Genomic DNA, 144,179 nt, shown 5'->3' with positions numbered 1-144,179 from the left:
TACTTAAACTCTCTGACATCGTTTCTTCACTGTAAAATATAGGTGACTATCTCATAACTATTATTAAACATATTAAATAAAAAGAGTACATGTAGACCAGAGCTCTTGGCACAAAGGAATATTCAAGAAAATGCTGGCATTCATGAGTTCTCTTTTTTTATTGAAGATGTATTTATTTATTTGAAAGTCAGAGTTACACAAAGAGAGGAGAGACATAGAGAGAGGCCTTCCATCCAATGGTTCATTCCCCAATTGACCTCGGTGGTTGGAGTTGTGCTGATCCGAAGCCAGGAGCCAGGAGCTTCTTCCAGGTCTCCCATGTGGCTGCAGGGGCCCAAGGACTTGGGCCATCCTCCACTGCTTTCCCAGGCCACAACAGAGAGATGGATCAAAAGTAGAACAGCCGGGACTCAAACTGGCGCCCATATGGGATGCCAGCAGTACAGGCGGCGGCTTCACCTGCTACGCCACAGCACCAGCCCCTTATGAGTACTTTAAGGAGTATTTATTTTCTGTAATTTTCTTAATTCTGAGTATAAAAATGAAGGTCGTGGAAACTGAGCAATAGGAAATGGAGGACACAAGTCTAACATTTTCCAGTAATTTATTGTACATAGCAAAGAATCCCAAAACAAGGTGAATTAATACAATTAATTTTTATCATTCAGATAAAAATTATGTAGTAGACTTCATTCATCTGAAAAAGTTTTCTTAGAATTTTTTGTGATATTCTGATCTAAATTTAGCTGCAGTTATAGTTACATAAGACTCTATAAGACTGAACTTCTAAGGTGGCTCACACACCAAAGGCAGTTGATGTGACAGCAGTTGGGTTTGGCCTTTAGAATGGAGCAAGTGATTTTGAGCTTCTCAAAGCATCCTGATGGCTTGTGAGAGAGAGCGTCCCAAAAGGGAGCAACCATCCCAAGAAACCTGAGTGGAAGTTGCAGTGCTGCTTCATTCACTTATGTGGACATCTTATCCTCCTGTAGTCTTTCTGCCTCTTCCTCTCTTCCTGCCACCCTCCCTCTTTTTTCTCTCTCTTTCTCCACCATCCTCCCTCCACCATCCTATGCCTCATCTTCCAGGGTTGCCTCTTCATATGACTTGGCCTTCTCATTCCATGGTAGTCTCAGGCATAAATACACTCCTTACATGACAGCTGGTTTCCAAGAGACAGGACGAAAATCTGCCCTGACAGTGAAGGGCTAAGCCCAAACAGGCAACTCTGGTAAGGTGTCATTATTGTGGTGTTCCCGAGAAGAGCTGTCACAAGACCAACTCTGATTTAAGTGGGAGAAATAGACTTTACTTCTTGACAGGGGGTGGCAGTGGAAGGTGACCTTGCACGTGAGTATATAGGATGAAAATATTGTTGCTGCTTTGCAGTAGTCCTTATAAAAGTACTGTAAAAATAGTCAGCATAGACGTTAGTTGTCTTCATGTTTCTGATGAGGTAACTCTCTCCTGCAGGAATGGTTCTCACCTAGGTTACTTCCTAATAGCCCAAACCCAGAGATATTTCTCACTGCCCATGTTTTTATGAACTGTCAGCTGCTTTTGGAATGCCATTCTTTCTTGGCATTCATGGCTTTGTACTCTTACCTGGCTGCCTCTGGCAGCCACATGGATCTGTGCAGGTAGTAAGCTGCTCAAGGGCACACTTCTAAGGGAAAAGGATGCATGCCAAAAATAAGATAGTTGTACACAGTAATTATGACTCATTTTTCTGCACATGGCAGTAACCTGTTCTTCCTACCATAATCAGTCTACCGTGACTCCTCTCTGACAGATGGAGAAAAGTGTCTTGAGGACGAAGCACCTTTTCCCAATTTACACAAAGACACCAGGTGAACTGGTAGTGACTGAACTTCTGACTTTCCCTCTTCTACTGCCTCCACCATATAATCTTCCTTCATCTGTCCTTTAAATGCCTGTGAGATTCTTTTCACAGCTGTCTGCACTTTTTCTGCATACACTTAATTGGGTAATTTAATAGACTTTTACGGTGGTAGCTATCACCTTCTTCTAATGAGTCCTAAATTTTTCACTTGAGCACAGATTCCTTATTTGAGTTTCAGCTATATAACTTTCTCCTCACACATCTTGCAGGATGTTTCAGGGAAAATTAGAATTTTGCACATCAGAAATGTAATTTGTCACCCACTCTTTCAAAAATGGCACCCAACTATCATTTCTACTTTTGTTCCTTATCAATACTTGCATGAAAAAGTCAATACAATTCCATGTATGAAATGTATGTCAGAGGGATAGAATAGTATACGTTTTGGGGTACCGCTATGGCTTCCATCCAGAGTGTTGCCCCAGAACAGAGAGTGTGGAAAGTCTTGATCCCATTCTAGATTACCCTGTTCTTTGTGATGGATCCAGAAGGGAATCCAAGATTGGCCTACATTTCTCCAAGGCTCTGGTTGGTTTGGAATAGTTTCTTCTAAGTACAAAAATTACCTTGTCACCATGACTTAATTCACTCTCAAGGATTCTTGTTACCTATGGGATGGATTTCAGCCCTCTTCATGACTCAGATCAAACATGACATTTTCAGAAAGCTTTCTCTGAACATGTGGCAAGAATGCTCTTTCTGTATGTCCATGATGCCCACATTCCCTTCACGTTAAAACATCTCTTTTGTGTTTCAGCAGTCACTTGCTGTGTCACTTCCTGCTTCTTGACTATGAGCTCATAGAGGACCCCAAATACATCTTAACCATCTTTTTAGCAATGGTGTCTATAATATGTCTTGAGACACATCAATAATTTAAAGATATTTTGAATAAGTGAAAGATGAGTGTGAAATGGAATGGCAGAAGAGAATTCATAGAGTTGGTTACTGTGGGTTACATTTAGGGAAGAAATAATTTTAAAATTCATCCTCATTTTTGTTTGAAAGGCAGAGAGAAAAGAAAGTGAGCAAAGAGACAGAAAGAGGTGTCTTCCATCTACTGATTCACCACCTCAGTGCCCTCAAGAGCCAGGGTCAGGACCAACCAAATATAGGCGCCTGGAACCCATTCTGGACCTCTGCCCTGGGGAGCAGGGATCTAGTTGTTTAAGCCAACTTCTGCTTTCCAGGCTGTGCATTAGTAGAAAGTTGGAGTGGGAGCAGAGGAGTTTGGACTCAAACTTGTAGATATCATTGACAGAGATGTTTAGTCACATGTTATTTAAGCCACATCTTCTGCCAGTGCCTCAGTTACTGCCTTTTCAGAATCAGTGCCCAAACTGCTATCCAAATGTCTACCCCAAGAGGTACTTTTAGTGTCCAGATATGGGGGTAAAAGCCTTCCAGGAAACAGTTTCTGAAAAGGGTCGCTAAAAATTGAAAGTTAAAAATGAACAAGAGAATTTTTTAGACTCAAGTATGTCAGTAGCACAGCAGAACTCATAGCAAAAAGTTTCTTCTATTGTCTCTTGTGTTGCTAATTTTCCTTTGTTTCTGTCCTTTTTTATCATGTCTGCATAAAACATCTTTATGTTTATTTCAATGTTTTTGTGTCTCCAAAGGCAAGAACTCATTAAGTCTGGAAGTGTACTTGAGCTAGCTCTGCATTTTAAATATAGACAAGTCCAAATATTTCTTTGTATCAGTCCTTGCTCATCTTTCTTTGTTTTTCCCGGTCACCTCTTCACACAAATATACACATTGAGAGGAAAAAAGTTGAAGCAATAAGGCAACTCACTTTCTTTTGAAATGCCTGGTAAAATGTTGGAATCATTTTGGGTGATCCATGGTGCCTTGTGGAATAGATATTTTGTTGTATTAAAGGTTGGCACTTTACATTCTGACATTTAAAAAATACATTTTAGCTTACAATATTATAATTACATTTACTCCTAAAGAAAGTTATAGAAATAACAAAGGATTCTCTTATTCTCTTTTAAGGCTAATTTCTCCTCTTTTTTAATACTTTCCTGGTTTCAAGGTGTTTTAAAATTGAAAAACATTGTAGATATCATTGACAGAGATGTTTAGTCACATCTTCTGCCAGTGCCTCTGTTACGGCCTTTCTAGAATCAGTGCCCTCTTCTGTACACACTGAAACTCTTCTCCAATGCTTCTTGAACCTTCTTGCCTTAGCAAAAACATCACTTTCCCCTGAAAACCCCATCCTCCCTGAATCCTCCCTCATAGACCTAAAGGCCAGTTTCCATCCCAACAACTATTCCCCCACACTCTTATTATAAACTATTCATATTCATTTGAGGCCATTCCCTGCCTGAATCCCCTATCATTACTGTTATTTGTTAAGCTTCAGTTAAGTTTCCTCTATGTACTAGGCATGCTGAAAAACAATTTACAGCATTTCTTTCTATGCCTTTCAAGTCCTTCCATTATCCTGGGACACCATGACTAGTTCTGAGCCCTGGATTTCCTCCTATTTGATGACATCCTCATTTAGTATATGTCAGCTTTCATTTTCATGGTCACAACTGGATATTTACAAGTGTAGCTGATCTAGTTCCTTCCACACTAATCCATCCTACATTCCATGGTATATCATTTCAGTCCTCTCTCAGTTTTCTTCATGGAAACTTAAATTCTTTTTGACTGCCTACTCCTTCACCTTAGCCCATCCTGGAACCCATATTTTCTTTTTATTTTTGTTTAACGAAACTTCTTCCTGGATGTATTCAGTTATTCACTCTCTCAATGCCTTAACAGGAACTATAGAGAATTTTCAGACAAAGCCACTCATCAGAATCTATAGATAGCCACAGATACTTAATATTATCAACCACAAATGGGCCTCCAGAGCTGCAAAGTCAGGGTCATAGATTAACAGATGACTTAAGACTGTGATGTTTTGATCTTTAAGCTACTAAGAATACAAATCATGTATATCTACACTGATTTCATTTCCCTTCATCACAGTGATATTAGGAAGGCTTTCAGTCCTACTACCTTTGGGTTACACTTCTATCATATATGGATTCTATCTGCTTGGCCCTCTCATGTTTTCTTCCTCTATTATTTCTTCCCTCTTCTGTACAGTCAACCTCTCCACCATTGAAAACCTCCAGAGAAGGAGCTGTGGATTCACATGTTAAGCCATTGCTTGGGGCACTTGTACCCATATCAACATGCACGTTTGAATCCTGGCTACTCCACTTGTGAACCAGCTCCCTGCTAAGGTGCCTGGGAAGCAGCAGATAATGGTTTAAGTATTTGTGTTCCTGCCATCCATGTGAGAGACCAGAATGAATTCTAGACTCCTGGCTTCAGCCTGGCCCAGACACAGCTATTGTGGGCATTTGGGCGCAAACTAGTGGATAGAAAATCTCTCCCTCTCTCATTCATTCACTTACTTACTCACTCTTTCTATATCACTCTGCTTTTCTAAATAAATAAATACTTTTTAAAAATCCTTCCAATTGGATTTTCAAAATATGCAAGTCTGTCCCTTTAAAACAAAAGGAAATAGAACACAACACATCTCAAGTTCCTGCTCTCTCTCTTTCCCCACCAGTTTAGCACCAAAGTATTTAGGAAGTTATCTGTATTCACCATTTTCCAGTCACTCTTTCATCCTTCATCCACTTCAGTGTGCCTTCTACCTTTTCACTTCTACCGAACAATTTTGTTCAACAGTTCAAATCCAAATTTCTCAACCCAAAGGATATATTTAAAACCTCACGGAAGTTGTCCTTTCAATAAGAATTCGTTATTGTTAAAGACAGTCTTCCTGATTTCCCTCATTTTAGTCTGTTTTTTCACCTCTGCTGTGACATTTAAAGTGGGCACTTTTCAAGGGCTGATTCTGAACTCACTATTTTTAAATATTTATTTACTTATTTACTTAGAGATCTGGAGAGATAGAAACAGACAGGGAAAGACCTTCCATCTGCAAACTCAGTCCATAAATGCCCCCCAGTGGGGAGCTCAATTACTTCCCACCTGAGTGGGAGTACCTGATGCACTATACTCGCTCTAGATTGCACGATAAAGCCACTCCTTTAAGCAAGTTTATTCAAAGCTGGTATTTCAATCACTCCTAAAAAGCAGATGACCTATAAATTACTTAATCAATTTGAACCTCTCATTTTTTTAAGAAAAATCTCTTCCATTTGAGTTGAGAGAAACAGAGCTACCATCTGCTGGTTCTCTCCCCAAATGCCCCCAGTGGGCAGGAATAGGCCACCTCCAAGCAAGAGCTAGGAATTCAAACATTCCTCCCACATGGGTGACAGGAACACAATTTTCTGAGTCACCATTGTTGCTTCCTAGGTTCTGTCTTAGCAGGAAGCTGAAATCGGCAGCAGAACCTGCCCATGAACTCAGAAACTGTGTTATGGGACACTGTTTTCTTAACTGCTGGCCAAAGGCTTACTCCATACCTCTCTTCTAAGTTCCAACTGCCTTTTAGACATCTTGGTACCCACCACATGATCTGTCTTATCTCCCATACAGCCTTCATCTATTTTTTTCTCTTTTTGTTAAGTTTTTTTTTTTTATTTGAAAGAGTAACAGAGAGGAAGAGAAAGAAAGAGACCTTCTATCCACTGATTCACTCCTCCTCAAATAGCCACAAGGGCCAAGGCAGGGGCAGGCCAAAGTGGGATCCTACAACTCCTTCTGAGCCTCCCACGTGGGTGGTAGCAGCCCAGGTATTTGAGTCGACTTCCGCTGCTTTCCCAGGCACATTAGCAGGGAGACAGATAGAAAGCAGAGCAGCCAGGACTTGATCTAGCACTCAAGCATGGGATGCCAGCATCACAGGTGGTGGCATAATCCTCTGTGCCACAGTGCTGACCCCTGTTCTGCTATTTTTACATTAATAGTGATACCACAACCCAATTTGTCATATATATGAGAAAGAAAAAAATTCTTTCTCATTGTCCACCCCCACCCCCATCTCCTCAGATTCAATCCATTTCCTAGCCTTGTCAGTTTTCTATCCTAAATAACTTTCAGCATATTTTGCTTCTATCCAACTCCATCTTTATCTATCAGGGATTTCTATCACTTGCCCAGAGTACTGCCACGCTGAATTCCTAACTAACCTTCCCATGTACATTTGACCTTCTTCCAATCTAGCCCACTTGAGATTAGTGACTTCTAACAGTGACTCCACTCTTTACAGGACATTTGGCAATGTCTAAACATACTTTTTGATTCTTATAACTGGGAAATTGAGAACAGGAGCTGCTGGCATCCAGTGAGACCAGGAGTGCTGCTCAACATCCTAGAATATACAGAATACTTGTCTACAGCAGGGAATACCTCAACTAAAATATCAGTAGCTGCAAAGTTGAGAAACCTCAATTATAGACAAGCTTTTTGCAATGCGGACTTGATTCTGTCATGTGGATACATACATGGACATACACATGCATGCACACTTAAAATCTTAGTGACTTCCCATTCATCTAAAACCAGAATGGTAAAAATGGCACTCCAGGTCTTTCATAATCTGGCATCTACCCAACTCTATAGGCCAACCAGCATCATATTTTCTCTCAAGCAACTTTCTCAATGACCATTCCATTTACTGTGCTTTTTCCCAATCCAGGACATTTGTGTGTGTGTGCGTGCGTGTGTGTGTGTGCACTTGGAAATTTCTTCACCAAATTAATCCCTATTCCTTAATATCTGCTGAATTTTTCCCCTAGAGAGTTTTATATGACTTCCAGTATAGATTGTTTCCCCCATTGTAGGCATGAAGAGATTTTGTTATCTCAACATTCGGGCAGTAGATAGTTATATATTTATATTGGACTGCTGATAGTTAAATATTTATATTGGCTTATATGCTTTGTTACTGTTTAGTTTCCTCACTAGACTGGAAATCACAAAAGGCATACAATATTTCTATATTTTGCTTTATTTTATTTCTAATTAAATTATAATGCAACTGATTGGTTGTATTGTCAAACATCGGCTGTTTGATAAATAAATAAATAAATAAATCTCTTCATGTAACATATGAGAAATCAGTCCTCAAAATGCCTAGTGACTGGATCAAGGCCACACTGCTCATGAGTAATCAAGGGAGTAGCCAAGGGAGGGCTTCAATCCAAGCTCTGCATTATCAAGTGCTGTAGTTATTTCTTCTAAACAGGTGTTTTATGCATTTGTTTAAGCCTCTACATTTTTACTCCATATATATTTTTAGAAACACAGTGTGTAAAACAGATTAAAAGAGATTAAAGCATGGTGCAAGTAAGGCCGCCACCTGCAGTGCTGGCATCCCATATGGGCGCCGGTTCATGATTCAGATGCTCTACTTCTGATCCAGCTCTCTGCTTTGGCCTGGGAAAGCAGTAGAAGATGGCCCAAGTGCTTGGGCCCCTGTACCCACATGGAGGACCTGGAAGAAGCTTCTGGCTTCTGGCTTTGGATCGGCCCAGCTCTGGACGTTATGGCTATCTGGGGAGTGAACCAGCAGATGGAGGACCTCTCTCTCTCTGCCTCAGCCTCTCTATAACTCTGCCTTTCAAATAATAATAAATAAATCTTTAAAAATTAATAAAAATTATGACAACATATAGCTTAGGAAATAATTCAGGGAAAATAGAGGCAAATGTAAGTGCTTTAAGAAATGTTTTAAGCATTTAGCTGTCTCTCAAACTTGACTTACATCAGTATATTTCAAAAGTAAAATCAATTGCATCAGTTTGAGTGGTTGTTGTTTATAAATATTGCCTCCTGCACAAAACTCAACAAAAATCTAAAATCCGTAAGTACTTGTGAAAAACATTTTCAACATATTGATTTTATATATATGTATATATATAAAGTATATATATATAAAGTATATATATATATATACTTTTTCTTCTTGAACTGTCTTGGCTCATTCACTTACCTTTTTAATTTTTATTAACAAAATATAGTCTGACTTGGTTTATTTTATTTGATTATATTTCTCAAGTTATAAACTAAGGATTACTAGACTCCCTATATTTTAAATGCCTTTTCTAATTTTTTCCTTCGAGATTCTTTTGTATCTGCCCTTTTGATTGCTATCTCAAAGAAGTAATTTCATACTCTTCATGAATCGACAAACTGTACTCACAGTGTGGTGACTGAATGGATTTGTAATTTGGGAGCTCTGTAATTGCTAAGGTTATCATTATAGAGTACACATGACATTAAAAAACTCATTTCCTTCTGTCTTTAACGTGTTGATACAGTGCTATTTGTTGAAAGTCCCGCATTGACATTTCTCAGGCCTAGGAAGTTGCATCTATTAACATATATTACATTGCATTGTGACCCTTATTTCCACTTTCTCTCTCTTATGAGAGGAAAAAAAATCACACACATGAAAGAAAAGCTAATTCAGAAGTGGAACTAGTGGCAGTAAAGTAAACTGTCAGATACGTGTTTGCAGTTCTTGGCAAAGTTATCAAAATATTACCTGCAGCATCCTGGAAAGCATCACTTCCGATGCAAAACCCCTCCCTCTTCGCTCCTGACTTCTAGACTCCCTGAAAACCACATCTGTTTCCCACTGATAGCTTTTAACACACATCCCTTTCATGTCTTCTAACAGGAAGTGGAAATTGAGCGGGGTTTGTGTTCACCAACATGTAAGAGTCAACCCGGGAGCCAGTTGGATGACTTTGTGAAAAACTCAGACAAGAAAGTCGATGAAACATCTGTTGACAAGACGTCCCCTGAAAGTGGTCACAGCCACATCTTGGAAGGTTAGCATGATGTTTTGATGTGATTTCTTGAGATCCCACCTCGTACAGTATGAATGGTTAATAAATAAAATGTTATGAGTTTGTTTAAAAATGTATAAGGGCCAAGCCTTTGGCCTAGAAATTAAGATCTTCGCACACCATATCAGAGAGTGGGTTTTATTTCCTGCTACAGCTCCTGACTTTGCTTCTTGCTAATAGGGCCCTGGGAGGCAGCAGTGACGGCTCACATGACTAGGTTCCTGCCATTTGCAGGCACTTGGGGAGTGAACTGGAAGATTGGACCCTTCTCTCTATCTCAAATATATAAATAAATAAGTATTTTTAATCAATAAAGGAAATTATGAAAACAAATAGCTTAGGAAATAATTTGGGGAAAATAGAGACAAATGTAAGAGCTTCTATGTTGTATTTGAGAAGTTAAAAACTAAATAATATATGTTTGACTATAAATTGATACAATAACCATTTTCAGTGTTAGGTTTTTGAAACAGCATATTTAACCATCATCTGACCTTTCTTTTGTGAAAATAATTTTGGTCCTTCTGTCTTGGTGTAATGAAAGTTTAAAATATAAGTTACTATAAGGGAAAATTTTTTTAAAAAATACAGATGCCTTAAATATCTCTTCAGGCATATAAATTGAATATGTACAATGAATTTGGAATAAAAAGGTGATGTGGTAGTACCTTATTTTAGGGGGAACCTCATAAATGTAATTAATGTTTCACATGTCATTAAAGTTAATAATTGCATTATTACTATAATTTTCAACAAAATGACAGAAGCTCAAAGTATAAATAATTTACTGGAAAATACAAATATCATTTTTGCTTCTAATAGGCCCACTATAGATCCCTTTCCATTTTAAAAAGTAATTCTGTATTTTAAATGGTTGTGGAAGATCAAAATAAGTACAACTTCTAGGGTATCATTTAGAATAGATAGCTCACCTGGGAGTTTCTTGGAAGTGCAGGGTCCTGGGAGGCGCACCAGTCCCACTGAGTCAGAATCTGCATTTTAGCAAGATCTCCACATGACTCCTGTGCACATTAACATTTCAGAAGCTCTAGGAATCCTGTCACATTCGGTGACAGCACAGACTGGTCCTCAGGGTTCAGTCCATGCTGATTCTGTGCTTTCATTATGTAATTTGGAGTGAGGTAGGTGTGGGAGAATAAAGGGAAATTTGCTAAAGATGGACTGGACATGGATTTCTAAATATGTGTAAATTATCTCCATCGCCATTTTTCATTTTTGATTCATATTGGTATGTCCGATTTATGTCCTGATAGGATTAGTATCAGTCTTCATGAATTTCCTCCACATAATTCTGGGCTGTGATTAAACTTTACATGCACCTGGCTGAATGAAAAAGAATTAGATTGGCAGAGGCCAAAAAATGGAAGCTTTAGGGGATTAATTACGTTGTGATAATGCCTGCCTGTTGAGATCCTAGCACAGGGAGGTGAAAGTGAGGTGGGCAAACCGATCAAAGTTAGGTGAGATAATTATCTCCACTCATCACAGTTCTCACATATGTTTTCTTTGGTTTCCATACAAAGCTTTTCAAAAGGTTTTATTTTACAAGCTTATAAAAGATATTCTGTGGGTGAATAAACACTATAAAATATTAAGGTAGGACTTAAATTTAAGAATGACATAGATTTAAATTTTCAGATTTAAATTTAAATTTTCAGACTGAAAATATCCAGAGCTACAGCTAAAGACACAGAATGGGAAAATTTCATTAAGGTTGATCACAGCAGCTCATTTTGTTTTTATTTTATTTACACATTGCATAAAAATTTTAATTCCTACTTTTAACATAAGGAAAATTGTTTTCACTTTGAGATTCATTTAACTCTTGACAGTGCTCAAAATTTCTATGTCTGATAGGACAACTAGAAAACTATTTTAATCTCTAACTCAGTTAACTTGGATAGACTTTATTATACAAACTTGATGAAACCCATACAACCAAAGATTATTTTGTTACTATTCTTCTATTGCAAACGTTTATTTTTTTCCAAGAGTATAAATACATGGGCCTGAATAAAGTGTGATAACTGAAAGAGTTAAGAGCTTATACAATTACATGAGTGACATGAAGGCCTCACATACTAGTCAAGCACATTAACTAGCCACAAGAGATTCTCCTACTTGAGGTGGTGTTTACTTCGAGCTCTTTCATAAAGTATAGATTTTTGAAATTATATTTACAGAAGATCACTAATGTGCATCTACCTCGTATCTTTCATTTTGAGAATTTAGTAAACAATTTGATACTGCATCTCAGAACTGAGGACTAGCAATGCCTGCAGGATTAGTTCCCTCATCTTACCCTCAACTGCAGGTCCAAGGCAGTCCAGAAAGGCACTGGGTCCTCCCCATAAACCTCTCCACCAGCTTTCCTTTCTTTGCCTGCTACTCCACTCCCAGGTTCCTAGGTTGTGTTTAATTGCTCTCACCAGACTGTTTTGTTTGCTACATTTCCCTCCCTTCTGTATTGGTGTCAAATGAAGCATAGTGCATCAGTGTGCGTGTTGATGCATCCCAGCCATATGTTCTTTGGGATGAACTCATGGTTGTTCCAATGATTTTGACATGTGACTCATATGAAATTAAACATGTAACATGACAAATCCATAATTTGACAAATTTAGATGATGTAATAGGTAAGTGGTAAAAGATAAAAGATTAAAGCAAAATTCATTCTTTATGCTTATAATGGTTATTCATCTCCTCTTATAGATTTTACAAAAGAAACTGAGGGGTCTATTCATTTCTAATTTCTACTGTCCTGGAAGTGGTAGGATCCCTTCCAGTTATTAGTATGCCTAAATACTGAAGTATGCATCATCTGTGTATTTGTATGACTGTTATTTACATGTCTTATTTTTCACTTGAAGTCAAACATTTTTTGAGTAGTGTTTGTCCAGTTGGGTTTTTGGCAATAAGATTAGAACTGTCCTATATCTGTGTTGTTCAATAGGACAAGCACTAGCTATGTGTGACTTATTAAACAATTGAAAAGCAGCTAGTAAAACTGACCAATTTAATTTTTCATTTAATTGAATCTTTATTAATATATATATATAGTTACCATATTGTAAAACACAATTTTAGGAGATGACATTCATCCAAGAAACTCATTGTTATAGCAAGTGATCCAGATGCTATTTATTCATTTTAAGATATCCTTTATTTGCAAATTTTTCTTTAATGTGTACATGAGGGCAGGCCTTTAGCCTAGTGATTAAAATACCAGTTAGGACATATAGGAGTACCTGTGTTTGAAACCCAGATTCTGCCCCTGACTCAAGCTTCCTGCTAATGCAGAACTTAGGAAGAAGTGATAAAGGCTCAAGTAATTGGGTACCTGTGAGCCACATGGAAAACTTGGATTGAGTTCCTGGCTCACTTCTCCCCTGCCCAACCCTGTCCCAGCCCCAGCTGCTGTGGGCATTTGGAGAGTGAGCCAGCCAATAGGAATGTGTTGCTTGCTTGATCTCTCTCTCTTCCCCTCCTCCCCACCTCTTTTGCAAATAAAATTATAAATAATAACCAATTAAAATAAGAAAGTCATTTTCAAGATGTAGTGTTAGACTGCCGTACAGTGTTTTCTACTGATGAACTTAGGAAAAATTTTACTTGTGTTCCCTTTTGATGCACTGAAAAGTTTTATCACAGCAAAGTCTACCGCAAGGCTTTGCATTTTTCCATCACATCTTTTCTAGAGCTTGAGAATCTTGGGAATATGAATCCTCTCAGGTCAGAAAGCAAACCTGCCTCTAAATACCTAAGGTCAACACAATTAAATGAATTGGAGGAACAGGATACATTAAAACTAACACCACATTTCTTAATAAAAAAAAGGATTTCATTTGGAAACTTACAATAAATCAGATGTCTGATCACAAAACAGCTCCAGGGCAGCCATGCGCACCCTCGGTTCTTCTCCTGCTGCCTGCTACAGCTAATGTGACCACAGGAGAAGGTTGTAGACGTGCACTCTAGACACAGCACATTGGGGTTAGGATCCCCAACACTGGCTTCTGCTTCCACACTTGCCTGTACTGTACAACATATCCCAAGCAGCCTCCTGTAATATCATCGTATTATCTTAATTGACATAAGAGACACTTCGTTAGGAAAAATATTATCAGTGATTCACCGCTTTAAATAATCATTTGGTGGTGACTGTACAAAGCAAAGGACCCGGTTTTCATATCAGTAACCATCTTTGATCTGTTTTCCCTGTTAATTTCTTTTCCTCTTTGTTAAAGCGGTTGCAATTTTTCAATGATTCTAACATGATCCTTTTAGTCACTATTATAGCCCCTGAGTCAAAACAAATTCCAGAGTTAAATCATGGGCCCAGCGGAAGGGGCAGCTGGGAGCCTGCTATTCTGAGGAACACGAAAGGTCTACTCATGCAGTCATTCACATGGTTACTATAAATCAGCACCTTGGAATGCTGGAGCGTTTCCACTGATTAATAATCAGAATCCCAGGACCTCTGTGAGCTTGTGCCTGGTCATACTTAATTTTAAAACATGATGCCATCAAAAAGAGAGAAAAGCAAAAATAAATATCTTTCTTAAAAGCACTCATTCTTTTTGCCCCCTTGAAAGTGGATAGAACTAAATATTACATTTAATACCTGATAATACAAGCTTAGAGGTGTTTATTCGTTTTTTTAAGACTTATTTTATTTATTTGAAAAACAGAGTTACAGAGCAAGGTAGAGACAGAGGGAGAGAGGTCTTCCATAGGCTGGTTCATTCCCCAAATGGCTGCAACTGTTGGAGCTGAGCCGATTCAAAACCAGGAGCACAAAGCCTCTTCGGGTCCCCCAAGTGGGTGCGGCAGCCCAAGGATTCATACCATCCTTTGCTACTTTCCCAGGAGCAATAGCAAGGACTGGATTGGAAGTGGAACAGCCAGGACTCAAACCAGTGCCCATAGGGATGCCAGCACTGCAGGCCAAGGCTTTAACCTGCTGCACCACAGCACCGGTCCTATGTGTGTCTATTCTTACAGACCACTTTTTCATGTGTCAGTTCATTTAATCAGCAAATATTTATCAATAGCCTTCCTGTGCCAACTACTGTTATAAGTACTTTGGGACATGAATGAATAAAACCTATATAAAAAATATGCTGCTTTTGTGTAGCTTATATTCTAACAAGGAGATATAGACAGTGCACCAAGGGGGAAACTTGTTGAAATGAAATGGACACTATGAGAAACAGTGACTTGATCAGCTCTTGTCCTGACGGTTGATGTACAATGTAATACTTTATCCATTTTAGTATTTTTTTTGTTCTAGTACCATTGGTTGAACTCTGTAATTAACACACAATTATTCTGACGTGTTTAAATTTTAACTGAAAAGTGATCCCTGTTAGGAATTTGGAAAACATCATGCTGAGTGAAATAAGCCAATCCCAAAGGGACAAATACCACTTGTTCTCCTTGATAGGTGACAACTAACTGAGCACCAAAAAGGAAACCTGTTAAAGTGAAATGAAAACTATGAGAAACGGTGACTTGATCAGCCCTCACCCTGACTGTTGATGAGCAACTTAATATGTTATCCCTCTTAGTATTTTTTTGTTTGTTCTACTTAATACTTTTGGTTGAATACTGTAATCAATACACAATTCTTCTTAAGTGCTGAAACTTAACTGAAAAGTGATCGCTGTTAAATATAAGAGTGGGAATAAGAGAGGGAAGAGATGTGCAATTCGGGACATGCTCAAGCTGACTTACCTCAAACGGTAGAGTTAGAAACATACCAGGGGATTCCAATTCAATCCCATCGAGGTGGCATGTACCAATGCCATCTCACTAGTCCCAGTGATCAATTTCTGTTCACAATTGATCGTAATGATAGGACTAAGAACCAAAGGGATCACATAAACAAGAATAGTGTCTGCAAATACTAGCTGATAGAATCAAAAAGGGAGAGAATGATCCAACATGGGAAGTGAGATACACAGCAGACCCATAGAATGGCAAATGTCCTAATAGCACTCTGGCCTCATAATCAGCCCTTAAGGCATGCGGATCCGGCTGAAATGCCCATGAGAGTATTTCAGGCATGGAAAGCCAAGACACTCTTGGGGAAAAAAAAAAAAGCTAAATGAAAGATCTCCACGAGTGAGATCCCAGTGGAAAGAATGGGTCATCAAAGAAGGAGGTACCTTTCTCTGAAGGGAGGAGAGAACTTCCACTTTGACCATGGCCTTGTCTAAATATGATCAGAGTCGTTGAACTCAGGGGGCTTCCATAGCCTTGGCAGCTCATGACAAGAGCCTAGGGTGATTACTGAGGCCATAAACAAAAGTGTCAATTTGTTAAGTCAACAACAGGAGTCACTGTGCACTTACTCCTCATGTAGGATCTTTGTCCTTAGTGTGCTGTACATTGAGATTTAATGCTATAACTAGTACTCAAACAGTATTTTTCACTTTATGTTTCTGTGTGGGAGAAAACTGTTGAAATCTTTACTTAATGTATGCTAAACTGATCTTCTGTATATAAAGAGAATAGAAAATGAATCTTGATGTGGATGGAAGGGTAGAGGGAGTGGATAAGGGGAGGGTTGCGCGTTGGAGGGCCGTTATGGGGGGGAAGCCATTGTAATCCATATTCTGTACTTTGGAAATTTATATTCATTAAATAAAAGTTAAAAAAAGAAAGTAATGAAGAAAGATATTTTATATCAGAAGGTGATAAGAGCTAAAAAAATGTAGAGCAAGGGGTCAGTGCTGTGGCATAGAGGGTAAAGTTGCCGCCTACAGTGTCGGCATCCCATATGGGTGCCAATTCAAGTCCTGGCTGTTCCACTTCTGATCCAGCTCTCTGCTATGGCCTGGGAAAGCAGTAGAAGATGGCCCAAGTCCTTGGGCCCCTGCATCTGCGTGGGAGACCTGGAAGAAGCTCCTGGCTCCTGGCTTCAGATCGGCAGATCGGCACAGCTCTGGCCATTGTGGCCATCTGGGGGAGTAAACCAGCAGATGGAAGATCTCTCTCTCTCTCTCTCTCTCTCTCTCTCTTTCTCTCTCTGCCTCTCCTCCTTTCTTTGTGTAACTCTGACTTTCAAGCAAATAGATAATCTTTAAAAAAAAATGTAGACCAAGACATTTGTCATTTTAATTAAGTTAGTAAGGACCAGCCACAGTGGGGAGGTGACATTTAAGCAGACTTGAGGGAAGTAGTTCGTTTTGCTACAGTTTAAAAAGTAAATATCCAAAGTCCTATTTTGTTAAAGATGAATATACTCTGTGCGGTTTAAAACAGGGTCTCCTCTGGGTGATCCGGGTTGGAGCAACTATGTTGCTGGTTTGGATGCAGTCACCTGGGCAGTGAAGTCCTTATTCCTTACCACTGTCACCAAGGCAGAGTGTGTCTGTCACACTGCTAGTCTTCCCTTAGACTCTCAGTCTGCATCTTGTGCACTGGGTGTGTTGTCCCATTCTGGTCTCCATGGAGAACAGGCCTAGGGCAAGGTGTTCAGGCAGAATCACAGGGCTGGCTAGCAGACCTGGAGCCCTCAGATGGAAGCCAAACCCCAAACAGGTTTTTCCAGGGAAAGGTACGTAGGAATTCTGTTACCTAATAAATTGGAAATGAGGATGTCAGCACAAAGATGAAACACAAAACCTCACATCTTAAACTGAGGCTATGACTCCATGTGTCTATACAGATGAGCATGGCTCATATGACTGTCAGTGTTCCAAAATAAAGACAATGTTAGAGGCCGGCGCCGCGGCTCACTAGGCTAATCCTCCGCCTAGCGGCGCCGGCACACCGGGTTCTAGTCCCGGTCGGGGCACCGGATTCTGTCCTGGTTGCCCCTCTTCCAGGCCAGCCCTCTGCTGTGGCCAGGGAGTGCAGTGGAGGATGGCCCAGGTGCTTGGGCCCTGCACCCCATGGGAGACCAGGAAAAGCACCTGGCTCCTGGCTCCTGCCATCGGATCAGCGCGGTGCGCCGGCCGCAGCGCGCCGGCCGCGGCGGCCATTGGAGGGTGAACCAACGGCAAAGGAAGACCTTTCTCTCTGTCTCTCTCTCTCACTGTCCACTCTGCCTGTCAAAAAAAAAAAAAAAAAAAAGAAAGACAATGTTAGAGACTCATGAGTGTTGTAGGTGTATACTGGAGAAGTCTGATGACAGATATTGGCGCTGTAATCCTAATGAGCCTGGGTTTCAAAATAAAAGACCCTGTCCCTCTGAATTATGACATAGCTTAAAGACTCACTCTACATCAGTAGTTTGAAAGGATGGGTAAAAGGAAGGAAGGGAAGCAGGAGGAAGAAAAGAGACAAAAAGAGGCAGAAACAGGAATGGAGGAAGAAAGACAGGGAGAGAAATGGGGGAAAGACTGATCCATGAATCTTTCAAGAAGAAGCTAGAATCCAATTGCTAAAGAATTCTTTTTGGCTTCAGAGAGAAACACACAGGAGCACCATCAACATCCATAATTCCCGCATTTACAAAACTAATGCTATGGACCCGCCCAGTTCTTGGTGTTGGAGAGTCAGATGTGTGAACACACAGACCAGGCTCCTAAGTAGGGGGGCAGGCACATAAAGAAATAGCAACACGGGAAGGTGAGCAGTGGCAACAGAGGACACACAGGAAGCAACTGTTTCTGTCTCCTCAGCAAGCACTGGGCAGGTCAATGATGTTGATAGGGCTCCTGTTGTGTTTGTCTCTGAATCCCAAAAGAATTCTTCAGCAATACTTTAGATGTTTCACAAAAGTGCTTGGTACTTTTGTTTGTTTTTTAGGTGCTTTTAAAATATGAGTTGAAAGAAGAGAAAAGAGGTGTATGAGAAGGAGGGATTTGGGAAAGGGGGAGATTGCATATGAATCCTGCAAAATCATGAAGGAGCATAGAAAGTTAGAAATTTGGGTGCAATAGGAATACATATGTATATTTGATACTTAGCATCTCATTTCAACAAATATTCTTAAATCCACAAGAGCTGGAGCCATGGGAGATTCTGTAGTCTAAGTCAGAATTCTTGTTGAGTTAGACCCAGCTAGCAAGTTAAGAAGATCGCTTTATTGAAAAGAGAAAACTTGTTTTTGTGTTTTCAAAGCTTATTAAAATTTTCATTGACATGTTTTAATAATTTTTAAAAATTGAAAGAGTGGCAGTGCTAAACTCTAGATATTTCCAAAATAGTGACTGGAGGAAAAGCCACTATATATGTTAGCTAATTAGCAATGTTGCTTTTCTATGTTTATATATGCTTTTTATTCTTATTTTTATTTGGAATGTAGGGTGACACACACATGGTTCACTCCCAGATTCCTGCAACAGCCAAAGTTATGCAAGGCCAAAGCTAGGAGCCAGGAGCTCCACCGGGGTCTCCCAAATGGGTGACAGAAACTCACATACTTTAGCCATTTCTGCTGCCTTCCAGATGTCTTAGCAGGAAGCTAAATAGGAAGTGGAAGTGTTAGGTGGGGAGTTAAAAATCAGCCTATGTGTGTGTGCGCGAAGGGCCTGAAGAAACCAACATGGCTTCCAGGGCTCTTTTGTCTGGTGACAGAAGCAGGTAGAAATCCAAAGTTTTCAGTAATGGGACTTCCACATCCCCAGAGGCTATTTCAAATACTACACCAAATACCTGGCCCTAAAATTAATTTTTAAAGTATTTGTACTAATTACAATTTTTAACATCTTTGTATTTCCTCAAGTTAAGCCAAAAGCTTTTATTAAAGTTAAGCCAAAAGCTTTTATTAAAGTTCTCTCCTTTTGAGGGAAGTGGGGTGTTGTCACACAGCAGGTTAAGCTGCTGCTGGAGGTAACTGTGTTCCATATGGCAGTGCCTGAGTTTCGGTTCTGCCACTGCTTCACATCCTGCTTCATATTGATGCGCACCATGGGGGCAGCAGACAATGTCACAAGTACTTGGGCCCCTTCTGGCTGCTTGGGAGATCTGGCTGGAATTTCTGGCTCCTGACTTTAGTCTTATTACGGGCATGGGAGAAGTAGGCCAGCACATGATGAAGCTATCCCTCCCCCTCTCTCACCTTCTCCCTCTCCCTTCCTCTCTCAATCTGCCTTTCAAATAAATTTAATATAAATAAACTTTTAAAAAGTTGTCTCTTCCTCTTCCACTTCATTTCTTATAGGCATTTAATATTAGAAATAGTTTGATGTAAATCAAAATTAATTAGAAGCAATTTATTTTAAACATAACTTTATATTTCCATTTAATACTTCATTTCATAAAATACGTAATGTCCATATTACATTATAAAAATAATGAGATAAATGTGAAGACACAAACAATATTAGCACATAAACCTGTCTCTTTGTGAGGTTACATTTACAAAGAGCCACTTGTTTCTATCTTCAGATATTTTTCTACCTCTATAAATATGGGGAGAGGGCTAAAATAATGTTCTATGAATAAATTGTGCATGTCACAGTGGTGACTGTTTACACTTTCCAAGCTGATGAAATAGTAGATGAGGACTCAGAAGAGTACATGTGGTCCCAGCCAGAGGGTCTCAGGAATTCTTGGAGAATACACGTAAACTTGTGTTGCCTAGACTAACAGCCAGTTGTTTCATTTTTTAAAGATCATCTTGAAGGAAAAGTCAGATGTTCTCAAACACAATAGGTAACTCGTTTCATTAACAGTTTATTTAATCTAACATTTCAACACTTACTATCCTAGCTTCTCTTTGACTTATAATGGGATATGTAATCATCCTGTAGTGATTTGCTTTTCATAAACCTCTGAGATGAATTTGATACACCACCTCTAAGCCTATTTAAATCATTACTTCACAATATTTATGACTCATGGCTTAAATATTTTCACTTCCCTGCTCTGACAATGACATCCTGTCCTGTGGGAAGATGGTATCAAAACTTGGAGCCCATTGCCTTTAGTTATCTATAGGTAGGCAATTATAAAGGAATTTTAACATACCCAGATTATATTTATAATAATCCAGAATAAAAACACAGGAAATGAATGAAAATACAAATATCATGCATTTTAATGAATACAAGTGAGAGTTCTGGACCACCTAAAAGAAACATTTGATTAAGAGTTGAAAACCTTTTGACTTTTTAGTACAGCTATCCTTTTCTGTGCACTGCACCAACAGACAACCTGATCTTGGCTCCTTCCTGATTGTTTTTTTCTTCTACCATAACACAGAATGTTTTTTTTTCCAGTTACACATTTCTAAATCCTATTTCCTTGCAGGAAAATAATGAAAGATGCTACATAAAATTATATTTTCTATAATTGCAGAATTAAAACATGAACTGCACTTTTGCTTTTCATTTTATTCTTTTATTGCCTCTAATTACCAGTCCTACTATACATTCTCATCTTTTTGTAAGCAAGAGAAAAAGCCTCTAAGGAGGCTGGCATTGTGACACAATGGATTAAGCTGCTTCCTTAAATGCCAGCATCCAGTAAGAGTACTGAATCGAGCCCCAGGTGCTCCACTCCTGATTCAGCTCCCTGCTAATGAGCCTGGAAAAATAGCTAAAGATGGTGCAAGCACTTTGGTCTTTGCCACCCACGTGGGAGACTCAGATGGAATAGCAGGTTCCTGGCTTCAGCCTAGCCAAGCCCTGACCATTGCAATCATTTTAGTAGTGAACACCAGGTAGAAGATTAATATGTCTGCATGAAAAAGTACAAATAGAACAAAACATTTGAGGATTTAATGAATGATATAAATCAATAGAAATTCCAGAGAGAATGCATGGAAACAAAAAGAGTGGAAAAGTCAAATAATTTACTGAAAAATAAATTTTTTCTAGAGCTAAAACAGTACAGTATGCACCTTCAAATTAAAAGGGCCACCTCACTCCAAAGAATTAAGTAATAATACATGCAGACACAAGATAATGAGATTATAGAATGAGATCTTACATGATCTGTGTATTATTGTGAAATCCCAAAAACTTCCATATATGGGAAAAGGACATGTTTCCAAAACAATAAAAAATTAAAAAAACTGAGTGTCAATTTGGCATCAAACTTTTCATTGACAACACTGGATGATAGAAAAAAAGCAGTTAAAATTCTTGCTTTGCATGTCATTTCTATGGAATTATACAGAAATAGTAAGGAAACCCCAAACTGAGAGGTTAAGTAAATGTCAAAAATTCCATTTGTCACTGAATATATGGCAGAAGTGAATCAAATCACTTCCACACCTTTCAGTATTGCCATGGTGAAAGACCATGGACCTGGGCTACAATTCCGAACTTAAAAAAAAGAAAAAGCAGGTTAATAATCCAATATCAGAGGGAGTCAGTGGAAAATGTAAATAATTAGATTGTCATGAAATTCAGTTAATAGTAGTATGAGGATTAGGTTGTTAAGAGACTATGATAAATATATTTTAAAAGGTGAAGGATATCACAAAACAGTAAAATAATGGAATGTTATTAAAAACAAAGAATCATGTTTGGAAAAGATCTATTTTAAGGAAAAGGGGTGCAGAACAGAGAGGAGACAGGATAGGAACTCACATCCAAAATGAATGTGTTCAAGAAGAAAAATAAGCTTGCAGAGGTTGCAAACTGCTGGCATGCTCAGAATGAACACATGGCACAGGGCACAGTGCCCCAGCGGCTGGGCCTTATGTATCTTAGGGTGGACTGAAGGTCCAGAGGCAGGAGTTGGAGGGCAGTTGCGGTGAGCTGCTCCATACAGACTTCTCGGGTTTTTCACAGGCTTTAAAACTTGGAAAACAATGCAGTGAGCGGGGTGGGAAATAATGCAGGGCACGGGGCTGAGCTGATCTCTTGAAAGAAGGCAGGGGTAAGGGGTAAAAAGGAAGTTTATCTGGGCCGGCGCCGTGGCTCAATAGGCTAATCCTCCACCTTGCGGCGCCGGCACACCGGGTTCTAGTCCCGGTCGGGGCGCCGGATTCTGTCCCGGTTGCCCCTCTTCCAGGCCAGCTCTCTGCTATGGCCAGGGAGTGCAGTGGAGGATGGCCCAGGTGCTTGGGCCCTGCACCCCATGGGGGACCAGGAAAAGCACCTGGCTCCTGGCTCCTGCCATCGAATCAGCGCGGTGCGCCGGCTGCAGCGGCGGCCATTGGAGGGTGAACCAACGGCAAAGGAAGACCTTTCTCCCTCTGTCTCTCTCTCACTGTCCACTCTGCCTGTCAAAAAATAAAATAAAATAAAATAAATTAAAAAAAGGAAGTTTATCTACTTTCAGGGGAAAAAAGGAGCTAGAAAGGCTGAGGCTATGTCCTTGTTCCATCAACCCTGACTCTGAGTATAGATAAGGAGATGGGACTCTGGTTTCTTTCTGGCTGCTACCTGCAGATACGGGGCATTGATACTGGGTGTAGTATCTATACTCTGGATTGGATTGATTGAAGAAGAAAAGTAGTCTTGTGTAGATCGTGGGTGATGGCTCAGGATATAGAAGCCATTTGTTCCTGTAAGAACTTTTGAAATATGTTAATTATACCTGGTAGGAATAGGAGCACTATAATTATGAGGATAAAAGGAGACATTAGAGACGTTGCCCAAGGTGGAAAAGATGACTGAAATGAGGACTGAGGGGGAAATAGGAAAGCATGAGTACAAGTCCCTTTCCAGTCAGTGGGAAGACAGCTCCGGACTGGTCGCCACAGAGAAAAAATTCCCATTTAGTTTAGTGTGTGCATGGTGGCAAGGAGCTGTGGGCTGCAGTTAGTCTGGCCTGCTTCCAGTCCCAGGCTCTCCCTCCCTCATTTCCTCTCTCTACTTATGGAAATCCTGCCCGCTGTCAGAGGTTAGGGGATTAATAGCTCTGGCTTCTTTAAGGAACCCATGGTCAAGACCAGCTTTCAGCCAGAGAAGGTCTCTTGAGGGGACCACAGTTCTAGCTAACAGAAACTATCCCCATTTGAGATTTCATGTGCATGACCAACTAGAATTTCACTGCTTCAAGTCTGGAGGAAATAGATCTAACAAGCAGATTAAATACACTGAGTCTAAAACAAAGGAAGAGCATTGTTAGAGGACCTAGAAAAAGTGTTATCCACAAGGAGAGAGTTTTCCCATTGAGAGGCAAATAGAAACCGTGAGGTGGGGGAGGGGGCAGGTGATAATAATTATTGGGCATTAAGGCTTGGACAGTTATATATGAGGTCCAGACCTATCTGTCTCATCACATCGTAAGGGAGATGTGAACCCTGTTGACTCACATTATCTAGCTGGCCAGGTAAGAGACCTGGCTTAAATAGTGGTTTAGAACTGAACAGCTGGTATCTCTAAAAGGAAATTTATACTTCTGCCTGCAATGTTATTGATGCTAGGCCATCCCCCTGGATCGTGGGGCTTAGTTTGGAAGCTGGGCAGGGTGAGGGCTTTTTCAAGTTAAGTAGGGTCAACAGGGTCTGCAACACTGACCTGGGAGTCCTTCAATCCCAAGACAGTTTCATTTCCAATGGCCCAGCTCTTGCCAGAGCAGACAGGAACCTTCAGAGGCTGGCGTCTGTCATGACTGTCCAGTGCCCTGGCTTTCCACATCAAAAACCAGTACCATTTGGGGAGGGACTGGTCTTGTTGCAACTCCTTGATGACTGATCACCATGTAAAGCTATTGTTAATGGGCCTTCCACGTTTTGTTACATTGTTCCCGATGCCTAACTTGCTCCTCTTCCTCCTGATCTCTGTTAAAGCAGACCACAGAAGCAGCCTTTAGTATGTCGGCCAAGGGGGAGCTCAATCACATCTTTGGTTTCTGGAGCTAGAACTCTGTGGCCACAAGCAAGTCTGACAGGGTTTTTCCTAAGACACGATGATGCCCATGGGGGGAGCTCTGTCCTAGGTAAGATCAAACCTGATGACCACCTCATCTAACCTGTCTATAAATTTTGAAGTTATTAGTAAAGCTTCTTATCTCTCTCTTAGTTTGGTTTGAAAAGGGAGGTTTTGACTGTTTACTGTGCCCACAGCAAAACAAATCAAGCTGCGAAATCGTATCATAATTTAAGCTCTTGCTTAGGTTATACTATTTGATCTTCTATATATGGTGGTCAGGCATTATTATGGAAAAATGTCACCCATCCCTTTTATAAGGTCTAAAGATCAAACTGTACATCCTGGAGAGTCTTTCAGAAGAGTCAGTTTCCCATCCTGCTGAGAATAGAGGAGAAATGAGGGGAAACGTCAGGCATCCCAGAACGCTCACTCTCTCAGTAACTTAATACTAAGTGAAAACTTAGCAAGCAATTTTAACTGTCAAATAAAAACTTGAGAAAACATTTACCAAAAGGTATAATACCTTCAATCGATTAGAGTTACTTCTTGCTGTTAGTAACCTGAATTAACCATACTTTTCTCAATTAGAACTGTAGTCCATTGTTATACTTTGGATTTGTCTGTTTATGGAACTGTCCCAAAGTACTGAATACAATAGAAATCAGGGGAAAAGTCCTTTGCAACCTAAAAGAGGACACATTTAAACACAGAATCTACAATGTTTTAATTTTCCTGAGCAGTAAGCCTAATTGTAAGTATTTGGAGAAGAATACAAAGCTGGATGACAAAAGATTTTAAATAGCCATAGTTAAAATTATAAAACTCATTAACCAACAAGAAGAGGCAATTGTTTACTCCACACAGTATTTTAGAAAACATCTGTAAGATTTTATATAGCATTTAACCCTTTTAGACCACTGGGCCTTTTTCTTTAAGATAACTACAATGACTGATAACACACCAACAGGATCATTCAACTTTTATAACTTTTTCACATTTGTATTAGTAGCATTTTATATTATCATAATTTAAAATTTAGCACTTCATATCTTGACAAGATCCTTTATATAACAAAACAGTCAAATTAGTTGGTGTCTCTAAAAGATGAGAGGTACATCCTTTGACATTTCCAGGAGCCCAACTGGAAATAACGAAGTCCAAAGAATTTGAAACTTTGATTTTTTTAAATGCTTGTCAAAGATGCCACGAAGGCTTAAAATATCTGGTAGAAATAGGATCCCTTAATATCATGACATAATATAGACCAGATTTGATCATTGGTATAAAGTAATCACTCAAATGCTTTAGAATAAGTATATACTCAAACAAAACATAACTCTTTAAATTAAAAAAACTCAGCTGTTTTTAAACAATCAGAACATAAGGAAAGACAGAGAACACAAAGATTACATCAACAGGATGAAAAATTGATGTCTTTTTGGTCATTCACCAAAATGGGAAATGAAAGCCTTCAACGTAAGAGTTCGTACATGGAGTCATCCCATAGCTTGGAACAATTTTAACAGAGTCAGAACTAGAGAAAAGAGAAGAGCTTATTGGAGCTGTCTAGAAAACTGACAAAGTCACCAATTAAACAAAAACTATTAAAAGAAGATGCTGCAGTTTTTAAACATATTTCAAAATTACACCTAAGACTATTTCCAAATATTTCTGTTGATTTCCTTCATTTACATTTTGAAATAACCCTTTAAAAATCTCCATATTAAGGCAGCATTTTCTAAATAAAAGAACATATTGAATTTCAACCTTGGTTACTTTCAAGCAGTCTTGAAATTTTTCACATATGGACAGTTTATAAAAACATATTTGTTAACAAACCCAAATAGTTTTTTCCATAGAATATAAGGTGCTAAGAGTACCTAAGTTCACATTTAGACACATTTTTCTCATTTATGTTACCCAATTTACATTTAGCAATTATACCTAGATGATTTAAGATGCTGATTATTATGTCATACCTTTATCTGAATTAAGGTCAAAATTACATTTATATGGAATTCTACTCCTTTTTATAAAACCCTAGCTGGAAATCAGCGACATAAACAAGAGATTGCAAAAACCACCTTAGGGGGCTACAACAAGAGCTGATTATCCATTGCTATTTCATCCAGATCTGTTAAACTAAGTTACAAAACAAGCTTGGCAAGTTACAAAACAAATTTTTTTAAGGCAGTGATCTTCCTAGATTCATAAGAGATAAATTCATTTAAACCCAATATCCAATTACAACTGAACCAAATTCTCTTGCATGACATTGTTTACTAAAGACATCTTTTTAGGTTTTTAAATTGAATTTGCATCTTTTTTTTTTTTCTGAAAAGAACATCTTAGGCCTACTCAACATTCAAATACTTGAGAATTTCTCTGAAACAAACACGTGTTCAGGCAGCTGTAAGATAAGGTCCCAAAGGTGACTGGGTCAGAGGTTGGTATGCCATGGGTGAGAGGCCCACTGGGGATTGTTAACCATTATGTCAGGTTTAAAGTAGGAGGGCGTATATCAGAGCGGATGAGCACCCCTCCAGATAGAGAGAGAGATTCTTAACGAGCAGAATCTGATAGGTGACAAAATGAAAGATAATTTTGGAGAAAGAGTGATGCCTAGACCTAGTAATTAACCCAGTGAAGGGCCAGTAGTCCATTATTCCATGTAGCTTGGGAGAGATATCTCCTAGGGAAATGTTGCCTTAGGAGGCAAGCCCTTCATTTTCTTTCCACTCCCTGTGTGGGACATTGCTGGTTAGAGGGCTTCCTGAGTGTGGACTTCCTAAAATTCCTCCCAGGACTTCACAATGGACTTGATAGCCCTCTTGGTGCAGAGCAGAGGAGATGCCAAGGTGGCTAAGGTTAAAAGAATGGGCAAGCCTCTGTGTCTGTGAAATGTTGGCAAGATTTTGGCTGCCATTCGACAACTGCAGGGGAAAAGATAAAAGAAAGCTAGGCATGGAGCATTCTTGGGAGTGAGGTTGCTCAGGACTTATCCACTGTTCTTGAATTTTTTCTTGGCCAGTTTTGCCAAATATATACTGGAGATAGCTAGAATAGATGATTTGTCTTCATGTAAGAAAGAATTTAGATGTGAGACAGAGTAGCAATGTGAGATGCATCTCCATTATGCTAGGTTTTAGGATTTTAGGGTTTGTAGAAGGAGAGGAGGTGGCTAGATAAAGTAAAGAAGACTTTATTGTAGGGAGGACAGAATGAGGTGGTGGTAAAGAGAGCGTGGGGTTGAGCCTGCCCAGATTTGAAGTCCGGTTTCATTCCATTTTAGCAGCAGGCAGAGTTGTTTCTTAAGCTGCTTGATGGGGGACACGCAGAGCACCACATGGACCCTGATAAGGTGGGCAAAAAATGTGAGAAAGGCTCCTTGGTGAAGTTTACAGTGCATTGTGTAAGCAGTTTGGAATGTCCCAGGTGCCCAGAGCAATAAACATTCTACTAGCCTTTAAATTATCTATATGCACTCAGCTGGAGTGAGTGGCCCAATGGGAGAGGCAGGGTGAGGGAGAGAGGGAGAGGCAGTTGTGGCTGCTGCTGAGGGAAGGTTGGTGGGGGGTGGGGGTGGGAACATGGGGGGGGGGGGTGAAGGAGAGCCAGATAAGGGGACAGGGTGAGTAGAGGGTCATTCCTGAGGAGGCATTACACTGACAGAAGAGGGAGAGTGGAAAACAGGAAATTCAAGGATTAAAGAGGAGGTTCCAGGCCTTTCTCCTGCCTAAGAACTTACAATGAGGAAAGATGATTTGGAGAATAAAGGCTTGGATGTAGGGGACCTCTGACCATTTGCCTTTTCTCTGTGTAAAGTTACTAAGGTCGCAGAGAATTTTGAGAGCAAAAGTGCCGAATTCTTGGCCATTTCTTTAGCCTTATCTCCCCTTTAGACCCAACCTTTGCAAGCTTTTTGAGAGACAGGCCAGAGGGTAGTCAGGCAACGTGTGAAAAACTTCAGAACCATGGATCTGGTAGACTGGGCTTGGAGGTTGGAGGGGCACGCCCTTAGAACATCCCCTAGGGAATCCCACACGATCAGAATCTTCTCCCAGAGTAGAGTGGTCCCGACTTTAAAACAAGTGTCCTTGCCCAAAAGTGGGACAAGCCCACCTCCACCCCGTGTTAGACTTCCCGGAGTTCTCCTCTTGTTCCGGAAACAAAAGGGAAGAGGGAGAGGGACCAAAGTCTACCCTAGGGATCTGATGCAGGTCTGACATCACAGGTAGCTATGAGATCTGGCAAGGAGCTCTGGCTGCGAACTCGTTGGGAAACTAGAAAGCGCAAGTGAGGGTGAGGAGGTGAGTGTGAGTACCAAGGCAGTTTGCCACAGAGAGGAAAGTTTGGAGGGGGATGGTCACGGCTCTTACCCAGAAGATGAAATAGCAACCAGTTTCTGAGAGACCACAGAGGGCAAGAGGCTGATCTCTGTGCCCCTTCTCATATGGGGCACCAAACATAAGGAAAAGGGGAGCAGAACAGAGAGGAGACTGGATATGAACTCACAGCCAAAACAAATTTATTCAAGAAAAGCAAATGCACAGAAGTGGCCAACTGCCAGCATGCAGACAGATTGAACATGTGGCAGAGGGTACAGTCCCCCAGTGGACTGAGCCTTGTACATCTTAGGGTGGGCCAAGGGTCCCAAGGGAAGATGGGAGGCAGTAGTGGTAAGTTTCTCCATACAGGTTTTTCAGGATTTTCACAGGCTTGCAAACTTGGAAAGAAAGCAGGGGTTGGGGTGGAGAACAATGCAGGGCATGGTCCTGAGCTGATCTCTTGGTAAGGGGTAAGGGATAAAAGGAAATTTTATCTACTTTCAGGCAAGCAGCTAAAATGGCTGAGGCGTATGTCCTTTTTCCATCACTAATGAAAATTTCAAATATACCATGTTTAGAATTTTTTAAATCAAGAAAGAATAAATATGTTACACAATTAATTACATGTGGCTGAAGAGAGACTCATGATCTAGAAGATAAATTTGAACAAAATTATAGTGAATAAAAAGGAAAGCAATAAATATAAAAGAGAGATTAAGAGACCTGAAGGAAACAATGAATAGTCTAAAGTGTATTGAACTGAAATCTCTCAGAGAGTGGAAGAGAAGAAATATTCAAGGAAATAATGGCTGAGAATTCTGTTCAAATGATGAGGGACCTGAGTCTCAGATTCAGGTTACACAATGAAAAACTATCACGATAAATAAAAAGTCTATACCTCTAAACAAATGATGGTAAAAACCACCGAATACTACAGAACTGCAGAAAAAGAGAAAAATAATAGGAAACAGTGAGAAGGGAAGTTAAGCTGCTTAATAGTAAAAATACAAGTTAAGCTGCTTAATAGTAAAAATATAAGAAGTTACATCTTTAACCCAGTGGGAGCAATAATTTTCCATTCAAACTTTATATTCAGATAAATTCTAATATGTGAATGAGCACAAAATGAACACATTTTTAAATACCAAAAACAGAACCCCCCAAGTACAAACTCTCATTGATGATAATTGCTGGAAAAATGCTTAAGAAAAAGGAAATTATATCACAGAAGGATAGCCTGGAATACAAAAAAACAAATAGTACTGACCAGTGAAATTGTGGATTTGTGGCTGTATCAGAATAAACAGCCTACATAAAATAGTCATATGTTAGTACAGAAAAGGGTTAACTCAGCAGGCGTAGGATGTACAAACTCTATAGCTCCAACTGACCAGCTCCTGGGAAACAAACCTTAAACACTTGCATATTTGTCCTGGTAAGGCTAGCTTTGCATGCCATGGGCATAGGACCAGGCCAAATGGTTTATGCCAATAATGTGATTTATGGGGGGGTGAGAGGTCTTGGGCTATGTGTTATCAGTTTGACCTTGGAGAGATGTAGAGTGTGGGGGAAAAGTGGTAGGGGCAGAGTGGGAGGATGTGGGAGTGGAAGGGGATAGGGAGATGTAGACTGTAATGAGGTCAGTCACATAGATTCTCTGTATTTATGTGACCAATCCTCAATAAAAATTGTAGATGCCAGGGTCTTAATCAGTTTACCCAGCTACTAATAGCTCTTCTGTTTTCTCCACACGTTGTTGATGAGAGAATTGTGTACCATCCAGGGAGGCTGGCAAAGTGGCGAGGCTGGTAAAGCTACTTCCTACGATTCTGGCATCCCATAGGGATACCAGTTCAAGACCTGGATGCTCCACTTCCAATCCAGATCCCTGTTAATGCACCTGGGAAGGCACAGGAGGATGGCCCAAGCGTTTGGGCCCTTGCACCCATGTTGGAGACCCATCAGAAGCACCTGGCTCCTGGTTTCAGCCTGGCCCAGGCCTGGCTGTTGTGGCCATCTGGGATATGAACCAGCAGAGAGAAGATCTCTCTGAGTATGTGTGTTGGTTGTGGAGAGGGGAACATGTGTGTAACTCTGCCTTTCAAATAAATAAATAAATAAATAGGTAAATAAATAAATAAATAAATAACCAACATCCAGGTAACTCCACTGGAAAAAGACAACTAGAACTCATGCTCTGGTATGTTGAGGGCCCTATCCTATGTGCTTTTCTACATGTTGATTTTAATCAGTAGGTTTTTGCTGTAATGAACAATAACTCAGTGTAAACTTTTGAGTTCTGTGTTCCTACTGAATAGCTCACTGGAGGGTAGTCTTGAGGATCCCCAACACAGTGGTTTAAAAGATGCTAGAATTAATACCTCAAATTTTAATAGCAGGCAAGCCATTTTGATTACATGTGTTGGTCTTTAAGAGCAAAGATAGAATGTTTAACCTTAAGCTTTGATCAGTTATATAAAGTTTAGCCAAAAAAATGAAAAATTTTAAACCATTACTGGAAAAGGAAAAATTATAAACAAAGAAAACAGAAAAAGAAAGGCATAGAAGAGTTAAAATAACTAAAATCACAACATTAATGAATAACAATATCTTAGTAATCTTTGTAAATATAAATGTCACAGCTTTTCAGTGGAAAGACAGAGTCACGTTGGATTGTTCATAAAAGCTAGGCATATACCATGCACAAAAGACAATCATAAAATATTGGAACATGGTACAGGAAGGGAAAGTTTTAACAAGCAAGTATTAACAAAAAAAAGTTTGTCATACAACAATAAAAAGAAATAGTAATTAAGAAACTGTTTAAATTTTTAAATCCTCCCTTTTTTTTGTTTGTTTTTTGTTTTGTTTTGTTTTGTTTTGACAGGCAGAGTTAAGACAGTGAGAGAGAGAGAGACAGAGAGAAAGGTCTTCCTTCCGTTGGTTCACTCCCCAAATGGACACTATGGCTGGCACTGCGCTGATCCAAAGCCAGGAGCCAGGTGCTTCCTCCCATGCAGGTGCAGGGCCCAAGCACCTGGGCCATCCTCCACTGCCTTCCTGGGCCACAGCAGAGAGCTGGACTGAAAGAGGAGTAACCGGGACAGAATCCGGCGCCCCAACCAGGACTAGAAGCTGGGGCGCTGGCACTGCAGGTGGAGGATTAGCCTAGTGAGCCACATAAAACCACCAAAAACTGACAGAATTACTAAACTTTCTAACAAAATATGATAATGGGAAAAATTTTAGATGTATGTTTAGTAAATATTAGTCTAAGCAATAAAAATAACAATATCAAGTAAGCAATGTATTTAACATTTTTATTTTTTAAAGATTTATTTATTTATTTGGAAGGCAGAGTTACAGAGAGGAAGAGGCAGAGAGACAGAGAGATCTTCCATCCTTTGGCTCACTCCTCAAATGACCACATTGGCTGGAGTTGGGCCAATCTGAGGACAGGAACCAGAGGTTCTTCTAGGTCTCCCAAGCAGCTACAGGGCCCAAGCACTTGGGCTGTCTTCTACTGCTTTCCCAGGCCACACACAGCAGGGAGCTGGATCAGAAGTGGAGTAGCCAGGTCATGAGCCAGCACCTATATGGGATGCCAGCACTGCAGGCGGTGGCTTTACCTGCTGTGCCACAGCACTGGCCCCACTTTTTATTTTTTTAGCTTACATACAATATCTTAAAAAGAATGAAGTGTCTTTCTAATTACAGAAGACCTTTGTTGAAACTGACGATAAACTAGGCTAGTGCTTCTCAAACTTTAGGCTGTATCCAAAGCATCTGGAGGAACTGTTATGCTGTGCCATGTTCCCAGAATTATTCAACAGATCTGGACTATAGTCTGATAATTTGAAATTTTTGAAATTTCAAAATAATATTTTGATTTGTTACTCACATGAACAAAAAAAAATTGTTTCACAGGACTTAGGGGGAAAACCCACATAATATTACTGTATTATAATATTCCTGTACAAAACAGCTAACAACACAGAGAACTTGAAATCTAACAAGTTTTTTATTGTTTTGTTTTGTTTTGTTTTGTTTGACAGGCAGAGTTAGACAGTGAGAGAGAGAGAGAGAGACAGAGAGAAAGGTCTTCCTTTTTCCATTGGTTCACCCCCCAAGTGGCCACTACGGCCGGTGCGTTGCAGCCAGTGCACTGCGCTGATCTGAAGCCAGGAGCCAGGTGTTTCCTCCTGGTCTCCCATGCGGGCGCAGGGCCCAAGCACCTGGGCCATCCTCCACTGCACTCCCTGGCCACAACAGAGAGCTGGACTGGAAGAGGAGCAACTGGGACAGAATCCGGCACCCCGACCAGGACTAGAACCCAGTGTGCCGGTGCCACACGCGGAGGATTAGCCTAGTGAGCCGTGGCACCGGCCGAAATCTAACAAGTTTTAAAGTGACATTGATGCTACTGTCCACACCGTTCTAGGATACAAAATATGTGTCCAAAATTTCAAATAAATTGTATCATACAGGATACAGAGCAATTTGTTTTTGTTAACATAAAGAGGAAAGATTTCATATATTTCATAGATACAATTCTAAGAACATAATCATACTTCTATCCCTCCCTCAATACATTTCCTTCCTTTCTTCCTTTTTTTATTTAATTTTTGCAATAACATACTTTCAATTTACTTTGTTATCACAGTCTTAATGCACCACTTAAAATAATGTTCAACAAGAAAAAAGTAGAAAGAACATTGTTTGACAGGAATATAGACAAAGACTACAAGAAATAATCAAATTATAAGATCTGAGTTTCATTCTTATATATTTATATACATTTTTTGTATTCTGTATTAACTAGCACATATCAGAGAAAACATGATATTTGTCTTTGTGAGACTAGCTGATTTCACTAAATATAATCTTCTCCAGTTGCAACCATTTTGTGGCAAATGACAAAATTTCATTTTTTATGGTAAGTAGTATTTCATTGTGCATTTATACCATATTTTATTTATCCAGTACAATTAAGTAATTGAAAATATTTACTTTTTAAAAAGCTTTAAGGATAATTCTTGAAAAATAAAATGTGCTATATTTTCTGAAAGTATTCATTTGTGAGGCACATAAAATACTGATGAAAATATGAGAAGTTACTCCTTCAGAAAAAATAAAGGCAATTCACTGAAGTGGAAAACAAAGAGAAAATAAAATTCTAGAGACATAAGCAAGCCCAGAAACTGTTGGTTTCCCTACTCATTTGGAATGACTATAGCTTTGATTTAATTGATGCAAGCACACAATTGATTTAGAATACTAGGCCCTAGGCTTATACAGGATGAGGGCTAGATTGGTGATGCCTTTTAAAGCTGAATACAACAGTGACTCTCCATGATTGAAGAGTCACTAAAAATACATTTACCTAAGCTTTAGTCTAGTATGATAGAAAGTAATTTTATCTTCCAGAGCCGTAACTCAAGAACTAGTATTCCTAACCAAATTTCATTCACCTTTGACAGCCAAATATACTTACTGGTGAGATATTGAAAACATCAACCAACAAACATAGTTTGTAATTGGTCCACAAGGCAGATGGCAGAAGCAAAATATAAATACTCTCTGGAGGAACACACATTTTCAATGAGGGTCTCAAAACGGTCTCAGACACACTACAAAAAATCTTGAATATATGACACCGTGGATGCTAATTATCCTAATTTGATCATTAAAATGTATGCATGTATTGAAATATTACATTATACCCCATTATTATTTATAATTATTATTTCTCAATAAATACCAATAATCTAAAAAAAAGGCCTCAGAGATTAAAGTTCCAGTGAATTTAAAAAAAATCACAATATCCACGAGAAACAGGGCATTACATAAATCATTAAGTATAAGAAAACAGAATTATAACCACATAGAAATCAGAAGTTAATTAGTAAGGAGATTCTAAGTACTACAGCAAGTTAGTTTAATGAATATGTGACATCTCATGTTAGTTGGAAATGGACAGACTAGCCAGTGAACTGGTACTTGGACAAAGTCAGTCAGTGGAAAGAAAACATAGTTCCTTCTTTCATGATATCCAAAATTTATTCCCAGTGATTTTAAAAGTTAAGTGAAAAAACCCAAAACTCAAAATTATAAAAATAATAGAAAAAATAAAGGTGATAATTTTGACTTCATAGTGGAAGAGAAATTCAGAAAAAACTACACTAGAAACAGAAAGCTGGCACCACGGCTCAATAGGCTAATCCCCCACCTGCAGCGCTGGCACCCCGGGTTCTAGTCCCAGTCGGGGCACCACATTCTGTCCCGGTTGCTCCTCTTCCAGTCCAGCTCTCTGCTGTGGCCCAGGAGTGCAGTGCAGGATGGCCCAGGTCCTTGGGCCCTGCACCCACATGGGAGACCAGGAGGAAGCACCTGGCTCCTGGCTTCGGATCAGCGCAGTGCACTGGCCGTAGCAACCATTTAGGGGGTGAACCAATGGAAAAAGGAAGACCTTTCTCTCTGTCTCTCTCTCTCACTGTCTACTCTGCCTGTCAAAAAAGAAAAAAAAAAAAAAAAGAAGACAAAAAAATTGTAGGCAATTCTATATAATAAAAATAGCTCTGTGAAAAATATGTCAACAGAAGTTAAAGATAATATAAAATGGAAGAAAATATTTGCAGTATTTGTAGTAAGTAATATATTAATATGCTGAATATATAAAGTGTATTATTAGAAAGATACAACTAAATTTAAATTCAGGTGAAACATATGAACCAAAGAAACTTGAAATGGCAAATAATGAAAATGTGAATAACACTAATAGTATTGGAGAAAATGAAAAGAAATCTAATGACCAGCCATAATTTTTCCATGTGAATGTCAAAACAAATAGTGTAACCATTTGCAGCTGTGAAACATATAAAGAAATAGTTCTCTTGGTGAGTTTTTGGTAATAGTACAAAAATAGTATAATCTCTTGAGAAGACAATTTAACATTATAATTAAAATATAGAATCAACTCAGATGTCCATCAACTGATGAGTGATAAAGAAATTATGGTGTATATATATATATATAGAGAGAGAGAGAGAGAGAGAGAATATATGAATATATATGGTGTGTGTGTGTATATATATATATGAGTACTACTCAGCCATAAAAAAGAATAAAATCCTGTCTTTTGCAACAAAATGGATGCAACTGAAAATCTTTATATTTGGTGAAATAAACCAGTCCCAAAAAAGACAAACAACATATGTTTTCCCTGATCTGTGGTAACAAAGAGTATGAAAAAATATTATATATGTGAGTGAAATTGACATTTTGAAATTCAGTGATTGTTTACAGTCCTTGTCTCTACTGTTAAGGAACACTAATATCTTCTTCTTGCTATTTGTTGAACTCTTTCCTTAGTGTAGGGTTAATCTTATGAGTATAAAGTAAACTGAAAGTAGATCATTATGAAAACCAAGTCTGGCCGGCGCCACGGCTCACTAGGCTAATCCTCCGCCTTGCGGTGCCGGCACACCGGGTTCTAGTCCCGGTTGGGGCACCGAATTCTGTCCCGGTTGCTCCTCTTCCAGACCAGCTCTCTGCTGTGGCCAGGGGGTGCAGTGGAGGATGGCCCAAGTCCTTGGGCCCTGCACCTCATGGGAGACCAGGATAAGTACCTGGCTCCTGCCATCGGATCAGCGTGGTGAGCCGGCCGCAGCGCGCTGGCCGCGGCGGCCATTGGAGGGTGAACCAACGGCAAAGGAAGACCTTTCTCTCTGTCTCTCTCTCTCTCTCACTGTCCACTCTACCTGTCAAAAAAATAAAAAGAAAAAAAAAAAAAGAAAGAAAGAAAGAAAGAAAACCAAGTCAAGGAATGAGAGGAAGGAGGAGGAAGGGTTGGAGCATGTGCAGGGGGAGCTGGTGTGTTCCTAAATCTGTATAAATGAATTACATGGAATTTGTTCACCTTAAAAATTATTTTAAAAAAAGTTTTTTAAAAAAGAAAAGATTAAAAGGAAAAAGAAAAAATAATATACATCGAATTGAGAAGAATGAGGTAGTAAATTCAGTTTCTATGACATAGAAAGTTTCTAAGATATATTATTAGGTTGTTGTGTTGTTTTAATACTTTGTAGAAAGCATTTTTCACGTTTTACCTGTACCCATAGAATTTCTGAAAAGAGGAAAATATCTAAAAGAGTAGGCAACATTTGGTGAAGTAAGATTAAGGTATTAAAAATTTCAAAGTACTGGTGTTGGCACATCACTATACTCAAAAATAGCAAGCTATAAAAAGTAGATTTAAACTTTGTAATAGCAACATGAATGAATAATGATATTAAAATATAGGGATTTGGACAGCAAATCTGGCCTTTTTTGGTCATTTGATTCTTTAAGATTTTAGAAACTGTTTTTTCAATTTCTTTTCAAGTGGGTTGCAATTTTTCAGAGATTTTCAAGTTTAAAACATTAGTGAATAAAGTGTGGAAAGGTTAATATTATATTTTATAACTCGAAATAAAACATATTTTTGGACAAAAATCATTGCATGACATTTCAACATCTGAATAATAGACTTTCTCTCCCTTTTTAAAGATTTATTTTATTTATTCAAAAGGCAGAGCTGCAGAGTGAGAGTGAGAGTGAGAGAGAAAGAGAGATATCTTCCATCCACTGGTTCATTCCCCAAATGGCCACAACAACCATGGCTGAGCCAGCCTGAAGCCAAGAGCCAAGAGCTTCTTCAAGGTCTCCCACATGGGTGTAGAGACCCCTGTTCTTGGGCTGTCTTCACTGCCTTCCCAGGTGCTTTAGCAGGGAGCTGGATTGGAAGCGGAGCAGCCAGGATCCAAACCATTGTATATATGGGAGTGAGTTTATCTGCCATGCCATGCCACAGTACTAGCCTCAAGATTCTCTTTTATTAAAGTCTTCGTTTATTGTATTTGAGAGGCAGGGAGAGAGAGAGATGGACCTCCCATCACTGGTACAGTCTCCAAAGGCTTGCTCCATTCAAGGCTGCATTATGCCAAAGCCAGGAGCTGGAAACTCAATCCTGTCTCTCATGTGGGTGGCAGGAAGCCAGCAACTTGAGCCACCCCTGCTGCCTTGGGACACAAACCCATGCACTCTGATATGATATGAGAGCATCCTAAAGAGAATCTTAATCACTAGGCCTGCCTAAGATTCTTTTGAAGATTTTGGAGGGCTTGGCTTCAATATTTGCTCATTTACTACTGACCAATCTGGATTGGATTCTGGTGGCCACAGGACTTTGCCAAGGTTATTTTTTCTTTCAACTGGCTAATAATAAACAATTCAGCTATCTTACATGAAATTGGAAATTGTTATTTGAATGAAGAAAGCTCACATTAAATGTTAACCAATGGCTGAATTCCTATTGAGATAAGGGATCAGTGATAAGATAATGGGATAAGGTTAAAAAATATTAGGAAATAATTGTGGTACTGGAAAAGGTAAACAGAAGATAGAAGATAATGGGAAAACACATTCTTGGATAATAAATAGTACAAAAATAGTATGACTTCTCAAGGAGAAAAATGTAACATCTCAATCTTAACAAAGGATGTTAACACCAGCTATGTGTCAGATGCACACAGTGACAATGCAGATGATGTAGGCAGGCAATAGGATAAACTGATTAGATTTGTGAGCAGGGGCACCATGCCTTCAACCATGCCCAGAGTTTCTGAAATCATCCTCATAGCATGATTATTAGTGCAACCTACAATTTAAAGCAAAACACAGTTTACTTTAAAAAATTTTAACATGAGGTTCCTGCCCATATGGGACTCACAGTCTGGCTGGGGATAGAGACAATAATATTTAAATCCATTATGACAAAATGGGAAATTGCAAATTTTGAAAGTAAAGAAGGAAAACTGGATACATTAGGGTTTATATGGGATTACAAGGGACAAAGGAATCATTGTTGCATAATTTTTAAAAGTCAATTTCTAACTAGATTTCATAGGAATTTACTCCTGCATCTGGCAAAATATTTCCTGAGCTCATTGTGTTAGTAGATTGTCAAGAGTTTGCAGAGGTGATATCAACTCAGTATTGTTGTCATAATTGTAAATCAATTTTAGCAACTCCTGAATTAAGCTACAGGTGGTTGACAGCTGTTTCGATTGGCGAAGTGTGCCAGCATTGTACTTTTGTTTCTGATGAGTTCAGTACACATTATTCCAAATATGGCACTTTGGCATGTTGCATAATTCCAGCTGAAGGCATCTGAGAAACAACAGGTGTAAGAAGGACGTTCTGACCTTGGCCAGAATAAGGGCCTAAGATCTTCATATATGAGGTGTCCCCCAATACCCAGAGGAGAGGAGTGTGCTGTATTCAAAGATGAAGAGAGAGGAATCTGCATGAACAGGCTTTTCAAGTTTCTTCCACTTCATTATGAAATCAGACATTTTGTAGATTTCAGTTACACTTAACTCATGCATTTGTCCTAGAATCTTTCTCCAGAATTTTCCCTCTTCATCAAACTGAGCACAGAAATACTCAAGTTTAACCAATTGTTTGGGTCTTCATTTCCATTTGAAGTCTCCTGCGTCAGGGAGAATTTACATTAAAACAATCAGTGCATTTCTCTTATTAATCTGTGCTGCATTAAGGGTGACCCAGCCTTGAACCTAGAATGGACAGAAAGAAAAGATGTTTTTCCTTCCCAATACCTTGTTTATTTCTTACTTCCTTAAAACAATAGATTTTACATGCACGCTATTAGTCACCATAAACTGGGCTTGAAGTAAAATAAGACAAGTCCAATCATAATTATTCAGGTCTTGGAGAACAGTATAATAGAAAACTCAGCTGAGTGACTATTTCAATAAGAGAAAGGAAGCCTATGGAGAATTGTTCACCACTTCAATATCCCTCTATGTAATCACTTCAAGAATTATGAGATTTATATAATAGAAAAAGCTTATGATACATGTCTTCAGGGGAAATTGGTGTCCTGGGCCACTGGCATCAGAGTAACAAACAAAATGATCACATTTGTCATCTACAATTGCTCTGGCAAATGCACCCCATTCCCCACTTAAAGGTAACTTCTGTCTGCATCTATATGATGATTCTTGCCTGATCTACAGTTATTTTTTTACTGACTCATTTACGATTACATAACAATAGTTTCCCTTTGTGGAGTAAATACTCTTTGAACAACTGAATGAATGAATGAATTTTATCCCACAGGAGAGAAACATAAAAGAATTACTGAACAGAGTTATAATTTGTGAATATATGGAGGGATGCTATTTCATATACACATTCAACATGACAAAATAGTTGAACATGAACTTAGGTGACAGGCATGCCCAGATTAAATCCTGTATTGGGCATGTCCAAATCACATGACCTTGAACACATGACTTACCTACTCTCCCTTCAGTGTCCTCCCCTTTACAATTGTAAGATTAATAATAACTACCTCTTTGTTTGAAATACACTATAAAAATGTCACATGCATAAATTATTTTAAGTTTTTGAAATTTTGAAAGAAATGGAATGTAATTTATTTAATAATATTATAAAATAATAGCTATTTCCTAGGCACATTGTATTACCTAGAATATTGCTTGAAAAAAACTTATTACATTACACAGAACTAAAAATAGCACTAATTTTAATAGCAATTCAAAACACAGGTTTAGTTCACCATTTAGGTAGATGCATTCTTAGAAAATCTCTTTAATATCAATCTGTAATTAGGGTGAACTATTTTAAAATCTCTCTCTAAGATATTTCCAAGTTCGCTGAATTGACAAATAACTACGAGTTCATCAGGTGCAAAGCAAGTTGCATTTGCACACTCAGTGCCTTGTAGACTTTCAATGAATATCATTTGGGTGAATATATGATTTTCCAGTTCTAACAAGAAGGTGATTGACTATGGGTTGTACTTCTCAGGCATAAATTTAAATAATAAGATGTCCAAAACATTTTCCCAAATAAAGTCTGCCATATCCAAATTTTTATGACAAGTCAATAGAACAATTTTTTTAAATGACAAGGCTTGAAGAGTGTGAGAAACTGACCTATAAACCTAAACTGACAACTAAAGCAAAATATGAATGACTGTTGAGTTAATAAAAATTGATGAAGAAATAGGTACTTCTCAGTTACACTTTCAAAGATAATGTTGTTTGCTATTCTTGGTTTCTCTCTTTCATACTCCATTGCTCTATTTAAGATTTTTATTTTCTCCTTGCCTTTTTAAAATATTCAATCTAAAAAATACTCTTGTGATCCATTCTAAAACCTTCTCCAAGTTCCCAATTTGAGCCAATCAAATGTGGCTTAGAAATATTTACTGTTTTTTTATTTACTGCAACAAAATTCCTTGAGAGCAAAAGAAGCATGAAAATGAAATTTATCAATATACATGCAAAGCAGTTTATCACATTTAAATAAAGTTCTTGAAAAGGATAGTAGAAGCCAGTATTCTTAGTTATGCACTACTAATCTGTTCCTTCTTTGCTTTCAGCTTTCAGGAATACATTCATTATTCTTTCACTTATTTACTTATCTATTAATATGTTTATATATTATTTATTCCATAAAATAGAGATATGCTTGAGGTGTGCTTTACATAGTTCTTCATTCTAGCTTGGGGTAACATTGGATCCCAGAATGTCCCCTGAGGAGTGTCTAGATTTCAAAATCAGTACTTAGTTGTAGGAACCTGTTGTTTTCATTGATATAAAACAAAGGAAAGAAGACTACACATATATTATTCTATATAAATGCACACACATAACACACATAATAGCTCTGGGGTTATCCTCTGTCTCCATTTTTTTTCTAGAAACATGAAACAGAGGGACACACAAACACAGAAGTACAATAAAAATAGGTGAATACTTTATTCTTTTGTTAAAAAGCCAGGAATCCAGAATCTTTGCCTTTTATTCTCCCCCACAATTTTAAGTATTTTCATCAATAACTATAAATACATATACACAATATAAAACCAAAAAATAACTATTCAAATTTTATTACATATAGTAAAGAAGCAAAAACAACATGGTAATATGAACAGAGGAAGTGAAAGTTTTTAAAAAGAATTACTAAATATAACAGGAGATTGTAACTACAAAAGATTGACTTCAAGTGATAAAGAAAACATTAAGGAATAACAAATAACTGCTGGGAGCAGCCATTGACTCTGAGGGTAACACAGAGCACCCAGGAAAGAAAATATCCAGAAATAAACTAATTTCTCCAAGGCTAATCCAACCCTCGTTGGAGAGATTGATACCACATGCTGTTTTCCACAAGACACTGAAGGAGCTTCTCAGGAGAGATGTCTCACAGAAGTCACAAAGAACAGTCTCCTGTCCAGAGTCCCTCAAGGGTCCTCCACAATCTTGATGAAGCTTAAGACCTTGCCAGCTAGCAAGGAAGAAATGCACCAGTATCTTCAGTAGAGATACACTTGTGTCTTTGCAGCTGAGAGGGATAGAATGATAACTAGCACCATGGCATAACAAACACATTTAGATACATTGTATTATTTATTTCTCACAACTACATTATAAGGATACATAGAAACATGCATGGAGACATCTTAAAATATTCCTATGGAAATAGTTCTAGAATTTGATTTCATGACTTGGCCATTATTATAAAGAATACAACTTGTAATCTGGGCATTTAAAGCATTGAATCTGGGAACAGACTGCTTGGATCCAGTTTCTGATTATGAGATTTTAGGCACAATATGTTGAGAAAGATATTTAATATCACTGTCTCTCTGTTTCTTCATTAAAAAAACAAACAAAAATAGGACTTATTCTTACCTCACGTATTTCTTATGAAGATTATATTGGATGATGTTTTGAATATGCTTAGAATATAACTATCAAATATATAATGCTCCTAATGCTCATGTCTAGATTACGGTCTTATTAACATATTGTCGAGTTCATAAGTATATAAAGATAAAGATTAAAAAGCTTCAATAATGTGGAAGAAAGTCTTTTAAAAGCAACAATACTCAGGTTGTACCACGGTACTTCTTCAACATTAGTCACTTTCTTTATCTGAGAAATGTTTGTATATTGCAAAACATGCCTTTATATTCCTCATATGAAAATCACAGGAGCATCTATATATAGAATTCTCCATTAGAATCTATGCTGTATATCTGTAATAAAAATAGGAAAAACCACTTTTATACAATATCCCACTGTATCATAGTATGTCATATCTTAGTGAAGAGCTCTGAGATCAGCTTATTTTTTTTTCTTATTCATAAACTTTTATCTTAAAAAGTCAGTATCAGGGCATATCCAGGTATCTTGATAAACCCTGAGCTTTTTCATCTCAGATCTTTCTTCAGCTCAAAAACTTTTTTTAAAATTTAATTATTTATTTCTTTGGCATTTTTCTCTTCCTTCCTCAGAAATAGTTATTTTCCTTTGATCATATTTCTGTCCTTCCTGTCCATCATAATCTAGGTCATGATTGTCACCCGTGTGATTTTGTGCCTGCATTATGAAAACATTTCTCACATTTTTCCACATTTCACTTATCTAATTTTATTTTATTGCACTCTTTCCTGTATCAAATGCCGTTTTTGATTTTTCTATTAAATTTTACATTTTCCCAAAACTACTTTTAGCCTTCAGATTTTCCTTTCGATCCATCTTGCTCCACTCCTTTAAAACACCTACTTAGAAGTCATAAAACCTTTTCTTCCTGACTCTGACTGCATCAAAATTTACAAATTGTCAGGGCCAGTGCTGTGGCTCACTTGGTTAATCCTCCGCCTGCAGCACCAGCATCCCATATGGGCGCCGGGTTCTAGTCCGCTCCTCTTCTAGTCCAGCTCTCTGCTGTGGCCCAGGAGGGCAGTGGAGGATGGCCCAAGTGCTTGGGCCCTGCACCCGCATGGAAGACCAGGAGGAAGCACCTGGCTCCCAGCTTCGGATCGGTGCAATGCCAGCCATAGCGGCCATTTAGGGGGTGAACCAACGGAAAGGAAGACCTTTCTCTCTGTCTCTCTCTCTCTCTCACCATCTAACTCTATCTGTCAAATAAATTTAAAAAAATAAAGATTTACAAATTGTAAATGCTTCCCAATTTCGGAATAAATGCAGTTTATGAGTTTCACTACCAATCTGCCTCATCAAGTCAGTGCCTCTTACCTCTGTCCAGCAGCAACGTCTTGATTTATTTACTTTACTTTCTTGGTTTGGTTGAGTGGGTAAATTTTTCATATTTAGCCATCATTGAATACTTGGAACATATCTTTTCCTCCCATACGGATTTTTCCCTCTGAACTACATCAAAAATGATCATTTATGTATGTTTTTTAAAAGATTTTATTTATTTATTTGAGAGGTAGAGAAACAGACAGTGAGAGGGAGAGACAGAGAGAAAGATCTTCCTTCCGCTGGTTCACTCCCCAAATGGCATCAACAGCAGGAGCTGAGCAGATCCAAAGCCAGGAGCCAGGAGCTTCTTCTGGGTATCCCACATGGGAGCAGGGGCCCAAACACTTGGGCCATCTTCCACTGCTTTCTCAGGCCATAGCAAGGAGCTGGATTGGAAGAGGAGCAGCCGGGACTAGAACTGGCACCCATATGGGATGGTGGTGCTTCAGGCCAGGGCTTTAACCCACTGCATCACAGCACCGGCCCCAATTTATGTTTGTTTTAATGTGAAAAGTGAAGAGAGGGAGAGAGAGAGAGAAAATTGCCACTTCTATCCCATACTTCACAATCCTAATTTAGGTTGTCAAACACAATGTGAAACCTTCCCTTTGTATGGTACAAACATGAAATATTATACAGTTCACCATGTTCTTTCCAAAGCGGTTTGTTAGGAAACTAACAACTGATCTCCATCTTTTTTCCTTCTGTCCAGAGTGGTGTGCTGCATGCATAAATACACACTGTGAGAGGCAGAGGTGAATTTGTTAGGATTGTAGCTTGCCTTGGATCACAAATTATTTCACATGGACTGAGGAAAAAGACTACCTGATTTTGGTCAAAGCAACATGATACCAATGGGGAGAGTCAAAACCTATTGTTCATGGATGCTATTTATCCATTTCTTATTCAGAGATGGCTCTATGTAGTATGGGATCTACAAGGGTGATTCACATATTTTTGCTTTCAATGACAATCACTGTTGGAAATTCTGTACAAACTTCAGCACATTTTCTCTTAGTCCTAATTTTCTTGCTCTTCTCTCTCGCTCTCTCTCACTCTGTGTGTGTGTGTGTGTCTTTCTCTCTCATCATTAGACTTTCCTGATATTTTGTGATTTTCAAAAGCTATTTTTACTACTTTAATTAAAAGATGATCCAAAAAAAAATCTACCAAGAATATCCAACCCATGGCATTTTTTAACCAGGAAGCTCTCCTATTAAAACTTACCTCCTTTTCCTCAGTTAGATTTCAGCTTCCCTCAGTTTCTTTTATTCATTATAGTCTTTGTTTTTGTTTTTGAAAATTATATGTTTACTTTGTTACTTTTAAAATTTAAGTTTTTAACATTCAGCCACATTCACGTCAAATGCAGACTTTTTCTAGATACACATATATACTGTTTTTCTTGAAAACAGAGGTATCAGTATCACAAAATAAGGGATTCATGAAAATGATCATAATGTGGGGAAAGAAGTCTGTATTGTCAGTGAAGCAATATTAATAACTATATAAGAAATAATATGACATCCACATAATTTTTATACTATCTATATATTGACTTCCAAAGTGAGAGAAAAATTAGTGATGTTTTTCTTTCTACCTTATTTCACTTAGCAAAATGATCTCCAAATCTAGCCATTTGTTGCCAATGTCAGGATTTCATTTTTTATAAATTTATTTTATATAAAGAGAATAGATTTCATGTATTTCATATATACAGTTTTAAGAACATAAAGATACTTACCACCTTTCACACTCCTTCATTTATTATTTTTCTTTTAATTTTTGTGACAATATAGTTTCAATTTACTTAGAAATCACAAGCTTAATCCTCCAGCGGCTCAATGGGCTAATCCTCCACCTGCGGTGCTGGCACCCCAGGTTCTAGTCCCGGTTGGGGCACTGGATTCTGTCCCGGTTGATCCTCTTCCAGTCCAGCTCTCTGCTGTGGACCAGGAAGGCAGTGGAGGATGGCCCAATTGCTTGGGCTTGCACCCGCATGGGAGACCAGGAGGAGATGCCTGGCTCCTGGCTTCGGATCAGCACAGCGCACTGGCCGTGGCAGCCATTTGGGGGGTGAACTAACGCAGAGGACCTTTCTGTCTCTCTCTCTCACTGTCTAACTCTGCCTGTCAAAAAAAATTAATTCAACAGATAGAAAATAGAAAGCTCATTGTTCCTCAGGGGTATAGACAAGGGCTAGTAGCAATATCAAATCTCAAGATGTGGAATTCATTCTCACACATCACATTTTTTGTACTCTCTATGTTAACTAATATAGATCAGGAAAAACACATGATTTTTATGTTTTTGAGACTGGCTTATTTCACTAAGCATAATCCTCACCAATTGCATCCAGTTTGTTGCAAATGACAAAATTTCATCCTTTTTATGGCTGAGTAGTATTCCATCATGTAAATATATATCACATTTTCTTTATCCAGTCATCAGTTTATGGATATCTAGGTTGGTTCCATATGATATTATGGTTTTTGTTTCCATTTCCCTGATGACTAGTGATTCTGAGCGTCTTCTGTGTCTATGGGTCATTTGTATTTCATCCTTTGAAAAATGCTTGTTCACATCCTTAGCCCATTTCTTAACTAGATTCTGATTCCCCAGCTCCTTATATATTCTGGTTTCTTAGCTTGATATAACCCATTTGTCTGGTTTTTTGTTGTTGTTGTTGTTTTTGTTTTTTTGTTGTTGTTGTTTTGTTTTGTTGTTGTTGTTGATTGCCTGTGGCTCTGGGTCATATCTAAGAACTCTTTGCCTAGGCCAATGTCTCGCAGGATTTCTCCTATGTTTTACTCTAGTAATTTGATGGCTTCAATTCCTAAGTTTAGATCCTTGATTTACTGTGAGTTGATATTTGAAGAGTGTAAGGCCGGGTCTTATTTCTACATGTGTAAATCCAATTTTCTCAACACCTTCTGTTGAAGAGATGGTCCTTTCTCCATGAAATGATTTCAGTTCATTTATCAAAGATTGGTTGTAGATATGTGGAATAATTTCTGGGGTTTCTATTCTGTTTCATTGGTCTATATTTTTTTAATGCTGGAGGATGTTTGATTATAACTGCCCTGTAGGGTGTCTTGAAATCTGGTACTGTGATGCCTCCAGATTTGTTTTTATTCTTTACAATTGCTCACTGAAATCAATAGCATTATTATATACTAACAATATTCTGGCTGCTAAAGAACTTCTCAGTCACATTTACAATAGCTACAACAAATTTAAATATCTTGGGATTAATTTAACCAGATATGAAATATTTCTATAATGAAAATTACAAAAAATTAATGCAAAAATAGAACCTCCCAAAAATAAAAAAAATCTTCCATGTTTGTGGATTAGAATTATTAATACTATCAAAATATTTATAAAATTCAAAACAATTTACTTATCCAATACAATCCCAATCAAATTCCACAGACATTCTTCACAGAACTAGAAATAGTACCCTAAAATCCATATGGAAACACAAAAGCCCTGAATAGCCAGTCTTTGGCTTAAGAGACACATATAATCCAAATCATATTTAAGGGGTAGGGATAATCCACATACTAAGTGACTAGTGAAGAACATGTTTCTTTTATTTTTGTATCAGGAGCCAGATCATGCAAGCACTCCCCAGTATGTACTTCCAGGGTGTGTCAAGAGGGCTCACATTTGGCTTATTAGTCAAGTGTTCACAGAATCCTGTGGCCTCAGATAATGCCAGTTTATTCTGTGGTGGCATAGTTATTAATAGTGATTCTTTCATTCTCTAACATCATGTCACTACATAAGATTATGACATGATACAAAAATGAGTAATATATGCAGAGGCTCTTAATCATATTTTATTAATATTGTGACATAATTTAATGGAATTAAACAGGTGAAAGGTATGGTTAATAACTCAGCTACAATTGAGTTGCTTATATTTTAATCCTGCTCACATGCACATATAACGTACTTGAATGGGTCATGCCACTGACAAAATTCAAAGCAGAGTGCTTAATCCTAATTTATAGGTTTGTATTAAAGATCTTCACAAAGTTCATGGAATATTCATATTTTTGCTGGCTATGGGAACCAGCATTTAGCCTAGTGGCTAAGATACCAGTTAAGATAGCTACCTTCTACATCAGCATACCAGGGTTCAATACTTGGCTCGGGGCCGGCGCTGTGGCACAGCGGGTTAACACCCTGGCCTGAAGTGCCAGCATCCCATGTGGGTGCTGGTTCATGTCCCAGCTGCTGCTCTTCTGATCCAGCTCTCTGCTATGGCCTGGGAAAACAGTATAAGATGGCCCAAGTCCTTGGACCCCACGTCTGCATGGGAGGCCCAGAAGAAGCTCCTGGTGCCTGGCTTCAGATCTGCGAAGCTCCGGCCTTTGCGGCCATCTGAGGAGTGAACCATCAGATGGAAGACCTCTCTCTCTCTCTCTCTCTCTCTCTCTCTGCCTCTCCTCTGTGTAACTCTGACGTTCAAATAAATAAATATATCTTTAAAAAAAAATACTTGGTTCAACTCCTAACTCCAGCTTCTTGCTAATGCAGGTCGTGGGAGGCAGTGGTGAGCTCAAGTGAATACGTTCTTGCCACTCACATGGGAGATCTAGATTTGTCTCTCAGTTTGTGTATTTGATTTGGCCTAGTTGAGGCTATTTTAAGCATTTGGGGATTGAACTAATTTTTGGAAGATCAATCTCTCTCTATCTCTATATCTTTCTGCCTCTTAAATAAATAAATACAATTTTGAACCATGCATGGATTTCAAGGTTTTTTTTAACACCAAAATAAACTCCTTTTTTTTTTTATTTGAGAGGCAGAGAGAGAGGGGGCAAGTATGTGCATTCCCAACTGCTGGTGGATTCCCCTAATTGCCACAGTGTCTGGGGTGGGACAGGGCTGTAGCCAAGAGCCCAGGAATTCAGTTCAGGTCTTCCAGGCAGATGACAGAAATTAAATCACTTGAGCCATGATTAACATCTCTTAAGATCTGCAATGACAGGAAACTGGAGTCAAGAGCTACATCTGGGAATAAAACCCAAGTACTCTGAGATGGGACACAAGTGTTTTAACTGCTAAATATCCATTCTATAAAGTTACTCTTTAATTCCATTGTTCTACAAACTTTTTGACATACCCTTGTATGATAGATAAAAAATATAAATTTTAAGTATTAATATATTTATTTTCTAATTTTAAAAAGTTTAGATGGGCCTAATGTGTCTAGAACTTACATGTCATATGTAAGTTGTCCTATCTTTATTTATTTTATTTTATTTTATTTTATTTTATTTTATTTTATTTTAAAGGCAGAGTTACAGAAACAGGGAGAGAGAGAGATCTTCCTTCCACTGGTTCATTGACTTCCCAGATGGTTGCAACAGCCGGGGCTGGGCCAGGCCAAAGCCAGGAGCCGGGAGCTTCTTCCGCATCTCCTATGTGGTGGCAGGTTCCCAAGTACTTCAGCCATCTTCCACTGCTTTTCCCAAACCATTAGCAGGGGGCTATATTGGAAGTGGAACACTAAAAACACAAAGCGGCTCCCATGCGGGATGCTGATGTTACTGATGGTGGCGTTACTAACTACACCACGATGCTGGCCCCAGTTGTCCCAACTTTAAAGTCCCCACTCCTCCTGTCTTTGAAGAACCCTTGAGAGTTTATTTTGCTTCCAATGTACAAAGTCTTCGTATTGCAGGCATGCACTACTTTAATCTCAGTAGTTATTAGTATGTAGAAAAGTTTATCCTTTTCAAAACTGTCATCCAACACACATAAAAGTGATTGGATAGAATTTTCAGTTCAAGGTCAGGACAAATAATATTCCAAATAATGTGAGCCTATAGATTCAGCAGAACTGAGCCCTATACCAATTTTTGTTTATTATTAACTTTTTCCTTTGGAAGAGTTATTTAACATCACTCATCCTCAGTTTATTTTCTAGGAAATGATGAAAACATCAATATCTTGGAGTTTATGAGTTAATAAGAGAAAATAAATGTAAATACCTAATAAAATCCCTGTTCCAATCCCTTTATAAAGTATGGATATTCTTGTTATGGGAAAATTAAAGAAGAAAGATTTACTGCTTTTCTTGGAAAGTTTTTTTAATAAACATTATTTGTTAGAGAAGTTTTAGGTTTGCAACAAAAGTTAGGGTAAGGTAGAGAGATTTTTTCATATTCTCCTTGCCCTTACCACATACATAGCCTACTCCATTATCAGCATTGTTCCCCAAAGTGGTCCATTTCCTACTATTGATGAATTGACATTAACAAATCATAATCATCCGAACTCCATAATTTGTATTAGGATTCATTCTTGGTGTTAATCATGGACCTTAAAATCACCCTGTTCTGCTGACTTATCCTCCCCTCCCCCACTCCCATCTCAATTCTAGAAAATGAGTGATCTTTTTAGTCTTTTTACTTTTTTGCCTTTTCCAAATGTAGTAGAGCTGAATTACATAGTACATAGCCTTTTCAGGCTTTAATATGCATTTATGTTTCCTCCATGTGTTTGATTGGTTTATTTTTTAAAGATGAATTTTTTAAAGAATGGATTCCAATAGGGGAAGAGAAAGAAGAGGCAAAAAAAAGCAGCCGTATACTAAAAGTGGATGATAAAAATTGATATGCTTACAATAAATTTAAATTAAACATCTTGTACTCTGACCTTTTTTCCAGCAGACTGAATCCTATCCCTTTTTTTAAAAAAAAAAGATTTATTTTATTTATTTGAAAGACAGAGTTAATTAGAGAGAGAGGTCTTCCATCCACTGGTTCACTCCCCAGATGGCCGCAACGGCTGGAACTGTGCCAATCTGAAGCCAGGATCCAGCAGCTTCCTCCGGGTCTCCTATGTGGGTGCAGGGGCCCAATGACTTGGGCCTTCTTCTACTGCTTCCCCACGCCATAGCAGAGAGCTGGATCGGAAGAGGAGCAGTCAGGACTCAAACCAGCACCCATAGGAGATTAACCCGTTGCAGAACAGCGCCAGCCCCTGATTGGTTTGTTAGTTTATTTCTGTAAGTGCTGAATAAGGTTGCATTGTCTGGAGGACCAGAGTTTATACTCACCTACTATAAGATACCTTAGGTGATTCCATGTTTTGGCAATTATGAATAAAGCTGCATTAAACATCCATGTTCGAGTTTTTGTGTAGAACACAAAGTTTACTTTGGGTAAATACAAAACAGCGTGATTTCTGAATCATATATTAAGAGAATGTTTACCTTTGTTTACAACCAATGAGCTGTCTTCCATAGTAACTCAATTATATTTCCACCAGCAATGAATGAGATCTTCTGTTGCCCCATATCCTCACCAGTATTTGGTGTTGTCAGTGTTCTAGATTTTGGCCATTATAATGTTGTTTGAATATGCATTTCCCTGATGAAATATGATGTGGAGTATCTTTCACATGGTTATTTGCCATTTGTATATCCTCTGAGATGAAGTGATTGTTAAGGTTTTTGAGCCATTTTTAAATTGAATTTTTTGTTTTTAATTGTTTAGTTTTAAGTGTTCTTTGAATATTTGGCTAAGAGTCATTTATCAATGTTCTCTGCAATTTTCTCTGAGTCTGTAGCTTGTCTTTTTATTCTCTTGACATGCATTCCACAAAGTGAAAATTTTTAGTTTTAATCAAGTTCAGCTTATCAATTCTTTCATGGATTGCACCATCAGTGTTAAGTTTCTAACCTCACCCTGAACTCTATAGATTTTATCCTGTTATCATCTAAGAGTCGTATAGTATTATGTTTTATAATTAGAGCATTTAATGATAGTTTTCGTGAAGGATATAGGGGTTAATTCTATCTTTGTTTTATTTTTATGTGTATGTCTAGTAGTTCCAGCACAATATATTGAAAAGAGGGAAGTTTGGCTTATTTGTTCCTGCCCCCAGCTTTTTGAAATCGTATTTGGCAAATAAAAATTACATATATCTAGAGTACAAGGAAATGTTTTGATATATGCGTACTATGTAAGATGCTGAAGTTAAACTAATTAATTTATATGTTACCATTCCATAAAAGAAGAAAGTTATTTAATTTACTTGAGAGGTAAAGTCGTAAAGGGAGAGAAATACAAAGAAAGAGCACTTTCATCCACTGTTTCACTCTCAATTGCCAAGAAAAACCTCCGACTAGGCTGAGAGCCAAAGTCAGGAGCCAGGGTCTCAACCCAGATTTCCCACAAGGGTGGCAGGAATGAAATCACTTCAGCCTCCACTGCTGCCTCCTGGAGCCTGTGTGAGCAGGAAGCTGGAGCCAGGAGCCAGAACTTGTTTCCTAACTCAGCAACCTGAGAGGGTTCCTGACTATCTCAACCTCTATGCCAAATGCCCACCCACAAGAAAGCTTTCATATTAACGAGCATAAAACAAGAAACGAAACCAAATGAGTCCTCAGATGTACCTTTTTTTGTGTCATGAAAAGTAGTTTTACTGGCAAATGTTAGCACTAGGAAAAGTAGATAAGAGAATAAATTCATGATGACTGATGACCAGATAAAGAAGCACATAGATTTACCGAATTCCCTAACCAGATAAATTTTATTTCAAGTTACCAAGAACACCTACAAATATAAATTCAAGAAAAGACCTAAAATCATGCATCAGTTTTATTTTAGACAGAGTTCTTCAGTGATTGTATGGCATACTATATGGCAGTGGTTCAATTCCATTAAATATTCTTTATTATAGACTTAAATATAAATAGATTGCAGCTTGTGAAGAACACAACTATATTATGGCATAAGCCAACTGTAATAATGGGAGAGCACTACTGTCATTTACTTATGCCTATAAAACTAAGCAAATATAAAAGAAATTGACTTGTCAGTATCATTTAAAAAGTGACTTAATAAACTATAGATATATAGATAGATCTAATGGACCCCGCTCTCTCTCTATATATAGCATATATATATATATGACTCAACAATGCCATATTTCTGAAGAAAATCTAGTGAATACTTTTTGATGTTCAACATAAAACCAGTATCTAAACCAAAGCTCTCTATTTTTTATGCACCTATCTTCCAGATTACTCATCTCACTTTTTTCTGTCTCTAATCTACTGTTCAACCCTTGATTAAGCTCTTAATATCTGATTTTATATTGCTAAATTTTTGAATATTCATTTCATTTGTTTTGTAATTTTAGTATTCTCATGAAATCCTCATCTTTTTGTTCTTTTTCAAAAAAAAATTTAATGTATTTATTTGAAAGAGAGAGTGACAGAGAGAGAGAGAGAGACAGTGATCTTCCATTCATTGTTTCATTTTCAGATGCCCACATGAGCCAGGTCTGGGCTAGGCCTAAGCCAAGATTCAGAAACTCCATCTGAGTCTCTCACATGGTTGACAACTCCTCAAGTATTTGTGTGATCATCCATTCCCTTCCCAGGCACAGTAACAACTATATCAAAAGAAGAGCAGCCAATACCTGAACCAGCACTCCAATATGGGATGCTGATGTAAGTGGTAGCTTAACTCACTGTGCCACAATGCCACCCCATCCATGTTTTCTTATTTTCTCTGTGTTATTTCCTATATTTTCTTAATTACTGTATATCAAGCATGATTATTTTAAAGTTGTCTGCTAATTAAAATATTTACAATGTCCACTTCCTTTGTCTGGTTTTATTTTTGAATTTTCAGTGACAGTGATCTGTCTCTTTGCATGCTCATATTTTTATAATTGAAAATCAAATAGTGTATATTCAAAATCAGAGATTACAAATCTCCAGATGATGCTATCTCATAAGAGAGATTCAACCTTCCCTTTGCCAGAAGGACAGATAGGAGAGGAGAAGGGAAAACCAACACATTTCATGGTTTTCTTTGAAAATCTGTGAGATTCTTCTCTCTTCAGCACTGAGACTAAAAGAATCTATATTTGTGAGGTCTTTGGTTCATATACGTGGACCTATGCCCTGTGAAGATTCAGAATGTCGCAATTGCCTTGAGAGAGAAGTAGTCTGGACTTGAGTCAAATCACCAAATTTTTCACAGAAATAATTGCCAAAATGTCTGCTGGTTTATTTATCTCCCATTTGCCAGGAGCCAATACTGAAATCTCAGCTTCTAGCTAAGATCAAGCAAACATCTCCAGAGAAAAAGCATTTGTTTCAAACTGTTTAGGGTCAACTCCCGTTTTATTTGGGGACACTCACCTGTCCTCTTAGTACCTATCTCTTAAGTATCCTAAAAACGTTGACTATTCCATTTTATATTTCTATGTTTGGGCTTACAATTCTATTCCACCATCCTGTAAGATTTTGGAACTTAACACATATCCTTGGGAGCAAACAGAATTTGCAGCCCATCTACTCTTCAGTTCTGTCACTTGTGCCCATGTAACTGCCAAAAGTTCTGCTGTTTTTCCTTCCCCCAGCAGGTGCACTCTTCCTGGGCCAAGCCCATATTCTCAGCCTCTACTTGCATCCAAAATTGACAAATAGCCCTCTTAGCCTCAGATCTTCAGCTCATATTCACATGGTTCTTACCTTGAATTGGACTCCCTCTGGTTCTTATTAGTTTGACTGATCTCTGTTGCTTTGGATATATTATCTTTTTGATTGAAACAGGTTTTCTAATTGTTCTCTATGGGAACAATTATCCTGGTGCTAATTACTCCATTCTGCAAGATCCCATGTGAATTTCAGTGAGTGCATTACTGGTCTAATCAGTAGAGGTATCCAGGTAATGTGAAAATTGAAGCATATTTATAATTTAGATAGTAAAAGTTTCCATTTGAGCTTTTCTAAGACTATTTATACAGTGACTTGTATCAAGGTATTCTATTTGTATATCTATCTTTCTATTATTCATGTACACAGACAACTTGCTTTCAGAGTAATTTCATGGTAATAAAATTGATTTCTATTAAAGAATAAAATTTAGTGTCAAAACCACTGAAATAGCAAATGGTCAGAATCCAGATGCTACTGTTCACTTCATCCTCATAACTAAAATAAAGTAAGCCAAATTATGTTTAACTAATTTTATAGATGAACATTTTTGCTTTACCTTCAATAGTTAATTTATGCATGCTACAATGGATGTAACTATATTTTTCTCAATCCATTGCCAATTATTTCATAATGTGCCACAAAAGTTTCTTTTCCAATCCATTTCTTTATTTTAGCAATGTACAATAATTGGAGCTTTAGACTATTATAAATCATTGGAAAATTCACAATGAGACAAACATGAAACATGGCTTTTTTGTATATGTGGTTAAATCACTCATACCTTCTTTCCAGAAAGACAGTAACTTTGAAGAAATGCTATCACAAATGAAACCTAAAGCAAAAAGTTAAAAATTCAATCTTCAAAAAGGAAAAAGAAACCAGGGAGATATGTTTACTTAAGATATTAGTAAAGTAGATGTCAGATACTTGAGTAGTTAGCAATATCTCAAAAAGAGTAAAATTTCCATGATTATCATTAACAAGTATATGCAAATACAAGAATGAAGTTGACTGCCATTTGAAGGGTAAGTCTCCTCATAAATTAAATTGAATTATTGATATTTTAGATCTAGTACAATTGTCTCATGTACAAGGCAAGGTAAAATAATATTGTACTAAGTATATTAGGCTCATGTAATAATGTAATGATTATTTTAGATATATATAAAATCCAATTTAATCTTGAGAACAATTTAAAATTGGCAAACTCCATCCTACTTCATCACCGATGAAGACAGCTAAGCTTAGATAACATTTGAAACTTGCCGAGGTTATGGAATACAGCTAGTGGTGAAGCTGTGCTGAAATACTGTCTCCATTAGCTGTTAGAAGCTTCTGAAATGATTTCAATGTTCTATATTTGTATTGTCTACTACATAGCAAGTACCCAGTTTCTATAGATTGAGTACTTAAAATGTGAGGAATACAACTGAGGGACTGAATTTTTTATTTAATTTTAATCAATTAAAAATTAAATGGTCCCATATGCCTACTAGCTACTCTCCCGGTATGCACAATTATAAATAATTAGACTCTAACAGCACCTGTCCCAGGAAAATTTTATGGAGTATACAAAAAAAACTCTCAGAAGTTTTTTCTTATAATTAATAAATTGGCATATTACTCCTCAACATATGATTAAAAAGAAACTAAAATTGTGTATGAAAAAAATGTAATGTATAAGCTGATTTTTATTCAAAATAATATGATAGCTAGTTTACTGGTAAACATGTTGTAAATGAAATGGAGCATATATAATTCCAGCGCTTTCTCAAAGTGGAAGGGCAGGTCCCTCTTTATTTGGGTTTACTGGTAGACCAGTTGGATACACACTGAACACCATATTAGAAAATAATAGGAGCCTGAAAAGATAGGGGAAGCTGACTGTAGTTTATATTTACTTAGAATATATTAGTTGTTGGCATTATGGAGCTCATGCAACAGTTCCCCTATTTTCTTCTTGGTTAGGTTGACAGGGTGTGCTGAGTCAGTAAGGTAGCTGCAAAGGACATTTAATATGATTTGCTCAGGAGCATGTGAGGTGACTTCTCTTCCGTGCCTGCTCTTCTTCATGCCAAATGATTTTAAACTAACATAAACAGACAGGAATTCCACAGTAAGTGTTCCCTTAATTCTTTCTAGAATGCTGTCTCACCCCTCTTCCTTGTTTTTTTTGTTTTTTGTTTTTTTTTTAACCAAAAGAAAACTTACTTCATAAACACTGGAGTAGTGTTTTGCTCTATATGTGACACCTCAAGGGAAAAAAAAAAAAACAACTAGTGTTTAGCTAAGAACATTTTGTGCAATAAAAACATTTCCACTTCCTCAGAATGCATATGAACAAGTCCACCAAAATAAATTAGAACTTTTCCTACCTGCATTATTTTCATATTCCTAGTTCTTAAAATATTGAAATTATTTTTTTTAATTCAAGTCATCCAAAGACTTTCCTCCCCCCTTTACGCTGGTTACTTTCCAGACTTCGTTGAGAATTTCTGAGTTGGCCTCTATCCATGGCTGCAGGAGGAAGTTTGATGGACTGCACATGTGTTAGAGCCATGCATACATTAGTGAGGTCACTGTGAGGCAGCCTGCTCTACGAGGCAGAGTTCTGGAAAGAGTGGTTGACTCAGGCCCCACCTATACAGAGCTCAGTTCCTAAAAATAGGGACACGTTGCATCCTTTAGTTGCATGGCTAAAATAAATTCAGCCGTCCCTTGTAGTTGCTTGATAGACCCTTCAGTGGAGCTGGCCTCCACTCCACCGATTCCTTTCAGGGGACTGGGAAATTGCTGTACACGAAACAAGGGAGGAAAGTATTGAGTGAAGACTATAAAGACATAGGAGATATCAGCGAACTTTCGGTTGAGTCTAAACATTACGGAAGGTACGTGTAAAACAGTCATTGGTACACATCTTCTTCCAGGTTTGTAAATGCTCTGTCTAGGTACTGAAGATCAATGAAGACCATATAGGTCAAATTATAATCACTGTAAATGAAAATATTCACCTGGATTTGGTTTTTTGATAATACTTAGCACTGCCTTATATTCCGAAATTGATGGCTTCATACATAAGACTCTTTGCAAATTAGCATTTTTTGTATTTAATATTGAATGACAATGAGCCAAATTTGATAAACTCATATGGGTTAAAAATACAGCACAACGTTTAGCAAAAACTTTAGTTTGTCCTTTATGAGCATAAATTGAATGAATATATTAAACTATTTCTTTGACTTTGGTGAGGGAACGGAAGAGATTAAATATTTTCAACTGTTGCAGCTTGCTCAGAGAAATGTATGAAAATTATTCTTTCCGAGCCATGTTTGATTTTTAAGTCCTTGCTCCAGCCATACTGTTATGTCCACTGAGAGTATTACTGGAGTAAGGATTAAAGAATCAGGTTCTTACATGTTTTGCAGAATTAACAAAAGCATTGCCAGTTGGATCTGCCAGCCCTAATTATAGTAGCTACAAACTTAAACAGAGAAGACTGAGATTGTACTTTAAAAGTATCATGCCCTGTGTTGTTTCAAATGGATTTTTTCTGTTTTCAATTGCCTGTGATTTACCTTAATTTGGTCCTGTTGTACTTTAAGTGTTTAGGTGTTAAAGAGTGAAGTGATTTGGGAGAGACATTCTAAGGGAACTTCTTAAGACACCAAATAATTCAAGGACACTTTAAGATTGCATAATACAGAGTTTAAATTTAGCCAGCTGGTGCTGAAATGAAAGATATTTTATTTTTACCATAGCTCTATTTGGTCACTGACGAGCTGTAGGTTGTTTGAATTATTTTAAAATTTTATGTGCAAGGTGCCAAAGGGGACGTAAAATATTTACTTCAACTACATTCAAGACCATGAATTTTAACATGGCAGACCTCCCATTTTGAGTTTTAGAAGATATTATTATTGAGTGGCGAAAATATTGGATCAGAAATCAGAAAATCCTGAATTCCATGCTCTAATATTTCCCTGCTCCTATGCCTAATATTGTAATATTTTTCCTTCTTGCTGTCAACATGTAAACTACCAACTAGACCCATTTTTAAAAGCCAGCCAGCATTTCGGATGTCTGCAATATGGCAAAGTGCCAGCTGTTTGGGGAAAATGTAGTCCACGGTTTGCACTGAATGCTTCTGCTTTCATCTGGTGTGGGCATCTTTAAGAAACAGCTTCTCCCAAACACCTGCAAAATAGAAGCAGACATTCTTTCATGATCACAGAGGGCTTTGCTGCAGAAAACACTCGTGTACACATGTCAGCCCACGCCTGGTGTCTTCTGTGATTACAGAGGACAGGAGAATGTCGCCTTTCCTCAGGTTTACTTTTGGGTAGGAAGCCCGCTGAGGTCACGGATAATTTACCATTGTTTACAGTTGATAAATGCCTGTTATTCTATCAGTTCCAGCATTCTGCCTCTCACATCACAGCCACTACATTTGAAAACCTCTGTGCACAGCATTCTCTTTACTTTCTTGGTAAAATTGTACTTATGATGAGATAATTTGGGGTTGCACTCTTTTTATAACTTCAATACTTGGAACTGATTTATTCTCCCTCTCCATTCCCCCATCTTCCCTCTCCTCTCCCCTCCTTCTCCCTTCTCCCTTCCCTCCCTCTCCCCACTCCTTCTTCCCCAATCAATCCTTCAACTCTGGGTATTAAGAGAAACTATTTTGGAAGGTCTGTTTGATAACCAGGACTCATGTCTAGGTTTGGTAATTTATAGAGCAGGAGTTTACACTTAATAAGTGTCTGGCTATGTAATTCTGAGAGTGTTGATTGAATAGTTGTAGGGGGACAGAACTTAATTGACATTATTTGTCCTTTTTATTTGCTTCCCATCTCCTCTTTGGGAAGCATTAAAGTTACACTTTGAAATTTAATTAAATTGTAATTTGTTTTTTCCTACTTCTGAAACAAACACTTGCTCATTCAAATCACAAATTCATCCCTATCCCTTGTAGAGTGGTGAGTAATTTCAGACTTTTTCAAATTCTTTATAAAGGTTTTTTTTAATTTTTAGTTTTTAGCAGTTTCAGTATAGTTCATAGAGACAATAACACTGATTTATGCCATAAAAGTGTATCATCTTTTTAGAACTGTGTAGTATGTTGTATTGTCTGTTTCCTGACACTAAATATATCTTTTTCCCACACTGCCAATTCTCCAATACCAACTGGAGATCTTACAATTCAATATTGCACTAAACAAAGACCCTAATTCTTGGACTTAACAAAAATCCCACAGATTAAGGGCTCAGTCCCACAGGACTGTCCCCACTTCAGATATCAACTGAAACTGGAACACTCAGGTTACCACTCTCTTCCAGCTCTCTACTGCTTCAGAGGTTCCCACAAACCTCTCCCCAGGCCCAGGAGTTCGCTAGAGAGGTTCACAGAACACAGGAAAGTATTGTGCTTACTGTCACTAGTACACTATAAAGGGTACAACTCAGAACAGCCAAATGGGAGCAAGGCATATGGCAAGGTATGGCGGGGAAGAGTGGAGGCACAGAGCCACTGCACCTTCTCTGCTGTGTTCACCAACCCAGAAGCTCATCAAACTCGGACAGTTAGGGGCTTTGGGTGGTTGCAGTACATAAGGCAGTGACCAAGTCACTGGCCATTGCTATTTGGACTCAATCTTTAGCTCCTCTTCTCAGAGGTGCAAGGTAGGGGGTGAAAGTTCTAAGCTTTTAATCATTTCATTGGTTTTTCTCGCAAACAACTGGCATTCAAGCTACTCCCCACTCCCACCATGAACGCTACTACTCCTAGTTGTCAGGAATCACTTTGTGAGTATATAAAAGATACAGCTACTCGGGACACTTGCAAAGTTTCTGTGCCAGAAACCAGGGACAAAGACCAAATAGTCACTTTTTTATTATACTTCATTTGTCCACAGTGTGCTTCCCTTTGAAACTTCAGAGCCACAATTTGCTACCATTTGTTTTCCTAGTCATGGGAATCTTCCTCTTGCAAATTTGTCTAGCTTGTGTGTTGTTCCATTTGTGCAGTAGAATCAGAACACAACATACAATGCAATCAGGCAATGAAAACAGCAAGGCCTTTTTTTTTTTTAAGTTGAAAATCTACAAGTTTGAATAATTATTTATGTCAGTTTTGATACAATAATTGACAAAGAGGCTTATTTAATGACTCATGAAAGATTGTGGGACTAAATGATGGCATGAAAATAACTTGACCGTGAGCAGCACAGTAGGTCATCAAAATTCTAGGAGAGGAGTTATGTTCATTAAAATGCTGCCGATGCACCAGATTCTGTCCCGGTTGCTCCTCTTCCAGTCTAGCTCTTTGCTGTGGCCCAGGAAGGCAGTGCAGGATGGCCCAGGTCCTTGGGCCCTGCACCCACATGGGAGACCAGGAGGAAGCACCTGGCTCCTGGCTTCTGACCTGCGCAGCACGCCGGCCGCAACGCGCAAGCCATAGCGGCCACTTGGGTGGTGAACCAACAGAAAAAGGAAGACCTTTCTCTCCCTCTCTCTCTCTCTTGCTGTCTAACTCTGCCTTTCAAAAAAAAAGTAAAATAAAATAAAATGCTGCTGATGGTAAAAAAAACATGTATTACTTAGGTAGCATGAAGAAAATCAGTGACTATTTGGTTTAATTTCTTTAAGTTCTAGATTAAGAAAACCAAGGCAGGGAACACTAATGAGTAACTCATACACGGTTTAAGCACAGAGAATGAGATGGGACCTAACTCTCAAAGTTACTTTCTAGTGCTTCATGTTACTCTGCAAATCTCTGCATCTTAACATCAACCCAGCCCCACTCACCTTCAAGACTTGGATACATTTTGAGTTATATATTGACAGAGTCTTTTTTTTTCCAGTAATATTCTTTGGTTGCTTTTCATTCTGCATTTCACCTTTCTCTTAAAATTAAGACAAACTGTAGAGAAGGAGGTCTGAGTCACATATTGTTAAAACTATATAGGTGAAAACTGCTTATTTTTCAATTTTACTAGACATTCAAGTATGTTCAGCTTTTATGTTAAATGAGATTCCCACTGTAACCCCCACTGTCTTGTCTTTTCCCTGCTCTCCTTGGCAGGACAGCAAATAGATCTTTGCTTTTCACATTTCTCTAATGTATGCAGGATACATCCTTGTTGCCTGGCAAAGTGAGTGCTAGAGATATGTCAGACTGTTCAAAAGTAAATAATCGCCAAATTGTTTCAGGCATACATATGACTTTAAAAAACACAATACTAAAAGAGTTTATTTGGGGAAGTTAATCAGAGATCTGATGGCATCTTCCATAAAATATGAATTAATTTGGCAGTTATCAATATAGAATAGCTAAAAAAAGGTTACTACTAATTTTGAAACCACAGGCTGGCATTAAAAATGATTTCAAAACATGTTTATGGTGTTTTTTATTTTAAGTTCAATAAATGTGGACTGCATATAAAATAATGTTTAGATAACAATTATATATTTTATCTCTTAATTCACAGGAGCTTAATTGTATTGAAATAAAATGCAGGTGTGCCAATATTATAAAGCGTGTGGGAGTTTGAAAACTATAAATGTTAACTTTTCATAAGTAGAGTCATGTTTTCTCCATTTAATCACAGTAAAATTTTATGGATAATTTATTAAAATCTCTGTTGTTTCATTTAAGTCAACATAGTCATAATAAGAATTCACCTTTATATTATGTAGCCAATAAACCAATTAGACAAATAATTAGAAGTTTATAAATAAATATAATATTTAAGTGCTGCAGGGAATCAGTGAAAAGTCTTTTTGTAAATTTAAGGACATCCTTTGATTCATCTGCTTTGTAATTTGCAGTTTTCAAATGTATACTCAAGGGTCATAATATCAAGTTGGAATATTCTGGGGAAACTGGCAGAATAAAGGAGTTTGTTATATGATGAAGGACTGTCAATTCCAGCTACAAGCTTTGTTTAAAAATCACTGCTTCTGCTTCTGTTGCATCTGGAACCATTTGCTGGGTGCTCTCTAGGGTAGAAGTTGGCTGTGTTCCTACTAGGGTCACAACCAGGAGCAAGGCACACGGGGGTGGGGCAAGAGGATACATAGAGGAAAAGCAACTGGCAGCAATCAGAAACTTGATCAACTCCTTTCCTCCGCCCTATCCCAGGATGTCTCAGTGGGCACAGAACTTCAGTAGAGCCTTGAGTCTTTTGGTAGAAAAAATGCTAGTGTTCTGTGTCCTGGAGAACGCCAAAAACATTTATTTTTAGGAATGGAACTGCACTAGTACATGTCTGCTTTCAGTCACTGACTCATTCTGGAATGGAAATAATTGGACGATTCATCATTCCTTCGTCATCCAGAGCTGGACAGCAGCCCCAACTTTTACACTGTAAAATTTCAGGGAAATGGAATTTGGGAGGCATGTGCTTGAAGTATTTTAGTGACATCATTTCATTTCTCAAAAGATTTGGTCCAGTTATTGCCACTGTTAGCTCAAAACTACTGTTTACAGTGTTGAATAAATTAACCCTAACTTCAATTTTCTTTAATTAACTTTCATTAACCATTTCAACCCAACTGGTCCCAGTTTCTCAGACTATGTCATTATGTTATATTATAACTGTTCTTTCAATTATGTTCAAATATCATCATGAACATACACAAATCTGTATGTATAATATATGTACATATATATGCATGTACAAGGGTGCTTCACGAAGTTCATAGAAAATGCATATTAAAGAAAACTATGCATGAGTTTCTAATTTTGATGCCAAAATGAACATCTTTTTAAAAGATTTCTAAAATTTATTTGAAAGGTAGAGTTACAGAGAAAGAAGGAGGGAGGGAGGGAGAGAGGGAAAGAGAGGAGAAAGAGATGGAGATTTTCCATCTGCTGGTTCACTCCCCAAATGGCCATGACAGCTGGGGTTTGGCCACGCCAAAGCCAGGTCCCCAGAGTTTCTTCAGTATCTCCCATGTGGGTGCAGGGGCCCTAGGACTTGGGCCATCTTCTTCTACTTTCCCAGGTGCATTAGCAAGGAGTTGGATGGGAAGTCTAGCAGCCGGGTCTGGAAACAGTGCTCACAAGAGATGCCAAATCATAGGTGGAGGCTTAACCTGCTATACCACAATGCCAGCCCCAAAATTAACTTATCTGTTAATTCCACTTTCCATAAACATTTTGAAGTAACTTCATGTTCTTTTCTATAAAACATAGTGCTGTACATGCTTTTTGAATATTGTTCTTCATTTCTCTCATACTCTCAAATTCTAATTGGATATTCAAAAAATGATGAGTAGCCTTCAGCAACCAATAACTGCAATAGCATGCCTAATGCCGTCCCTTTTTACTCATCATGTTAACACTGAGCAGGAAGCCGGGAAGAGGACTTCATAAATATTTGTATTGAGAAAGTGACAAGATAAATCCTAATAAATAATAAAAGTGTTTTATGGGATTACTCTTCTAGAAGGGAGTACATAAAAGGGCTCCATGGGTCGATCTATAAAATTTCATTATTGATACCATCTTTGCATTTCAATCAATCCTTGAAATTATGAAGATTTCACCAACTGTTTACAGTGTTCCCTCTTTCTCTTTCCTTTATCCATTCCTTACTTTTATTAAAATAATTCTTAATAAAATTTCTTAACCCCAGAACTATAAGTATCCTTAAATGGATGATGTGCTCTTAGTTCACCAGAATCACAAAAACAGCATCTCCCATAACCAGAAAAGGTTTCAATGGATTCTACATAACTCTTTACTGGAAAACCAGAAAATGTTGAACATGGACTTGGAGACCAGCTGCCGGGGTTTCAATTCTAGCTCTGACACTTACCTACTGATTGATATTGGGCAAACTCTGTCTCATTTCCTCATTTGAAAATAAAGATACTTGTAGTATTCTCTCTTAGGATTTCAAAGATTAAATATATATTTGTAAAGGGCCTAAAATATTGGTGTCAGGCACATAGTAAGTGCAGCATAAGCTTTTAATACCACTATTGTTATTATTTAATGTATGAGTCTAGTATAACATAATAATCATTATTAATACATTCCCAGAGAGCCAGATAAGAACATAAATTACTCAGTTACTCTATATGCTGAACGTTCAAAATAGCAACACACTACAAACTGTTTGAGAAAATTGTCTGCTTGATTTAATAGGTTGTTGTGTTGTTAAAGGCATTCTTGTCTTTCATGGATGCACTCTTCAGTTCAAATTAGATTTCTGTCCTCTCTGAAGTTTCAGAAAGCTATTAAGTTTCCTCTCTCTATTATAATTATTCCAACACTTGAAAGAAATAACCGTCTGTTATCCTTCATGTTGTCAACATCACATTGCTTAAAGACACTGAATTCTTCAACCTATACTTTAGACCTTGTTATTTCTTTGACCCGGTCCTTGGACTCTCCAAGTATTCTTTCTAATCATTTGAAACCAGCCTTGGCCCTCACACAATCTCCACAGTCTCAGAAGCCCCTTCTGCCTTTACGTGACTCATCTCCCTATTTCTTAGATCCACTCACAGCATCAGAGTAAAAACGGAAGAATTCTCGGAGGTAGGCTCTGAAAAATGTGACTGTGGAGACCAGATTTTTTTATCATGCGAATCTAAAGTAGAAAAGGCACAGAAGAATCTAATAGTAGAAGATAAAACACAAAATCATATACTAGTAAAATGGTGCAATGTGTCAAGTTCAAGCAACAAAACTGAACCACAAACAGCAGCATAAATTTCATGTCAGAAATAAGGGGACAAGGCAGGCAGGATGGATCTTCTGATTGACTGGGGCACATATTTCAAAACAGAGACCTAGAACAATTCAGATGTGTTGGAAGCTCCTGCCTCCAGGCTTTAGGGGTAGCTTGGAGAAGTTAAAGGCAGCCTGCTAGACTCAGTTCTCCCTCCCTTCAGCCTGGATGAGGTTGTCAGCTTCAGCAGTGCAGCTACCATGGAATGCCTGTTCCTTAGGTTCCCACAGTTTGGGCAAAATACACCTCACTGGAAGCCAATTCAACTTTTCTCCCACAATCTGCTATTGTTGTTCCCATACCCAGGATACCAAGTATGAGGGTGGGTATAAAAGTTCATGAATTTGTGGGCTGGCACCACGGCCAATAGGCTAATCCTCTGCCTGCGGCGCTGGCCCACAAATTCATGAACTTTTATACCCACCCTCATACTCAAAACTCCTCCGCCGGCACACCGGGTTCTAATCCCGGGCAGGGAACTGGATTCTGTCCTGGTTGCTCCTCTTCCAGTCCAGCTCTCTGCTGTGGCCCGGGAGTGCAGTGGAGGATGGCCCAAGTGCCTGGGCCCTGCACCCACATGGGAGACCAGGGGAAGCACCTGGCTCCTGGCTTTGGATCAGTGCAGTGCGCCGGCCATAGTGCACCAGCCGCAGCGGCCATTGGAGGGTGAACCAACGGTAAAGGAAGACCTTTTTCTCTGTCTCTCTCTCTCTCACTGTCCACTCTGCCTGTCAAAAAAAAAAAAAAGTTCATGAATTTTTACATTTGAAAATTTTCTGCAAGTGTTTTTGTCACTTTAGCTGACTAGTTATTATGGTCGTCATTAAACCTGGCAATCCCAGATGTTCTCTAGTTTAATATACAATCAGAAAATTTGAGAATAGAAGCACAATGGCAGGTAATATTTTTTTTAGAAAAGACATGTTGAATTCTCAAAGTTTTGGCAACAGAAGTTAAGGGATAAAATATTACCAGCAATGGGCATTGGGTACAATATGGGTAAAAAAGCTCATAGAGTGTATGTGAAAAAATGAAAAGGAAAGTCTGGGATGGAGGCCTATAGATGATACATGGTTGGATCAGGAGTGCATGTGTGTGTGTGTGTGTGTGTGTGTGGTATGTGATGTGGGTGTGTGCATGGGTGTAGGGGCTTCAGGAGGCCGGTCACAAGAGATGAATGCTATTTGTGTCTGCTCCAAGTCACTCACTAACTCCATTTCATAAAGAATGATGAAGATCGTGCTGTACAACATCAGGCGTTAGGATCCTTCTCTGGGATACTTTCTGTTATGGAAAGCAAGTGTTGTGCTTGGTCAGGTTTATGACATTTTCCTGAGGCTCTGCACTGCTGGTGCATGGGACCTAGGGCTTGGTGTCACACCTGCTTCCCTTGGCAGGCTTCCAACATCAGAGTGCACTGGAACACCTGGAAAGCCTACTGAGGTTCTTCTTCCCAACCCCAGAGAGCAAGCAGCACACTGCTAATGATTATATTGTCCTTCAAAGAAAATGTGTGTGTGTGTGTGTGTGTTGTTTGTATGGTCTGTCTGTACTTGAGCAGGGGAGACTTGTTATCTTCTTCTGCTTCAAGAATGTGATAGGCAAATTGAATGCATTTGGACATTTTTAGCTGTAACACTTTTCTAATTACATTTTGCGTCTATGGAAGACTAGGAAAAATCTGGCAGAAATGAATTTTGGCACAAAGCTCAAAGATGGCTGGTTTCACTTTCCAAGCAAACATTTTTGCACAGTTCTAATTTTCACCTGCTCAAGTAGTGCCCGGCTCAGCACTTTGGGTGATGAGCCGCATTTCTTTATGGGAGGTTCGCAGTCAAGGCATTTAGTTTTGTTCCCTCCTGAAGTTCTACTTTAATTTTCACATACTTTCTCTGTGTTGCTTAATAACCACTTTCCTAGAATTAAAAATTTAATTTCTGCTACTTAAAAAGCTGAAAGAATGAAGGCAAGAAAAACTGTCAACAGGAACCATTAAAAGATGGGCACTGGAGGCCGGCACCACGGCTCGCTTGGCTAATCCTCCGCCTTGCGGCGCCGGCACACCGGGTTCTAGTCCCGGTCGGGACGCCGGATTCTGTCCCGGTTGCCCCTCTTCCAGGCCAGCTCTCTGCTATGGCCCGGAAGTGCAGTGGAGGATGGCCCAAGTGCTTGGGCCCTGCACCCCATGGGAGACCAGAAGTACCTGGCTCCTGCCCTCGGATCAGCGCGGTACGCCGGCCGCAGCGGCCACTGGAGGGTGAACCAATGGCAAAAGGAAGATCTTTCTCTCTGTCTCTCTCTCTCACTGTCCACTCTGCCTGTCAAAAAATAAAAATAAATATACTTATTAAAAAAATTAAAAAAAGATGGCCATTGGATGTCATAAGTACTTCAAAATAAACACATTCCATAAATGCTTAATGATAAATGTGAAATATTTGTAAAGTTGTCCATTTAAATCTCAATCATCAGCTTGCTTCCTGGGAACCTGGAAATTTTAGTTCCAGGTAATAAAAATTTGTTAACCAGTTCTGCAGAAGTGTTAGGGAGGCCTCTCCCATGCAGTGTTGGGGAAAGCTGAAGCACATCTGAGAAATGCTTTGTTTTTACACCACCCCAATGTGAGAAGCATTTCTTTGTTAAAAAATATTTATTTATTTATTTATTTGAAAGGCAGAGTTATACACAAAGAGAGGAGAAGTAGAGAGACAGAGAGAGAGGTCTTCCATCTGCTAGTTCACTCCCCAGATGGACGCAATGGCCAGAGATGCGCCAATCCGAAGCCAGGAGCCAGGAGCTTCTTTCGGGACTCCCATGTGGGTGCAGGGGCCCAAGGACTTGGGCCATCTTCCACTGCCCTCCCAGGCCATAGCAGAGAACTGGATCAGAAGTAGAGCAGCTGGGTCTCGAACTGCTGCCCATATGGGATGCTGGCACCGCAGGCAGCAACTTTACCCGCTACAACACAGCGCCAGCCCCTGAGAAGCAGTTCTATAAGGGACGGTCCTGGCCACTGTGTACTGGCCAATCTTCCATCCTGACACTGCAGTGCTGCCATTTTATAAACAGATTAACCTAAGGATGCTGTGTCTGAAGTCCAAATAGATATGGCTATGCAGGATACTAGAAGATTTAGAGATGAAAACTGATGCCAAGTTGCTGGTTAATGGTTGATTTTCTATAGTCAGGGGTAAATTTTAAAAGCAACCTTTTTAGACAGACAAGAAGATGCTTAACTTATAGTTAAGTTTGTATATAGGTGAGCTTGTTCTCTTTTGGGTGAGTTTTCCTAAGGCAATGGTAAATTACATTAAGTTGAGGTGACCATCCCAGGCTTTTGGTGTGAAAAGAAGCCGTAAAGGCCTTTTTTTCAAATAAACCCAACATATAAAAATTTGCAATTTATTTTCCCATTTGCCCACCCCTCCATTCCAGCTTTTCTCCCCTCACTTTCCAGTACACTTGAATTTAAATACCAGTGGCCCAGGAATTTTTTATTTGCAAGTTTAATTAAATTATTTGTTGTTAACAGATATTACTGTCTTAATATGCATGGGGAAGAGCAAGTTTCTATCAGAATAATTTTTAAAGGCTGATTTTTTTTTTTTTACTTCACCCTTTAAAAAACAGTAGACAATAAACAGCATAAATTGAGTTTCTCCATTTAGGGTACACTTAAAGAATAAGTTTTGGATCTGAGTGGAAAGAAACAAATGCCAAATCCCAAATTTTTGAAGATAAATAACTGTAAATAAATTAAGGGATGACGAGACTTACTAACTATGCCCTGCATGTGTATATTAAGAAGGGAAGACTATTAAATTACTTCTACTCTTGGGAAACTGTTCCTAGTACCAGCATATGATTAGAAATCTGACATCATATCTTTCTTTTGAAATTACACGCTGCATTTCTATGCAAAGGGTATTTGGGTCAGGTTAATGGTGACAGGAGGGAGTAATCCAGTAACTGATTGATTCAAAGTTTTCATACATTAAGGTTATTATAAGCTTTCATTTGTAAGCATCTCTCTTCTAAATTTTTAAAAACTTGTTTAAAATGTATACAACATTATCCAGTGTACCCTGCAATTACAGAGGACAGATATCAGAAAACAATTTTGACAGTACAGACGTCTGAACAAGATGGCAATTTTGTCCAAATTAAGCAAGCATTTCACTTTTATTTCAGAGCACATTACAAGAATCCATCGCTTTGGTAAGAAAAGCAGTTTCCTATATTGATTCCTAACAATTCTGTTTATCATCAGTCATTCTATGCTTCTACTCACAATTAAATAATTGCAGACCACATTGTTTTGAAGTTGTTCAAAGCTTTGGGTAGAGTTTTTCCTAAAGACATCTTTTCTCTAAAAAAGTGAATTTACTCCCAGAGGAATAGGTTATTCATCAAGCAATGAATCATTATTGAGGCATTTCAAAGTTTGCTCCTGGATTGCTTAGCTTTTCCAAATAACGTTCAGTAAAAAAAGGACCCAGAATCGGTGTGGTTTCCCTCCTTTAACTAAACCTATGCTCAGGCAGAGAGAGCATTTGAAACAAAGACTTACTTAAGATTACTGGACAGAGTGTCAGATCCATGGGCTGGATTTCTCTAAGGCAAATGATAAATTGATTTACTACCTTTCATTATTCAAAGGAAAAGTGTGATTAGTAGGAGAAAAGCTGCTACAGCCCCTGTTTCTAACTTGGCGAGAGTGAGTTGGATGATTTGGACTTTCCTTTAATATTCTTTGTCAGAATAAATTTCACATGCTCACCAACAGAGAGGAGAAAGCTAGGAAGACAGTAAAGAATTGAGAAATTATTAAAAACAGATCCAGTTTTGGCTGCTTAGAATGCTTTTACCATCGAAATGATTTAAGTTAATAGCCAACGAGTAATTAACTTTCTTATCTCTGCCTACACTCAGACAACGTAAAGATGAGCAAGCCAGGGAGATGGTTTTCAAAGCTGGAAATGATTAAAGTTCCTCTCCATTGTATTACTGTTGCTTGTTTTGGAACTGTTGAGTGCCAACAGTGTACTTTGAGCTCAACAAAATAGTTCCATACACATGAAATAGCTTCATATGGAATTTTACAAAGCCTGTAATACAAAAGCCAATCATTTTAGAAAAAGACTTTAAGCTCTTATGCGTAGGTCATCTCCATCTACGGATAAACTGCTTTAACCCGGAATGCAACCACTTTCTGTGCATTTAGGGGACCCCTATGGCTTTAGGGCTGGAGTGGATATTTTAGCCAGTTTTTCAGAGCCAGGCGCACTTGCTATTAATCAATGATTGGGTTTGCCCACTGTCTCTCCACGGATGGCAGGATGAGCACATATGCTTGCTGTTTCCCACATTTTCATTTCCAGCCTAGAAAAACATAAAGGAGACAAATTCTCCTCACAAAGGCATTGACCCCTAGTAACTGAGCTACACATAATATCATAGGGAGGATTGGGAACAGAAAATGCAGAAATGGAGTAGTAGCAATAGGATAAAGGGGGAGGAAAATAAATTATACCACAGAAAATGCAACTCAGCAAGAGGTGGAATAATGTAGAGCGATGTGAAATTTGGCGGTTTCCTTGATTAGAGACTGCAAGAATGGGAGAGAACTTGATTTAAATAATACTAATCTGTATTCAAACAAACTGAACATAACAATACTTCCTTATTTAGGAGTTTTCTTCACAATGTAAAGTTCTGTAACATGCAGGTACTTTGTAGAGCAACATGGAACAAAACGTACATGAAAAATGTGTTTCCTTCTCTCCTTTTGGGAGGAAGCCACAAAGGCAGCTATTATCACTTGGCATGGTCCTGTCAAGGCCCCCTGGTCCCAAACCTCATAGGAAATGTTAAACAGTAAATACCTGTAAAAACAATGGTTTTGTGGTTTGACTTAAAATCATAGTTCAGGGGAAGATAAAAACTTTGGGGCAGAGAGAGCAGCAAATTTGTCACCAATGTGTGATATGCTATGGTGATTTTCATGAGCTTTGTATTTTTAGAAGACTCATAATGCTTACTGGTGAAATATTGGTAGTTCACTAGTGCTAAAACACAGATAAGATAAACCTTTAAATATCATATGTATTGAGTTACTGATTTTTCTTTTCTGTATTATTTTCTGCATCCCACAACCATGTCAGTAGGACTATGCTGAGTTCCTCACTCCAGTGCCAACTGGTAACTATCCATTCTGTGTTCTCCTATCAGACGTGGTGGATCCTTGGCTTGTAAAAAGGAAGGGAACACTTCTTGGGGCGATAAAGAGGCTTTCGACTCAGATGGAGCACAATGAAATCCTGCTCTTGTTCATTAGTCAGTTTTCAGATGTGGAGAAGCATCTGAATTTTTCTGTATTGCAAACTTCCTATCTGTGAATTCGTATCTGAATAATAATCCTTGAGATGTATAATAAAAACACAGTGTGATTGGAAGCTGGGGGCATTTGTTATTTCTATGTGCAAGATACTCCATAAACTCTACTTCTTCAAACATTCAGCTCCACAACCATTTAGGCTGGTTCTATATTCATGCCCTTTGTAGTTTAAATAATGGAGATTCAGAAAAGTTAGCCAATTTGCTTCAAGTAAAAACATAAGTGTCAGAGACTATAAATCAGGTTTTCTGGGTCTAAAGCTGATGGGTAGGCCCCTGTGAACCTGCCTTATTGTACATGAAGTGCCCAAGATGGAGACTGGCAGAAAACGGTTTTCAAACCTATTCTGGAGGAACCTGCACACCAATGGAAGTTGAGAGAAGCATAGAGTACTGAGACACCTGTAAGTCTCTCATACCGGGTTTGCACTGAGGCATAGTGGGCTAAGCCCCCTCCTGCGGTGCCAGCATGTCCCATATGGGCACCAGTTCTAGTCCCAGCTGTTCCTCTTCAGATCCAGCTCTCTGCTAATGGCCTGGGAAAGCAGTGGAGGATGGCCCAAGTGCTTCGGCCCCTGCACCCATGTAGGAGACCTGGAAGAAGTTCCTGGATTTGGATCAGCTCAGCTGTGGCCATCTGGGGAGTAAATAAGTGGGTGGAAGACTTTTCTGTCTGTGACTGTGCCTCTCAAATAAATAAACAGTTTTTAAAAAAAGAATGATAAGTACATAATATAATCAGAAGTAAAATTATAAAATGTGTAGGACTGCAGCAGAGGGACCTCCTCTATGCCTGGATTAAAACTCAAAGGAAAATAGAGCTACATGTGACTTGGAGCCCTCTTCAGATCCCAGCCTGCCACCTGGAAAATTGTCTAATTTAGAAGTTGGCATGGAAATGATACAACCTTTTATATTTCTGTTTTTAGACATGAAGTTAAACCAATAGTTCTTTTTTTATAAAAAAAATTATTTATTTACTTGAAAGTCAGAGTTACACATAGAGAGAAAGAGAGGCAGAGAGTCAGAGAGAGAGAGAGAGATCTTCCATCTACTGGTTCACTCCCAAGTTGGCTGGAACAGCTGGAGCTGTGCCAATCCAAAGCCAGGAGACAGAATTTTCTTCAGGGTCTCTCACACAGGTGCAGGGGCCCAAGGACTTGAGCCATCTTCTACCGCTTTCCAGATCAGAAGTGGAGCATCTGGGACTTGAACCGGCACCCAAATGGGATGCCAGCACTGCAAGTGATGGCTTTACTCACTCTGCCACAGCACCAACCCCTCAACCCTTGTTAAGATATTGTATTTCTTCCTTTAAAAAATAATATTTGAGAGAGCGCACTCCAATCCACTGATTCACCTCCTAAATGCCTATAATGACGGGCTGGACCCATGCCAAAGCCTGGAGCCACAAACTTGATCCAGGTCTCCAACGTAAGAAGCAGGAATCCAACTGCTTGAGCCTCCCAGGGTGTGTATTTGTAGGAAGCTAGACTCAGAAGCCAGACCTGGGAATTGAACTCAAGTATTCCAATGTAGGATACAGACATCTTAAACTCTGGGCTTAAAAGCCCACCACATATACTGTATGTCATAAGGATCTATCTGGAGTTTCCCCTTTCTCCCCTTTTCCCGTGGGACTTGACTGAATCTAATGTCAACTGCTCTGGCTCCAGCCCTGAGCACAATGCCTGGCCAACAGTAGTTCATTTGCTTGCCATCCACTTGGATCTGTATTTAATACTTTCGCAGATTTAATGTCTGTAGTGACCAATGCAGTCGAACTGCATAACTTGGTTTGATTTCTAGTTCAAACTCAAGTTTAAAGAATGAAAAGGAGCTATTTAGAGTTAACAAAATTGTTTATTGGTTTTCCTTTTATTTATTCTTAGATTACACTAAAATCAGTATCTATAAAGAATTCATGTGTGAATATTTAAGAAGCAGAAAGGAAGATTTATCTTAATTAAAGATTGACTTTGAAATAAAAACACTGTTTTTTAACGATAAAGTATGCACATAAGAGACTGTATAGAGTTGAATAACCTTGTAGGTGAAAATACCCACAATCAGTGCCAGGTTCAATGACTTATTATTTGACTTTACCTTTGACTTTACCTTTATCATTACTCCCTCATCAGGGAAATGGGAATAAACTGCCTACCAGACATGACTTTTATGAGACTGATTATACAATATATGTAAAATGATTAATACATAATAAATACTCATTAACTGACGTTTCTAATTATTATAATGTCACGTAATTCTCATTATGCTAGTGAAACGTCCAACAAGAAAAGAAACTTGTACTGTAAAAATATGCATCATCTGCAGGCATTTAATGATTCTAATTCATTTTACTATTTCAATGAAATTTTAGTCAATTATTGATTTTTTAAGCTGGCCAATTTTCTAAGCCAAGTAACTAATTTAAAAATATTTAATAGAACTATGATTAAATTTTCAAATATGCTCAAACTAGCAATGTTGTTATACTAATAATCATCTACTTTCTTATTAAATTCTGTGCATGCATAACCGCTCTCGTACCAAAAGTACCTTCTGGGAGGTGATAAATGAACAGATGAATCTTTAGAACAAGAAGTTACTATAATTATAAATGATTATTTTCTTATTCAGAGAGATTAGAATCTGATGGGACAATAGATCCAAGTACTTTTTAAATAAATTTTATATATTTATTTGGAAGGCATAGTTACAGAGAAAGAGGGAGGGACAAGGAGAGATTTTCCAAACAATGGTTCACTCGAGAAGCCTAGAACTCTCTCCAGGCCTCCCACATGAGTGACAGGGGCCCAGGCATTTGGTCCATTTTCTGCTGCTTTTCCAGGCGCATTAACAGAGAGCTATACTGGAAGCAGAGCAGCTGGAACTCAAACTGGCATCCCTAAGGATGCTGGCATCACAGGTAGCAGTTTCACCCACTAAGCCACAATGCCAGTCCCTAGGAGTGAGTTTTATGTGTAAGTAGGTGGCCGTTTCTTCTTTAGGGCATAAAGAGTAACTTCAAAGATGTGTCCATCATACAGGCATTTATACATACACAACTGCACAAGTTGGGGGGAGCTGGAACTGACATATGCCTTAGAAAGACCCTAGTGTGTAGTAATTCTTGACTTGGACAGAACTATGTGTATGTGCACAGTGAATGCTTGTGTTAGTTTTCAGTCACTGCTGTAACTAATGACCACAAACATACTAAATTAAAACAGCACAAATTAAATACAGTATTGCAGTTCCAGTTCTGAAGTCCAAAATGAGTATCACTGAGCCAAAATGAAGTTTCATCTGAGCCATGGTTTCTCCAATAGCTCTGGAGAGAATCTGTTTTCTTGCCTTTGCCAGCCTTCAGAAGCTTCCTGTATTCCTTCATTCATCAAGGCCAGCAGTATAGATCTGCAAGTCTCTCTCTATGACTCCTGTCATCACATCTTTGTCTCTCGGTCTCCTGCTCCCTCTTTCAACTCCTGAGGACCCTTTTGACTTTATTGAATCCACCTAGATAAACTGGAGTCATCTCTTCATCTCAAAATTCTTCATCACATCTGCTTAACCTCCCTTTTGCCACATAATTTAGCATTCACAGGTTCTGGTGGTTGCAATGTGAAATCTTTGAGGGAACAAATATTCTGCCTTCTACAGTGCTAAATATCACCATCTCTGGTGGGCAACTGGATTTACAGGATTCCTTCCAATATCATGGACTAGGAGAATGCTAGCTAGGGAAGAGTTAGCAAGGAAGCAACAGCTAATCCTTTTCATTACCATGAGACATGCTTTTGATAAAGCACAATAACCAGATATGAATAGATAGATGTTTTTTGGAAAGTGACAAGGATACGGGGGACTTCAAAAATGCATGGAGAGGCCGGTGCCATGGTGCAGCAAGTTAATCCTCTGCCTTTGGTGCCAGCATCCCATATGGGCGGCGGTTCTAGTCCCAGCTGCTCCATTTCCAGTCCAGCTCTCTGCTGTGGCCTGGAAAAGCAGGAGAAGATGGCCCAAGTGCTTGGGCCCCTGCACCCACGTGGGAGACCAAGAAGAAGTGCCTGGCTCCTGGCTTCAGATCAGCGCAGCTCTGGCCATTGCAGCCATTTGGGGAGTAAACCAACGGAAGACCTTTCACTCTGACCCTCCCTCTCACTGTCTATAGCTCTTAACTCTCAAATAAAATAGATAATAAAAAATGCATGGAACGTGGGATTAAAAGATAAGCTTATTTTGATGGGACAAATTTTGAAATCCATGCATAGCTTATTCATCATATGCATATTTCCATGAACTTTTTGAAGTACCCTCTTACATGTAATAACACAACGCATTTGTGTGGTAATATGATCAGAGAGAGAACAGTTCAAAAATGAGATCTGATTCACTGTATTCATATGCTAGAAGGATGCTACAAGATGGATTTTGTGCTGTCATGACATGCACTTCTACTCACTTTGCTCCTTTGATTTCCCTCTCCATGGTTTTAAGAACTATAAATTATTGCAGGGCTGTGCAGTGCACTTGGTTTTTTCCTTTTGTTCTCTATTTCTTGGTTTTATAATATCTAAATGAGGATAAGAATATATAAAACTAAAATTGACTACAAATTTGATTTGGCAGCAGCATTCTGAATCTTTAAAAGAGATGACTTTTATCATTAGATGAGGGATAGGCAAATATTAAGATCTACAGAAAAATGTAGTCATGCCAATAGCTCTGAGGCATGATGTGTCTATCGGTATAAAATCCTGCACACAAATACAAACTCAGTTATCATCATATATTTAGACTTTATAGAATTTACTTTATTACTCCTGCAAATTTAGTTCTAAATCAACTGTCTAAGTACTGAACAGTTGACTTCTTTGTAATGTACCCAGAACAAAGTAGCAGGGCTACTGAGGTGCCACCAAAACTGTGCTGGCCTTCTTGAACACGGTATCTGCGATCACATCAGCTTCACAGACACCCATTTGACTTTCTAGCCTGTTTCTTCTTGGTTATCACTTGGGACTAAAATAAGGCTTCTTGGGTAGAGTTCCACATATTTCTGAGGAAAAATAATCGAATTCTAGTTTTTCTGCTAAACAGTTTAAACTATTCAAAATTAGAATTTATTCTATATCATTATTTTACACTGCATTAGCCATCTAGGGATTTTTTTTTAATATTTTCATTGTATATTCATTATGAGTAAGTTCACAACAGAAAAAGATATCTCTTTGTTGTTTGAATTTTTCTTCCGTTGTTTACTGGGAAAGGTGATTTTTCATTTGTTCGTTCTTTGGACACTTAGACTTCTTGAGGGCATAGAACTTAGTTGAGCACAGAACCCGGAGTTAGAATGCGTGACTTCCCTTCCCAACTCTGCAGCTTACAAGCCACTTGATCTGGAGCAAGTTTTACCACCTTCTGCGTGCCTGTTTCCTTATTGTTAAAATGGAAATAAAAAACAAAAGTGGTCTCTAACCTCCTTGGGTGATTGAGAGCATTAAATGGGTGGATATCTATCTGATGCATAGAAAGTACTATAAGCATATTTGCTATTATTTTTTCACTTGTGAATCATTCTATTGAATCCTTTGTACCTTAATAACAATGCTAGTGTTTGTTCAGACCCATTAGCATTCTTTATTGAGACTTTTTTTTTTTGACAGGCAGAGTTAGACAGTGAGAGAAAGAGACAGAAAGGTCTTCCTTTCCATTGGTTCATCCCCCACAAATGGCCGTTACGGCCGGCGCGCTGTGCCGATCTGAAGCCTGGAGCCAGATGCTTCCTCCTGGTCTCCCGTGCAGGTGCAGGGCCCAAGGACTTGGGCCATCCTCCACTGCCTTCCCGGGCCACAGCAGAGAGCTGGACTGAAAGAGGAGCAACCAGGACGGACTCTGGCACCCCAACCAGGGTTAGAACCCAGGCTGCCGGCGCCACAGGCAGAGGATTAGCCAAGTGAGCCGCAGCGCCGGCCTCTTTATTGAGATCTAACATAACATCATCTGTTCTAATTGTTCCTTTCAAGCTTTCCTTTTTTCTTATGAATTATGCCAAAATTAATTTTTACATTGTATTTTTGTGCTTTGACAATTCAATTGAAATCATTTTATTAACTACTTATGGCTATAAACTTTTCATTGTTTTTCAAAGACTTAACTCTTTAGCCTATCTGCTATCCCATTTGCAATATGCTGTGAGTTGAGGATCTCTTTTCATGTTTTCCTCAAAATCATTACCAAATTTTCCCAACACAATTTGCTGGTAATGCTAAGGCTTCATGCTCCTGGATTTTCCTCTTGAACACTCACATGGCCAACTCCATTTCAGTGTAGATGTTTCATTTTTCAGGATGCCTTGTTTCCTGACACCTGCCTCACTGACATGCCCAGGTGGATTATGTCTCCCTAAAGGCTGCTAACTCACCTGATTCAAATGCATGAACATATTGGGCTTATAATTAAGTGTGTCTCTCTCCAACTAGACTGGAAAAATCTGGAAGATAGGTAGTTGTCTCCTGCTTTGTAAATCATATTTATTAGATAATATATATATTAAAATAACCATATTAATTATATAATTCAAATAGGGTTTTTTGGAATTTCATATGGCAACAATGAAGAAAGATATGTCAAAGTCACCCATCTATAAAGTTTTCCTTGTTCTTGTTTATTGATAGTATATTTTTTTATATACTGTACTGACAAGCATGCAGTGTTATAAAATTATTACAGCTCCACAGTGGGATGGTATCTTTGGTATACAAAATGACCCTCTATTTAATTTAATATTCTTTGGTTTAACAACAGTTTGAATTAAAGGAATATAACCATAATGACTTTTTCTTCATTGATATTTGCCTGTGTAAATTTTGTAAAAGATTTACTCATTCATTCATTCATTCATCCATTTGAAAAACAGGGTGGTGGAGAGGAGTTTCTGTGATGAAGGAATAAAATTCAGGTGTGAGCTTTGCGGCTCAACTGTTGGGAAGCCACTTTGAACACCCACAATATCAGAGTGCCTGATTCACATCCCAGCTATTCCTTTTCTGACCCAGAGTCTTGCTAATGCAGCCTGGGAAGCAGATGATGATGGCTGAAGTGGTTGAGTCCTTGCCCCCTGCTTGGGAGACTCAAATGGAGTTCCAGGCTCCTGGCTTTGACCCAGTGTAACCCTAGCAGCTGTGGACAGCTGGAAAGTGACCTAATGGGTAGAATATTTCATTCTCATTCTCTCTCTCTTCAAAATGAATAAAGAAGTAAGTATTTTTTACAAAAAGAAATCTTACCAATCTCACTAAGAATATATACACACATATATATATCTTATACACACACACACGCACACTATAATGATATCATTTATCTAATTTGTATCAGATTTTTAGATAATTGTTTAATGGGAAATGAGGATATATTTATCACTTCTTAGTGTGACAAGAACTTTTTTTTGAGATTGATTTACTTATTTATTTATTTATTTGCAAGGCAGAATGAGGAAGAGAGAGAGCACTTCCATCCACTGCTTCACTCCCCAATTGCCTGCAGTAACCAGGGCTATACCAGGCAAAAACCAGAAGCTGGAAACTCCAATCAGGTCTCTCATATATGTGGCATGAACCAGCGCATTGGAGACATCATCTGCTGCCTCCCAGGTGCATTATCAGGGTTTGGATTGGCGCAGAGTAGCTGGGACTCAAACTAGTGCTCCAGTATGGGAGACAAGCATCCCAAGTTGTGTCTTAACCCGTTACACCACAATGCTCACCTCATATTTTATAAACCGTCGAGTGCCAAACTTGAAATTTCCTGCACAGCTAATTTAAGATGTTTATATTAAATGTATTAAGGATCTCTTTTAAATATGTATCAATATTAACCTTTACATATTTGGTTTTTTATTTTTTAAAAAAATTATCTTTATTCATTTGAAAGGCAGAGTTACAGAGGGAAAGGGCGAGAGAGACAGAGAGAAAGGGATCAATCTTCCATTCACTGATCTGCTCCTCAAATGGCCAAAATGGCCAGGGCTGTGCCTGGCCAAAGCCAGGAGCCAGGAGCTTCTTCCAGGTCTCTCACATGGATGCAGTGGACCAGGCACTTGGGCCATCCTCCACTGCCCTCCCAGGTGCACCAGCAGGGAGCTGGATCAGAAATGGAGCAGCAGAGACTCTAACCAGCACTACATGGGATGCCAGCACTGCAGGCTGCAGCTTAACCTGATATGCCACAATGCCAGCGACGTAACCTTCACATACTTGAAGAATTCTTTCTCTGTTAATAGGTTATGAAATTTGGCCAGCGCCATGGCTCACTTGGTTAATCCTCTGCCTGCAGCGCCGGCACCCCGGGTTCTAGTCCCGGTTGGGGAGCTGGATTCTGTCTCAGTTGCTCCTCTTCCAATCCAGCTCTCCGCTGTGGCCCTGAAGTGCAGTGGAGGATGGCCCAAGTCCTTGTGCCCTGCACCCGCATGGGAGACCAGGAGAAAGCACCTGGCTCCAGGCTTCAGATCGGCACAGCACGCCGGCTGTAGCGACCATTTGTGGGGTGAACCAATGGAAAGGAAGACCTTTCTCTCTGTCTCTCTCTCTCACTGTCTAATTCTGCCTGTCAAAAAAAAAATAGGTTATGAAATTAGAAGAAAATTGCAGGATGAATTAATTACATTGACTATTCCTCATTGTTTTCTGATACTGAAATCTTAGAACCATTATTTTATCACCTGCAAGGAAACTGATCTCTTCTATATCCAGTTGCAGACATATGAAAGGAAGGAATAATATTCAATTGTTCTTTTTTATCTTTTTTAAAATTTATTTTTAAGGAATACAAATTTCGTAAGTACAACTTTAGGAATATAATTATTATTCCCACCATACCCGCCATCCCACCCACATTCCCACCCCTCCTCCTCCTCCATCTCCCTTTGCCAGTCCCATTCTCCATTAAGATTCATTTTCAATTAATTTTGTACATGGAAGACCAAAGCTATACTAAGTAAAAATTTCAACAATTTGCACATACACACACACACACACAAACTGTTTGAGAACTGGTTTTACAGTTAACTCTCAATACAACTCATTGAGGACAGAGGTCATGCATGGGGAGTTAGCGCACAGTGACTCCTGTTGTTAATTTAACAATTAACACTCTTATGTATGACGTCAGGTGACCACCCGAGGTTCAATTGTTCTTAAAAATGCTTTAGGGGCCAGTGCTGTGGCTCAATAGGTTAAACCTCCACCTGTGGCACTGGCATCCCATATGGGCACCCGTTCTAGTCCCAGCTGCTCCTCTTCCAACCCAGCTCTCTGCTATGGCCTGGGAAAGCAGTAGAAGATGGTCCCAGTACTTGAGCCCCTAAACGCGCATGCAAGACCTGGAAGAAGCTCCTGATTCCTGGCTTTGGATTGGCCCAGCTCCGGCATTATGGCCATTCTGGGAGTGAACCAGTAAATGGAAGAATTTTCTCTCTGTCTTTCCCACTCACTGTCTGTAACTCTACCTCTGAAATAAATAAATAAAATCTTTTCAAAACTGCTTTAAACACGGACTTTCCTTTGACAGTAAAATTCAGGAAGGCATAATGAATTTCTGTAAAAACTTCACTGATTCATCGTTATTTCAGTTTTAAATGCTGTAGAAGAAAAGTATATGTTTAAGGCTTGATAAAATACATCTATAGTCACTCAGTCTCTCATGCTTTAGAGAAAGAGAAATGGACATAAATTGGATCTAGCTGAGGTCTATAAATTTTTATGTTACAAAAATCATCATGGGGGCTGGCGCTCTGGTGTAGAAGGTTAAGCCTCTGAGTGAGGTGCTGGCATCCCATATGGGCGCCAGTTTGAGTCCCGATTGCTCCACTTACGATCCATTTGAGGAGTGAAACAGCAGATGGAAGATCTCAACTCTCTTTCTCTCCTTCTCTCTCTGTAACTCTGACTTTCAAATAAAATAAATAAATCTTTTAAAAAATCATGCAAATCTTTTCCATAACAACTTCAGAGTTCTTATAAAACATATTCTATGGTATCTAATAGTTGCCATCATAACAGATTTTATTTTTACTGCTTTATTTTCTTTCAAAGTGACTATATATCATTTGTGTTTTATAAAACTTTTGTATTTCACTGAGAATTAATTATTGACTAGATCAGAAATTATTTTCATATATGCAAATAAATGAAAGCTTTCTATATTTAAAGTGTGATGGATCCTAAGCTCAGCCATACCATTAACTCTAGAGCTGTCAGATAATCCACTGAAGATCTCTGGATTTTTGTTTACTCATCTGCACAGTGAATTACCTCTAAACCCCAGAGACAAGAGACTTCTATCAAAATGATTTTGCAGTATTAATATTTATAAGGCTTTCTTACAAAAAGAGTCATCTGAACATCATTTTTCCTTGCCTCTTTTTCACAGAGCACTTCAGCCATATAGCTTGTTTTGCCTCTGTTTTACACATTTACCTCTTTCATCATTCCATATTTTTCCACAGGAATTGTATGTCAACAGGCCTCTTTGTTCTTCTATGTATTGTTTCTCTTTAAAAGTATACTTAATCTCATTTTCACTACTTTCCCTTCCAAATTACATTCAAATATTTCCAAATAGAACATTATGAGGTGAGACACTTCATGTTCCTGTTTCTTTCACACACATCACTAAGGGAGGAACCATTTTGCCAACCACAGATATTTATCCCAGGTGTTTTCAGCACCCAGATAAAAGTATATAGGTTTACTGCATTATAGTAGACTGAAGATTACAGTAGTCTCACTTTTAAGACAGAAAAAATGATAGATGTTGTCTTAGAAATTTAAGAAACCACATAGATATTGCCTGTGAGCTCAAGGCAATTTTTCTACTCCAAGATGCTACCTGAATATGCAATTATTGATGCAAGGGGGAATAATGAAAGAGAGAGAGAGAGAGAGAGAGAGAGAGAATGTGTGTGTGTGTGTGTGTGTGTGTATTTTCCTGATCTGCCTACAATGCTAGGATGCAATGGAGTCTGAATATTTTAATACCCAGGGGAAAAATTTTCTTAACCAGTAACCTTGGGCATGTTCGAATAGAATGAAAAGTGATAAAAACTGAACATTGAAAAGTAAACACTGCTTTAAATTTTAGCAAAAATAAATAAATTGACTTCCTATTAAGAGTAATAAAAGAATGACAACTTTAATGAATAAGACACAAAATAAAATTTGTATTTTAATGTGGAAAATCTTTAGGGGGCATGTTCAATAAAATTGATTAGTTCATTCACAACAAAATAAAACAGTACAGTTGAATACGAACTAATTTCAGCTGTGTAGACAGGTAATCCACAGGGAAAATAAAGATGTCTTTTTTTCAATGTGAGAAAAACTTTTAATGTTTTTTGGGGCATATCTTTTTTATCAGGATGTACTGGGGGAATTTTCTTTTAAAAGATTTGAAGTTTTGGATGACAGGTGAATTTCAAAGATAACTGATATTTTTGCTGCACAGTCATAGCATTCATATAATACAACATCTAATTCCTTTAGATTGTGTATTTTTGATGGCATGTTGAATTAAATAGGTTTGCAATTTTAATTAAATATATGAAAATGTTTATTTGAATGGGAAGTCTCCTTGGAAAATCAAATACTCAGGGAGGGAGTAAAAATGCCAATGACTTTTCATTTTTTCTGGGCCACAGAAGTTTTTCTCAACTGCTGTTGAGTACATAAGCCTTAAATACCCTAACGGGAAAAGCATATAATTCAACAACATGGTTGAATATGGGGCTGAGGGCTGAGGAAGGAGGGACGGGGAACAGAGAGGGGAGGCAATGATTTGGATGTTACCTGGGGTTGTCTGGACCTTGGTCCATGGTTATTAAATCAAACCAAACTAGATAATAAAGTACACCAAAGATCCCGAACCTGTGAGCCCCAGAAACCACCAACCCTTAGCGTCAAAGGCAGAAGGGACACAAGTGAGTGATGAATGGACTTAAAAAGCACACACACACACACACACACACACACCCCTATAGTGTACACTGTCTCAGAGCTCTTGAATTTGTTTTGTAATCAAACTTATCTAAGAAAGAATAATAGAACATGGAGCACAGTGATAACATACAAAAGAACAATTTACAAACTAATTTTGTGGTCACTTGCAGCATATGTTAAATAACCACAGAGTCCTTATGTTCCTTTCACAAAAGGAAATGCTTAGACATCTTTTATGTCTTCGTATGCCTACAAGGAGTTGGTTAGATTAGGGTAAACTAGATGATCTCTGAGATATTTCTGTTTCTGTTCCTGTGATCATGAATCAGTCTTTTGCTGTTTTCAGACAGATAATTCATACTACCTTGAATTTTTATCAGGTTGATGGCTTTAAAAGGGAAAATGGATGATTGAAAAAGCTGTTTCTAATGATATTATTATTCCTTTCTCGTGTAATACTGTGAATAAAAGAAAAAAATCCTGTTTGTAATTCTCACAGCACTCACATATTTCAGCTTGATGTATATCTTCTTGAAGGTTGAGGGGTGCAGAGAGAAGTCAAGAGCGATTTTGAGTTTTATAAAAGATTTAGTTAAACCAGGTTCAAATCTGCCATTTATTGTGTGAAGCTGGGAATGTTTTCTTAATGTCCATGCATCTCTGTTTTCTTACATTGAAATTTCAGCCAATAACAACACTTACCTCATAAAGTTGTTAGACAAGTAAATGCCTTTATAGCATTTGAGGAATTCTAAATATTAACATTATATATCTATTAATAAACACAAGCAATTCACTATGATAATTGCAGGAGTAGGAGGGAGACAATCTTTCTTGATGTTCACACAGCATATGTTCCTACATAGGAATTTGTACCTTCACTTGAAGACTTAAAAAAAGAGGATGATTGTGAAACACTGACAGTGTGAAATGTTGTAGTCTGTTTAATGAGACCAGGCAGTTTAAACATCTTCACTGTTCACCAGGTACTGCTGTTTTCTTTTCAAGTCTTGACATATTTGAACATACCACATTTGTTTCCAGTGACTGTTGGCCCTAATAAGACCGCGAGTGGACTTGCAGAAGAGAGTGCTGCCGAGAGCGAGGGCGTGTCAGATCCGCACCAGGCCATCTCCCTGAGAGAGCGGATGGCGAGGTACCAGGCAGCTGTTTCCAGGGGGGACTGCCGCAGTTTCTCTGCCAACGTAAGCTGCTCCTTGTGCTTGTGCATTAGGCAGTGTGCCTGCTGTCTGCCCAAACTCCCTTCTAACAATGCGAGAGGGGGATAATGGTGAAAGAACACAAAAATCGTGATTCAGATTTGCACATCTCAGTGTAAGCTTCAGCTGCGATTCATGGACTTGAAGACCATGGTCACCCCTCTATGAGCTTCAGTTTCCTTAACTGGAAAATGGAACTACTCACCTACCACATAGGGCCTTGTTGAGGAATCAAAGAGATAATTTATGTGTACACCGTATGGCACTGTGTAGATGTGTTATTATTGATATTATCATTATCACTTAACCTATAGCTATTCTCAGGAAGACCGGGAATTAATTTCAAATTTTAATAATGTGGGTTTGCGTATTGCCCCTCCTTGGTCTCATGTATGGTTCATTTAAAATCACTGGCAGTGTAATTTCTTTTGCTTTTCTCTGTATGCACTAAATCCATTAGGAGAAGCTTAATCAACATAGAAATGAGAGAGATTAGCAATGTAGGCACTCTGCTAAACCAATTATGATTGCAGGAGACTGCATAATTTTCTAAGACCACCGATTTTTAGGGCCAGCCCATAATAAAGTCGTATTCAAAAGGATTTATTTTGTATTCTGTGGCCTTCAGCTTAATGGAACATAAGAATATTCTTTTATAATTATAATCTCAAAATTAGTCATGTTGTCAGGTGTGTGTGTGAGGGGAGGAGGAAAAAGAGGGGATTAGCCAAAATGGTGGTATTTAAAATAGCTACTTTTAACATCCTTCTTTACAAATTATTTAGAGACAAGGCTAACTGCCAAACTCATTAACAATACTGAAATCCAAGATGACATTTTTTTACATAGTCATTGAAATACACATTAGACACAGCGCAGATTTGAAATGAATGTACAGAAGGAACATAAGCTAAATCACTTCCAAAATAAATAGTAGCACTACAATACCTCCTGCCAGTCTTCTTAGATAGCACCCCCTGCTGGATCATTCAGAAACTTCATCTTGGTGTTCTGTATTGGAGAAGTGATTTCTGGGAAAACAGCTAATTTAAAACTGCCTCTTTAGTAAACATATTTCACTTTGGAAGACTCAGGGCCCTCTAAGAGCTAGGAGAATATACAAAAATTGACATCAGAGCATGATTTGTACTTATAATATGCTAAAAATGTTAAATTTGAGCATATAGAAAATAGGAAAATTATTATCTAATACAAAAATCAAAAAATTTAATGTTAACCTGAAAACAATAAACATATATGGAATTTAATTATGCTTAATTTCCTGCCCATTTTTACAGACAAAACAACTAAAGGAAAGTTACTTTTGGGAGATTGTATGGTTAGGTAGTGAGGAAGTCTTTCCAGAATCCTAATTTCTTGACTGCACTACTCTGTTTTTTAAAGATTTATTTATTTATTTGAAAAGCAGAGTTACAGAGAGAGAGAGAGAGAGAGAAAATTCCACCTGCTCCTCAAATGGCTGCAACAACCAGAGCTGGACCAGGGTGAAGCCAGGAGCCTGGAGCATCTTCTGGGTCTCCCATGTGGTTCAGGGGCCCAAGCACTTGGGCCATCTTCCACTACTTTCCCAGGCATGTTAGCAGGGAGCCAGATTGAAATCAGAGCAGCCAGGATCTGAACCAACATCCTTATGGGATGCTGGCGCAGCAAGCAATGACTTAACCTGCTGCACCACGGTGCCGGTCCTGACTCCAGTACTCTTTTATACCAGATTTTCTTCCTCCTCTCACACAGAAAGTATTTTTCGGTCTCCAAAGTAACATACTACTTTATTTTTCCCTAAACAAATATAAAACAGAATAGCACACATATCATTCAGAGGAATCCTGCTAAATATGTAAGGCAAAGCAAAATAATTGCCTTGTTTGGTCATATCAAATGTTATGTAGTTCTTCCCACCCCACCATACAAAAAAGGCTTGAACTCTGTCTACATAATTACCCCGAATATTTTTTTTTTAAGATTTATTTATTTATTTGAAAATCAGAGTTACAGAGAGAGGTAGAGTCAGAGAAAGAGAGTCTTCCATCCGCTGGTTCACTCCCCAGATGGCCGTAACAGCCGGAGCTGTGCTGATCCAAAGCCAGGAGCCAGGAGCCAGGAGCTTCTTCCAGGTCTCCCACATGGGTGCAGGAGCCCAAGGACTTGGATCCTCCTCCACTGCCCTCCCAGGCCATAGCAGAGAGCTGGATGGGAAGTGAAGCAGCCAGGACTAGAACTGGCACCCACATGGGATGCCAGCGCTTCAGGCCAGGGAGTCAACCCGCTGTGCCACAGCACCGGTCCCCTACCCCAAATATTTTAAGTGCAAAAATCTGGAGTCAAGATTTGGACCCAAGCTGAAGTCACTATATTTTCCATCACATTTAGAAAACTAGCCATGAGCAGTTTCTCTTTGTCTTAGGACCAGTTGGATGGCATTTAGTTGGGCTTAAATGAAAGTCATTCTTGTGAAAAAAAGCAGAGATCTGCAGAAGCCCCTAAAGACAGGGGGAAGTAACATTTTGCTGAGTGATTAGTTTTAATGCCAGATTCTGTGCTATGCAATTTTATTTCTTTTATCTTTTTTAACACTCACAATATATCTAAATGTATTACAATGTCCAGTTTATAAAAAAGGAAACAGTCTCAGAAATTCTAGCCCAAGATTTCAATTGTCCAAAATGGGATTGGAATCACTGTCCAATTTCCCAAATTATGTTATTTCTATAATGCCCTATAACCCATGGACAGTTCTTAATAAAGAAAATTGATGACCATATAATATATTTACCTAGATTTAAGTATTAGGTATTTAAATTAGCTTACTATTATCAGTATATACTTTAGATAACAAATCTTATTTCTAAGGCAAAGAAATAGAAGAAATGCAGAGTAATAATAGTAGACTTTCACAGGTTCAGCCCAAAGCAATGTTATCTATGTGGTCATTTATGATAACATGGATTGGTTGGGATATTTGGAACATGGGATAAACAAGGCGAAGCCACAGAAGTGATACCCAGTTGGGCATGGAAGCATTTTCCACAGACTTGAGCAAGTCCTACAACCTCTCATTCTCTGCAAGCTGAACTAAACACAGGAATCTTACCACCACTATACCACACTTTCGAGGATTCATCTCACTTGGGTGAGGGAGCAGCTGCACTAATAGTAGTGTTAGTACAATTATAAAAATAATAGACTGTATGCATTTTTGCATGTCTGACATGGCTGATTCAAGGATTGGAAAGGATTGGGTATATATGGCTTTTAATCCATTTGGTAGATGAGAGGGGTCCTGTCCAGTATAGGAACTGGTATATCTGTGAAAACACACTTAGTATTGGAATAACCAATCATTAACATAGTTAATGAGGCTTACTAGATTAATTAGCACATGATTAGGGCATTGTTCATAGGATCTTAATGATAGTTCTTTTTTAAAAATATTCATTTATTTACTTGGAAATCAGAATTACAGAGAGAGAGAAGGAGAGGCAGAGAGAGAGAGATGTCTTCCATCCACTGGCTTACTCCCCAATTGGTGCCGATCCGAAGCCAGGAGCCAGGAGCTTCTTCCAGGTCTCCCACACAGGTGCAGGGGCCCAAGGACTTGGGCCATCTTCCACTACTTTCCTAGGCCACAGCAGAGAGCTGGATCGGAAGTGGAGCAGCCGGGACTCAAACCAGTGCCCATATGGGATGCTGGGACTGTCAGTGGCGGCTTTACCTGCTCTGCCACAGTGCCGGTTCCAGTGATAATTCTTTAATTTCTACTTTTAATACTGACATCAACTAAATGGTCTATCCAGGAAGGCCATTTATATAAATTCAAAAAATGAAAATAATAAAAGAAATACTGTGTTAATTCGTCCTTCCCTTTCTCTACCTAAAATTTCAAAATGGATGCCATTCTTTCTCATGATCTTAACATGTATCAAATAGCAGTAATTATTATTTACATTTAAAGTTGCCTGCAGAATTTAGGAGAATGTCTACTTAATACATAGAAATGTACAGCATGAGTTCTTCACATAGAGCCAATGTGCATATTCTAAAACACTGGATAGTTCATAGAAGTGGGGAAGAATTACCTGTGAAAGGAACCACTTGAGTATTTCCTAATAATGCAAATAATTCTGAGAATAGTTCAGTCTCTAATACTCTAGTAAGGGAAAACCCAAAGCTCAAAATAGTCATTGTATTTTTAGTATCTGTTACAGAAATTACATATTTTACTTATGATTCCAGGACCTCAGAAGTCCACAAACTATTGTATGAGAAACTCAGCTTCTGGGCCTGCAGTCAGTTTCAAAGTTTTTAGGTTTCCAGGGTTACAAGAGGACAAGCGCAGACCTCAGGAGATCTGCTCTGATTTGAAGTGTCCTTGAGCCTTCTCCCAGTTGCAGGCAAACATGGAAGCTTCCAGGAGAAGGAGGGGTGAGGGGTTGGCATGAGGCCTGATAGCATGAGAGTCTTCCAAATTGGGCTTGGATGCGTGCTGAACTCTGGAGTATGTTGAGTCATCAAAACCAAAGCCATGGAGCTAAGCCACTTCTTTGCTTCCAGAAGGTCCTTAAAACTGACAGGAGCCCTCTGTGTGTAAGATTCAGGTTGCTTTCATCGATGTATATTGAAGCCATTTGCTCATCTGTATAATAAGATGAGACTAGGCCACCCTCCCAATATTAAGACCCTCCCAACCCCGATTCCAACGTGCTAGTACTCAGGATTATTGAAGCCCTGGAATAATGTAGTTGCTGTTTTTGCACCTGTTCTTTGAGGCTAGTGATGAAGTCAGACAGGTGTGACTTCAAATTCCAGTGCCTACAATATGTCCAAGCTAAAAAACTTAACCAGCTGCCTCAATTCCCTAAGATTTCACTTCCTTATTTGAAAAACTAAGAGGTACCTATATCTCACAGACTACTGAAAGAATCTATATAGAAAGGTATCTATATCTCACACTAACTGAAATAATATTTACAAATGAGTATATACTAAATCATATAGTACTGTACTTTAACTATACACTATTGCTACTGATATTGATATCTTTGTGTAAGGGATATTCTGAGGCCTCTTTTTTGTTCATCCTTAATGAATTCAAAATTTAGAATGAGACAAAATTATTTTAATAGTTATTCTTGATAATATGTTGCCTATGTAGATGTTTGATGATGACATTATTGTGAGTTAAAATTGAATCCATTATTCTAATATCCAATATTCAGTGAGTTATTAGAGAAATACATTCTAATAGGTCTAATCTGAAGACATAAAAAAATTATCTGAGATAAGGAAAATGACCTCAATATTTTGAAGAGTCTTCTGATTTTTTATTAAAAGACAAATAAATGAGGAAACAATATGGAGAGGCTGTTTTTATTAAGGTTTTCAGTAAAGGGCTACTAAAATATGCATGCTGATACCTTTTTAATGTACTTGCTCATCAATAATTGGTAACTATTCAAAAATAGCTCCCATCCTGCACAGAATTAAACCTGAATTTTCCTTTTTCTTAAACTTTCCTAGATGATGGAGGAATCAGAAATGTGCAGAGTGCCTGGCGGTTTGGCCAAGGTGAAGAAACAATTTGAGAAAGACGAAATGACTTCTTCCTGTAATACCTTTTCTCAGTACCAATACCAACACCAGAACAGATCTGAGCAGGTAAAGGATTCACTGGTGAAGGATAAAACAGGTGTGGCCGAAAAGCTCTCATTTCAGTGCCTGTGTAGAATCTCCCTTCATTTATTTTTACCTCTCATTAACAAGAAGTGTAATTTTTAAATGTTTTAGAAAATGAACTTTAGAGCACATCAATATATTGATTTACTTGCTTGGAGCATTTTGCCACATTTCTAGAAAACCATACTAGAATATCTTCCTCCCGGCTTCTAATGTGTCAGCCATGAATGAAAATTAAATACCCTAGGTTAGTCATCAGTAAGTGGAAAGGTTGAGAGTAATTTATTTTAAACCGTCACTTCTAGGTTATAATTCATGATAAACTACCTGCTGGTTGTCTGCATAGATTAAATTTGAGGCATTATTCTGCTGTTTATTGTATAGAGTTTTCTGTTTTCTTAAAACCATCAGAAATTGAGTAGTAGAACCCAGATGCTACATAAAACCATGTAATGTAACTTTTAAATGTAATCTTATATAAATATTTTCACCATTTCATTACTTCATTATCATATATCATCACATATTTGCATGGGGTATAATGACTTTTGAATGTGAGAGTCTATATAATAGAACTCATCATACTCAATTTGGAACTTTGAAAAATAGTAATTTTCCCATAAACAGCTGGAATTAGGCCCCTGTTGGTTCTGAGGAGCGAAGTAATGGGTATTTCTGAAATTTTGTAGTGGGGAATAAAAGTGGGTAGGTTTTACTTTCATGAATCCACAAGATACATAGAGTTGTCTATATTTAAAAAAAAAAACAAAGCACTTGACTGTTACTTGTGGCAAGGGAGAGGGAAGTATATCAGGTAGAGTGACTGAAATTTAATATGTGAGCTCATTTGATTTCTTGTTCTGGCTTATTTGGAAAAGCAAAAAATGTACAATATAGGTAATTCCATAAATTTAGAGCAAAATTTCTTTCTAATGTTGCCAAAGGAACATAATATAAATAAGAAATTAAGATGAAGATACGTGTGACCCAGTACCTAGCAGATGCCACATAGGAGGCTTTGAGTGAATCAAGCATAGATATGTGTGCTTACCCAAAATTTATCAGTGATATAAAATAGAAACATTTTTAATAAACTGAATAGCAGATTCTACATAGAGGTATCAGTAGTGTAATTATAGACCCTTGCCTATGCAGAACAGTGTGATTGAGTGTAGGACTGTGGAACTTGCAGATATGAGTTTATACCATCTCTGCCACTTGCCTGCCAAGCGACAAACCCAGGACCACCTTTGTGGGTGTGTGATCTTTCCAGCAAATAGTACAAGGACCCATGCTTGCAAGAGCACTGTACCCAGTTCAATGCTCTGCTGTCTATACTATGAAATTCTTAGTAACTTTTGCACAGTAACTAAGGGGACAGATATTAGAGCTGGATACATTGGGCCCAAGTCCCTACTCTTTCACTTATTAGCTTGGTAACATAAGATAAGATCCTTCTCTACCTTGGTTTCCTCAATCATAAGTCAAGGTAATAATAATTTCACTTCATGGGCTTTCTTATACAAATAAATGTGTTAGTATTTATAAAATGCCTACAAGGATTTCTGGGCCATTGTAAGAACTACACAAGTGTTAGTTTCTTTAAAAAAGTATCACCTCAGGGCCAGTGCTGCAGCATAGTGTGTTAAGCCTCTGCCTGTGGTGCCAGCATCCCATGCGGGCACCAGTTTGAGTCCCAGCTGCCCCACTTCCCATCCAGCTCCATGCTAGTGCTCTTGGGAAAGCAGCAGAAGATGGCCCAAGTACTTGGGTCCCTGCACCTACATGAGAGACCTGGAAGAAGTTTCTGGCACCTGGCTTCAGCCTGACCCAGCCCTGGCTGTTGCAGCCATTTAGGGAGTGAACCAGCAGATGGAAGACCTCCCTCTCTCTCTCTGTAACTTGGCCTTTCAAATAAATTAAAGTAAATGTTTAAAAACAAAAAAGTATCACCTCAAACAGATTTCTTCTTTGAAACACTGAGCCTTATTTCCTCTGTGTGGGCTCATTCTCACCAGGGTTTTCCCCAGAGGTTAGTAAGAGGGATGCATATTAAAGGGTGGAAACACTTTTCCCATAAGTCCTAGGAAGACACCCTTTAGCAGTGAATTGGCTCTGCAAGGAACACTTATAAACTCATTGCTAAATTGACTGCTATAACCAGAGGATGATGATGGGCTTAGACCTCTGTGTCCTGTTTATCTAACTGGATGTTCTCAGCATGTGGTTATCAGTGAAGAATACACACTGCGTAAAAACAAAGCCAAATGCAAATATATATCCACTGAAAGCTCATTGAAAATGTTCTTTATTATAAGATATTGTGCCTGCTTTGTGAGTGTGTGATACTAACCCATGTGAAGGCATTAAAAGAAAGTACACGCTGCAAGTGTGAATGACGTAGGGCTCAGGAACTGTAGTTACCTCCCTGGATTTCAGTTTCATTAGGTTTAAACATGATAACACTACAGGATAATTCCATGCGGAAAGAATAAACCTATGTCATAATGCAATGCAATGTAAGAATAATACAAAGGCAATCAGTTAGAATAAACTTGTAAACACCATTTTATAGAATGCCAGCTTTATGTGGAAGTCTGTGAGAAAATGAAAGAAAAAACTCACTTGTGCCTTTAAAATGATTTCAATTTATAATCCTTATTGTAAGTTGGAGATAAATGTCAAATTTGGTTAAAAAGGCGAAAATGTAGAAAAACTGCATGTTAGATATTCACTTAAACTTCAAAAGCTATCTAAATGCATTAAAGAATTGCTTCATTTATCAGCAGAGATTGAGGACAAGCTGTTTCCTAGTGAAGACAGGTAGTTAATTCTGTTCTTACCTAAGATGTTTTCGACTCTGATAGTGTTTTCAATCTCTCTGTATGTGGAAGGTGCTTGATGTTTTATCTCTCTGCTAGGTATGCCCGTGACCAGAAAATGTTTATTCTGTTGGCACGTAACAATTAATGTTAATTTGGAAATCAAGTCTAGACTTGCCATGCCTATTAGCCTGTGGGGTATCCTTATGAGCATTAAAAAAAGAACCACACTGGAAAAAGAGCGACACTGGATCCTCATGAGAGAGGAGGAGATAGCAGGACCAGGTCTCCTTTTTAAAAGAACAGGTTAGGGGATCTTTTCGTAGGTTGCCTTGATGGTTACCACTAACCGTTTTTACTATGACCCACTTAGATTCTGCATTTCCAAACAGCCATTACTGTTTCCAACAGATACGAGGAAAACCTAACTCTCTTGAAAGGATCATAAGCCATGCAGCTTTGTTTCATGCTGTTCTTTAAGTTGGAAATATCCAATCTGCTTTTTGTTTTATTTTGTTCTAGGATTGAGTTGTCAGTGTTCTGTGCCAGTGAAAAGTCAGGAGCTTGAGGCTCGGACGACTGGGGCAGAAAGGACTCCTCGAAGGGGGTGGGTTCTATTCACTCACCACACAGACTGCATTTGGGGAAAATATTCTGAAAAAATCCTCCCTTTCAGCCATAAAAGGGGGGTCCTCAAATATGCTGGAGCAGACTATAGGAGAAATGTGTTTTGGGTGTGAAGCTGCCATTGTCTCTCTCTCTCCCTCTCTCTCTCTCTCCCTTTCTCTCTCTCTCTCTAGTTCATTTGCTCATTCTATGATTTCTGGGGGTTTTTATAAAGGCTTATTTATTTATTTATTTAAAAGAGTGACAGAGAGATGCAGAGATGAGGGAGAGATAAGAGAGGGAGAGAAAGACATCTTTCACCCACTTGTTTACTTCCCAAATGCCCATAGCTGCCAGTGCTGGGTCAGACCAAAGGCAGGAGCCAGCAGCTCCATACTCGAGTGGATGGCAGGAACCCAAGTATTGGCCTTCATTTGCTGCTTTCCCAGGCACATTAGCAGGAAGCTGGGCGGAAGTCAGAACTCAAGCCAGCACTCTGATATCAGATGTGGGCATCCCAAGCAACCGCTTAATCTACTGTGCCACAACTCTTGGCCCTGGTTTCTGACTTTTTTGAAGGACTTTCTTCTGTTTTTTTCTTTAGTGCTTCATTAAGGTTTAACTTGAATATCATAAAATTCACCCATTTGATGAATACAATCCCCTGACTTTTTTGTGTATTTACAGAGTTGTGGAGTATCACTATAATCTTATTTTTAAATATTCTCATCCCCTAAAACACTGTATCTCAAAAAAAGTCTGGAACTTTGTACTATATTCTTGCACTCAAGGGTTGACTTTCATTTTTACATGGCTTTTGTCTCAGTTTCTTTTTCTGTGTTTTTGCAAGGCCGAGGAACTCTATGTATTAATTGTGAAGCCCTGGAAGCCTTTTCTTTTCTGGAATTGCTTTGTTTTTTCTTTCTGTTAGGTGGCTTCAATACAAAAGAGCAGATAGAGCTCCAAATTTTTGGAAATAATCAGCGCAATCCAGTGTGTAGGGATTGTTTTCATGTGAGGTCGCTGCACTGAGTCATGTCAACAAAGGCACCCTGAGCCTCTCACACTGCCTCCAGCCCTGATGTGCAGGGGAACAGCATGTGCCTTTCCACACACCTCTGACGCCACCAAAATCTGAACGTAAACATCGGTACTCTGTAAGATTGTGTGGATGTGGAACAATCTCCAGGCAATTTTAGATCAATAGAAAACATTTCTGACAACTTGTGACAGATGTAATCTGACATCTGTGTGTTTTAAACCCTATAAAGGTGGCCTATAATTATTTTCTAGCCAACCAAATGTATTTTAATCAGCTAAATGTCTATATTGCAAAGCATTTCTCATATAAGTGCTTTAAAAATACCTTTAGCTTCTTCCTGCACACATAATTTCTCAGGGTAATAGATTGTTATTAAAAGTCCAAGTCTAACCTAGATCTCTGTCAATGCACAAGCCTATCACTGAGGGCATCTCTTGCATTATCTTTTAACTATATGTGCTACTTTAAAATGACTATTTTGCCTTAAAGTAGTCCCACATGAAATGAGGCAATCTGGAATAACAGTTAGGTCTGCAACCTCCAACATCAGACAGCCTGGGTTATAATACTGAGTCAGCCAACTAAATTCTTCTATAAAATGAGAACAAAGAATAGGGTCATTTTAAGAATAAAGAGATGATCCTTGTAAAATTCTTGGTGTATTCCTAGTGTATATTATGTGGTCAGTGAACACAAGCTATTATAAGTGGTACTATCACTACAGCCAAAATAGGACATGACCAAATCATAAACACTATTGAATTGAAACACTATTGAATATGTGTAAAAAGACAGAAGGACTACCTTGTCTTGTAAGCTTTCTTTTCAATTATTTAGCCCTGAGAGGCTATCATTCCTTAGGAGCTCTGTAGGTGATGAAAGATTATCTTAAAATGAGAATACCACTATAAGCTCAGGTTGTTCTGGAGTAGTGAGTAACACTATTTCTTATTTTGAAAATTAGTATAGCAGGTGTTCTTTTGAGGAAAAAAATCTTAACCCTGACTCTAAGAAATGGCAAGATGAGCTGGCCCTCTAAGAGCACCAAGCAGAGAGATATGTTGAAAACCTAATTGTGCGGGGCCATTGCACTGCCAGGATGCCTCTGGGAATCCAAGTGTAGTTATAAAGTGAGAGCAGATGAAGAACGTAGCATTTATCTTTTTTAACTTTTGTTTAAAGAATATAAATTTCCAAAGTACAGCTTATGGATTACAATGGCTTCCCCCCCCATAACGTCCCTCCCACCCACAACCCTCCCCTTTCCCACTCCCTCCCCCCCCCTCCATTCACATCAAGATTCATTTTCTATTCTCTTTATATACGGAAGATCAATTTAGTATATATTAAGTAAAGATTTCAACAATTTGCACCCACACAGAAACACAAAGTGAAAAATACTGTTTGAGTACTAGTTACAGCATTAAATCACAATGTACAGCACATTAAGGACAGAGATCCTACATGAGGAGTAAGTGCACAGTGACTCCTGTTGTTGACTTAACAAATTGACACTCTTGTTTATGGCCTCGGTAATCACCCTAGGCTCTTGTCATGAGCTGCCAAGGCTATGGAAGCCCCCTGAGTTCACCGACTCTGATCATATTTAGACAAAGTCATAGTCAAAGTGGAAGTTCTCTCCTCCCTTCAGAGAAAGGTACCTCCTTCTTTGATGACCTGTTCTTTCCACTGGGATCTCACTCACAGAGAACTTTCATTTAGGTCATTTTTTTGTTTTTTTGCCAGAGTGTCTTGGCTTTCCATGCCTGAAATACTCTCATGGGCTTTTCAGCCGAATCCGAAGTTGCATTTGTTTTTGAAGAATGCATTATTCATAACATTATAACAAGATGTACTGTGAGGAAAATAATAAAGTTAATATATAAATTAAATCAGTATAATAGAAAAGACTATACTGCTTGCATAAGAAAGAAAATGAGAAAGAGTTGAGAATGTTTTTTTTTCCATTTCTGTAAGTATGAGTGTAGTGTATTGATGTTTCTGTACATGTCTGAGGTGATGTAGAGAGAAAAAGAGAAGAACTTGTAAGGGGAAGAACCTACCTCATGACATTTTATGGTTTGTGCAGTTGGAACAATAAACAAAAATATATTTCTATAATTGTCTTAAAATATAGCTAGAGTTCGTTTCACTCACAATGCTATTATGTACAAAACTAAAGAATGAGGGCCTCTACTTGACAGAGAGCCATGTCTTTCCATTTGATTCAGCCGAGGGAATCATCCCGGCCTTTCACCAGATAGGTTGGAGCAGACACTCAAACCTGCCACACACTGAGTGAGGCTCCCAGTGTGGCCTCAAAAGAAATGGCACAAACCTTATCCCCATACAGCACATAAATAAGATCCATAGGCAAACTATATGTAACAGTCTTTTGCTGTTAAAAACTAAAACTACCATAACAAATCTTTCACTGTTTTTTCTATCCAAATCCAAGCCCTTTAATCTGTTTATCCTCCACAGCTCTGTTTCTGCGCCTATGGCCAAGTAAGCTTTGGTGATGTAAAGCATACAGTAAGATTAACTATTTAATGCTGACTCAGAATCAGAAGACCAAAATTTTGCTAAATGAAGTACAATGGCCATAGTCAGTTATCATTGGTAGTACCCATGCAGCCAGATCTGCCCAAGGTAGCTAGTGCAAAATTCAGCTGACTGAAATCACCTATAAAACAAATAACCCAGCTCCTGACTGTGCCATATAATAAACCAGCTCTGCTCGGTGCTAATAACTCAATTTTCCTTTGAGCTGAGTAAGAAGTGGAAATGTAAACTGATCCAGTTGTGAATTTGTAGATGCGTGTTTCCTGGACTGGCTTCTTTCCCTTACTCTTGCATTCCAAACTGTCTATGCCATGGTTGGGAATGCCCTACTCATTACTGCTTCTCAAATCTGCCCATGGTGCTCCTGCCTTCCATTTTGTGGGAGGTTACCTCTTGGTATCCAATCTCTGTTTCCTCTCTTCCTGACACATCCACCTTCCTGTAGCTCTACAGCTCATGGCAGAATCTTATATACTTTTCTGTGGGAATTGAATCCATAGAATGATATACTGTGAAAAAATTTCCTTGCTCAAGTTATGAAGTAAATTAAGTGCATTTAGAATGCCTGCACCAACTATAGAGAAAATGAAAGCAAAGATACAAATCAAATCACATAAGAAGTCATATTTCACAAGATGAAAGGTACAAAGGCCTTCTGTAAAAGCCATTAATTTTTCCCCTGCCTCCCACAAGGGCTGCTTGCAACTGATAGGTCTAGAAATGCATCCCATACTCATAAAACCCTCCTACCTTCTCTAACCCAAGCTTTCCTTGGAATAAGCTCTAGTATGTAGTGGTCATGCATTTCCATATGTCCCCTGTCCACTAGTTCCCACATCTACTAGGCCTAAAGCAGGGCATTTTACATCATCTCCTACCCCTACTTTGATTGTGTAAGGATCCTGTTGGGCTGTTAGGATGGAGCATAAAAGTCTCAGTAGGAGTTCAGGGCATCTTAGCCCTCTTCGACATGAGCTATACACTATAATTCCCCAGGCAACCAAGCTAATTCTGATTTAATTGTTCTGGAGCATGGTCAGGGATCAGGGAATTTTAATTCTCCAGGTGATTGTAAAGCACAACAATGAAAATGACAGGACAAACCTGGGTGAGAAATTGTTTCCCCAGAGCTGATCACACCTGTTTCTGATCAGAGGCATGGCCACATGCACAACATATTCTGCACCCCCCCCCCAACAGTAGGGACCTTCTACTTATGCTACATTTCATTTGAGGTGCCTATTGCAACCAAAGACTAGAACATAAAACTGGAGAATACAGAGAAAGCAAGTGCTTAAAGAAATCATAGTGACATTAATGGTTACCAATGAACCAAGCAAACAATTTATTAATTCCTCAACTCCAGCTAACTCCTCTGTTAATAGCAGATAATATAGAGTGGAGTTTTTCATATATATGTAATATATTAGAATTTTAAAAATAAACTGAGAGAATGATAGAAATTAACTGAAGACAGATATAATAAAACATAAAAAATAAAACAATAGAACAAAAAACCTAATGTAATCAAGTTGTTAGATTAATATAGCAACAATTAATTAGTTGGAATTTCACTCCTTATTAGTGATTCCATTTTTTATGAAAAAGTATGCCTATATTAAACATAATCACTCTTCAGTTTGTTCCTTTGATATTTATATACCAATAATATTGTTTTATGGAAGACATAGAGCTTTACTTAACTATAAGGGAAAACCTTGTTAAATAATATACTTATATTCACAGTCATTTTGTTCTCTATATAACTAAACCACTGTGTGGTCCTTCCCTCGGATACAGAATATGCTCATAAAATATAGCAAGACTGTCTTCTGTGACCTACTAACATCAATCACATTACGTTATAGCCATCCACTGTAACTCTCAACCTCTGCTGTCCCCAGATGAAGTTAATGGTAATGGCTGAGGCGTGACATGGTCCCTTTGCACCTTGCTGAAGCTGCACCTTCAGCTTCTTTCTTTAGAACTTGTTGTTATGAGTCATCCTGCTGGTGCATATAGGAATTCACTCTTCCCTCCCTGTGGGGACCAATATAGCACAAAGGGAAGTTCATTCTAACCCCACATGGTAAAGACACAGGTAGAACGCATGCCCGGTTCTTTGGTTGAAACCTAATTTCATGGAGAAGTAGTGTACTCTGTTTAATTCATGCGTTTATCCTAGATTTCTCTTCTATGCCAAAAAAAAAAAAAAAAAAAAGCTGGGTGAACTAATCTCCCAGTTGTTCACAGAAGTTTAAAAATATTAATATATGGAGGCTACCTTTGCCCTGTTTCCCAGGGAGGCAGCACCTCAGTGAATACTACGGGCATCCATAAGTAAAATGAGTTGCAAACCCAGAGTCAAGTGTTGTCAAGAAAATCTGATTTGGTTGGACCTCTCTCTAGGATTCATCTTACTTTGTCTCCAAAATAGAATATATAGGAGCAATGTTTACCCCAATTATTGCCATTCCACAACTACAGCTTCTCTTCTCAATAGTATTGTGGGTCTTCTGTTTCTTTACACCTATTTATTCTTATAGAACTCATTTTCAATTTCATTTAGAGAGCAAAACAGCACTCACAGATATATTCTGCACCCCTTTAAAGCAAAATGAATTGAGATTGCTTTGGGAAAAAAAATCGTGGTGTTGTTATTATCACAGGGTTCCTTTGATGAAGTGATGCCTGAATCTTTTCCCCAAAGATACAAGGTCACAGCAGAGGTTGTCAGGGCTTGAGTAGGTGATTTAAACAAATATTCAATGCTGATAAAGTTGTAAAATATAGGTCTTTTACCATAATAGAATTTTCTGTCCTTTATCAGGAGAGTAGACTTTTTTTTTTTTTTTTTGATGCCTGAACAGGGACTTGAACAAGAGTAGACATTTAAGGAAAGTTGAAGTAGAAGAAAAACTTGTACCATCCCAATTCCTGTATGAAGGTTCAAATTAGCGTAGAAATGCTATCTTTTGTAAATTATATTGAAAAAAATTATCAAGTGTACAGATAATATTTTATGACATACTAATTAAATTGACTATATTTTCAAATTGTTATAATGGATTGGCAGTCACAGAATCAAAATATCTTAGATGTTAGTCTTCTGTGAGATGTAAGGAAAATAGGACAATGAAAGTAATCACTAAAGTGATAGGGTGATAGACTCTGCATGCTGGTAGATTTATTGAAATCCACAAAATATTTTTCCACATAGTTACTTTTATGACAAATGGGTGTTTATTGTAAATACTTGACATCAGAATATATATTATCTCTTTCTGCTTCTTCTGAGTCTATATTTCTCAAAATAAACCCTTCCTCATGGATCCTTGGAAAAGAATGGATTAAGTCCAACTTGTGTACTCTTTTGGATGTTCATCTAGTTATTGATTTGCATAATTACAATTGTCATACTAACTAAAGCTGGAAAAATAAAAGGCTTGGGAGAAGCAAAAGACAGAAGCTTTGTCCTTAGCATCATACTATTGTAGAGATATGTTTGGGAAGTTTTTCCTTTTTTTAGCTCCTTCAGAAACCTCATAACTTTTCATTTTTTGTTTTTTGGTTTTTGTGTTTTTTTTTTTTTTTTTGACAGGCAGAGTTAGACAGTGAGAGAGAGAGACAGAGACAGAGAGAGAGAAAGGTCTTCCTTTTCTGTTGGTTCACCCCCAAATGGCCGCTACAGCCGGCACGCTGCAGCCAGCACACTGTGCCAATCCAAAGCCAGGAGCCAGGTGCTTCTCCTGGTCTCCCATGCGGGTACAGGGCCCAAGCACTTGGGCCATCCTCCACTGCACTCCCGGGCCACAGCAGAGAGCTGGACTGGAAGAGGAGCAACTGGGACAGAATCTGGCGCCCCGACCGGGACTAGAACCCCAGGGTACCGGTGCCACAGGTGGAGGATTAGCCTAGTGAGCCACGGCACCGGCCAAGATTTCGTTTTCTTGTCACAGCCTTTTTGCTGGCTGCTTCTTTACCCTTTTTCCCTAAGTGATGTGCATAGAAATGCTAAGGTTCTGTTCATTTCTTTAAGAGTGAATGGAGGCTCCTCATTTCGCTCCCCATTATTTTTTGTGTGTATTCTATACTTTATTTTATTTAAGAAATACAAACTTCATGCATTTCATATATACAAATTCAAGAACATAGTGATTCTTCCCTCTGTCCTGCCCGTACTCCTACACTTTTTTCTCCTCCCTCTCCCATTCCTATTCTTATTTTTTACAAAGATCTGTTTTCAGTTAACTTTCTGCTTGTAAGGTTAACCCTACACAAATAGAGAGTTCAACAAATAGTATGAGAAAAAAACCCACAAACAAACAAAAAACATTGTTCCTCAACAGTGAAAACAAAGCAAATCATTGCATCACAAAGTCTCGATTTCACTGATGGTAGACATCATAAATCAACCACTAGAACAACACCAGTAGGGGAAACCAAGAGCTCACCCGACCTTTCTTTTCCTTGAGTAAATCCCAGTGCCTTCCAGAGACAATAGTATTCCTGGTATGACATTAGAAATTCATTAATTGTTCTCTGAGAATTATGATACTCCAATACAGTGATTGAGCATACTGCAACGTTTAGAAACATTTGAGGGAGATTGGGGTGGGAGTGGGGGAGAAACTTCAAAGAAGTCAGTACAGTATTTTAGGATAGGGATCAATTTATGAGGTGCTTATAATCAGCATTTAGTATCATCATAAAAATGTTAACAAAAAATTTCCCCAAGCCACATTTTGTTTATTTTTTCCTCCCTAACTTCCTCTCCTCTCTCTCATACCCTCCTCCTCCTACCCTCCCTCCCTCTCTTTCTTCCTTCCTTTCTCTCTTTCTTTCTTTACTTTTTCTTTCCCTCCCTCCTTTCTTTCTTTCTCTCTTTCTTTCTTTCTTTCTTTCCTTCCCTCCTTCCCTCCTTCCTTCCTTCCTTCCTTTCCCTCCTTCCTTCCTTCCTTTCTATCTATCTATCTATCTATCTATCTATCTATCTATCTATCAAGAATGTTTTATTCTTACCTCAACTCCTTTTCCTCCTATTCCTTATAATGTAGGGCTTTCATTATTGTATAGGGAATTGTGGTAATGACAAAGTAGATCATCAAGCCTGTACTCTAAGTACGCCACAAATGCATGTTGAATTTAGAATATGCCATTTATTGATTTTAGGTGTAAAATATGCTTCTTCAAAATATCTGGCCAATGAGATTCTAATTAATATACTATATTCACGGTTTGTCTTTATTTTAAAATTACACAAAAAATTCTCCTTAAATTCCTTATACTGGTTGATATTAAAAGAGTTTGCTAAAGTGGTAGAATTTTAAAGAAATGTGAGGTTATTGAGGTTTAAAGAATCTTCATATTTATCAACACTCTATCAGTGGCAACCATTCCTGTCATCTCAGTGCTGCTTCAACATCTGTCTCAGGCATTTACCAAAGGGAATACTAAGTGAGGCTGCATTAGTTATGATTTATTGACCCGATTTCTCACTTGAATTGATGATCAACTCCACCCCTAACTTAACATTCCTGTTTGTTGCTCCAATCTCTTTTCATTTCCCAAGCACTGGTAGATGCATTCACCAGAGCAATTACAACTAATTTCTTTTCAGTTATTCCAATGTTCCTTGTTTTAAAAAATCAGATTAATGCATTTTTAGTCACAATGAATATTTGCCCCAAAATGCCTTGTTTGCATGGATAGCCTAACAACACTTAGATCAGAACCAATTGTGTTCTTCTCCTCCTCCTCCACTACTTCTCTTCCTCCTTTTCCCCTTCCTCCTCTTCCTCATCCTCCTTCTTCCTTCTTGTTTGCATTTTATATAAGGTTTAGAATGCCATCCTTCCAAGTTAAAAAGATTTATAGCCATGAAGATTAAGGAACAGTGAAGGAAGGAAGGATATTTGTACAACAGGAACTTTTTATAACACTGTTAGTAGGCAAATTGTTTAGTTCAGAGTCTTCCTACATGTCACTGTAATATCACACGACATATACATAGCCAAGAAATAAGCCCAAATGGGTTTCATTGTAAGACTTAAATCGTGCTTTCTGCTATATAATCTACCGCCAAAAATGAGTGACACACCTTTGCTTGTTTATTTAACTGGTTTCCATTTTGTTGAGAAGACCTCAGTTTTTTGTTCAATAATATAGTTTTCACTTTTTGTACATCTTAACCACCTTCTATTACATAACCTCATAAGGAAGAACCAGCTACTACTAGGGGATATTGATAGTACCAGACACTCACTCTTTTAGACTTCCTGGGATAAAGGACCCACGCCAGTGGGCCAGACTTTACTAATCAATCATCACCAGCTCAGGTTTTGTATTTGAAGTTAGAGACATGAGAGGCAAGGACCACTCAGAAGCCATTTTGGCTGGTGGCAGGAGATTAGCTACATCTATTTCAAGAAATAACTATTCCAGAAGCAACATCCAGTTCACTTTACTGGTAGCACCAGCAGCACCCAGTGGTACAATAAGGGTACATTTGCTGGACAATTCTGCAACTATATTCTGTAATTTTACTGGCTGCAAATTCTCTGAGTCTTAATTCCTAGTGTCCTGCAGATTACTTGAGATGCACTCCCCACCCCTGACACATAATGTTTCCTTTTTTTTTAATACAGACTCCAGTGCTTAAAACCAGGAATTATGATTGATAAGAAAATAGTTTGCAAATGTTAATGTTCTCTAGTGTCAATATGAGAGTCACACAGCAAGACCTTTAGGAAAACACTAGGTGTGGAAAAAATTGTATAAAGGTATATTAAATTACTATGAATTGATAGCTCACTAAATATTTCATGAAAGAACTACAGGAAAACTGGGTAGGTGATCACAAACCCACTCTCTGCTGTATTTCTTCAGAATAGTTTCATGCCCTAGGGACCAAAATGTTTTGGAACTGTCATAACATGTACAGGCTCCTATTTCTTCTCTCACTTTGAGTAAATCCCCAAATATACTACATTTCCAATGGACACATAATGAACTTAAGGAGACTGGATTTTTCTTTAGCTACTTGTATGATGAACGCTGGTAAAATGCATGACATAGCCACAATCTACTTTCATTTAATCTTTTTTTTTCTGCCTTAATTATGACTGTGTCCTGTAATATTAACAATTTTAATAAAAAGTAAATGACTGTGTCCTGTAATATTAAAAATTTTAAGTGTGTAATAAATATTTAAGTAAAAATAGAAAGCACTAATGTAGCACATGTGAGCCATGTTTTATATATATTTATATGTATATATCTATAAACGTTTCCATTTCTCAATAATCTTCTAAGATAGGCAGTGTTATTACTCTTGTTTTACTGATCAAGAAATGGATACATGGAAGAGCTAAGCAACTTTGCTGAAGAAAAGGAGTAAATGTTATGCCAGCCTAGGAAGGCTGACTCTATAGCCCGCGTCTTATATTTGCTTGTTTATTTATTCAGCTGATAATCTTTATGTACTCGGGGCCGGCACCATGGCTCACTTGATTAATCCTCTGCCTGCGGTGCCGGCATCCTATATGGGCGCCGGGTTCTAGTCGCAGTTGCTCCTCTTCCAGTCCAGCTCTCTGCTATGGCCTGGGAAGGCAACGGAGGATGGCCCAGGTGCTTGGGCCCTGCACCTGTATGGGAAACCAGGAGGAAGCACCTGGCACCTGGCTCCTGGCTTCAGATCAGCATAGCTCTGGCCGTAGTGGCCATTTGGGGGGTGAACCAACAGAAGGAAGATCTTTCTCTCTGTCTCTCTGTCTCACTGCCTAACTCTGTCAAATAAAAAATCATTATGTACTCACCATATGTCAGATACAAAAGGTTTAATGATGAGTGTTACATTATTTTGTCATCAATCATGGAGCTCACTCTATCATGGAGAGTATATAACAAATAATAACAAGTGCACATGGTAGAGTCTGTGATGTAAAATACCAGTGAGGCTCCTTGGACTGAAGAAAGCTGTATAAACTGTAATCTGAGTGAAAGAGAGGAAGGATTTCTCAGGAGAAAGAATGTTTCCATTGAGACTTGAAGGTTTTCTTTTTTTTTTTTTTTTTTTTTTTTTTTTGCATATAGAATATATTCCAGACAAAGGAACAACTTATGCCAAAAGGTAAAATAGCATGATATATTTGTAAAAATATGAAGAAATCAAGCTGGAGATATAGGCAATAGCCAGATAATAGAGAAAATTATAAGCCATGTTCAAGAATTTGCACTTCATTCTAAGGTAATCAAGAGCCATTGAGAAAATTTAAGCAGGGGAGTAAGATGAATAGATATGCCTTTAAGAAAGAATATTCTAGATATATGGGATTGATATGAAGGAGGTTAAGGTTAGACAGAAGAAGATAATTTAGAAGACAAGTGAAGTAGTCCAAATTAAACAAGTAAGGAGTGGAATGGGTCGTAAATTCTAGGGTAGAGAGGGCACTACTACATTTCCATATGCAAGAGGTATTTAAGTATCACTGGCAGGACTCTGAAATCCACTGGATGATTTCTTTTACTTTGGTTTGTATTAATTTGCATAAAATAAATGTTACCACTAGTATTCTTTTTCTTTAAAACACTTTAAGTTTTTTTTTTGCAGACTTTTTTATCTGTAATTTCCCTACTTAAGTTTCAACTTCTTTTGATTTACTTTTATGTTTATTTATATTGTAGTGCTGCTTTGGTTTTAAGAAGTTTTCTGTCTATGTTGGATTGGAGTGTTGCACAAATATATATTAACATATGTCTACATAAAACTTCTAGAAAGCATCCTTTATTTATTACAAATTGAGTGTTTTTATGTAAGTTGCTCTTTACTTTGTCAAATAAATATTATTTATAGAGTTAAAATGTTAGATGACCCAGTTGGGAGTGCATCTTTTATATGTTCATTTTATGAGTCTTCAGCATTTTTGGACTGTGGAATATGGCTCTATAAATAATAGTTTTGGAGAAGAAGAGGACAGTTAGATTTCTAGAAGTTAAAGCTGTTTTATCTAGAATTCTCCTTTTCTGAAAACCAAAATTCTCACTTTTAAACTAAGTATATTTTATAAAAATGCTGTTTTCTCCTTATAGCTAAATATAACTGAAGCATGATTGCTTTAAGTCAAGAAAGAGTTGAAGTTAATTGATGAGAATACTTCTCTGAAATGTATGCAGTAATCCTGCATTGTTCATGTGTCTGTATGTATTTTTAAAGGAAAAAAGTTGCTAACCTAAGTTTTTCTAATGTTCTGCATCATTAGTCTCTTGAAAGCTGGTAATCCAACTACTATACTCCTATTACTTTAAGCAGGAGTGCTTTGAACCAAGTAAAACTGGGGGGGGCTTCACTTCTGAGATTATTGAGTGATACAAGGAATTAGGACTTACACTTGCCTTGATGTTTGATTCCTTTTAATGTTTTTTTTCCTATTAACGTAAATTAAAATGAGGGTGAGGCAGTGTTTTTCATTGGCATCATAAATATTTCAATTGAATTTTTCAGTGTCATAGTAATTCCCCCCAATGTATTCTTGTTATTTATATGTGATGCTTGGCAACACATCAAATTCATCAGCTCAATGAATAATGACAATTCACTTAAAAAAGAATATACAAACTATTTTTCACCATGAATATCTTTTTATAAAACTCTTTTTGAAAAAGCATTTAATTATTTTTCTTTTTTTGAAAGGTTCTCTAATTTAGTGTATGTTTCCACTGAGTATTTATTGCATTCTTAATACAGTCTTCTCTCTCCAACAAGCCTCACTGTCCTTTTTAAAAAAAAAAAAAAAAAAGAATTTATTTATTTGAAAGAGTTACACGGAGAGAGGAGAGGCAAAGAGAGAGAGAGAGAGAGAGAGAGAGAGAGAGGTCTTCTATCCAATGGGTCACTCCCCAATTGGCCGCAATGGCCGGAGTTGTGCCAATCCGAAGCCAGGAGCCAGAAGCTTCTTCTGGGTCTCCCACATGGATGCAGGGGCCCAAGGACTTGGGCCATCTTCTACTGTTTTCCCAGGCCATAGCAGAAGTGGAGCATCTGGGACTTGAACCAGCGCCCATAAGGGATGCCAGCATTTTTTTTTTTTTTTTTTTTTTTTTTTTTTTTTTTTTTTTTGCGAGAGTGTCTTGGCTTTCCATGCCTAAAATACTTTCATGGGCTCTTCAGTCAGATCCAAATGCCTTAAGGGCTGATTCTGAGGCCAGAGTGTTGTTTAGGACATCTGCCATGCTATGAGTCTGCTGAGTATCTCACTTCCCATGTTGGATCGTTCTCTCCTTTTTAATTCTTTCAGGTAGTATTAGCAGACACTAGTCTTGTTTATGTGATCTCTTTGACTCTTAGACATATCATTATGATCAATTGTGAACTGAAACTGATCATTTTGACTAGTGAGATGGCATTGGTACATGCCACCTTGATGGGATTGTATTGGAATCCCCTGGCACGTTTCTAACTCTACCATTTGGGGCAAGTCCGATTGAGCATGTCCCAAACTGTACATCTCCTCCCTCTCTTATTTCCACTCTTCTATTTAACAGGGATCACTTTTCAGTTAAATTTAAACACCTAAGAATAATTGTGTGTTAAAGAGTTCAACCAATAGTATTAAGTAGAACAAAAAAAAAAAATACTAAAAGGAATAGAGTATTAAGTTGTTCCTCAACAGTCAGGACAAGGGCTGATCAAGTCACTGTTTCTCATAATGTCAATTTCACTTCAACAGGTTTCCTTTTTGGTGTTTGGTTAGTTGTCGCCGATCAGGGAGAACATATGATATTTGTCCCTTTGGGACTGGCTTATTTCACTTCTGTTTTTTCCACTCTGGTGAGGCAGTTATCATCTACTATTCTGCCAGTTTTTCTTCATTCTTTTCTATTGAGAATCCTTCTAAAAGTGACAGTACTGAGTCATCATACTTAAAAAGTCTGTTTCCTTTCTCAATGCACTAGAAGACTTTGCATTTGTATTGCTAGAAATTTACAATGTCTTTTCCTATAATGGTAATAACAATGGCAAGTTGGGCAAGTAGAATGTGAATTCTTCTGTACTGAAAAATATCCTCATAAATAGCAGATAAATTGTGATATTCTTGGCTAATATATAAGCTGACATCAGATTAATGTCAGCAGTACATACATTGTTTTGCAGTTGTGTTGCATTTTCTCCATTAGTTTCCAAAGTTAGGATATATACATCCATACATATATATATATGTAAATTAAAGCGTGTCTTTTTTTTTCTTTTTAATGTCTGCAGGAATTTAAGTGTGGTTAAACTGAATTTAAATGTGATTTAGATACTTATCCAAGATTAAGGTGTACGTGATAAAGGAAGGAATTAATACTAATACCTTATCCCTGGCTAATGGTTGATCCACTTATAAACAAAACAGCATTTCATCTCTCTTGCAACATCACTTATATTTTAATTTAATTTTCAGGAACAGTTCCATGAATCATTTCATATGAATTCGTTTGGTTTATTTTGACCAGAATTTTTTGTTTTATATTATTTGGACAATTTGATTTCTGCTTGAACATTAGGATGACTCATCCTTTTGCTTAGCCCTATATTCTGTATACACCAGCAGTGGGAATGGAGGAAAACTAGATTTAAAATACAAATTAGTCTAGTCACAAAGTATGAAAGAGGATAAATGACAGTAAGAAAATCTTGCAACATTTTAAAACAGATTTTATAAAAGTTTCAGTAACCAGAGGGTAGTAAAAATGATGCATTGATTCTAACCAAACTAGTGTAGCAATTATAGTTCTATTTAATAATAGCACATGAGTGCTAAAGCAGAAACTTACAACTTTATACAAAATTTATATATAATTGAACTTTTTAGGTTGTGTCATCTTCTACAAGAAAATATAAATTTATTTATAGTTTTCTTACTCCAAATATTTTGCATTTGTTTTCTCAGTACAGAGGTTCAGGTTGCTAACTGTATCCATCCAGTATGACTGGAAGGTATCAGAAACTTGAATTTGGCAAGTTTGTTTTAATGTCATTTTGGTGTTAAATATTAACAGCTGGTAGGGATGATAGCCAACCAAAAAGTATATGTCACAACCGAAAAGTCAGTAACTACTTTGTCCGAACCAGAGACAATCATGCAAGAATATGAACCAAGAGATTATATTTAACCAATATGGGAAACTGGGAATGGTTCATTAATTGTGACAAATATGTTATCCTAAAATGAGGTGTTAATAGCAGAGGAAGCTGTGTGTGGGGCATACGAGAACTCTTTGTACGACGTCAATTTTTTTTTTTTAATTTGGCAGTATTCTGAAATAAAATGTTACCAAATTTTAGAGGTTTCAAAACAGGATGAAAGTTTTATTTTAGTTGACATTAACTAATTTAAAACTTTAAAATCACTGTGCAGGTAACTGAAGTATGCCTTTAGGCTACAGCTGTCACACAGGCCTCTAGGCGCAAGCAAGAGTCTGCAGACATGGTCACAGTGCCTCTCAGTAAGGACCTTCCATTCTGCTCAGGTCACCATTCTGCTTTGTTGTTTCACTGTCATTTAGTCTTCCTATTTCTTGATGTGTGCATAAGAAAGTCCCAGAACAATCCCATTAGATCCCTACAGGTGGAAACGGTTGTCATAGAATGTAAAGAGTTGCCGTTTATGTCCCTGCACTTTTTCTATCAGAGTTTACAATTTTGTTAGGATTCTCACCAGCACAATGCTATGAGTATAAGGTAAACTGAAAGTAGATCATTGTAAAAATTAAGACAGGGAATAAAAGAGGAAGAAGGAGGAAGGGTGGGAAGTGTGGGTGGAAGGGAGGGTAGGCTAGGAAGGATCACTCTGTTCCTAACTCTGTATATATGAAATACATGAAATTTATATATCTTTTTTTTTTTTTTTTTTTTTTTTTTTTTTTTTTTTTTTGACAGGCAGAGTGGACAGTGAGAGAGAGAGACAGAGAGAGAAAGGTCTTCCTTTTGCCGTTGGTTCACCCTCCAATGGCCACCGCTGCAGCCGGCGCACCGTGCTGATCCAATGGCAGGAGCCAGGATCCAGGTGCTTTTCCTGGTCTCCCATGGGGTGCAGGGCCCAAGCACCTGGGCCATCCTCCACTGCACTCCCTGGCCATAGCAGAGAGCTGGCCTGGAAGAGGGGCAACCGGGACAGAATCCGGCGCCCCGACCGGGACTAGAACCCGGTGTGCCGGCGCCGCAAGGTGGAGGATTAGCCTATTGAGCCACGGCGCCGGCCGGAAATTTATATATCTTAAATAAAATATTTTACAAAGGAAAGAAAAAACTTGGCTGTACAAAGCATCTTATTATAAGAACTTGTGATTCTGTGAACTTATATAAAAGAACATGGATTATTTTCACACACTCCTTGTTAAGAAAGAAAAGCATTTTGCTTATTGTTTTATGCCCAGTTTCTAGAATAATCCTGGCAAAAAAAGAAGTTTGAATAGGATTTATTTATTAATGGGAGCTTGCCATTTTATTCATCCACTTACTTCCTGTTCATTCATTATGTGAAATTTTCCTTAGTACAATTGTATGTCAATGATGTGATCAAATACCATCTGAAATATGTGGATTATTAGCTAGAGCTCAGAAACCATTCTGACTACTACAGTGGTCTTCAAATAGATGAGATATAACCTAAATTTTACAGTAGAAGCCTGTATTTGGCTTTTAGTTCATCTTCTCCTGCTTATTTCACCTACCTATAAAAAATATAAGAACAGATTATACTGCTCACCTCTAAATAAATGTCTGTGCCCTGTTTAATCAGATATATAACCTTGTATACCAAATACTCTAGAGGAAAAATGTCATACACTAAAAATCTACTAGCAAAAAAAATTAGAAGTCAAGATTTTATCAATTAATTTTATACTCCTATTTTAAAGGATTAGTATTTGGTAGTTTTGGTATTTTGTACAGTTAAATGTCTATATCCTTTGCTAAAATTTCTGGCAGTATACCTACGGCATAATCATTTTATTGGCCATATACTTGTGTCAGAATCATGGTCCACAGTAAATGTAGGCCTAGAATACCACAATTAACAAGAGCTCCAGTTTCAATAAGGATCACCTGTTCTAACTGAAGGAAAGTCAAAAGTAAACTCCATTTGCAAAGATAAGAAGATACAGCCTAGCATAGTAGCACGTATTTATAGTGGTTACATTTATTGATTATATTCTTCAATCTAATTCTGGATGTGTCATATTGGATGGCCAATTTGAAGACAAAAATGACATTTTTACTGTGAATATGAGTCTTATAAACAAAATTTTTATATTTTCACTAAACACTTGCATTTTTGATATTCATATTTGTAGTATTGGGTACAAGATGCATCATTAACATTTGTTGCTTAGTAAGACAGAGTAATGACCTCTGAGCACTTTTATGTTTCAATCTTCAGAATCTGTGAATATGTGAAATCACAAATGACAAACTAAAATTAAAACTGCAGATGAAATTAAAAGTTACCTGCTATCCAGCTTATTTTATGGCAAGGATACCATCATGGATTATTTGAGTTGGTCCAATATAATGGCAAGAGTCCTTAAAAGTACAAGATGTAATTAGATGATGGCAGGAGAAGAAGGTCTTAGCCTGACAGCAAAGGAGGCCATGAACCCAGGAAAGCTGGCAGCCTCTAGAGGCTGCAAAAGGCAAACAAATGTGTTCTCCCCTACGACCTGCAAGAAGGAATGCGAACTGCCTCACCCTTGCCAATATCCAATTAGACCATTCAGGCCTTCCAGCCTACAGATAAATAATAAAATGTAATAATATAAGTATTATAATATATACATATAAATAATAAAATAATAAATTATGTGGGTTTAGGTTTATTTTATTTTAGTTATTTGAAAGGCAGAGAGACAGACCCAGAGCTGTTGTTCACAGTTCATCACCCAAATGGCCCCAATATCTAGCGCTGAAGTCATGAGCAGTGAACACAAACTAGATTTGCCAACTGGATGGCAAGAATCCAACTAATTGAGCTATCACTGCTGGTTCCCAGGACCTGCATCAGCAGGAAGATGGAACCAGGAGCCAGAACTGGGCGTTAAGCTCAGGTATTCCAGTGTGAGCTGTGGATATCTGAAACAACCTCTTAACCACTAGGCTAAACGTCTGCTCCAAGATTATACAGTTTTGATTCACTGAATTGGTTACAACCACCAAGCCAACTAATATATTAGAGAATCTTCAGTTTTTTAAAAGAATCTTTGGCTTTGAAATTGCATTAATTTAAAAGGCTAAATTGTATTATTTATTTGTTTATTTTTAGGAAGTAATCCATGGCATCCAGGAAGTGGAAAGAAACAAACAAGAAGTTTCAAAATCACATGAAATTGATATTTTTGAAACAAAAATGGTAACCATTTAAACAATATTTTCCACTTTCTTTTCCAGAACTTTCCATACTTTCATGTTAGAAATCCTTTTAAATAAAAAAACGTATCTTTACTTTCGTTTTCCACAAACTTTTTGGAAAAAAGTTTTATTTACCTGAAGGCAGTGACAGAGGAGAGAGAGAGAGAGAGAGAGAGAGAGATCTTCCATCCACTGGTTTACTCCTCACCACAGCTGCAAGCAGGAACTCAATCCAGGTCTTCTGCGTAGGCAGTAGAGACCAAAGTACCTGATGCATCATCTGCTGCCACACATAGCAGAAATCTAGAATAGGAAACAGAGTTAATACTTGAAGCCAAGCACTCTGATATAGGATGAGGTTGTCCCCAGTAGAATCTTAACCATTTCACCAAATGTCCATGATTTAAGTTGGAATCCTCTGTTTTTTTTTCTTGGAATCCTTTTAAAAATAATATGAGCACCCTAAAAATAGGATTGCTCATCTAAAACTGAGGTTTTAGATGAAAATCACTATAAAATAAAGAATATTATTTGCAGTTTGAAACAGATGATATTAAAGAAATACTTTTTAAAAAAATTGTCTTTAAACACAGGCCTCTCATCTTGAAAAACACACTGAGGAAATAAGCCAAGCTTCTCAGTTGCATCAGTATGTTCAAGAAACAGGTAAGTCTGGTATTATCGTCCCTAATGTATCTTTCTCCTATTTATGTGTCTGAGTTTAAATAGATGGCTTCCAAAGCAGTTTTCCCAATGAGTCACTTCAGTACGTGTGACTCATGGACTTAAAATGGAGAAAGGTGGTGTTTCTATGAATAATGATATGATGCCTGTGGTAACAGCCTCAATGCTGTTCTAAAAGTTTGTAGTGAATCACCCCTATGAAATATTCATCCTCAAGCCTAGAAGGTGATAAACTAGCCACTTCTGAATTCCTCTATGCCTCAGGACCTAGATTAAAACTTGATCTTTAATAAGCTCCCCCACAGCAGAATTATCTAGATTAAATTAATTTTGAGAACACGGTTAAGCACCATTTAGGCCAATTTTCTACCGAACAGATAAGAGGTGGTTAGACTTAGTCAAATTTGTACAAGTTTTCACTTGGAAAGTCCCAGTTTGTCATAACCTAGAGTAGAGGGAAAGATTTTTCTACTCTGAAGACCTAAAGGGAAAATTTAAGATAACTGTGACCAAACCATTACTTGACAGTATCCTTTTTTTTGGTCTAATTGCTTTTAAAAAAAAAAAAAAAGGCCTTCCAGTAATATGTTTTGTTTGTTTTATACAACTTATTATTATTTCCTGTGCATAGAAGTAGAACATTCCTGTAGAAAAATTGGAAAATAGTCTCACATAGGTACAACCAACTTGTTTCTTCCTGTATGTCTTGCTGTAGTCTACGTTATATAGTGAAATTATGCCTTCAGTATAAATTTGCATGCTTCTTTTCACTTAACTTCTATTATGAGAATTCCCCCAACAGTATTATAATTTCTTCTCAAACATCACTAACATAGTCCCTGGTTTTCTTTTTTGTTTGCAGTCATTGACACACCTGAAGATGAAGAGATTCCAAAGGTATCAATGAAATTTTTAAAAGAGCAATTTGAAAAGTCTGCCCAGGAAAATGTCCTTTATTCCGACAAAGTAACAATAACCCCAGCCAAGAAGATTAAAGTAAGTTAATTTCTATAAACAGAAACATATTAAGCATAAAACCAGGTTTCAATGCAAAGTATCTTCAAATTATTGAATATATGAGGTGGTTTTTCAGAAAAAAAAAAAATCCTGAACCAGCACCGACTCACTTCCTTAAGCAGTAGGTTGATCTACAGGAAAGAAGAGGAAGAATAAAAACTTTTCTCACTAAAGCAAATGAGGAAAGACAAAAAAAAAATTATATATGCCCTAAAGTCTAATGCCTAACATTAGATAAAGTAATTAAGTCAATTTTAAATGTCAGATGCTTATTCTGTTCTGTTTAAAATTCCAAGGAAAACAAAACAACCTTCAAAAGCACTTTAAGATTTTTTTATTATTCCCCTCTAGATTTCTCTGCATAGCATATTAAGTATAGGGGGGAAATGAAGAATATGTGTAATTGTTAAAATGCTAAGACGGAATACAATTTTAAAAGTAAAAATGGATTATACAAAAGATAGCAACAAACATTGAATATTTATCATGAGTAGGCTTTTTTTAGCTTTTTTTAAAAAACACTTATTTATTTTTTTGGAGGGTAGAGAAGAAGAGACAGAGAAAGAAATCTTCTATCTGCTGATTCATTCCCAAAATGCACACAACAGCCAGTCAAGTAGAGACAGAAAGAGAGAGAAAGAAGGAGAGGGAGAGGGAAAGAGAAAGATCAATCCTCCATCTTCAGATTTATTCCCTAAAAACTCAGAACAGCCAGAGCTGGGCCAGGCCAAAGCAAGGGGCCAGGAACTCCATCTGAGTCTCCCATGTGGTGACAGGGGCCCACATACTTAGACCATCATCTGTTGCCTCCCAGGTACATCTTCAGGAATTCAAAGCGCAGAGTAGCCATGCTGAGAAGGTCTTTAAAGGGAGTATATCAGGTCAGTGCTGTAGCAAAGCAGGTAACGCCTCCACCCGCAACTCCAGCATCCTATATGGGCACTGGTTCAAGTCTCAGCTGCTCCACTTCTGATCCAGCTCTCTACTAATGCAATTGGGAAAGTAGTGGAAGATGGCCCAAGTCCTTGGGACCCTGCACCCATGTGGGGACCCAAAAGATGCTCTGACTCCTGGCTTCGGCCATTGTGGTCATTTGGGGAGTGAACCAGCAAATGGAAGATCCCTCTTTATCTCTCTATCTCTCCCTGTCTCTCTGTAACTCTGACTTTCAAATAAATAAATAAATGAATTTTTTAAAAAATCAAGAGAGTATATCACCTATTTTTCACTAAGAGGAGGTTATAGCAGGACCCTGATTGAAGTAAAGCTGCCATTACTGTACTTTGTAAGATTTGATTTTCTCTCCTTCAAAGATTGAAAGTGAATATGAAGAGACTTTCAGGCCATCATCAGTTGTGGGTACCTCTTCTGCTTCTTGCACTTCCAACAGCCAGAGGAAGGAAACATCAACCACAAGATATAGTGATCACAGTGTCACTTCCTCAACTCTAGCACAAGTTAATGCCACACCTTTGGGACAGAAGGAAGAATTCCCTCCTCCCCCACCTGATGTACTTCAAACTCCAATAGAGGCAGCATTTTCCCAGTCCCCTGAATTTCCCAGCCCTCCTAGAAGACTGCCCATGCCCAAAGATTTGTATTCCAAGCAAAGAAATTTGTATGAATTAAATCGTTTATACAAACACATCCACCCTGAGCTAAGAAAAAACTTAGAGAAAGATTATATCAGTGAGGTTTCTGAGATTGTTTCTAGTCAAATGAACTCAGGGAGCTCAGTTTCAGCAGATGTGCAACAAGCCCGGTATGTTTTTGAAAATACAAATGACAGTTCGCAAAAAGATCTGAGTTCAGAAAGAGAATACTTACAGTGGGATGAAATTCTGAAAGGGGAGGTACAGTCTATGAGATCGATCTTTGAGAACCAGCCATTAGATTCCATCAACAGTGGGTCTCCAGATGAAGGTAACATTTCCAAGGGCATTGCCAATCAAGAAATCATTGCTGGTGGTGATGTGAAATATACCACATGGATGTTTGAAACTCAACCCATTGATGCACTGGGGGTTCATTCTTCTGGTACCGAAGAAAATGCTGAGAAAATCCCTGAGCTGGCCAGAGGAGATGTCCGCACAGCCCGATGGATGTTTGAAACAAGGCCATTAGATTCAATGAATAAAATGCATCAAAGTCAAGAAGAATCAGTAGAAACTGTCGTTAAGGACATAACTGGAGGGGATGTCAAGACTGTGAGATACATGTTTGAAACTCAACATCTGGATCAACTTGGACAGCTTCATTCAGTGGATGAGGTTCACTTACTACAACTCAGATCTGAGCTCAAAGAAATTAAGGACAATGTTAAGAGAAGTATAAAATGCTTTGAAACTCAGCCGCTGTATGTTATTAGAGATGGTTTAGGTCAAATGCTAGAAATAAAAACTGTTCACAGAGAAGATATTGAAAAGGGGGATGTGAGAACAGCACGCTGGATGTTTGAAACACAGCCCTTGGACACAATTAACAAGGATATTACAGAAATTAAAGTTGTCAGGGGCATATCCATGGAAGAAAATGTGAAAGGTGGGGTCAGTAGGGCAAAGTGGTTATTTGAAACCCAACCTTTGGAGAAGATCAAAGAATCAGAAGAGGTCATCACTGAAAGGGAAACAATAATAGGTACAGATGTCTCCAGAAAGTGCTGGATGTTTGAAACACAGCCATTAGACACTCTAAAAGAAGCTCCTGATGCATATCCTCTGCCGCCTGAGGAGATCATAGGGGGTGATGTCCAAGCCACTAGGCATCTGTTTGAAACAGTTCCAATAGAAGCTCTGAAAGATAGTCCTGATGTTGGAAAGCTTCAAAAAATCATTGCCTCTGAAGAAGAAAAAGGGGATGTCAGACATCAGAAATGGATTTTTGAGACCCAACCTCTGGAAGAGATTAGAGAAGATAAAAAAGAGTACACACGAACAGTGAAACTTGAAGAAATTGACAAAGGAGATGTAAGGAATTACACACATGTCTTTGAATCAAATAATCTAATTAAGTTTGAGGCATCCCACAAAATAGAAGTGGAAGGGGTCACAAGAGGTGCTGTAGAGTTAAATAAATCCCTCTTTGAAACAATGCCACTGTACGCCATACAAGACCACCTTGGAAAATATCATCAAGTAAAAACAGTCCAGCAAGAGGAAATCCTAAGAGGTGATGTAAGAAGCTGTAGGTGGCTTTTTGAAACAAGACCCATTGACCAGTTTGATGAAAGCCTTCATAAATATCAGATAATTAGAGGAATATCTGCTCAAGAAATACAGACTGGAAATGTGAAATCCGCTAAATGGTTGTTTGAAACACAACCTCTTGATGCAATTAAATATTTCAGCAATGTGGAAGAAATAGAAAGTACTACTAAACAAGATACAGATATTGTTAAGGGAGATGTCAAAACCTGTAAATGGCTATTTGAAACCCAGCCAATGGAATCTCTTTATGAAAAAGTTTCACTAACGACTGGCAGTGAAGAAATTCATAAAGGAGATGTCAAAAGCTATACTTGGATCTTTGAAACTCAGCCACTTGATAGCATAAAAGATGACTCTGAAGCAGTAGTCAAATTGCAAACTGTAAAACAGGAGGAGATCCAAGGTGGGGATGTTCGTACAGCGTGTTTTCTCTTTGAGACAGAAAATTTGGATAGCATTCAAGGAGAAGAAGGGAAGGAAAGCAAGCCTGTGGAAATGGATATCCAAGCTGGAGATGTGTCCAGCATGAGGTATAAATTTGAAAATCAATCCCTAGATTCTATAAGCTCCAGTTCAGCAGAAGTTTTGAAAAAGATCAAAACTCTAAAAACGGAAGATATTCAGAAAGGCAATGTTTTAAACTGTAGATGGCTTTTTGAAAACCAACCAATTGATATGATAAAAGAAAGCCAAGAATGTGATGAGTTAGTGAAGACAGTGACAGACATACAAGGTGGGGATGTAAGGAAGAGGTGTTTTATTTTTGAGACATTTTCATTAGATGAGATTAAAGAAGAAGCTGATCATATGAGCAGCAAGAAAACCATTACTGAAGAAATCATAAAAGGTGACGTAAAAAGCTACAGGATGCTCTTTGAAACGCAGCCCCTCTATGCAATTCAAGATCAACAGGGGTGCTACCATGAAGTTACAACAGTTAAAAAGGAAGAGGTAATTCATGGAGATGTACGAGGAACAAGGTGGCTTTTTGAAACAAAACCATTAGACTCAATTAACGAGTCAGAAACTGTGTATGTTATTAAATCAGTGACACAGGAAGACATTCAGAAGGGAGATGTTAGTTCTGTCAGATATAGATTTGAAACTCAGCCACTAGACAAGATTTCAGAAGGATCGCGTAATGTTATTCCAACAGTTGACTATATTCAAGGTGGCAATGTAAAGACAAGTAAACAATTCTTTGAGTCTGAAGATTCTGATAAGAAGAATTATGTAAGAACAGTAAGTGTCAATGAAATACAAAAAGGCAATGTTAAAACATCTACTTGGTTATTTGAAACTCATACCATAGATGAACTGAGAGGAGAAGGGTCAGAATATGAAAACATCAAGACAGTGACCCAGGAAGATGTGCAGAAAGGTGATGTTAGGCAGGCAGTATGGCTTTTTGAAAATAAAACTTTGGATGCTATTAAGGAAGCAGATGAAAGCATGACAAATATTACCAAGGAAGAAATCATTTCTTCAGATGTTAAGACAACCACGTGGCTCTTTGAAACAACACCCATTGATGAATTTAATGACAGCAGAATAGAAAAGGTAGAAATTATTGGCAAGAGCATTAAGGAAACATTAGAAGATCTCTACTCTCAGAAAGTTATTGAGTCTCCTGGAATCATTATCGAAGCTGATGAAATTGGAGATGTGCGAATGGCAAAATACAAGCTAATGAACCAAGCATCACCTGAGATACAAAAAGAAGAAATTATCAAGGTTGACCTCAATAGTATAATGATGAACTTACTTTCCAGAAGAGACTGCACGAAGAGAGAGATTTTGGTGAGTGAAGAAGAGAAGGGAAATGTCAACTTGACTAAAACTCAACTATTAAACAGATCCACTGAATTTCATGCTGATAAAGAAGAGGTAGTGCGGGGTGATGTACAGCAAGCAATAAAAAGCCTGTTCTCAGAGGAAAAATCTGTGAAGAAGGGCATTTTAATCCAGGAAGATGAAAGAGGAGATGTTAACATGACTATCTATTGTCTTCTTCATGAAAATGCTGGTGACACAATTGAGCGGGAAGAAGTAATAGGAGGTGATGTAAGGCGAACCATTCACAATTTGTTGTCTTCCACATCAAACAATAAAATACCTGAAAAGGCTAAAATCGATGCCTCTGAGAGAGGAAATGTGCAGTTTTTCACAACATGCATAGAAACTGGAGCTTTGGATTATCTCAGACAACTGCAGACAGGGTCAAATGAAACATTAACACCTAGGAAAGAAGGAGAGAAAGAAATAATTGGTGGTGATGTTGAGGGCACAAAATTGTTACTAAAGAAAAGGCAATCTCAGGTTGAACGTACTGTTAATGAAACTGACATCATCCCAGGAGATGTACATAATACAGCTAAGGTTTTTATGACAGAGCCTCAGAGTGCATCTTATAAGACAACCAAAGAAGAAACTGTAAAAGGGGATTTAAAATCAACCCTAAATTCCCTCAGCCAGGCCATAAATCAGCAAATAGCGGCTAAAAAAGAAGAAATTACTAAAGGTGACATGTTGACCACACTCAAGTCATTTAAAACATCAAGCCACCAGTGGAAAGAATCAAAACAGCCTGCTACCATCCCTGATGATATTGAGCAAACTATTGAGCGTCTTGAAAGGGCTACAAACACAAGGACAGAAATCATGAAAAAAGAACTTATCAGAGACGACCTTGAAACATCATTAAGATCTCTGAAAGAAGCACAAAGAGGTTTCAAAGAGGTAGATAAAGAATTTGCAAACAAAGAAGCCCAAGCTGTGACAGTAGGGTCCTCAGAAGAGCAGAAAACAAGCATTCATCTGAAAGCTGCCCAGAGGGACCAAAAATGTATTCTCCAGCCAAGGCCAGGACCTTTTGAGCCAGCAGCCAGGTGGGAAGGAAAAGCAGAGGCTCCCAGTCAATCTGAAGAAAGAACCAAGGTCAATCTGCCAAAAGCCCCCAAAGGCACTGTAAAGATTGTCATAGATCGCGAACAAAACAATGATGCTCTTGAGAAAAGCCTTAGAAGACTGTCTAATTCCAGCCACGAAGCTATTGAAAATGTGTTACAATCAGGGGACCGAATGGATGTCTGGACTGATAACACAAGAGAAGAACATCTGAGAGAGGAGCATTTGAGCAGACAATTAACTTCAACTGTGTCAGCAAAGAAAAATAAAAAGTCTGAGGAATCAAGGAGACTGAGAGAGCTGAAAGAGGACAACGTGTTCAACTCCACCCAATCTATTGACAAAATAGTTGGAAAGCAGCAGACTCAAACATGTGGACTGAGGAATGACCACCAGAAGACCGAGACTTTCCATGTAAAGAGTGCTAAAAAGAACAAAACCATTCAATTACCACCATGTACACAAAGCTCCACGCCCAGTCCCACTCAGTACCATCCAGTCAGCATGCCAGTTGGAGACACTTACAAAGTTACAGAGGACTTTCAGAAGCAAACCTCGATAAAGCAAGAAATGCAATATTCTAATGAGGATATAAAGACAAACAACATGAACATTCAACCTTTGCCTGTAAATCAAGACCTATCCAGTGTAACTAAAATGAAAGTCTTTGAAAAAAGCCATAATAAATTTAAGGTCAATGACAAAAATCAAAGGACTGATGTTCACCTGAAAAAAGAGGACTTTCTAATGAAAACAAATACTTCTGCAGAGTTGAAAATGGCAATGGAAAGGTCCTTTAATCCAAGCAACTTTAACCTGGAGAACGATGGGAAAGAAAGTGAGTGTTCTCTTCCACCTCCATCTCCACCTCCTCCTCCACCTTCCAATGCATCATCTGAAATAGAATTTCCCCTTCCTCCTCCACCTCCTTTAATGATGTTGCCTAAAAAAAATGTGTTTCCGCCATCACTATGCACAGAGAAGATAAAGGCTGAATTTGAAAACTTCCCAGGCCTCCCTCTTCCTCCACCACCAGTAGAGGAGAAACCTGAAGTAGAATCTCTATCAACATTTCCACCACCTCCCCTTTCTCCAGCATCATCTCAGAAATCAGCACAGCCTTCCTCTTCTGTTCCACAAAAGCACAATGAAGCTTTCATACATGAATGTTCCTTAAAAGAAGCATCAGGCTCTCAGCAAACTCACTCTCAGGCTAAAATCACAACAAGAAAATCAGGAGCACGTATTCCACCTCCCACATTACCCAAACCCAAATTTTTCAAGGGAATAGATGATAAAAAGAACCTTCTTTCTCAAAAAGTGGAATTGGAAAATTCCCTATCTGATATGGAATTTAATATTGCTTCCACAAAGGATCAGAGAAGAGGCATGATGGCAACCAGCAGTGAATGCACAGAGACAAAGCAGGACACATTCAAAGGAAGCCTTGATCAAAGAAAACAATTATCTATTGACTCTGTAAAGTCTCCCTCTCAGATAGTTCCAGAAACTTCATCACCCAGAGAAAAGCAAGCAGCTCCTCTCAGAAAATCACATTCATTTCCAGCAAATTCAGGACAGCAAAGTCCAAAACCTTATATGAGAAAATTTAAGACACCTCTAATGATTGCTGAAGAAAAGTACAGACAGCAAAGAGAAGAGCTTGAGAAACAGAAACAAGAGAGTTCTTGCTACAACATAGTCAAAAGAGAAAGTCAAAGTCATAATGTATCAAAGTTAGAAAAAGAAATGCCATTACAAAAAACAAATGAGGAGGTTCCGCTATCTGGAATGTTTTCAGAGCTCACTGTGCTTCAACCAAGCCCAGACTCTCAAAGTAGTGCTCAAGTCCTTGAAGTGGATTCTAATAAACAGCTCTCTACAACATCAACAGTGACAGTGGCTGACAAGAGGCTCCAACATGCTCTAGCATCCTCAGAAGCCAAAGATAACATGAGGAAGGAAACTTTGCAGAGCTCCAGGGACATAATACAATCTACATCAGCTTGTGAAACTAAACAGAGTCAGCAAGAATGTAGTATACAACAAACACAACAGAAGAAATATCTGGAGCAGTTGCCCTTGCTCCAAAGCCAACCAGTTTCCCCAGCTTTCAAAGTTAAAACCATCAAGCTCCCCAGCATAGATCATACATTAAATGAAACTGAACACAGATATGAAAGTCACAAAAAGCAATCACACGTCGATGTCCAGACCATTACCAAACAACAGTATCAGGAAACCAAGAAATTGGAAGCAAGTGCCAAATACAGTAGTAAGCAATCCACGGCTGAAAAATATGACCAATTACCTAAGAAAGAAAAAAAGGTAACACTACCAGTGTCTACAGAAGCTGAAGAGAAGGGAAATGAAAGGAAACTCCAGATGAATCATGAAAAACAAACAGAATTTAGGATGTCCGAGAGAGGGAAGCTTATGGCAAGTGAAAGGAAAAGCCAGGGGCCCTCAATGATTGGTGCAAAAGAAGAGAGATTCATAGTTGAAAGACAACAAGAACATTTGAAGGATGAGTCAGCACCAAAGGTAGTCAAGCAGAAGGTGATTGAAGCACATTTTGATTCACAGACTCAAGATTTTCAGCAAACAGAGATACAGACTTCTGAAAGTAAAGTTGAACATGAAAAATTGTTCCAGCCAAGTAATAGTCTGCAGGGAAAAAAATGCCTTGGAGTCAAGGGCATTCAACAGAAAGAAGTCTTCTCTGACGCTAAAGATTCAAAGGAAGAGGTTACACAGAACAAATCTTTATTTTCTTCTGTGAAAGAATCCCAGCACGATGATGGAAAATGTGCTGTAAATATATTGGAATTCTTGAGAAAGCGTGAAGAATTACAGCAGATTTTGTCTAGAGTAAAAGAGTTTGAAGCAGAGCCAAATAAAAATGACCTGAAAGCATTTCAAGCACTGTTACGTATTGTTCCAGGATGGCTGATAAGTGAAGAAAAAAGAGAAAATGGAGTTTGCATTGCAATGGAGAACAATATAGAAAAAATCAAGGAAGAGATAGCATACATTAAGACTCAAGCGGAAGATATGCTTGTGTCCTGTGAAAACGTAATTCAAGCAGCCATGATATCCTCCAAAATGGGGAAACAGGAAAATAAGCCTACTAGTCTTAATGAGGCAACATCAAAAGTGTCTAATGCTTATGGCCACTATGATAAATATACTGAGCAGAAAGAAAATAAAATTGTAGAAGCAGCAGCACACCATGAAACAGCAACTCATCATGAAGTACTTGCTCAAAGCCATGTAAAAACCCATCAGGAAAGTAGATGGGATGACAGCAAGATGTCTCCTCCCTCTTTAAAAACACGCCCACAATCACCTACTTTTATAACGATTGAGTCTACTGCCCGACGGACCGTACCTTCTACTACAGATGAGCTTTCTCAGTCCCCTAAAGCGGACAGTTTTGTTGAACCCTCACCAGGAAGGCCTATATTGCAAACATGTAGCACTCCCAGCGCAGACATGTCCCCTTCTCCACCCAGGAGTCGCTCAGAACAACTTGTCAAACTCAAAGATACCACTGCAAAGTTATCCAAAGGCACCGTCCCACGTGCATCAGTAACCCCAGTTCCAATTGTGGAGAAAAGGTCTGAGATCATCATGTCTCCTGCAACACTTCGTCGCCAAATTAAGATAGACACACGTGGTAGAGACTCTCCACCTACAATCACCATACCTGTAAGCGTAAATCATGTTGCTGGTAGTTCCTTCAGAGAATCTATGGAAGCTCAAGAGGAAGTTAGGAAAGTAGAGAAAAGAGCAACTTACGTTCACAAAGATGGATTAAATTCTACTAACTGCGTCGTGCCAGAAACTGAGAGTTACGATGCGGTCGAAATCATCCGCAAGGTCGCAGCACCTCGCGTGCCAGAGCACAGGCAGAGATACGAAGCAGCCAAGCGATCTGTTCAGATGGCTGAAAAATTCGTGAATGATCATGAAAATGAAATAAACAGATGGTTCAGGGAATTTGAGGATGGCCCAGTTTTTGAAGCAAAGTCAAACAGAAGAGTTTATGCAAATGGAGAAGCAAACCGTAATGTAAAACAAGAAAGCCGAACATTTTGTAAAGAGGAATTTGGATTAACATCTTTAGGAAACACTAATTTTACAGACTTTTCTTGTAAACATCCTGGAGAGCTGCAAGAAAAAATTCCTGTTAAGCAGCCCAGGGTGAGCTCTGAAACAAGGTCTCTCAGTGAACATTTCTCAGGCATAGATTCATTTGAGAGTCACGTTGTTGGGTCAAAGACAACCACGTCATCATCCCATAGCTCAGAAGCTACCAGATCTGGCCTTGACTTCAAACATGCCCCACCAACTTATGAAGATGTCATCGCTGGACATATTTTAGATATCTCTGATTCACCGAAAGAACTCAGAAGGAATTTTCAAAAGACATGGCAGGAGAGTGAAAGAGTTTTCGAAAGCCTGGGATATGCAAGCTCTGATGCTTCTGCAACTGAAATGAGAACCACCTTCCAAGAGGAATCCGCATTTCTAAGTGGTAAATGAGCTCGCGAAGTGTGAAAGAAGATTAACCCATTTAAAGGCATGAGTTCTGTGGCCAAGATGATTTGCAGTTTCAAAATGGCCTGGAAATAACAAAGCAGTTAACAGCTTCCCCTGTGTGTTGACTATGCTTGCTTTTGCTACTTTGTCATTAACAAAAACATCCAGTATGATTCTCCTGCACTGTTTGAGAATAACTAATACTATTATATGGATGATTGAGACCTATATTGGTCAAGGTAAATAAGATTTTTGATAAAACATCAAATGTATTAATAATTGCAATTTATAGCAATGTTAATAATTACATACTACTATGTATTTGTTAATAACTATAGAACGTAGCATTTATTACTATTTCTTATTAAGATATTATTTCATTCAATTTTTAGATGATGTTAGATAACATGCCTTGACCTAATATTGACATACTTTTAACTGCCAGGCATAAGTGGTCTTTGCATTGAATTCAGTGCAGCCTGGAAATAATCCAAGAAACAGTTTGCACATTTCATATGTGCTTTAAGGATTTTTATTGATCTGTATCTCTAACAAAAGTGTAGATGCAGAATTAGCCATTTTATATATTTAGTTGCTGTTTTTGAGCTTAGAGTTGGCTTTATCTGATGCCACATTTTCACCTTTATGAGAAGAACTCCCAAATGAAAACTCAGTTGGCTGTATTCACTGATGAACATGGATAATAGATTTTAAACCTTTGATCATATTCAGAATGAGGGAGTTTAAGTCATTTGAGCTTAGTACATGTTTTTTTCAACATCAGGAAACAGGTCATTTCTTTATATTTTCCCTACTTTTACAATAATGAGGTTTCATATTAAAAGGATTTGACATAATTAATGTGCATCATTAGTGTTACCCATTCTTTTATACAGATTTAAAGAAATAGCAAGCTTAAAAATAAAAACTGCTGTAAACTAATAATTATGCCACTATCATATTTGCAACATATGTGTCTAGTTTATCAGGTTAATGTGGTTTCTTAATGTACTCGCTTCGGGCGTAATTAGGCAAAGCTGTCTAATTAATTTCAGATGCTCAGTTTCTGGTATGCTGTATCAAACAAATGGGAAATATGAAGAAACTGATGTTAAATATAAGAATGTGTTGCCTATTAGAGCCAAATAAGTAAGGGAGTCCTCCGAACCCCAGACAGAGCATCAAGGTGCTAAATTGTATATGAGTATTTGTATAAAGAACCCGACACAAGCTCTTATACTTGTGTGAAAGTTGAGTTATTCTTGGAGTATCATTGTGAGGATCACAAACAACACCAAAGTGAAAGTTCTGTGCCAATTTCTAACTGTTGCAAAAGCATTGGTTAATAGTACAACCACTACTTTCATATGGCTAACTCTAACATGAAAGCAAAAGGAAGGGATCATGGGCACTTTAGAGCAAGAGAAGAATAGAAAATGACAAAAAGCAGCCATGAGAATCCAGATTGCTCTAATACCTAAAATCATTTAAGATGAGAACAAATAGCCCTGAACATTTCAATGCATTCAGGAGTCTCTTTATGTTAATTAAGAATTAGTGTCATAAAATCAAACCTAAATCATCAAGAAAATATTAAACTCATGCAATGTCCACTGTCTAAAAAGATATGTAAATAGAAAAATCCATCCAGAATGCTTTTAAAAACAAGACTTTGGACCAAGTTAGGTATACACCTTCATGTGTAGGGAAGTTCAGTCACCTAGATCGCTAAGTTCTCCCAAGACCCCATACGAGTCAGTGATTACTTATAGTTATACAAAATTAGTTAATGAACTTATTTTACTCATGTGTATTTCCTTAAATAACAGAGTTCAACTTGTACAATGTGTAAATAGAAGTACTAGAGCACTGCTAATCATAAAAACTGCCCTAGACCTAAAGATAGAATTAGCCCATGTCCAGAAGAGCATATAAGAACAGCAGCCTGTTGATAAGTGGTTGTCAGTTATGTTACATTATGTTATCACAAAGTTATTAAACAATACTATATGAGCTTTTGTATATTTTTATTTTTTAGAAGCTGCTGCTCCAAGACAAGGAAGTTTGTACACTTTGTCAAAAGACCGTTTATCCAATGGAGTGCCTAGTAGCAGACCAACAGAGTTTTCATAAGTCCTGCTTCCGATGCCACCATTGCAACAGTAAACTGAGGTAAAATGCCTTGTGGTCTGTGGCACAAATATTCATAAAGGCTGCAGTGTCTGGGTAACATGTCTCTAGGAAAAGACAAAGATGGTTCCATATCTCACTGTTGTCAGTGGTTAACAGTGAGATGAGCCCATGTTCTGTTACGTATTGCTGGGGATAAGGATGGGGATGGCTACAAACTTTATCCTTTCTGGAATTTTGTTTTCCCAATCAAATCCAGAAAGGTCCTTTTTATGCAAATATGGATATAATATGGATGAGAAAAACTGAGTCCTATTGTGTAAGTAAGAATTTTTAAATCAGTTCTTTATCTAGAAGTTGAGACTGTAAATCGAGATTTTCCAAACTTTTTCTGTTAAGGCCCACATAGTAAACATTTTTGACTCTACAGCCCATACTGTGTTTTTGGTCCTCAGTTTCCACTATATATATATAACTAAGTAAATGAATGTGACTGAAATGAAATGGGTCTATGTTCCAGTGAAATTTCATACACCAAAACAGGTGGTAGATTAGGGCTAGACTATATGAGTAAACAAACAAAAAAGCCAACAAAAACAGACCTTAGAATATATCAGTGACAGCACAGAGAAAAAAAAAACACTGTTTATTCTCTGTAGCAAATGAAGCATCCTATTAGCACTTACAAATGCATTCATTTTTCAAAAATCTTAAACACATTTAAATGAATCTGACATTCATTGGGTATAACTAGTCTAAGATGCTGAAATGGATTTTTTTTTTTTTTTTTTTTTTTTTTTTTTTGCTAAATCTAATGTGCATCTCTCAGGCTTCCTAACTTTAATTGACAATGTCAAACGCCTCTCATTGCAACATTTTTTCCCTTAGTTTCCTTGACTACAGAATATAGCAGTTTTCCCCTATCTTCTGGGTGTTCTTTCTCAGGCACTTGTGTGGGTGACTCTTTCTCTGTTCATCACCAGGATGTTAGCATTCCACAGAATCCCGTTACGGGAATTTTTTCTTACGATTTCTATTCTATCTGGTGAACCAAATGCTCTCCAATAACCTCAGTCATCATCATGTGGGCAGTCTATCCCAATAGCCCCAATCTGATGTCAGTACCAGTAGGCACAGTCTCCCCTTTGTGTATCAGATGCTTATATCTCATTAGCTAGAATATCTCTTCCCAAGTAAAGCCAAGTCATTACACCCTACTTTCTTCTCCACAAAAATCCATTCTTTGATTGTATGAGTATGCTGTCATCTTAGTAAACGACATTAACTCAATGACCAAAGCATGAAATTAACTTTGACTCCTTTGTCTTCTTCATTCCCTAGTTCCAAGGCTTATAATTTCTGTTCCATTAATATTTCTTGAGCTGTGTACTTCTCTCCATTTCTATAACCCAGGTATTCTTCAAGCAAGAATAACCTCTCACCTGGGCTAATGGAACAACCTTTCTAGCCAGTTGATTTCTCTACTTCTATTGTTTCTTATTACCATTACCACAAAAAAGTGTCCCAATGCTATACTCCATGATGTAACAAAAATGATCTCTCTAAAATGAAAATCTGAGGTCACTTCCTTTCTTAAAGCATATAAAGACTTCCTTCCCTACCCTACCCCCCAAAACATAACACTCTAACATGACTTAAAAGGCAATTCTGAATCTGCCCATAGCTCCCCTATCTAAACTTCTGGCATCCCTATTTCAACACACTTGATTGTTACTTTTCATGCAAACAACTTTCAGTTACTCAGAAACATTATTTTTCTCACACATTCAGCTGATATTATATTTCTACTTGTTGAAGAGTACTGTGCCATTCCCCAGCTCTCTACTAGGCTCAGACCCACTCATTTAAAATCAGAATTAAAAAGCTTGCTTGCTTTGCCACCGATATGTGTTAGGAGTCCTCATTTTCTCCTTCAATATCCCCTGTGCTTCACCCATTCCTCACATAACCTATTGTAGCTCCACCTAACTATAGAAATTAAGTTTATGTTTGCCTGGCTAATGTATAATACAGGCTAACATATGATAAGGATCCAAAAATATTTATTCAATGACTGATTCTTTAAAAAATGCATATTGTATCAAAAACAAAAACATAGACAATCAAACAAACCAAATGTATACCTCAATAAACTATTTTAAAAACCACTTTGTACTACTACCAAGGTCAGGAAATACAACTTTATTGATCACTCCAAAAGCTACTACTATCCTAAGAACATACAGTGTTTTTCTTAATAATTTCTCACTTGTACTTTTATAGTTTTGTTATCCAAATGTGCTTTCTAAGACATGATACTTTAGTTTTGAAAGCTTTGATATGTATTTAAGTCTTTTTGCACCCATAGGTTTCTCTTTTATTCCTTTCATCCTTTACAGTTTATTTGTGATGAGTCCATGACATTTGACCTGTATAGTTTCTGGTCTGGAATTACTGGTTGCACACTCAAGCAGTTCAACATAATCCTTTCTCCTCTGTACTTCCTACAAACTGTCAGTCGAACTTAAATTCTGGATTACAGTTAGGTTTTACATCTTTCACCTTTCACGAGAAGATAGATAACATCTGATTGTCTCTCCTTTGGGGATCTTAGAAAATGTTGAGGTTTAACAGCTATATTCATTCATTGATATTTATAAAATGTTGATAGTTTAATGCTCTAATTTCTTTTTTACTTCTTAGAATACTCTGACAAAGATATACTTCCTCTTAGCTACTAAGTACTAGCATTGTGATCCAGTTAGCTGAGGAAAGTCAAAATAATTATTTACCATTTTGCCAATGTATTGGTTATTAATTTAATAACATGATGGAATGTTCTTTGTCATTCCCTGGATGTAATTTTAAAAGGAAAATTCTTTACAGACCCTTGGATTTGAGCATATTGGATTGGTTTCATTCTAAAGCAATTATCATCATTATTCAAGCCCAAATTGCCCTCTTCCTGGCCTAGGAGCACCTATTTGTCTCCTGAGTCATTTTGTCCTGACTCTAGGAATCACTGTGAGCTTCCTCATTATTTGATAGGATCAGATGTTTCAGACTATCCTGTACACTTCCTGCCCCAGACCTGTAATCAGTAATTTCTCAATGATCTGGTTTCTTTCATTGAGAAAAGGTATTTCAAGAGAACAATCCTGATGTTAATTCTACTAGGTTAGCCATTGTTTCTAAGCTATTTTTAGTAGGAAGAACTAGAAAATATTTACATACGAAATATATTATAAATTCATCGTGATATTTCCAAATCAAATGCAGAACTGCATTGCTTCTACTTAGCCTATTCTCTACTATGTATTTATCCCCATTCTTCAACTTCAGAACTCCTGGCTCTCAAAGACAAAGGAAGTAACAGAATTGGGATATCACATATATTCATTTACATAACCATCTTGGAATAGCAAAACTACTAGCGCTACTAATATATCAAAACATTAGGCCAGCGCCACGGCTCAATAGGCTAATCTTCCGCCTTGCGGCGCCGGCACACTGGTTTCTAATCCCGGTCAGGGTGCTGGATTCTGTCCCAGTTGCTCCTCTTCCAGTCCAGCTCTCTGCTGTGGCCCAGGAGTGCAGTGGAGGATGGCCCAAGTCCATGGGAGACCAGCAGAAGCACCTGGTTCCCGGCTTCGGATCAGCACCGGCCGCAGCGGCCATTGGAGGGTGAACCAACGGTAAAGGAAGACCTTTCTCTCTGTTTCTCTCTCACTGTCCACTCTGCCTGTCAAAAATAAAAAAATTAAAATTAAAAAAAACATTAAAAATTACATTTCCCTTCACAAATCACCTATTTTTTTTTTTTACATCGCTATACTATCTATGGATGGAAGGATGCATAAGTACATATGTGGGCAGGGAGGTAGATGAATACATAGATAATCTTAAGTATCAGATCATACAGCCACAGCGTACCATATTATCTTCCTCAGTGTCCTGGTTTTCTCTTAGTTTGCAGGTAGCAAGCTATTAATGCCATCACTAATCCTGACTTGATGTTTCTGTATTAATTCTGGTTACTAAAACTTGTTTTTTAGTAGCGTGTTCAGAAAAGTTTCATTGAAACAATCTTACCTGAGTTCTCACATGCTGATAACAATTTCTCTGTGACCTTTACAATGGAAATTTGGTTTGACTGTTATTAAAATCGTTGGCTTCCTTTTCTTACTTGGAGGACCTTAAACGCATGATTTCATTTTCTTCTGTCATAAAGTGTTGGAATCATCTGACAATAATTAAATTTTCTTTTTATTATACAATTTTAAGATTAAGATATATTATAATATTTTTCCTTTATTTTTATTTTAAGCATAGTGATTATAATAGAATAGTTTTTTGGTCATTGATTGTTCTGTGTCAATAATACCAATTACCCAGTGTGCTCTTTCATTTTGTTGTTCTACACTTTTTTTTCAAGAAAGTTTCTGTGAATTGTAGCTTTTTAATATTTAATCTGTTTCATTATTTTAGGTTTATTTTAAGAAATTTCTATGAATTGGGGAATTTTTGCTTTGTGTCTTATCTTTATTATATGTCTCTCTCAGATTATTTTGGCTCTTCATTTCTTTTTGGCTGTTTAAAATTTTATTTTATATTCTTTTTTCTCTACATAAGACGCTCTCCATTGTGTTTCTTTGGTCTTTTGTATATTTTAGTTTATATTGTATTCCTGAGAAAGATTTTTCTTATATAATTGTTTTTTTCTTGATTTCTGTCATCTCATTTATGAGTTTTTTCTAATTCTGATTTATGTTGTTATTTCAGGTTTTTTGTCATATTTTTATGTCTTTTTGCTCATTTTGAAACAGTACATTAAAATTTTTTATTTATTTTTACAGCATGTTTTTATGGCAAGTGTTCATTGTCTGCAGGCTACTATCCCTCACTTTTATTTTTTATAATAAACCTTTGTATAATTTTTTATAATAAAACCTTTGTGTAAGGTTTTACCTTGATATGTTTCTGTTTCTGAGTTGTGTAAGAAATATATTTTTCCAAACCTTATAAGGAAATGAGATTCAGGATGGTATTTCTAACTTCACAGCACTACCTCTTCTAGTTTCCATACACTGGTTTAAAATATAAGGTTCCAGACTCGGAATATCCTGGTTTGGTTTCTCTGTATACTGGTTGGAGCTTTCTTTTTCACATATATTGTCATTGTCCTGCCCAGTTTTGATCCCACTCCCACATTTTTTTTCTCTCAATTTGAGTTTCTTTTCTAAAAAGTAACTCCAGAGGGTCAGGGTTGAGAATTTACCATCCTTGTTCATCTCTCTTACCACAGGGCACTTGCACTTACTGGCTGTCAGCGCTGTTCTCTGACTGGCATGCAATGCTTTCCAGGGAAAATTGGTTACTTTGTGGTTTCTTATTTTTCTTGTCTGTCAGACTCCTTCCTTGATCCCCTTGGTATCATCCATGCAGATGAGACTGTCACTCTGGTCTTATTTCTACTGGTGGTTCTGGCATTGTTGACTACCTTGCATTCAATTTTCTTGTAAATGTCACTCAGGGGCTTCCAGTTTTACCATCTAGTTGATATGTCTGCTTTTATGTGTAGATTCAGAGAAATTCAAAAATTATGCTGCTGTCTCTGACAAAATTTGATTTTCATTTTAACAGGCACTCTTGTTTGATGATCTCACCAGAGAGGGCTGACAAGCAAACTTTCTGCTCATTTAAAATGCAGTTGTAAAGGAAGTTCAAATAACTTATTTGTGTGTATATATGTCTATACACTGTTGAGGATTAATTGAAAATTGTAACCTCTCATAATGAATCATTGACTTAGCACAGGTTTTTTCTGTTACTTTACACCATCCATAACTACATGTACATTTTCTATTGTATCAATAATTGACATATAACATGAAATTCTAAATACTGTAAGACATAGGTGGGCTAGTGGTGATAACTATAATCTAACAGGAATATTTAATAAAGTCAATTCCATTGATAGCAACTTAATTTTTACTTAGTCTCTGACTCGTGGAAATAATTAATTTTCTAATTCCCTATTTACAATAAGTATGCAGAATGCTAAGTGTTGTGGTTTTTTTTTTTTTTTGGCAGTTTGGGAAATTATGCATCACTTCATGGACAAATATATTGTAAACCTCATTTTAAACAACTTTTCAAGTCTAAAGGAAATTATGATGAAGGTTTTGGACACAAACAGCATAAAGATCGATGGAACTGCAAACATCAAAGCAGCTCAGAGAACTTTATTTCCGGTGAAGGACAGAATATGTACAGAAACACTGCAGCACGCACCTTCGTACTCGGAGACCTTAATAGACATTCGGATGCTGGTAACAGTGAAGCACAAAGAGGTGATTTGAAAAAATTAGGAAAGAGAGGAAAATTAAAAGTAATTTGGCCTCCTTCCAGGGAGATGCCTAAGAAAACCTTCCCCCTTGAAGAAGAGCTCAAAATGAATAAACCCAAATGGCCACCTGACGTGACAATCCCTGTGCCCCCTGAATGTGCAAGTGAATTGCAGACAGAACAGATTGGAACTCCAGAAAAGAAAGAACAGGGACAAGATAAGCTCTCTCTTCTGCACCCGCATCGGCTGTCTGCCCATATGTGTCAGAAAGAGGAGGTTTTAGGAATGAAAGAAATGAAAATGTACGAAGGAAGCAAAGATGACAAGGAAGGAGGCAAGAATGTGCAAGATAAGCTGAATGAGGATGAAGATACAAATAAAAGGAAAAGTGAAATGGATCTTAATGGCAACAATAATGTGGTTGTGCAGAGTGCTGAAGAGGAGAAAAATGAAAAAATTAATGAACCTGATGGTGCAGATGTTTTACAGGTTACTAACACTAATGATGAGGTGGTACCAGAAAACTGTAAAGAGAATTTGAATAAGAATAATAATAACAATTATGTAGCAGTCTCAGGTCTGAATAATTGCAGGCAGAACACATCTATTTTAGAATTTCCTAATCTATTACCACTGTCAAGTGAAGCAAACTATGCTGCAAGTGAATATCAAATTGAAAAGTTCAAAAACACATCTAGAATTTCAGAGTTACTTGGTATATTTGAATCTGAAAAGATTTATTCAAGGAATGCACTAGCTATGGCTCTCAAAAGACAGACTGACAGAGCTACTGCTGGCAGTCCTGTGCAGTCTACTCCAAATCCAGGCCCTGAGGAGGGTTTGATAGTAAAGGAGAACTGTTCAGTGGTCTCTCCTGATACACATCTCTTAAACATGAAAGGAAATCACTTAAATCACAAAAAGTTACACTTTTTCTTTTCTAACACTGTGAAAATCACTGCTTTTTCCAAGAAAAATGAGCAGATTTTTAAGTGTGATTTAATAGATTCTGTAGATCACATTGAAAATGTCCCATGTTTGTATGTAAGAGAATTTGAAAAAGACAGCAAACAATGGCATGGTGAACCTGAGGGAGAAGCCCACAGTCACGGAAACACAAGTTCACATGCTCTGAGCCGCGAGTGCATGGCTGGCTCTTCCTGCCCCAGAGCGGAGGTCCAGGCTGAACAACTCACGGTGGAGGAGCAGATTAAAAGGAACAGGTGCTACAGTGACACTGAGTGAAGCCTCTCTGGCCACTTCAGTCCTCATTCTGGGACGGAGAGGTATGGGTTCTTGAAATAAGGTTTCAGGCATTTTAATAACCTTGAGGTGAACTTATTGTAAACATGACATTCAAAAATCTCATGTCTTTCTGGAGACAGGTCTTGTATTACAGTTTGTATTTTTTCATAATTCATCTGAAAATACTTTTATTCTGAATGGAACGCAGAGATGAAAAAATAAGTTGATGTTATGCTGTCAAATGGCACTGTGCCTGTCACTTGTTATACCTTCTCCATGATTTTTGCTGAAATAAAATTGAATCCTTTGGGGTAGAAACTAAAATTGTTCTGCAACTTTTTTTCCAACCGTTCTCCTGGGTATTATGGTTTCCATGATTTACAAAGTATTTGCCTTGGAGCATGCAAAAAGACACACAATCTTGGAAAAAATAAAATAAAACAGAAGCCACACTAACATTAGAAAATACAAAATTATCATTCTCTTTTTTGGCTCTATATTTTAAAATTTAAGTTCTTACAATTCTTTAAATAATAACCTGTATTAAACTATCATGAGATACATCAATAAACATGTAGTGAAAAACTGTATTTTTCCAGAATAATGTAAACTCCATACTCAGGAATCAAGCAACTAGAAAGTCTTAAGTTAGTCAAATAATTTATTCACACTATGTTTTTATGGCTTTTTATCATGCAACACCTATAAAAATTATAACAGTTTGTCAGGCTTTTTTGCTAATCATATTTGACAAATATGAACTTTTTCTGTCATGGAATCATACCTTTTAAATATTAGGCTTCTGAATTTTCTGCTGCTTTTGCCTTTTCTCAAATACATTTGATGATCCAAGGGAAAAGATAACATGAACATAAATGAGTGACTTTGCGTAAATTTGGACTACACATATATGAAACAAGCCTTCTTCCATATTCTCCCACATAAACACAAACCATTGACTTTCTATAATTATGAAACCAAAATGCTGTGTTAAAAGCTACTTCTCTTTATAAAGTTTAATAAATTCCCTTTTGCTAATATTTTCTCAATAGATATCTATGACATACATTATGTTAGTTCACAAAGATTTCTGAGTGACTTAAGCAACAAAAATTTCTTTTCTCAAAATTCTAGAAGCTCAGAAGCCAAGGTCAGTGAGCAGGCAGGGTTGGTTTCCCCTGAAGTCACTCTCTTTGACTTGCAGATGCTGCCTTCTCCTTGTGGTCCCTGTGTGGTGTTCCTCTGTGCACTCATGTCCCTGATATCTTCGGCTTTTTACAAACACACCAGAACTGTTGGATTAGGCACCATCCATAGGACACCATTTCACTTTACTTACATCTTTAAAGGCCACATTTCCAAATACAGTCATACTGGGAGTTAGGGCTTCAACACAGGAGTTTTTGGAGACACATTCAGTTTGTAACACATACTTTTTACCCAATTTAGTTGAATAATGTGAAAGTTTGCCAAAAAAAAATGGCAACCAATGCAACTACATCATCAAGGTTTTATTTTTGAAATTTAATTACTGCATTTGCATTGCTCTTCATGGTTTATTTATTTATTAGATATTTGAGATTTGTGCTTTCTTTTAAAAATTTATTTACGGGGCCGGTGCCGTGGCTCACTTGGTTAATCCTCCACCTGCGATGCCAGCATCCCATGTGGGCGCCAGGTTCTAGTCCCGGTTGCTCCTCTTCCAGTCCAGCTCTCTGCTGTGGCCCAGGAAGGCAGTGGAGGATGGCCCAGGTGCTTGGGCCCCTGCACCCACAGGGGAGACCGGGAGGAAGCACCTGGCTCCTGACTTTAGATCGCCAGCTATAACAGCCATTTGGGGGGTAAACCAACAGAAGGAAGACCCTTCTCTCTGTCTCTCTCTATCACTAACTCTGCCTGTCAAATAAAAAAAAAAAAATTATTTACTTGAGAGGCAGAGTTACAGAGAGATGTATAGGCAGAGAGATGTCTTCCATCTACTGGTTCACTCCCCAGATGGCTGCAACAGTTTGAGTGGAGCTGATCTGAAGCCAGGAACCAGGAGATTCTTCCAGGTCTCCCAAATGGGTGCAGGGGCCCAAGGACTTGGGCCATCTTCTACTGCTTTCCCAGGCCATTAGCAGGGAGCTGGACCAGAAGTGGAGCAGCCAGGACTTGAACTGGTGCCCATATGGGATGCTGGTGCCGCAGGCCAGTGCTTAACTTATGCCACATAACCAGCCCCTCTTCGTAGATTCTTAACACAGTATTATTTCATCATTGGTGCCAAGATAACAGTTTTCATAGAAGAAGAGATAATTTATGAAAACTCATAATATCTTAACATATAGCTTCTTTATATCAGTGGTCTTTTTTTCTCTTTGTTTTAATTTTTAATCAGTTTTTAACAGATTCAATGTACTTTGCAGATACAAATTTAAGAATACAATAATATTCCTTTCCTCCCTCCCTCCCTCTTCCTCCTGGCTTCTTACGTTCTCCCTTTTTTTTTAGTTTTATTTTATTTTTAAGATTCATTTACTTATTTGAAAGGCAGAGTTAGAGTAGCAGAGGCAGAAGCAGAGAGATAGAGATCTTCCATCTGCTGGTTCACTCTCCAGTTGGCCACAATAGCCACAGTTGAGCCCATCCAAAGCCAGGAGCCAGAAGGTTCCTCAGGGTCTCCCAAATGGGTGCAGGGGCCCAAGGACTTGGGCCATCTTCTACCGCTTTCCTACACCATTTCAGAGAGCTGGATCAGAAGTGGAACATCCAGGGCCGGCACCGCAGCTCAATAGGCTAATCTTCTGCCTGCGGCGCCAGCACCCCGGGTACTAGTCCCGGTCGGGGAACTGGATCCTGTCCCAGTTGCTCCTATATCTAAGTGGGTATAGTGTTACTAACAAAGTCTATAAGAAACACAAATAGTGTCATTCACTTAGCAATATACATGCTACTCCATATATTACTTTTCTGCACACATAAGTAAAAAAAAATAAGGGAAAAAAACAGTAGCACATGATTCTACCAGGTTTTGAATACATTCACTTCTCAGAACAGTAAAATTCTACAATTTTATTCCAACATGTTTCAAAACAGTTTTGTCTATGGCAATTTCTGAAGTATAAAACTGGTATATATTAAAGCTGGGGCTGTAATTTAAGACTTCAGATAATTTGCAATGGCTATATTTTGTATGAAAGAAACATTTCTTCCAGAACTTTGAATCTAACCAAAATAACATCATTGAGTAACTTGCCTTTCTTGCAGTTATGAAGCAAAGCAGCTGATCTACATGAGCAAATTTATCCCCTTTATTTCTAAAGTTAAAAGAAAAACTATAGTTACAGAAACTAAGAGAACTAGAGGACTAATTTGCTGCTTAATACAAAAAGGTGTTTTTCATAATTATATACCCTGTATTTGAAGGGACTTCAAAAGTTCATGGAAATAGAATTCAACGTAAATTGAGTTTGGTATCAAAAAAAATTGAAATCCATGCGTAGTTTCTCCATAACATGCATTTTCCATAAACTTTCTGAAACCCACCCATACATATGGATCTCAGTTTTTTTCACACCAAAAAAAACTTATTTTTTCATTCCATTTTCCATGATTTTTTTTTTGTAAATGCTAAGCAGACTCCTTTGCCAGGTGGATCCCGCCGTCATTCTCTGTGCAGCTGAGCGCCCGTCTCACTGGTTCGCCAGCGCCATCCTGGCACAGCTTGCTCATTCCACCACAGTAGATGTCTTATCTTCTCTCTGTCTTCATGCGGTCTCCTTTCTGTACAACTCTGAATTTTTTCTTATAATGATGCCATTGTATTAGATTAGTGCCCAACTTAATCAATTTAAGGAACCTATCACCTATTAAAGGCACATTATGAGGAATTGTAGGTTAGGACTTAAATATATGAATTTGGAGAGGGACTCAGTTCAGCCTACAATAGGCAATAACAACATTGAATTGGTAGTTTGATAAAAATATGATGACTAATATTAGAAACTATTTCCCAATAGTTTTTCACTGGAGATTTATACCACAAAACTATGTAATGTGGAGGTTCATGCTGTAAAAGTTAATATTTCCAGGGACAAAGTATTTTATAAGGGGAAAAAGACAGGCCCCTGGTAGTGCAGTTGTTGCACCAGAGGAGCGTTTGTGATGGCAGAGCTAGGCGTGGAAGGTGTTTTGTTATAATCGTTCATAACTGGCCATCCAATGCACCTTGTAAAAATGTTCTAATCCCCAGAAAATGATGCTGAATGGCCTTTTGCTGATTCTACACAAGCAATACTTACAGCAGATTTGGGGCTTTGGGCAATACATTCTTTGGACCAGGACAATGGTTTTCCCATAGTGCAATAAAACCAAAGAATGAAAACCTATCACCCACTGCATAATGTGCAGCTAATATGTATGTCTGGCATATTTTCCCCAAAGCTAACAATTTTCTATAAGCATCTCTAGAGTAATTTCTACAGGAACATTAATTTTTTAAGGAACAGAACATAAAAAGTATACTTTCTCTGCTGTGTTTTCAGACTAATGGTTACTACCCAATTAAGGAATAAAAAAGTTTTCTCATTGCCAAGAAAATGTACTTATAGAAAAATCTTCACAGCTGTTTGAGTAAGAGAGAGAAATATAATACATTTTTTCCTCTCCCTCTGGAAATATTACTGAGAACCAAGGTAGATTTCCAAATCTAATGCAAAAGCTTTGAAATCTGAGGTATTAACAATAATCTGAAATCTTATCTTAGAAAAATTGAATATACATGAAGATCAGAAATAGGCTATGACCTCAGATTCAAAATAAGAGCCTTGTAGAAGAGATGAAATACATTGAAGAGGGCAAGTTTCAATCCCTTGGAAATTAATTCCAATAGAAGACAAAACATATTTTTGGATAAATATAATCTAAAAGCAATTTAACCTCAGCATTTATGAGGTCCTTTGGAAAGACCAGTTTAAGCTACCTAGCAGGTTAATTTACTGTGAATTTTTTTCCTTACGTTGCTATGAGAAATTAAAAACTCTAAATATTCTTATGCAAGTGAAGTAAAAGAGGGAAAATAAAAAGTAAAATATCTCCTTCAATATAATACATTTTGTGGAAAATAAAATTGATAAAAAACGGATTAAAAAGCCTGACAAACACTATGATGCCACCTTGTCAACAGCCATTCCACAAGCTTTTATGGAGTCACCAGTATGTATAGAGATAATTATTAAGGGAAAAATGGAGAAATCATGATATCTTTCATATGAAGATCTAGACAAGAAAGACCATTAATAGAACAAAATAAAATAATTACTGTTGATGCTTATGGATGTAACAAACCTAGGAAAGTGCAGAACCACTGAGTTTTGTTAAATTGGAAGACTTCATAACAATAGTAAACAGTTGGAAAAATGCTTTTGGGATTGGATCAACAATTTTCATTTTGTCATAATTTGCTTAGTTTTAATTATGTAATTGTGGACTCTATTATGCACGGCCAGATTCCTCTTGAGGAATGAAGGATTTACTTCCCAAGATGCTGGGAGTGCTGCTCAGAGAAAACCCTTAACAATCAGCCCCCTGCCAAGATTGATGTAATTGCTTTAACGCTTTCAGAGAGGGTTGTATTCAAGTTTTGGTTAATGGGAGGACATTTCAGCACAACATCTAGGGCTGTCTCCAGCTCAGAACTTTTTGTATCATCGGCTTGGTCCTCCATTGAGCCCACATCTCAACACAACTTCTGTTTGCGTCTTCTACTTTCCCATCCCTTCTGTCCCTTGATACCAAGAGCATATCCCTGGCAGGAAAATCCTTCACAGTAACCGCTGGTTCAGAATTTACTGCTTAGAAAACCAACCCAGACCAGCAGATATTAGGAGAGGTCCAAGGAAGCATACAATAGGATGTTAATTTGGAGCTCAATTTGTCTCTGCTTGGCTTAAAATGGGCACAAGGTGGCAGTGCAATTAAGAGGTGGACTAGAATGGCTATAGTGATTTAAACAATTCTGTAGCTGGTACCATGCACCAAACAATTGAGCCATGCAAGAAAATAGCAATTAGAAGGCAAACTGCATTGAATGTCATGCTGAACTCTGTCATTCCAGGGGGAAGGTAAACAAAAAGCTGAGAGTCCTTATCAACAATTAAAAACTGACTACAATTTCATTGTGAAAGTAGCTAAGTCCCATGGAAAGTTAAATTTGCTGCAATGATGAGGGAGTTATTTTTGAAAAGAATGGGATCCATAACATGGATGAAGTTATGTTGGCTGATACAATCAAAGATGGAAAACATATTTCTCTGAACTCACCAGGCCTGCACACGTGCCCTCTTCCTTCTTTTTAGGGGTTAGCACCTTCACTTGTATACAACAATGCTACAGAGGTCTCAACCCTTTTCAACTGGGTAGTTCCACTGGTTTGGGCTGGTGTCAATCAGGATCAGCAAGTCTGATGGGAACTGTGTTGCAGGCTGTGCTTGTCTGGGACACAGATGGAGCAGTTTGGGACTCGGTGATATTCCTCCTTCTCCTCCTTCTAGGCCAGAAGGCATGCTCGGGACAATGGCAGAAATAAAACAGGGACATATACTAGGCTCAGATCTGGCACACTGTTTGGTTTTTACTATATTCTAGCAGTCTTAGTTTCGTAGCCAAAGAAACAAAAGGAAAGTGTTCTGCAAAAGAGTTTGAATACAAGGAAGGGGAAAGAATGGAGGCCCTTTGTGAAATTTACTACACTAAATAATCAAAACCAAATATGGGGTGGGCATTTGGACCCAGCGGTTCAGATGTCTGTTGAGATGCCTGCCCCCCCCTACATCAGAGTACTTGGGTTCCATTTGTGGCTCCAGCTCCTGATTGTGGCTTCTCACTAGCGCAGACCTGAGAAATAGATTACAGCTTAGGTGACTGGCTTTCTGGCACCGTTTTGGAAACCTGTATTGAGTCCTAGCTCCTGGCTCTGGCCCTAGTGGTTGCAGGCATCTGAGTAGTAAATCTGTGCATGGGGCTGTCTTTTTGTTTGTCTCTCTCTCTCTCTCTCTCTGGCTCTCAAAAAAAGTAAAAAAAAAAAAAAAAAAAAAAAAGTTTGTTTACAGTCATGCCTTGCTTAACAAGGGAGATATGTTGTGAGAAATGTGGCATTAGGAAATTCATCACTGAAGGTATATAATAGAGTGTACATATATGAACCCAGATAGGATAGCCTACTATACACTTAGAGTATTTGGTGTATAGAGGGAATATAGTCTCTTGCTCCTACAACCATAATGAACCAACACCATGAGATCAAATCAAACATAAGAAAAAACAATGCAATCAAAAGGTGTGGTAAGTTTGAGAGGTCTGAGGTTGCCACCAGCATAACATGACATATAATATTATAGAAACTGATTTTCATAAAATAATAGCAAAAGCTGTTGTATAGGAAATATTTAAGTCAGTAGTCATTATCAACTATTACATGCTGTATTCAATGGTATGTACTATATTTTAAAAGACTGTTAGTATAGCAGGTTTGCTTATAACAGCACTGCCATGATGCAAAGTTGCAAAAACAATGTGTGTCAGGCTCAAATGCTAGAGCATTTGGTGATAGCAAGAGGGAAGAAGTATACAAGATGCAGATCCTAGCAATATGTCAGTCCACCAAAGTTGGGAGATCCATTCCTTCAGCCACTGACACACACAGCTAAGCAGCTCCAAGAAAGCTATGCATGTGCTGGATGCAATGAAAAGGATGTGCTGGCTGAGCTCTTGGTATGCAATATGATTTGTGAGGTTGCCAGCATGTCCTGTACCAAGCACAAGACTCTTCTTGGCAATAGGATATAGGCATCAGGCTATGCTTGGACCTTCTCTTATTTTATCATTGTAACTTAAAATTGTTTCTGAAAATATGAAGGCTTAAAATATTCAGAAGCAATAATTGCTAATGATCACCACAATATTTGTATTAGTCTGTTTTTGGTTACATTACCTAAAATACCTAAAAGAGCTTCTTAAGAGGGGAAGAAAAGGTTTATTTCAATGTTTGGAGATTACAGTGCAAAATTGGGCAGCCCCAAATGTGGCATCTGATGGAGGCTGCTCATGGTAAGTGAAGAAGAATGATCACATTGTGAGCCAGGAAGCAGAGAGAAAAAGGCAGAATATGAACTCAGTTCATCGAAACTCTTGAGAGCACCACCCTCCTAGGACCTGCCCCCAGGAACCTAAACACCTCCCATTAGACCCACCATTCTAATGTCATAATTATATCAAGCCTCTACCCTTAATCCATCAACCATTAACATTAAGTACATACTGCCCCAGTACACACTGTCCTATAGTAACATATGCAAATTGATAAGGAAATCTTCTGGAGTGTTTTTGAGTTATATGCAGAGCCTAAGCATCTGTGCGAGTTTTGGGGGAAACAAGTCCTGTTCAACCCATAATAGTATCCATTCTCTAATTTTGTAATGTGGTTGTAGATGTTTATTTAAGAATTTTCATGGTGTTTCTATCATCCCAAATAAGTCACTTCTTTTAGGAAAGGATATACAAGTTAAAGAATATTTATGGTTGGCAAATCTTCCTAAATTGTCTTTAGTTACCCCTGTAAAAGTTTACTCAAATTAGTTAAAAAATCAATTCCAAAATAATATCATTATTTCCTTAACTCTACCTAGCCTAAAATATTTATTGCTCAATAAAAGCTTTATGATTTTGTAATTGAGATGATACATAAGACATAAGCAACAATAGCAATATCTAAGAACAAAAAATTTAAAAAATTAATTAATACCATGTTCTAGCTCATTAATTGATCTCTTTGATATCTTCATCCTTCAGTTTAATACTGTAAATGTGTGTATGTATGTATGTATGTGTGAATGCATGTGTGTTTAATAGTTAATGTCCATATTATGGAAAACATCAATATCAGTAATTTTAATGCCATTCAGCCTATTTTTAGTAAGCCAACAAGTTCAATCTTCTTACCATCAAAATCACCAACTCTGAAAACATATTTATTATAAATTAATATTAACATTAGTTGGATAAATATATATTACCCAGTAAATGTTATTCGCTTGGATAAAATTTATATGAATTGTTAATACTAAAATTCCACATTTTACTCCTTTTAATTTGGTTAATACCTGCATTGCCTTCTTGTTGTAATACAGTCATTGTCCTTAGAAGTAAATACATTTTTATAAGTTTTTTTTTTTTTTTTTGACA

General features: G+C 38.0%; 1 protein-coding gene across 3 annotated transcripts; it reads left to right on the top strand.

Annotated features, from left to right (window-relative positions):
- Window positions 1-57,124: 57,124 nt before the first annotated feature.
- On the top strand, window positions 57,125-135,281 carry XIRP2 (xin actin binding repeat containing 2). Of its 3 annotated transcripts, none has more exons than XM_008258699.5 (9): window positions 57,125-57,282; window positions 84,582-84,693; window positions 90,296-90,433; window positions 112,789-112,875; window positions 113,468-113,540; window positions 114,421-114,554; window positions 115,889-125,228; window positions 127,272-127,405; window positions 133,457-135,281. In XM_008258699.5, exons 3-8 carry the CDS (start codon window positions 90,296-90,298, stop codon window positions 127,364-127,366), a joined length of 9,867 nt encoding a protein of 3,288 aa, XP_008256921.3. In that variant the 5' UTR covers window positions 57,125-57,282; window positions 84,582-84,693; the 3' UTR covers window positions 127,367-127,405; window positions 133,457-135,281. The 3 variants fall into 3 exon arrangements, with proteins under 3 accessions (XP_008256921.3, XP_017198394.3, XP_008256920.3); XM_017342905.4 differs by having other exon boundaries at window positions 84,582-84,742; window positions 127,288-127,405; XM_008258698.5 differs by having other exon boundaries at window positions 84,582-84,742.
- The last annotated feature ends 8,898 nt before the right edge of the window (window positions 135,282-144,179 follow it).

Source organism: Oryctolagus cuniculus, chromosome 3 (genome assembly GCF_051225735.1).
Source record: "Oryctolagus cuniculus isolate XC-2025 breed Fujian yellow rabbit chromosome 3, ASM5122573v1, whole genome shotgun sequence".
Classification (NCBI taxonomy): Eukaryota; Metazoa; Chordata; class Mammalia; order Lagomorpha; family Leporidae; genus Oryctolagus; species Oryctolagus cuniculus.
Note: the sequence above shows the minus strand (reverse complement) of the source record. Positions and strands in the feature narration are given on the sequence as shown.

Coding starts and splice junctions, on each gene's coding strand:
- XIRP2 (XM_017342905.4), top strand. CDS start 84,686: ATGGCGAGGTACCAGGCAGCTGTTTCCAGGGGGGACTGCCGCAGTTTC. Junction 113,541..114,420: donor TCAGTATGTTCAAGAAACAG/GTAAGTCTGGTA, acceptor TTTTGTTTGCAG/TCATTGACACACCTGAAGAT. Junction 125,229..127,287: donor GGAATCCGCATTTCTAAGTG/GTAAATGAGCTC, acceptor TGCTGCTCCAAG/ACAAGGAAGTTTGTACACTT.